Below are 144,179 nucleotides of genomic sequence, written 5' to 3'. Positions count from 1 at the left end.
CTTTGATCCTAATTGTCCTAAAGGTTCAGTCAAGACTGAATATTCAGCTCCTGTGTCTATTAGAAAATTAACGGGGGTCCCCTCCACAGAGTGAGTTACCCTAGGCTTGGGGAGGGGGACCGAGCCCCGACTTCCCTTGTCTTCTTCAAGGGCAGATACTTTGGGGCCCCTCTGCTTCTTTTTTGGGCAGTCTCTGGCCCAATATTCTTTTTTCTTGCAGTATGTGCAGTGGTCTTTCTCAAGTGGAGGTCTCTGTTCTCCTGGGGGTCTTCTTGCCCTGTTGCGCAGGTACCCTGACTGACCCTTCTCTGAACTTTCTCCACCTACCACTGCGGCCAAAATCTTAGTCAAGTTCCTATCCTCCTGGCGTTCATGCCGGTTTTCTCTTTCCTCTACCTCTTTCTCTTCTCTCTCTTGCTTTTCTTCCTCAGTCTCTCTCTTGTGGTACACTTTCTCAGCTTCTTTTACTAAATCTTGCAGAGTATAATCTTGGAGACCCTCTAACCTCTGTAACTTTCTCATAATATCAGAGTCAGTCTGACCAATGAAATCTATGGCTACAGCTGCATGCTGTCCCTCCTAAGAGGGATCAAATGGGGCTATCTCCTATAAGACTCCATTAGTCGTGCTAAGAAAACGGAGGGCAGCTCCATTGAACCCTGAAGGACTTCTCTTACCTTGGCCAAATTGGTGGGTCACCATGCAGCCCGCTCTATCCCTGCCACTAGAGTCCATCAGTAGACTGTGAGACGCTCCCTATCTTTCACAGTATTGAACTCTAAGGCAGAACGGGCCAAGGGGAAAGCTGCATTTATAAGGTTGGGGAGATTAGTGGGGGTCCCATCTGGTCCTGGGACGTTTTTTTCTGGCTTCTAGCAGGATCCTCTCTCTCTCTTCAGTTCTAAAGGGGACCTGCAAAAGTTGCTGGCAGTCATCCCAAGTGGGCTGGTAGGAGAACATTAGGAACTCAAGGAGTCCTGTTAAGCCTGAGGGATTCTATGAGAAAGAGGAGTGATTAGTTATACATATCTGTTATACATATCTGCCAACATATCTATCAATGAAAATGGCCAGTACTGCAATGGGACTAACTGCCCCGGGGCATGGGCAGGTCCTCCTACATAAGCTCTTAAAGGCAAAGCAACAGTGGAATCTGGTTTAGATTCACTTCCCTCTGAACTATGGACTTCGCAGCTAGGAGTCCCTCCCAACGGTCCTGTCACAGAGGCCACCCTGGGGTCTGCTGGGGTGGGCAGCTGTGAGGGATCAGGATTAGAAGTTCTTTGGGGGTAAGGGGGTGGGAAGGAGTCAATGAAAAAGGCATCATCAATTTCAGGATAGATCCTCAGGGGGGCCGATGGAACGTGCTCTGGCAGACCCGCATGCATCATTTTCGGTTTCATGGCTACTGCCACCATCGCTGCCTCAGCTCCGGAAGTCCAGGAACCCAGTCAGGGTGGCAGATTTTGTACCAAATCCTGCCACACAATTATATAAGGTACCGGATCAGGATGCCCTCCTGCAGTCTGAAAAATAACTTGACACCTAGAATAACAGGCAGGCTAAAATTTCCCTGCGAAGGCCAGCCCACACCAAAAGCTGGCCATTTAGAGGAGCAAAAAGTTTGCCAAGGTCCCTTCTTGACATCAAAGAAAAGATTGTTGGCCCTAGTCATAACGTCTGTTCAATGGTTCTGAGTAAGTGTTAGTGGGGTCGTCACAGTCTTTCCCATGTTAAGCTCTGTCACACACATGTTAAAAACGATTACAAAGGCTACAAGACTCAAAAGCAAAACCAGTCGCCTACTCTGTGTCAACCAGAGTTCCTGAAAAGAATCAGACGGCCTAGGAACAGGTCTCAGAAACAGATCGTCAAGGAGAAAATTTTCCCTGACTTTTCCCGAGGAGGTTCACTAGGCATCCCTGGCCCTCCCCCTGACTTCCCTGAAAGTCTCCCAGGGCGAACAAATGGTGGACACCTCGACACATCTGTCCTTATCCACTTTGCTCTCCCTTCGAAGCACTGTCTCATAAGAGAGTTTGCAAAACTGAAAATGTGATCTCACAAGATTTCAGACAGAATATAGAGACAAAACCAAGACAAGATAGAGGGCCTTACGTCCAAGTGGGTCTAGGACACCTGGGTGGTCACACATCTCCCAGCCGACCCACCACATGAAAGAACCCTTCAGTGAGTCCCTCTTCAGGGAGGTGCGCACCCAGTAGGACACTGAGGCGGAACTCGCTGTAACTATACAAGCTTAAATCTCACACAAACACACAAACAAAAAAGGAGCGCCCAAGCCAGCATGCTGGGGTCGAATCTCATGCACTGCGCAGGGGGCAGGGAAGTTCAACCCCGGCCCAAACTTTTTACAGGCATATAAAGGCAAAAACCACAAACCAAAAACAGGGGAGCCAAAAGAATTTGGGCCATTACACATGATAGGCTTATTTAAATGTTGGCGGGATGATTACAAATTAACAGGGTAATATGTGCATGCTAAGGTGTAGGGAGGCACAAGGGCTTGGGACTTCTCGAGGTCAGCAGGACACCTGGTCAATGTATGATTTATGGGGATCTATAGGGAGGTGCCATCCTGCCAGATGGCCATTTGGTCCGCCCTGATAGCAGTGGCTAGTTCCTGCATTCTCTTTTTTATCTTTTATGGCTGGACATTCTTAGCTACAGGGTGGGTTTGGCTGTGCCTGGACCCGCCTTGGTCTATTCTTCAGCCCTGAATTTCTTGAACTTACATACCACAATGCTATGAGGCGCAAAATTATAAGTTTTTGCTCTTCACTACAACATCCAAGATCTTACCTCTTAATCAGATCTCTAACTTTTTAGCTCCAAGTTACTTTGGGTTTTGCAATTTTCACAGGGTGTCTGACAATCTCAAACACTACAGCCTGCTGCTGTTCTTCAACAATTTTCTGACTGGCAACCAAGCTCCTGCTGTTTCTATCAAAGTATGTCCCACCCATTCCTCTTGTTCAAAAGTGCGGCTGGACAGGCACTCTCAGGCCAAGGAGACCTCAGTAAACTTTATCTGAACATTCAGGTGCTCTCAGGCACTCCTTTGTTGAAGCATGCCCAGGCTTTGAAAAAAAAAACAGCCCAGTGGATAAAATCATTTCATTTGTACCTGGCTGTCCACTTTGAACAAATGAGCAATAATTATGTTTTTGTGAAATATAACAGGTAATGAATATTTTAGTTTCAGTCAGTGGAAACTAACGGCTGTTCCCATTAACTCTTTCACACCAATTAACATTTTTCTTCACGGTTCCTTTAACATTTTCGATTTCCACAGTATTCACACCAGGATGAATACTGAGACATTAAGACCAGGGACATCATTAGAACAAAGGTAAACAAATCTCTCTCAACATATGTCCTTTCACAATGGAAACAGACCAGAGACCATGGGGATGCACAACTCTGAATAGTTTATAAAGGGCCCTGTAGATATCTGTTATTGTATATTGAGGGGTGTGTTTAAGTGGAAAAAACTTACAGCTGTCATTTGAGAATAACACATATAAACCTCAAGTGTTTTTTTTTTAATGAGAAATGTTGACAATTACGGTTCTTATACATAGGGAATATCTGGATTAAGAACTAGTCCTTACCCAGACTTCACACTTCCTCTGACCCTGACTCTGTACCTTCCAGGCTAAGAATAATCTTGATGGCCTGATTTCCCCAGTAACAGGCTATCCAGCAGAAAAGAACAACAAACTTCTCAATATTCAACCAGTATACTAAGACATGGTTCATGTCTAATTGTTTACACAGACAGGCAGAATACAGTACCACTACCAAGATTTGGGAATAAGAAGCCAGTGTCTATGATAATCAAAGAAACCTTCTGCAGCATCATGATCAGGAGCAGTGGAAACTGCAAGCTTTGTGGCTGCAGTGGTGAATAATTCCTCACCTGACAGCTCATCCCAGATTTATCACACTAACCTCACAGGCCACTGTGAAGAATACAAACACTTTGGATGTGGACAGCTTAAGGCAGAATGCTACCCAACAGGATGCCTTACATAGGCTCTATATGGTAAGGTTGCTACAGAAAGTTAGAAGTGTCTGAAGGCATTACTTGGGAACTGTGATGAGGACATCTTCTAAAGAAGTATTGTGAGACAGAAAATTTAAAAAAATGTTGATGTCTGCTTAGAAAGGGGTTTAATCTCAGGATTTGGTGATAAAATCCAGTAGATTTGAATTCAGGACTGAACTGCACAAGAAGGCCCAGAATTGCTAGGACTATACAGAAAAATCCATTTCCAGATAAGTTAAACAGAAAAAAAGGAGAGGAATGAAATGAAAAAGAAGAATGTCAGTGTCCTGATGTTAAATCCTGTATTCGTTAGCAATAATCAACAAACTTTGAAAGGAATAATGCAACAACGTGAAAAAAAATGGACACACCATTTGAAATATCTTACATAAATCAGTAAAAAAAACATTAAAAATATCTCACTAAAAATGGCAATATTTGCAGGGTGTTGGTGGTGCACAGCTTTAATCCCAGCACTTGGGAGGCAGACGTAGGCAGATTTCTGAGTACAAGGCCAGCATGGTCTACAGAGTGAGTTCCAGGACAGCCAGGGGCATATAGAGAATTCCTGTCTCGAAAAAATCCAAAAATCAGACCATACACACAAATAAGAAAACAAACAAACAAACAAACAAAAACAAAAAACAAAACACACACACAACACACACAAAACAGAAATACAACAACATAAGGCAATATTCCCTTTCCGTTTTGTCTTGTGGTTTTCTTTTTTAAATGTGTTATTGCATCTCAGAGATGCCTCCTCCTTTATAAATACTGACATCACAAACACATCATAGATATGAACTTGCATCATCGCCACAGGTGTTTTACAACTCCTACTTCAGTGACACAAGGGACTCCACACACATACTCCTTCCATAGAGTAAATGTATCCAATATCATACAGATTATTCAAAACAATGGAAATATCTTCAAATTATCTCAACACTTATGCCCAGTGATCGGGTGTCTCAGCTTGAGGCTCCCAATGATCAATTGTTTATAAGTACTAGCTTGTAAAACTGTAAATGAGTTGTCTATCTGGAACCCTTTATAAGATCCTGTCCTCAGCAAGGATCCTGTTCAAAGCCATTAGCCACTTTTTTTTTAATGTGCACATTTAATGGGATAAAGTAATGAGACTTTTCCTAATTGTAGAAACGACCTCGTCTCTTTATTTTCCCACACATTTTTTATTACATATGTTCTTCTTTTACCTTTCAAATGCTATCCCAAAAGTCCCCTATACCTCCTGCCCCCTGCTCACCTACCCACTCACTCCCACTTCTTGGCCTTGGCATTCCCCTGAACTGTGGAATATAAATTTTGCTAGACCAAGGGCCTCTCTTCCCAATGATAGCCGACTAGGCAATCTTCTGCTACATATGCAGCTAGAGGAACAAGTTCTGTGGGTACTGGTTAGTTCATATTGTTGTTCAGCCTATAGGGTTGCAGACCCCTTCAGTTTTTGGGTACTTTCTTTAGCTCCTATATTGGGGGCCCTGTATTCCATCCTATCGATGACTGTGAGCACTCACTTCAGTATTTGCAAGGCACACTATTTCATACACCAGCAAGATTTTACTTAAGGGACGCTGATATAGTTGTCTCCTGTGGTGTTTTGCCCTCAGTCACTTCTATGCTTCATAAGAAAGAAAGCTCTAGTTGTGTGCCATGCAGATCGTGTAGAGGGCTGTCAATATCCCCTCTCCTCCAGCAAAGCCTCACAAACAGTCACAACGATTGTCTTCCAGGACAACTTTGAGTGCCTAAGATAAGGATCAAAGCAACTCTGCTTGCTCCAATGTCTAAATGTCACTGTAGATTAAGAAATTCCCTAGCAAGACCCTAAGATTCACAGTCCAGGACCATTTCAGCAACCCATTACTTTTCTAGGGTCCAAACTTGTTGCAATTCTACAGACCTATACATTGTACCCTTAGAGCCCTTCTCAAGAGCAGGCAGCAACTGCTCCAACTGCTTTCTCCAAATGCAGCTAAACAGAAACAACCTGCAGAGGCAGGTGATTTGCTCCTGGTTCGACCAAGGTGACTTTGCCTTTGTGTGGGGTGGTGGTGGGAGTTTACCTGCTGTGAGACCCTTTTCCTATAGTTGTGCTCATCCACCAAAGCACTTGGAAAGACAAGGAAAGTGTTCCTCATTCAAAATCCCTCCTCCTGACTGTGGTGTTTGTGTTTCTAAGGAGTGGTAAATTGGATCTATTTGGGGGGTTCTTTGTGTCTTTGTGAGTCCACACACAGTGATTCCTCTCTCCTATACTACCTTTCCCAGAAAAATTATTATCATAGTCTACACATCATTTCTTTTATTTTATAAACTTTGATGCTGGGTATGGTTGTTTGTGTACATGCCATTTTGCTTGGACACTTCATGTGTAAAATACCTGCAGAGGCAAGAAGACTGCTGCTGGAAATGGAGGAAGTGAGAAAGAGAAAGGAAGAGGGGGACTATTAATACATTTTAAAGCTTTCTAGTTAAATCCGCTCTTCAAGATAAACAATTGAAAGTGTAATTAGTCGCTGGCCTTGTTATATTAATACTGACTATAACAGTAAAGCATTTGAAATGTTTTGTAAACAATTTATTATTTTTTATACAGGGTAATGTGGAACTTTAAAAAACTCTTCTTTTTAAAAAAACAAAGGACAAGATAAATTATATCCCCATGCACATTATTTAAATCACACTTTAAGAACTTTGAAATTTGGATGTCAAAGAACTTAAAAATGCCTGATAATATCTTAAATAGGAGACATAATCATGTCTAGGTCAAATGAAAAAAATCTACTTATTGGTATATGGCTTGATCCTAAGTAGCTACTTTATTGGGAAAGGGACAAGAATAGGTTCTCTTCACAGAATGCTGCAGATATATGAAGGCTAATTTTTGTGACACACTAACAGGTATGTTTGCTTAGTGCCCTGACTGTAGTGACAAGAAAGCTGAATTGGGTATATGTTTTTGACCTACCTTTGTTTATCATTTTCCCAGTTTGGACAAGCTAAGATGCTTTACTTCAAGGTTTTTAAGAATTATGGGATATAGAACAGTAGAGACTGTGTAATCTGATTTAGAAAGATTAGTCTCAAGATAGAGTTATAGTGATTCATCTTCTAACTTCACTGTGACCAGGTATCCTAATTCAATATTGGACTGGTCTATTAATAATTCCAGTATTAGAAGAATTAGGGAAGATAGCTAAAATCTTAATTAGCTAGCAAATTTAATTTGGAGCACAGCCTCCACTCCCAGAGAGGCTGCAGCCTTTCTGCAATTTTCAAAGCTACCTCCCCACACCAGAATCTCTAAGACTAAGCTTGATCATTGCTAATTTGCAACTGAATGGGGTACCTGGACTTCTCCAAAGAAACTTTCATACTCTTGCTTATCACTGTCCCAACTTTGTTTCTCAAGCAGGTCATCCAAGTCCTTCAGCCTGACTGTAGCAGATGTACAGCCTTGCCTCCAACAGTGAAGGTGGCAGTTATTGATCTTCATTCTAGTACATATTATGACTTTGGTCTGAATTGGGAATAAGGTGTGATAATGAGGACTGGACATTCAATGACAGACATCCAGATCTCAGAACCATACCAATCTAAGACAGAGGTACATGCCAAAATCCATGACTGTTGATAACACAACACAGAGCCATGTTTTGTGTGATATATAACACAAACTAGTTGCACGTAGCATCCATAATGGAATTTGATGCTTCAGGAAGATCTAAGATTTCCTAAGGGAGGTGTGGCCTGCAGTCACCATAACTCCCAGGCAAGACTATAGAGCATAAATACATTTTATGCCTCAGTTTAGCACTTTTTAAAATATTATTAACGGGGGGGAGTATAACCTCCTCCAACCTATGCAGGTTCAGACCTTATGCCATTGAGGCAGGGCCACCTGCAGTGCAGCTCCTCAGCTAGTTTCCTTTGATGTGAAACTACCTGCCATCTGCCATGAGGCCAAATTGGTTCTCCAAGATTTTCTGTAGTTAACTGCAATCTGTGAATTTGGTGACTTAGTGCTAAAAGGCTGTGCTGACAACTTGGTATCAGGAAAGCAAGAAACTTGGCATGGTAGAGAATGGGTTTCCCCCTTTATAAGTGAAAACTTTTATTAAATATTTGAGCCTAGATCAGAAAATTGTCTTGGCTCCATTTTTCTCTCACCTATATAGTTCCCCTCTCTTTTCAGCCTCTGTTTGCCTCCCAGGTGAAACACAGTTCAAGTTAGGTAAGGCCTGGTTTCTAACAGTTTTGGTCCTGATCTTTATCACATTGAACACAAGACAGAATTTTACACTAACACTAAAGATATCTGCCTGTGCTTAAAATTCTGATTACAAAACACTTCCTTTAGAAGAGTGGAGTGGTTGATGAACACCAGACACTTACTTAGCAATAGTTGGCCTATGAATTTTGAATAAATTTCTTATTATGTGGAAGATTCAAATTGAATTAAATAGCTTTACAACAAGCTAGGAAGGAAGTAGACATGAAGGAAAAAAAAATTCTAGAGTAGATCAGTACTAAAACTGAACTAATCTGAGGGTTATCTGTGTGCTAGTGGGGAGGCTAGAGGGAGAGGGAGCTGGAGAGGGAGAGGGACAGGGACAGGGAGAGGGAGAGGGACAGGGACAGGGACAGGGACAGGGACAGGGACAGGGACAGGGACAGGGAGAGAGACAGGGACATGGAGAGGGACTGGGACAGGGACAGGGACATGGACAAGGAAAGAGGGAAGAAGGAGGAGGCAGAGGTAGAGCAGAGGCGGAAATGGAGGTGGAGGTGGAGGCAGTGGCAGACTGAGGACCTAGAATTGCAAGCCACAGAAAGGAGTGTAATTGAGGCATTGTCTCCATAACAACTGAAAGCAACATAACCTAAGGGCATCTGTCAATTTCCTGGACAACTATTCACAAAGCTAATCTTTCAAATTCCAACCAAAATTTTCATAGAATGAGAGGATTGGGATTTCGAAATCAGGTGAACATATTTCTTATTATTCATTAGTATTTTTTACTTAAACTAGCAAAATATATGTATTCATTTTTTTAATTTCTAATGTATTTCATTATTATTATTATTATTATTATTATTATCATTATTTTTGTTATTTTTATTACTAAAAATCAGTTTTTCAGTACAGTTCTTATTTTCCTCCTGGTTCAATTTGGTTAGAATAGTCTCTAATTTTCTCTCATTGATTAAATAGGTTGTAACTTCTTTTGCTTTTATGTTGTGAATATAAGTTATGATTGTTAAAAGCCTGTTAAATATACATGATATTTTCGAAAGCAAAAATTCATATATGTTAAAACTGTATTTAAAATCTATTTGTAATATTAACCATGGTAGAAGCAAAAAATAATCTCAAACAAAGTCCTGTATGAAAGGAAGAAGTGACCAGTTCCTCATTAGGCAGTGACAATTCCATCTCCACAGGAGAATATGCAGTGTAACTGTGGCTTCATAGAATGAATTCGGTATTGTTCCTTCTGTTTCTAATTTGTGGAACACTTTCATGAGAATTGGTATTAGTTCTTCTTTGATGGTCTGATAGAATTCTGCACTACAGCCATCTAGTCCCAGGGTTGTTTTGGTGGGAGATTATCATGATTGGTTCTATTTCTTAAGGTGTTAAGGTGCTGTTTAGATGGTTTATCTTATGGATTTGGTATATGTCTAGATAATTGCATATTTCACTCATCTTTCGCAGCGTTTTTTTTTAATTATTCATTACTTAACTATGAAGTTTATTCATTTCAAGTTTTTTTTTTCCAGGCTGCATTCCATGGAATATCTTTGGCTGAACTGGAATTTGCTCTATAGACGAGACTGACAAGGAATTTAGAGATTTTCCTGCCTCAGCATAATAAGTCCTGGGATTAAATGTGTGTTTGCCCCCATTCCCTGGCACCTAGGAATTAATTTTGAAGACTACTTACATACCTTCATATAGTTCAAACCTTATAATATTACAAAATGGAAGCGTATCACAGTGATTCCTGCTTTTAACCAGATGACTATGGGTCTTATATCATATCTCTTTTGACTTCTAAGAAAGCCATACATACATAGCCAATTTGAGGCCAGCCAGTGCTAATCAATACAATTTGGCCAAAATGGAAAGAAAAAAAAACACAAAGTGAAAGTGCCTTTCTTATTTTAAGAATGGGCTACATTATAATAACACACACACTCAATCACATTCAGACTCACAGAAACAGACAGACACACACAGAAACACACACAGACACAATCAGACAGAAACAGAGAGTGAGACAGAGAGAGAGAGAGAGAGAGAGAGAGAGAGAGAGAGAGAGAGAGAGAGAGAGAGAGAGAGAGAGAGAGAGAGAGAGAGAGAGATCGATCCACAGTGTTGGTGTTGGGAATCATAGCCACCTCCTATATGGTAGCAGCAACTTTGTGTAACAGATAAGTCATCTTTTTAGATATTGGCTCTAATTTTGAATTGGCCAAGAAAAACCTGATACTATGCAGTCTGGAGCTGACATTTGGATTTCATAGGATCCCTGAAAATGGTTTCTGAGCAAGAGAACATAAAGTTTAATCATTCCTGGTGCATCTCACATATCTTCTGCCCAGTCTCCAAATGAGACACACAGAATTTACTGTTGGGGATTTGATAAAGGGGGTTTATATTTGACAAGAAGCCCCTGAAGGATTACACAAATACAGTTGAAACAACCTTAGCACTTGTCAGAGTGTGGTACCTCCCTTCTTTATGCTTCTCAGTGCAGCTTCATTTAGTGTGTTCATTTAGTCCTGGTCAGAACACACAACAGAGCAGAAACAAACATTCTTTTAAATTTTTACACACCTTCTAATTTTTTCTTGTTTTTGTTGTGTATCTTGACAGACCCTTGCAAGCATTAATTTATTCTTAGATGAATTTGGACATTTTGAGTAATGTTCTCTTCCTACACCTTCCTTCTCTCTCCAGAAATGTGGAGATCTTTACATGACTCAGAGTATAAGATCATTGGCTGCTCTTGCAGAGGGTCTGGGATTCAATTCCCAGTGATCATCCTGTGTGTCACAGCCACATGTAAGTCCTGTTTTAGGGGATCTGATACAAGCTAACTTAGGACCTCCATGTAGTCCAGGAATGTTCACATCCAACAAATACACTCCTTCAGGTAAAAATGTCCATCCAATAGAAATAATGAAAAGTATGCTGTTTACCAATTGCCATGTAGAACTTGATTTCCAAATGAATACAAATATTATCAAGAGCAGACTTTAAAGTATGCATGTAGGTCAACCATTGTGATATGTTTGGTACTTATTTTTTCTTTCTTTTCTGTTTTGCATCCCCTAGGACCTCGCATACCTATGACTTGGAGGAAAGTAATCCAGAGTTCTTCCATAATCTCTGCTTCAGTTTCTGCCTCTACTTACCAGCTCTGAATCAAGTTCTGTCCTGACTTTCCTAGATCATGCAATTTACAGGCTGAGACTTGTAAACAGAAAGAACCCATTACCTCCTTTTGTAGTTTTGGGCCCCGATCTTTATCACATTGAAATCAAGACAGGCTTGCATACTTACACTTATGCTATCTGCCTGTGCTTAAACTACTTGTTACAATCAGTTTGTTCAGAACAGTGGAGTGACTGTTCAATGCCAGACAGTTACCTAGACATTGTTGCCCTATGAATTTGGGTTACATCTCTCTGGGTAACATCATTCTGTCTAATTGGCCACCCAGACATTTATATACTTATAGGAGTACTTATAGAAGGAGAGATTCCAAGATAATGGCTTTCTTTCTACTGATAAGCCTGCCTCCCCGAGTCTCAGCATAAACGTTAATTATGATTCATTAGAAAAGAGCACACACAAGACTGCAGAATCTCAGCCAATACTATTGAGAACACTTTTTTTTTTAAATCACAAAGCCCTCACACAACATTTTAAAAATCCTTTACTGGATTCATCTTCTAAGTATACACTATATGTTATATTTAGTGTATCATAAAATACTAAAGAGGAGTATCTACTTATGCACACTGAAAGTGTACTTCAAACAGAAAGCATTAATACTGTTACTCCATAGATGAAACATGTTTATGAAGTAACACTAAGGGAGATTTACACACAATATTTGCATTTCATATGAGGTCCCCAGATGAAACTTAATTGCATCAAAACACATGGCACAGCATGGAATAGGTATGACTAATATTAAAATAGTGAACAGCTGAATGCAGGAAGTATGGAATACAGAGTTACTAAGTTTGGTGGAATACTATATTTACATACAACATACATTAGTGAAAAACTCCTGCTGCATTAACTTTGCACAAGATTGAGTGTCAAAGCTAGTACATTTTGTCTGGTGTTTGGTGGTTGGTTACGCAAGTTGGTTGTGGTTTTTTCATATCCATAGTTAAAGAAGAAGCACTACGAAAAAAATTAGATTCAGAGATTTTCTAATTCCTCTCTCTACCTTTATTTCTGTCCTATCTAGTGTTTTGGAGTATAAAAAGAAGAACCTAGAAAATATCAAACACAAGCTATAAAAATGAATCTTCCTTGCCCTCCACCAGAAATCATCAATTGTGAAGAAATACACTTCATCTTCTTTATCATAAATTTTAAAGGACTCTCTTCAATAGCTTCTTGACTGGACTGTTTCTTTTTACTTTTGTGTGTGTGTGTGTGTGTGTGTGTGTGTGTGTGTGTGTGTGTGTGTGTGTGTGTGTGTGCCTTGCTGTGCATAATTCCTTCCTGTGTTGCTATCCATTCAAGTTTGTGGATTTACTCACAACAAAGCAGATACAGTGCATTGGAGTATCTTTTGCTTTTTTTGCTTGTTTGTTTGTTTGTTTGTTTGTTTTTGTTTTGTTTTGTATTGTTTTGTTTTTTTAATTTTCTGGTGGTGGGGAGTGCATCTATGCTTTTTGTTGGGAGCTATTACTGCAACGCTATTGTCCTGATCTCTGAATTGGGTCTCTCCCCCCCCCCCGATAAGAAAAGAGGGTTAAAAGCAGGCCACAGACTCACTGCTCCGAGAACAACTACAGATTGTTCCAACCCTAAGTCAGTGCTGGATGTCCTGACCTAAAGATGTACCCTGATAACACCAAGTTCCTGCTTCCACCAATAGTCGCCAAAAGAAAAATTTCCGCTGCCCCTTCCTTTCTGCTGAGAAGTACTTCCTCTCCCCCCCCACCCTGCTGCCCCATCCCTCCTGCTGAGGTGCATTGCTTCTGCCCCATTTCTCCTGCTGAAAGGCACTTCCCCTTTTGCTTGTGCATTTAAACCTTGGTCATGGCTAATACATTGGGGTCCTGATGTAATTCAGAACATTTCCATATCTTTGTTCGCACAATATCCTCATCTCTCTCTACACCCCATTTATTTCTTAGGAGAAAGTCCTCTCGAGACCCTCGAATAACTGGACCTGCTGGACGGGTCAGCTTTTGAAGTTACAAATCAAATACTACCATTGAGTGACAAATCTACCTTAGACAGGGTTTTGAATACTTTAACAGAAAGTGTTTCTCTCTTTATTACTAAGAAATTATAATCTTGTTTTTCTTGTACTCATGAACTGTTACAGAACTTTTAGGTCCATTTATACCAATTTTATGCAGACACTAAGCAATGTCAACCCATTGCTGACATTTTTTTATTGATAATGCAATTTGATCAATACATGAGTTCTTGTTTCTGCCTTGTGTCTGATTGTGTTTTCTTGAAGACTTGTATCTTATGGGCTATAACAAAAACTTGTAATGCTTGTAATGTACAGTTGAGGAGGGTGGTCTGGAGACTCGGGGGGTAATTCTGTGTATAGAATGAATGCCAAGTGCCTGGTGTTAAATCAGGGAAATGTTGCTCCTTAGGCTACATGCTCACCGTTTTGTGTTCATACATTTGGGGACAATATTTTTCAGTACCACAGAGCAAACGTTACAGGTACTTATTTTTAAACTGTCAGTAATCACCAAATCTGAAATCTGGGCCTTGGACCACGCTGTTCTCTCAAAGCTAGTCAGAAAATGCTTAGCCATATGAGCCCAATCCTTGCTTTTTATCCTTAGAGTGGAGGAAAACTGGTCTTTCCTGTAAGGGTTTTGCAATTAGAGATTCTGGTGTCAGCAGAGCTTACATGACCCCTATTGAGGTTGATCATTTGTAATAGCAAGGGAAATGTGGGAGGATCATTACCCTGATGGCTCAAAATAAGTCTAGAACACACTGCATTCTTCCCCCTTGTGGGTGCCATCCCTGTCACATTTTGAAGAGAAACAGTGCTCCTCCAGGAAGCTGGAGGAAATTGGCCTGTATTCCTTTGGATGCTGTTAGACCCAGCCTCCAGGTCTGGACTGACTATCATTAAGGCCCCTGTCCCTGCTGTTCTCTCAGTTCTCCACAAAACAAGAGACTCTCTTTAGCTTTTGTGCTGAGTGATGTCAGCCCTGCTTCTCATATACTGATTAACTAGGCTATTTGGGCCTTAGAAGAATGTCTTTTTCTCAACTATCTATTTACCAGGTAAACTGTCAGTGAGAATGGTGAGACATCTATTCTTGGCAAGGTTACCATAATTAAGGGCAGGGAATATGAAGATAATGCAGACTTATTGATATATTCCCAAAGTCTAGATTTAATTGACACTCTAATGACTTGCACAAGAAACATGAGATTGTGGGTTGACTTCAAAGTGTAACATATGAGGTCCATATAGAAAATCAGGAGATGACTGTTGAGAACAGCCCTGGGCTTTAAAGAATTTGTTCTACCATGACTTTCCCAATATTTCACCATCTTAATAAGTATGTTGTGAAGGCAGGAGATGGTGTAAGAGTGTTCTCATCAGCATCTAGGTCCCATGGATGCTTGTACACTCTGTCACTTCAAGATATCTATGGCACAGTGGTACCTGATTAACAAAGAAGCCTTTGTAGTGCCACAGTGCAGCAAATAGTGGCCTAGAAGCAGGAAGTAGGAAGGTTGACCATGGCCCTCCTTTCAGGATTTACACTTTAAAGCTGAGACACACTGTAAAACACACATGTTTCTGACATTTAGCCCATGGAATGTACAGAGAATATCTCGGTTGATTGGTGTGATGGTTTTAGACATGACTGAAAATGTGTTTATGTTAATCTGAGTGTGCTAGTAATCTTATGCCAACTTGTGAAAATCTAGAGTCACCTACGAAGAGGAAACATCAAATAGGATCTCCCTACATTAGATGGGTCTATAGGCATGCTTTTTGGATTAAAAAAAGTATATATTAATTTAATTTTTTTCATGTAATATGGGTTGAACAAATTCTTTCCCTACTTTATATCCCTACCATTCAACTCAGAGACACTGTGAAACTTATAGAAGTCATGGACCAAATGGATTTAACAGATACATGTGGAACATCTCTCCCTAAGACAAGAACACACATGGTATGCACTCACTGCTACGTGGATATTAGACAAAGAACACTGAATACCCATGATATTATACAGTAAATATCTGCACCGAAGCTGTACCCATACTGTATTCATATCATCAGGAATCAGTATGCACAGTTCTCAGTACTGTGCATCTCCTAAAGGAGTATTGCCAACAGCAGATTTAGCAAGGCCTCAACAAGAATTATACCACTGGTAACATCACAATTTGTGGCTTTTAGGCTATATTAGGAGCTGGAGGTCATCCTCCTCATCTCTGTTATTCCCACAGCCTGAGGAAATTAGGGGAGCTTGCAATAACAGCAAGGATGGAGAACCAGAGACCAGCAAAGGGACTAAGACCATCTATCAGAATAAAAACCAATCTCTTCTAATATTTGAAATATCTGCCTTCCTAGCCCTTCTAATAAACCTATTTTTCAAATCAGACATAAAGCCAAAATGCATGGTAGAATGTCTTTAGAATGAAAATAGCAGTTGCCACCTTAAGCCTTTGTTTGCAGGGATGCACTCCCCCTGCAGTCTGATTGGAGGATGTTGATTGACCTGCTTAAGAAAAAGAGACCCAGACAATGAGAAAGTAGCAATGCAAAGCTTCTTTTGGGGAAGTCCAGATACTTTATTCAGTTGCAAATTGCAAAGCTCTGAGAGTAGCAAGAAAACAGCTTTTCTGGGAGGCTGAGTCCCCAACTAAATTCTATGCAAAAGAGGAATTTTAGTTCTCAGAGTGATAATTATAAGAAGATTCAGGATCTGTGTTCAGCTAACAAATTAATCTCTTGGGCAGCCTCTGTGCTCCATGTTCTTATGAAAAAATGCAAACCGAGCCCTTCCCCAGATTCGAATCGGATCTGGACCCTTACATTCCTTAGTTAGTGTGTCCTTTCATTTTATCAATGCATAAGAATTAGAAGTAACTGGATGCCAGTGGTGATCTGCTGCAGACTGACCTTTAATATCAGTTTGCAAAAAATTTAGATCAAATAAAGTAAAGGCAAGATGCGCCTTTGGTGACCTTGGGGGATATAACTGCCACTGTTTTGTCATAAAAGGCCAATTTTTTAAGGTCTGATGAGCACATTGAACTATTCCGTTTGCCATGGGCTTATAAGGAATTCAAGTTTTATGTTTGATTCCAAATTCCTTAAAGAATGAAATAAAATTTTTACTAGAATAGGATGGCCCATTATCTGTTTTGATATGTTTAGGCAATCCTATTGCATTAAATGCTTGTGGGCAATGATCAATTACGTTTTTAGAAACCTTTCCTTTATGCAGAGAAGCAGAAAAAAGCAAAAAGAAATCCTGAACAAGTATCGATACAAACATGTTCATATTTTAGTTTTCCAAATTCTGCATAATGGGTTATATCCATTTGCCAAATATGATTAGACATAAGGCCTCTAGAATTGACTTATAAATGTGGCACTGGAGATAATGAAATACATTTAGGACATTGCTTTACAATCATTTCGCTTGTTCTTTAGTGATCTTATGTCTTCTGTGTGTGTGTGTGTGTGTGTGTGTGGGTGTGTGTGCGTGTGTGTGTTTGTGGGTATGTTATTAAAATAAAAGTTAAAAAAAAGCTTTTAAATTTTGTAAGAAAAAAAGCTGAGAAAACTGTGCTGAGAAAGCAATCCAATAAGCAGCCTTTCTCCATGTACCCTGCCTATACTCCTACATGTGTCCTGTCTTGATTTCACTCAGTGATGGAGTGCAATATAGAAATATAATACAAACTAAGCCTTTTTTCAAAGGGAAGGGAGGAGATGGTGGATGGGTTGGGGATTTGTTGAATGGAAAATGGGAAAGGAGCTATCATTTAAAATGTAAATAAATCCCAAAATTAATGAAAGACAATATGTCCTATGCAGAAATCCAAAATGACAACATGAAACTGCTCACATACTATCTCCTAAGCTCAAATGTGTAAGGCTTGGACATGCATGACTTCCATCTGTGCCTGCAGGCCACTGAAATCCGCATCAACTATGTGGATATCTACCCTGACTTCCTGGCACAGATGCTCCCCAAAATGAAGTGGGCAGTGATTATGCAGGGAGCAGTCACCTCAATCTTTGCTGAGGTACTTAAAGATCCAACTGAAAGCTATTAACAGGACGACATGTTTTTTAGGAATATGTACCCACATGTGGCTTGAGATTGATGTATTGGATGGTACCCTGCAGTTCTCAGAATCTGGACATCTTTTCCCTATAAGCTGCAGGATCTCCAATATGGTGTTGAATGATAAGGATACAGAGATATAAACTTGTTAGCCACCACACTGTGAGGTGGGAGAGGGTGCACAGGTGAAGGAACACCCTCATTGAAGCAGGGGGACAGGGGATGTGATAGGGGGTTTCTGGAGGAGTGGGAAACTGGGAAAGAATACAACATTTGAAATGTAAGTTAAAATATATGTAATTAAAAAAAAAGACCAACCAAATAATGCAAAGTGAGGGGCCCATCGCTGCCACCGAATATGTAGCAAATGATGGCCTAGTTGGACACAGTGAGAGGAGGGGATCCTGGTCCTGAGAGACTCTATACCTCAGTGTAAGGGAATGGCATGACAGGGAAGCAGGAGTGCTTAGGTTGGTCAGTAGGGGGAGGAGGGACATGTTATTGGGTTTTTAGAGGGGAAAACTTGAAATGGGATAACATTTAAAATGTAAATATAGAAAATATCTAATAAAATAAAATAATAAAATAAAAAACCTTGGGAACAATAAGTTAATAGCAGAATAAAAAAAAAAAAATCAAAGAAGCTGGGTGTGGTGTTGCAAGCCTTTATTCCCTGGACTTGGTAGGCAGAGGCAGGCAAATTTATGAGTTCAAGGCCAACCAGGTTTTCAGAATGAGTTCTACAACAGCCAAGCCTACACAGAGAAAACCTGCCTCAAAAAAAATAAGAAAGAAAGATAGTAAGAAAGAAAGAAAGAAAGAAAGAAAGAAAGAAAGAAAGAAAGAAAGAAAGAAAGAAAGAAAGAAAGAAAGAAAGAAAGAAAGAAAGAAAGAAAGAGCAAAGCACCAAAGCACTCATGTGCATGCACTGGTTCCAAAGACAGCCCTGTCCAAATGATACAACAGCACATGTTTTCACAAAATGGATTCTGAACATGTCCTCAGATTGGTCCTTTGACTATACTATCTAGGTTATTCCCCTCATGGTCACAAGAAACAAAAGGAAGCAAGATATTAGTCTGAAGCAGATATCAGACTGATGCCAAGACCAGCCTATGACTCCATTATGCTTTCTGTTTTCAAGCATCCAGAGAGTGGTTCTCAACCTTTCTAATGCTACAGTTCCTTCATATATATTCTTCCTCATGCTTGGTGAGCCCTTACATAGAATTATTTTTTTCCTACTTCATAACTGTAATTTCCTACTGTTATAAATCCTAACATAAATACCTGACATAAAGATAGTCCTAGACAACTCCCATGAAAGTGTCACAAGGACTTAGAACTTATAGGTTGCCATTCACAGTGCCAGGAAATACTAGTAAGACTAGCCAGCTCCTTGATTTTTACACTTTCTGCCTTCCAGAACTGTACTAGGATAGATGTGATCTATTTTAGTTGTCTAATCATGTGATCATCTGGAGTTGTCTAAGACTATCTTTATGTCAGGTATGTATGTTAGGATTTATAACAGTAGGAAATTATAGTTATGAGGTAGGAAAAAATAATTTAATGTAGGGGTTCACCAAGCATAAGGAAGAATATATATGAAGGAACTTGGAAACACACATACCCAAGTGGATGATGGAGTCTATTTTTCCTGTCCTGGAATCTTGGCAGGGATGAGTCAGCTCTAATGAAATAGATGAGAAAGGTTACTGGATGAATTCCTACTCAAAGTCATTGGAGACAACAGCAAATCTGTTTTGTCCGAATGGAGAATGGATGAGGATTTGTGCTCCATTAAAAAGGTCAATAAATTGACTAATTTGATTCCTGCCTGTATATTTGTGTGTGCTTTGTACTTTTTTCTGCTTTGTGTTGTGCTCTGTGTTCTTGATTATTACCTCTAGGGTCCTTACCATACTTGCAAAATGAAACATTTCTCAGTTGGAAAAGCTCTCATTTTTTTCCTCTGTATACAATATGATTCTTTAAAAAATAAGTTTTTGATTCCTTTGTACTAATAGTAAGATCAAAATTTCTGGGAAGACACTTTTCATTGAAAATACAGTTTTTCATTCAATAGATTCAGATTACTGTCCCCCCAAATCCTTCTACAACCTCTCCACTTCTCGACCCACCCAAATTCACACTTTTTCTTTCTCCCTTTATTAAAATACAAACAGGCATCTAAATAATAATGATACTATTAATGATACTAATGACAATAATAATGAAGATTAAGATACAAAATAAACAAATGAACCAGAACAGAACAAAGCAAACATAATGAAAAAGAGGCAAAGAAAAAGCACAAGAAATATACATGTAGACACAGAGACATATATGTTCACAAACACTCAGAAATCCCATAAAAACAAAAAAAACTGCAAACCATAATATATAAACAAAGGACCCTTAAGGTATTCTTTAAAGAACCCTGCCAATACCTTATTATATAAAGGACCTCCAAGATTATTATCCAGTTTGATTTTCATTTGCCAGGCAATGCTGAACTAGAGACTTAGATTTAAGCATGGTTTGCATACCCAGTGATACCCTAGTGGAAATTTGAATGTTTTCCTTTCCAAGCTACAAACTAGAAATAACTTCTGAGATAAAGATAGTGGCATGCACGCCCTTCCCTCTCATTGCTTGGGCTCTTTCTATCTCAGACCTTGCAGGCGCTGTGCATACAGATACTGCTACAGACACTTTTAGTTCAATGCAACTGATAGTAGAAGGCCTTGGGTGAGAGTTTTAACCACTTCGACCTATGGGAGTGATAGAATGATAAGAAATATCAATGGCTCATTTAAACTTTGGTTGCTTCATTTTCTATACTCATGCTGGTTTGCAGCATGACCACCTTCATAGTCTCTGTGGGTTTTGACATGATGAATAAACAGGCAATCTTCAGAGGATGTAAAGAATTAAAGCTGAAGGAATGTATGAGGTGGCCCACTAGCCACTCAAGTAAGTTTACTAGCCACTCAAGACCGCGTACCTGAACTTCATCTCTGAAATAATATACATGGTAGAAGAAGAGGATTGTCTCTTCCACACTGTCCTGCAATCTCTACACATGTGCAGTGGTTTGTGCACAGTTACACACATATGTACTTAATCAAACACATGTACCCATAATGTAAGTACATTAAAATGTATAAAATCATATAAAAACAAGCAGACCTCCTACTGGAAGTTTCAGAGAGACTACATTTATAGGATTTGGAGCTTGTTTGTTTCCTACAAACCTCCCATGCAGAAGGGAGGTTTTACATCTACTTTCGCACGACTAAGACTTCGCTTGAAGCACTTGCCTGGGATTCCTGTAGATTTGGTTTTTCTCACCACATATGAAGAAATCTCTGTGTATTCTGAGTGCCCTAGATGCTGCTGAACTGAAAAATGCACATGCAACACAGACTTCCCACAATTGCTGAAGGCAGGCCCTCCTTTCTTTCTTTTACTGTAGAAGTAACTTTTCCATTTTTTAAACAACAGACAGTAGTAGTTTCCTTCCTAACACAAATGTCTCTGGTTTAGTTAAATAGATTTATTAGCTTCAAATCAGACAATACCATGCAAGTTCATTTTCAGAAGGGTTAAGTGGAATTGAATTTGTGTTGTGTATTACTAACTGAGAGGCCAATTTATAACCACAGAGCACTTTGAGTTGAGTGAAAATAATATTTTTACAATTATAAAATGCATAAAATTCCGTACCAAATTTTTATCAAACTTGCTTTATATGTAAGATAAACCAAAAATTAACAGACAACTACCAAACAGTTAAAGCATACAACATGGCAATAAATTAAACGAAAATGCTTATTTAGAAGTGGGAGAAGATAAGCTTTTATGGAATCTGTTTAATTGTATAAGAAAGAGAAACATCACTTTTCTTCACATGCTCAGAATATAAGAGGGGGAAAATATCCATGTGATAATCCAGTTCTATGGACACAAAATTAAGCAAGATCCTCATAATTAATGTGTGAGTACACAATGCCTGACTCAAATTCTATCATAGACACTCAAGTCCTGTCACTGAAGGCTCATCAGTCTCACTGTATTATTGTTTATTTTTATTATTATTATTATTATTAATTGCTGTTGTTTTTCTTTTTGTTATAATTACATAATTTAAATTTAAAATTTATTCAATTTCAGTAAATGATATTCAAGAAAAGTTTAAAACTTTTAATATTGACCAGGGGCAAATGACTCTGCACTAAAAAACTAGATCTCATTCCCCATATTATTATCTGTTAACAGTGTGCACAAGAAGACCTGAGACCTAACAAAGTTGTCCTTTAGTTCCTCATTTTGCTCACATCAGCATCTGTAAACCATTGCCAAGTTCAGAGGCTAAGAATCTGCATAGTATCTTTCACAGACCAAGTCCTCATCGATGACAGAAACTGTGGCTATGTACTGTGTTTATACTTTATTCCTCATGATGAAGGAACAGCTGAAAGCAAGAAACTGATGCTCTAAAGGGCTTACCAAGAAACTTCCCTGGACAATATTGGTATGAATTAATACAATTTGACTAAAAGAGCACTTTGTCCACCAGGCTTGGAAGATGTAGAAAATGTAAAAATATTAAAGAGAAAAATGTAAAGATGTACTTGTAATATAGTTAACAAAACACCCATGGAAGGAGTTACAGAGACAAAATTTGGAGCTGTGACGAAAAGATGGAGCATCTAGTGATTGCCATATCCAGGGATACATCCCATAATTAGCTTCCAAACGCTGACACCATTGCATACACTAGCAAGATTTTGCTGAAAGGATCCAGATATAGCTGTCTCTTGTGAGACTATGCCGAGGCCTAGCAAACACAGAAGTGGATGCTCACAGTTACCTATTGGAATGGGTCAAACGGCCCCCAATGCAGGAGCTAGAGAAAGTACCCAAGGTGCTAAAGGGAACTGCAACCCTATAGGTGGAACAACAATATGAACTAATCAGTACCCCAGAGCTCTTGTCTCTAGCTGCATATGTATCAAAAGATGGCCTAGTGAGCCATCACAGGAAAGAGAGGCCCTTTGGACTTGCAAACTTTATATGCTCCAGTACAGGGGGACGTCAGGGCCAAAAAGGGGGAGTGGGTGGGTAGGGGAGTGGGGGGATGGTATGGGCAACTTTTGGGATAGCATTGGAAATGTAAACGAGGAAAATACCTAATTAATAAAAAGAGAAATAAAAAAGACTTTATGGTTAATGAGAGTAAATTTTTGTTAAGATTTGTTCACATAGCCTGTCTTCCACTTAGCTCTATTTCCATAGCCAATGGAATGAAATTCTGCCAGGCCTTGTCTATCATCAATATGAGTGGATGTGCAACTACAATAGCCAAAACTAGAAGTTATCATGGAAGATCTCTTTTCTGAAGAAAAATTGAGGAAGAGTGGATTGGGGTAGCAGGAGTGGAGGAGAAGTCAGGGAGCAGAGAAGAGAAGGAATACTAGGTTTGGGATGTTGATTGATTAACTAATTTAAAAAATCAGCTCCAGGACAGATTATTTTCTGGTGTTAGAGAAAACTCATCTCAACAATTATTATTAAGGAGAATTTTATTATCTGAGATCCTACAGTGAATTCGTATTGGTGTTTGTGTCTGTGTCTGTGTGTCTTGGTGTGTGAACCTACTATGTTGCTTAAAGTAGCTAGCAAAATATAATTTGTCTTTCATGAACTCACAAGCCAGGATTCACTTCTCTGACTACACGGCCATCTTAAGAAGTATCCTCCTGACCAAGCAGTTGTTATTTCAACATAAACCTGGGATTCAATCTACCCTGCTTCTAATTGGGACCAAATGTATAAGCCACATGTGTTTCTCTGCCAGACTACTAGTGGATGAGACCCTCGAGTATCAGATGCATACCATGTTGGAGAGGGTACAGAAGCTCCCATGCACTGACCTTATCAATAAATTAATGCTCAAACTTTTCTATAGAGAAAACTGCTATACTCATTTAAAATTAAGAAATCACAAATTGTACATCCCTTTAGGCACAGGAGTGGTATGCAATCATTTAAAAATTCCAATTTGTGTAATAAAAGCCAAAATAATCAAAGTCACTTTACTGCTCTCTTTTACTTCCACAGAGATGGATAACTAGTATGGACAGTGAGATCTGTAAGTGGACTTCAAATGCTTACAACTTTCTTAGGTTTGTGCTGGCTTTCAGGTCTTCTTGTGTTCCCCAAGCTTCCTTGAAAATAGACAATGTCAAGGGAGAAACTGAGGTGACAACTACCATGCTTACACTGAAGGAAGACACAGTCTTATCATCTTGTTCATAAATTTACCTGAATCTTTGTTTTGGTATTCTATGACGGTCAACATTATAGCCACTGAAACTATGCCATGAATATTAATTCTTTCTGACTTCAAGGGCCATAATAGCATTTTACATCTCTTCTGAGAAAGGTGAAGAATTAAATCATAGTCCATGGTACCTGAAACCAGAGGATAGTGTCTAAGAAAACATTGCTATGGACACAGATGTCTAACAAAAACATAGGTATGGATACAAATGTCAAACAAATACTCATTTCTTTTATTACTAATACAAAAAAAATGTGTGGATAACACAGATAATGAAAGACAGTGGGAAACAATGTAGAATTCTATTGTATCTTTTTTTATGATATGAAACATAACTCTCCCAAATTTTCTAGATTTTAAACCTTCTTTACATTCTGTCCCTGCAATATGCTAATTTTCCTTAGCTTGGCCATTCTGTCTGAGTTTTCTGACTAAGTACATTCTGGTGTCTGAGAAGCCTTGATCATCTGTTAAACATTTTCTCACACAGGTTACATGTATAGGGATGGTCAGCAATGTGGGTCAGCTGGTGCTTAATGAGGTGACATTTTTGAAGGAATGGTCTCCCACATTCAATACAGTTAAACAGGATTCTCTCCTGTATAAAATCATTCATGTTCAACTAAATTTGTATTATGATTAAAGGTTTTCTGGCAACAGGAACACAGATGTAGTTTTATTTCTTAGTGAGTCAGATAATGTATTTTAAAATCTGAACGGTGTTTTTCTGTGTGTGAGGGTGCATGTGTGTGTGTGTGTGTGTGTGTGATATGTATTCAGAATCCAAAGAGACCAGAAGACTTAGAGACACAAGTAGGTTTTTATTCTTGTTTTTTTTTTTTGTTCTTTTGTTTTGTTTTGTTTTGTTTTGTTTTGTTTTCTAGACAAAGTTTGTTTGTTTACCCCTGGCTTTCCAAAAACTCACTCTGTAGACCAAGGTGGCCTCAAACTCAGAAATTCGCCTGCCTATGCCCCCACCCCCCAAATGCTGGGATTGAAGACCTGTTCCCACACTGCCTGACATTAGACAGTTTTTTTGTTAAACTATATTTGGTGCTATAAACAGAACGGGAAGTTTAACATGTACTGTTTAAGAATTGAGCCATCTCTTTCTTCACAATGCAAAGAATAACAAGAATGAATAAAATAGAAAAATATTGTATAATAGATATGAGGGCTTATCTATAATTGTTTAAGAGTTAAATAATAACAACAAAAAGTCAATCAGCTCAGTCTGGACATATGTATACAAATTGCCAAGTAACTTTTAACAAAACACACAAGCAATTCAATGAAGGAAGGCTATAAATGTCAATAAATGATGGGGAGCCAATTGGACAATGTGATGAGTGTTCTTGGGTTTGAACTTTACTGCATCAAAAATTAACTAAAATCCAAATGACTGGGCAAGACATTAATGGATTTTTTTCTTAGTAATTTGAGATGGCAAGATCCATTTTGAATCTGAATCTTTCAAGTGGGAAAAGTCACTTTAAACCTGGCACACACTTATATAAATGTTCTGCAACCTATATGAAAGACATGGAAGAAGAAACTTTGTTTTCTTTGCCTGTTTGCCCTCATTGGGAAGCCCATTTCTTCACTGTCAATACAGGCCATTTTCAGTATTCCATAATACACTGGAGACTACCTGAGACAATCCACCTCATTGACTGAATAACTATTATGTTCTTAGAATATCAGTTGGTAGACAGCTATTGTTGGATCACACCCTGTAATTCACTTTAAAGTATATTTAAACTACATTTACAGTATATTATATAACAAAATATTATAAATGATAAAATATATTACATATAAAATAAATTATATATAATATATACACCATAGTTTTATAAAATTATGCATATATATAATTTGTGCTGTATGTTTTGTTTCACCCGAGAGCAGTGACACATAATAGGTAAAAGAGTCAGCCTCACACTCAATCTCAACTTCATACTGTATGTAAAATAATTCACAAGGGCAGGTAAGAACAAAAAAAATTTAGGAAAATTGGAGTATATGTATGATTAAGAGAGTTAAGAGTGCTAGATTTCATGGAAGAAATATTCATTCTAAGAGAAATAATTGATCCTCACTAAAATTAAGAACTTTCACGCTGGGCTGGATGGTGGTGGTGTGTGTTTTAAACCCAGAACTTGGGACACAAAGGCAGGTGAGTTTGTGGTAAACCTGCTGTACAGATTGATCTTGAGGACAGCCAGGGTTATGCAGAGAAATTGTATGTTAAAAAAACAAAGAAAACAAACAACCCCAAAACAAAAAATAACATAGAAAATATTTTATTTTTCTGTAGCAGTTCCTGATTCAACAGTGAAGAAGCAATCTAAATCAATTATAATCCAAAAGGCAATATCGCCCAGAGTATATTTTTCACTGTTACAGTCCAGGTTACACAATGTATACACAAAGGAAAGGAGTTATAGTTAACCAGTTAAATTAGTCAGGTGGTTAGCTTGTAGATGGCCAGCATTACAACACTGTAGAGTGTCTTCTTCCATGGGTTAGCATAGCCCATTCTACCTCAGATAAATAAATTTGTATATCGTCAAATATTAACATTCCTGAAGAAGAGAAAGGACTTGAATTTAATACTGAGTCAGAAGCAGTTGTTGTACCTGTCTGTGAATCATGGCAGGCTGCATACTGAGGAAATTATCAGTAACGAATTTAGGTGGAGAAACTGGGATAACCAGAGGTAGGCAAGTGGACCAGATAATTGGTTGTAAAATATCCAGTTTCCACTCTGATCCTGACAAGTCTAGTCGCCTGGAGATCAGTAAGGTTGAATGTACCAGAGAACACTAGTGGTCTTAGCAGCAGGAAAAATCTAAAATGAGACTGCCTGAATTCAAAAGGGAAATGTTAAAATAAAATAAAACAATAACAAAAAGCAATCTGACTTTCTCCAGCCCCTCTATGGTCCAGTAGCCTCCATGGCTTTTTAACACCAACAAACCACTAGTAAACACTACTGTTGGGCAGATTTGTGTGTTGCTATAAAGCTGCCTTGATCATTTGCTTTCTTGGGTGTTATCCTTCATGAAGTTATTTCTCTCTTTTCCTTCTCTGTAAAATATATAAGACTAAACTTAAAAGCATTTTCTGAAGCGATACATGAGTCCCACCCTCTCTATATAAGATCTGGTTACCATGAGTCAGCCAAAATAAACTCTGCCTGACATTCTTAGGTTGGATTCTGAAAGAGGTGGTTTCTGTTGTCACTGGGGTGTCACTTATTTCCCCATTCACTAGCAGCACCTAGAACATGGCACTAGGGTACAAAGGCCAGTGGAAGTCCTCCTCTCTCAACTCATGGATGTATTTTCATAAAAAAGATATTAATCCCAGCATCTATTCCACCTCTAGAGAACATGAATGCCAGCCTAGGCTCCTATACCTAACAAAACTCTCAATCACCATAGACGGAGAAAACAATATATACAACGACAAAGCCAATTTTACACATAATCTTTCCTTAAATCCAGCCCTACAAAGAATAATAGGTGGAATACAACAACACAAGGAGTGAAACTACACCATAGAAGAAAAAAGAAAGTAATCTTACAACAAATCCACAAAAACATGCTTCCACCTCTAAGAATAAAACTAATAGAAAGTAACAATCACTTTACCTTAATATCTATTAATATGAAAATTAATATTACCATCATAACCTAATTGAATGAAATTCAAAAATATGAGGAATTAGAAATTGTCCGTTTTTCATTATGTTGTTCCTAATTTCGTAAATAGGATTAATAAGTCCAATATTGTATAATCCATATATTCTTTCTTCTTGTTTATACATAACACTGTATTGCTGTGTGCCACATAATGGTCTTGAAAACATGGTTCCCCTATCTCAGCCTCTGTATTAGTAGGATTGTTTATTTGATATTTTTACACTATACTATGGTTTTCAGAACAGCTTAAATTTTTCAAAACTCTTTATAAACCAAAATAAATGTAGACAATTAATTTGGGAGGTGGCTTATAAGAGAACAGCAAAGAGTGAGACTAAAGGCTTTGCTTGATATTTATTATTATTGTATAAATTCTGAAGAGGACTTTATAAGTTACTATTATTCTAAGGTGAATGCTTTTGAAAAAACATCACATCCAATAAAACTGAATTCTATCATCAACTAACTTCTGTGACACTCTCCAAGCAGAACAATTCTTCATTGAAACAGTTGATCAATGACTTCATGGATAGACCATCTTAATAAACACCCATTCCATAAGTGATTGTACCCTGTTACATGTGGCCTGAGAATGACAACAATCACTCAAATCAAATAGCTTTGAACATAGCAGGAAATTAGTATCCAAAAATCATGCCTACAGTTCATTCCTTGCCACAGCAGATATATCAACTCTACCCTTAGTAACCCTTAGTACTATGGAGGTAAAATACTTTGGTGATGTGAGGGACATTCAAGTACAGCCTTATTACAATGAAATCCAGTGTCCATAAATTGTTCTTCTTTTTTTCTTTTCTTTTTTTTTTTGTATCACAGTAAGCCAAGATTTTTTTTTAAATTTTACAATTATTATATACTTTCTTCGTTTACATTCCAAAAGTCCCCTCCCGCCTCCCCCCTTACCTCTCCTTGATCCCCAACATACCTACTCCCACCTACATTCCCTAGCAGTACCCTGAGCTGAGGCATATAACCTTCACAAAACCATAGGCCTCTCTCCCAACAGATGGCCTACCAGGCCATCTCCTGCTACACATTCAACTAGAGACATGAGCTCTGGAGGTACTGGTTAGTTAATATTGTTGTTCTTATTTAGGGTTTCAAACCATCTCAGTTCCTTGGGTACTTTCTCTAGCTCCTCCATTGGGAGTCCTGTGTTCCATCCAATAGATGATTGTGAGCATCCACTTCTGTATTTGCCAGTCACTGGACTATCCTCACACAAGACAACTTCAGGGTCCTGTTAGCATAATCTGTAAGTCAAGAATTTTAAGATCTCCTAAAAACACAACAAACAAACAAACAAACAAACAACAAACAAACCAAAAGACTATTTATGTTCACCAAAAAAACTAATAGTGATATATTATTTTAATATATCATACAGTTAATATATTTGCAGTTATTTAAAATTTATGAGAAAAAAGAATTTTCAGTATTGCTGCAGACAAATATATAAATTGATTGTTGTTTCTATCAAACAACATTTTTAATATTCATTTTTATTGTTACAATATTTTATAAATATTAAGGAACATGATAAAAAATGGAAGGTTGATAGGTTTTGAGTGGGCATCAGCTGGAAGAGTTGGGGTACAAAATAAAAAGAAGAATGTGATGTAAGTCTGTTTACTCAAAATATGTTTTTAGATGTTAACAAATTCAGATAAATTGAAATTATGTATATTTTCTTATCATAATGCAATAAAAATTAAATCAAAATATATTTCTAGAACTGGTGGGATTGCTCAGCAGTTATGAGAACCGGCTATTATTTTACAGTTCCTGAGTTCAATTCCCAGCAACAACATGGTGGCTTACTACCATATACAAAGTGATCTGATGACCCCTTCTTTCATGAAGGTGAACCCATAAAAAGAGGACTCATACATTTTAAAAATGATAGACTTAAACACATTAAAATGTTTCTATTATTATTATTATTATTATTATTATTATTATTATTATTATTAAAGTGTCTAACTACTTCCTTTCATTTCTTTCCACCAAACCAGCCTTGGAAATCTAATGCACAAGTAGGAAAACACTGCAAGTTAATGGGCGGAATGCTCTTGGGTACATGAAATACACACTAGACTAGTTGAAAAAATGGAAAAACTAGCTGTTAAGGGCAACTTTTGGTTAGGCAGTGGTGGTTCATGCCTTCAATCACAGCACTTGGGAGGCAGAGGACAAGGATTTTTGAGTTCAAAATCAGCCTGGTGTAAGTTCCAGGACAGACAGTGCTACACTGAAAAACCCTGTCTTGAAATTTAATAATAATAATAATAATAATAATAATAATAATAATAATAATAATAATAATAATAATAAAAGCACCTATTCTATGCAGAGGACCAGGCACAAAGCACCCACATTGTGGCTCATAACATATGCACAATCACAGTTTCAGAGAAACAGTGCTCTCTTGCAGCGTCTGTAGGCAACAGAGGCATAAGTGAGAGAGAGGGGCTGCTCAGCCTAGCACATAAGTGAGAGAGGGGACCTGGGCAGCCCAGCATATAAGTGAGAGAGAGGCCCTGCCCAGCCTAGCACATAAGTGAAAAAGAGGGCCTGCAAGGACTAACATCTAAGTGAGAGGGAGGTCCTGGGAAGCCTAGCACATAAGAGAGAGAAGGGCCCTGGGCAGTCTAGCACATAAGAGAGAGAGAGGACATGTGAAGCCTAGCACCTAAGAGAGAGAGAGAGAGAGAGAGAGAGAGAGAGAGAGAGAGAGAGAGAGAGAGAGAGAGAGAGAGAGAGAGAGGACCTGCCCAGCCTAACTCCTAAGTGAGAGAGTGGGCCTGAGTGGCCAAGCACATAAGTGAGAGAGAGAGGGCCTGCACTGCCTAGCACACTCTTCTATCAAGCTGAGGACTAGGAAAGTAGAGAAAGGAGAGTACCAGGGGTTGTAGGAAATCTGCATGTTCCCTTCTGAACTCTTAGGGCAGCATAGACTCTTCTGGTGTGCGTGTGTACATGCAGAAGTCCACATTATTAAATGTTTATGCACATAAATAAATAAAAAACCAAAAATGCTTACAAGAGCCTCTACAGCTGAAATTAAGTAGAGCCATTTGCTGTATTTCATATGTTACATATTTGTTCTGGATTTTCAAGTTTGTAAGCACTTGTCAACCAACAAACTGGAAATCATTTGTCTTAAAGCCAGTAGATTACTCCCACCTTCTAAAATCTCCCTTCAAAGTACTTGGTATTCCGTGAACGCATGCGCAGGGTGTATTCAGCCAATCAGCACAGTCCTTTGGTGAGACCTATTTGCTCCAGCTGGCATCACAAAGGATCCTCTGAGTCTTCTGTCTGGGTGTGGCCCCTGACAATGTTTTTTTTTTTTTTTTTTTTTTTTTTTTTGCCATTGAGGAGCTAAGCACAGAAGGGTGCGGTTTGGAAGGTGTTCTCCTCTTAGATGAGCTGTAAGTGATAGTCTGCCCTGATCAGGGTTGTTGGACAGTTAATCGAGGTGTGACAGGGTGGGGAATCTCAGGCCCAGGAGCCCACTATGTGAGGAAAAGCCTCCTGATCGCCATTTTCTGTGGAATCTGAGGGTGAATGGAAGGTGGAGGACCATATTCATGGAAGAGGATCGAACAGGTCAGGGCCATAGAGAATTGGGAACCCTTGGAAGAGAAAAGCTTGGGGCCTGGGGATAGGATCAGAGAACCAGCTGCAGGACTGTGGGTCAGGGAACAGGGAGCCATTGGTGAGATGCCTTGGCGATTGTCCTGTGTGATATTCAGGATCCCTTAGAAACACACTGAGGATTCCTCCCTCCTCATTGTCTTCTCTATGGTGTGTTCCTTTAGTATAGACTGTATGAACATTGCAGACAGTAGAATGGCATAGGAAGATGAATGAAAAGAAGAAGAGGAGATAATTGTAAGAGATTCATAAGTCATTGGGGATGGATTCTGACCACAGATCTTTCTGTCTCAGTCTCCCATGTATTGGGATTAAAGACTTGCACCACCAAGTTCAGCTTTTTCTCTCAGTTTAGTTTCTGTAGGATGGGATCTATCTTTGTAGTTTCAGCTGGCCCGGCTTGGCCTGGCCTTGAACTTACAATCTTCAGATGTTTGAAATCCTCGGCTTCCCCAAATCCCTAATTTCTCCAATATAAGGTCTTTCTGTGTGGGTGGTGGTGGTAGTTCATGTTTTTTTGTAGACTTAGTGGTGGATCTTTTTGATATGAATATACAGTTACCATGTTCTTTATCTTTCTGGATAGAACTGTGAGTTTACGTTAGACTGAGATAAACTGGTAAACAGAATTGCTGATGTTTTGTTTAAAAATATTCTGTGAGAGATAGGACCAAAATTCAGATACCTCAAAGGTTAAAGGATGTTGCTCATCGTTTTTTGGGAGGAGGGGAGGACTCATATGTTGAAGGTTGGCCAGTTTTTGTCTCTTTTTAAACTGAGAAATGGCAGACTAATAATTTAGGTTCTAAAGGAGGTTTTTAAAGAAGTGAGTTAAAGAAGTTTTTAAAACAAGTTGTGAGGGAGAGGGACATGATAAATGGGATACACGGAGGAAATGGTACGGGTAAGTGTATATATATATGCATCACCATATTGAATATGTACACAGAACTCTCTGATAAAGGCAATTGATTAAAAATATACATGTTAAGTAAAAAAAGAAATGATCTTTCATTGAGCTAAAATAATTATTTGATTTTTTGTTATTTTTAATTATTTAAATGATAATTTTTAATCAGGTAACTAAGTTCTTTTTTTTTCCTTTTTATTTTTATTGTTTTTTTTTTAAACTAAGAAGACTACTGAGTTCTTATGAGAAGAATGGCTCTTAAGAAATTGAGGGTGATACCAAAGGAAGGTTACTTATTACTTTTGGACTTTGATGATGAGGACGATGACATAAAAGTTTCAGAGGAGGCTCTTTCGGAAGGTATCGCATTTCCAGTATTAATTGTGTCCTGCAGTTCATTAGACTTTACCTAGTCACCTGAAATGGAAGAAGTCTTTGTTAAGAGTTTACATATACTTCATTTCTAATTTTACCTATATCTCTCTATTCCTATATACAAGGTTTTGCAGCACATAAACCTACTCTTGGAACTATATCAGCATATGTTGAGAGAGAAGAACTTTCTTGATTTCACCTCAAGAAAAGACATGAACATTGTTCGTATAATATGTTTGCCAAACATGAATTTATTTCATAAAACTTGCAAATAAATTATTTCCTTTCTTTTTCTATTATAACTTTTCCTTATTTACATTTCAAATATTATCCCCGTTTCTAGTTTCCACTCCAAAAAATCTCCTGTCCTCTCCCCTCTCCCCCATCTCCCCAACACATCATCTACCAATTCCTAACCCAGGTATTCCCCCATACTGGGGCATAGGATCTTTACAGGAACAAGTGTCTCTCCTCCCATTGATGCCTGACTAGTCCATCCTCTGCTACATAAGAAGCTGGAATCATATATCCCATTATTTGTTTTCATTGATTGGTGGTTTAATCCCATGGAATTGTGGGGTACTTGTTAGTTCATGTTGTTTTTTCTTCTAGGGGCCTGCAAACTCCTTAAGCTCCTTAGGTATTTTCTCCAGCTCCATAATTGGGGACCCTGTGCTAAGTCCAAAGGATGTCTGTGAACATCCACTTTTTTATTTGTCAGGCATTAGCAGATCCTCTCAGGAGACAACTATATCATTCTCCTGCACCCAATCCCTTGTTGGCATCTTCAGTAGATTTGGTGGTTGTATATGGGATGGATCCCCAAGTGAGGCAGTCTCTGTATTCTTTTATTCTCAGCTCCAATCTTTGTCTCTGTAACTCCCTCCATGATTATTTGGTTCCCCATTCTAAGAAGGAACGGCATATCCACACTTTGGTCTTCCTTCTTCAGTTTCATGGGTTTTGCACATTTTACCTTGGTTATTCTGAGCTTCAGGGATAATATCCACTCATCAATGTGTGAATATCATGTGTGTTTTTTGTGATTGGGTTAACTCTCTTAGGAAGATATCATCCAGATCCATCCATTTGTATAAAAATTTCATGAATTCATTGTTTTTAATAGCTGTGTAGTAATTCATTAAGTAAATGTGCCATATTTTCTATATACATTCCTCTAAAGAGAGTCATCTGGGTTCATTTCAGCTTCTTGTTATTATACAAAAGGCTGCTATGGACAAAGTGAAGCATGTTTCCTTATTACAAGTTTGAACTTCTGGGTATAACCTTATCAGTTTTATGAGGTCCCATTTGTCCATTTTTAATCTTATAGCACAAGACATTGGTAGTATTTTTTTTCAAGAATATCCCCCCTTTGCCCATGTATTCCAGGCTATTCCCCACTTTCTCCTCTATAAGTTTCAGTGTCTCTGGTTTTATGTGCAGTCCCTTGATCGACTTAGACTTGAGCATTGCACAGGGGATGAGAATAGATCAATTTACATTCTCCTACATGCTAACTGCCAATTGAACCAACACCATTTGTTGAAAATGCTGTCTCCTTTCCACTAGATGGTTTTAGCTCCTTTGTCAAAGATCAAGTGACTAAAGGTTTATTTCTCTGACTTCAGTTCTATTTCATTTATCTACCTGTCTACCACTATACCTGTACCATGTAGTGTTTATCACAATTGCTTTGTAGTGCACTTTGAGGTCAGGCATGGTGATTCCACAAGAGGTTCTTTTATTGTTGGGAATAGTTTTTCCTATACCAGGTTTTTGTTTTTTGTTGTTGTTGTTGTTGGTTTTTTGTTGTTGTTGTTGTTGTTGCTTGTTTGTTTTTTTCAAATTCCAGGAGAATTTGTAAATTGCCCTTTCTAACTCAGTAAAGAATTGAGTTGGAATTTTGATGGGGATTATATTGAATCTATAAACTACTTTTGGCAGAACAGCCATTTTTACTATATTAATCCTTCCAATCCATGAGCATGGGAGTTCTTTCCATGTTCTGAGATCTTGTTTCATTTCTTTCTTCAGAGACATGAAGTTTTTATCATATATATCTTTCACTTTCTAATTTAGAGTCACACCAAGCTATTTTATATTATTTGTGAGTATTGTGAAGGGTGAGTTTTCCCAAATTTCTTTCTCATCCTCTTTTTCCTTTGAGTAGAGAAAGGCCACTGATATGTTTGAGTTAATTTTATATTCACCTACTGCACTGAAGTCATATATATGGTTACAATTTCTCTGGTGCATTTTTGGGTCACTGATACATGCTATCATATATTCTGGAAATAGTGATATTTTGACTTCTTCCTTTCCAATTTCTATTCATTTGTTTTCCTTTTGTTGTCTAATTGCTCTGGTTAGGACTTCAACTACTATATTCAATAGGTATGAAGAAAGTGGGCAGCCTTGTCTAGTCCCTGATTTTAATGAGATTGTTTCATTTAGTTTAATGTTTCCTACTCGTTTGCTGTCTATTGTATTTTTTTTTTTATGTTTAGATATGGGCCTTGAATTCCTGACCTTTCCTGGACTTTTATTATGAATGGGTGTTGTGTTTTGTCAAATGCTTTCTCAGCATCTAATGAGGTGATCATGTTGTTTTCATCTTTGAGTTTGTTTCTATAGTGGATTAAGTTGACAAATTTCCATATATTAAACCATCCCTGCATTACAGGGATGAAGTCTACTTGACCATGATGGATGATCGTTTTGATGTATTCTTTTATTTGGTTTGCAGTGATTTTATTGAGTATTTTTGCTTCGAAATTCATAAGGGAAAATGGTCTGAAGTTTCCTTTCTTCATTGTGTTTTTGTATGGTTTGAATATAATTGTAATCTGGCTTCATAGAACAAATTCAATAGTGTTCCTTCTCTTTTGATTTTGCATATTAGTTTGAAGAATTTTGGTCTTAGGTCTCCATGTGTAAGACCCCGAAGATGGACCTCCTCTCAAGTCCAGTAAAGTCCCGGGATGAGCTGGCCAGCACCCCAATGACTTGAGAGAAATCGATACCTGATGCAAACTGCAAGAGTTTTTATTATCAGCTAGCTAAGGACAAATTCCTTCCACTGTCCAGGGCAGGGGCGTATGACTCTGAGATGTGACAGAAGAAGGTTTTTATTAGCTAGCTGAGGAATTGGGATGAGTTGGGAGGAGAGTTTGGAGGAGTTGGGAAGAGATGGGAGGAGTGTTCTTCTCTGCCCAGATGTCCTTGTCAAAACTCCAATTTTGAATCTCTAGCTGTAAGGCTCAGAAACCAAAAGGATTTTTGGTGGCTGTAGAGAACATAGAGTCTCTTTCTGGCTGTATTTTTATAAATCAGGGAAAACAATCTTGGAGAATGTCCAGGTGCTTTACCTTCCAGGGAGAAACGCTCTATGTTGTGGTCTCACATTTCCCACTCCTTCTAGTACATAGTTCTGATCTTATAAGTTAGAAAATTAAACCTCTGGCCCAGCTGCCAAACAAAGCCAACATGAGGTCACAGCTTTAGGATATGTAAGATTGAGAACCTCAGAAGCCCATTGAATGAGACAAAAGAGCCTCTTGCCATTGGGAGGAGGGAGGGAGGGAGGTTCCTGTGCAGTGCCCACTGTGTGTGAGCAGTGCCAGGCCAGTGGGCCATGGCAGGCTGGATGCCAGAACTGGGCACATACTGGAGGTGTGGCAGCAGGGCTTGTGAGAATCATCAGGGAAAGTCCTTTTGATCTGAGTTCAAGTTTGACAGAATGGTGGCACCAGACCAGGACAGGTACTCCTGTTTGAAATTTATGGGGCACCAAGATGGTTTCTGGTTCGTATGCTTTTTGTTTTTTTGTTTTTGTTTAAGTTTTTTATTGTGTTTCAACATTTCCAAGGCATCTTTTCTGACCAGTTGTAGGTCCTTCAAGTGAGCTAGTGGGAGTTCTGAAAAAGAAACATGAGGGTCAAACATTCCACCTGCTTCTGTTAAAGGGGGGGGGGGTCCCCAGTTGAGGAGTTCGAATGGTGTAAGTTTAAATTTCCCTGTGGTGTTCCATACTCAGAACAAGGTGAAGGGAAAAAGAGCTGCATAATCTTTTCTGCAGGTCTCTAAAACCAATTTAGTCAAGGTTTCTTTTAATGCTCTATTCATGTGTGTTTTTGAGCTTTACTAAAGTTTCTTTTATGAGTGTGGATGACATTGCATTTGGCGTATAAATGTTCAGAATTGGGAATTCATTTTGGCAAATTTTAACATTGATGAATATGAAGTGTCCCTCCTCTTTTATTTTTTTGATAACTTTGGGTTGAAAGTCGAATTTATTTGATATTAGAATGGCTACTCCAACTTGTTTCTTTGTAACATTTCCTTGGATAATTGTTTTCCAGCCTTTTACTCTAAGGTAATATCTGTATTTGTCCCTGAGATTTGTTTCTAGTATGCTTGGTCTTGCTTAAACATCCTGTCTGTTATTCTATGTTTTTTTATTGGTGAATTGTGTCCGCTGATATTATGAGATATTAAGGAAAAGTAGTTGTTGCTTCCTGTTATTTTTGTTGTTAGAGTTGGAATGTGATTCATGTAGCTTTCTTCTTTTAGGTTTGCTTCAAGATCAATTTCTTGGTTTTTCTAGAGTGTAATTTCCCTCCTTATATTGGAGTTTTCCCATTATTACCCACTTGATGGGCTGGATTTGTTCGAGCATATTGTGTAGATATCGTTTTTTTTTCACAGAATACCTTGTTTTCTCAATCTATTGTAAAATTTTTTGATGCATCTAGTAGCCTTGTCTGGCATTTCTTTTCCCTTAGGGTCTGTATGACATCTGCCCTGGATATTATGGCTTTCATAATCTCTGGGGATAAGTTAGGTATAGTTTTGATAGGATTTCCTTTATAAGTCACTTGACCATTTTCCCTTAGTGCTTTTAATATTCTTCTTTTTCTTTTCTTTTTTTTTTATTATGCATTTGGAGTTTTGATTTCTATATGATGGAAGAAATTTCTCTTGTGGTCCAAACTATTTGGAGTTTTGTAGGCTACTTGTATATTCATAGGCAACTCTTTCTTTAGGTTAGGGAAGTTTTCTTCTATAATTTTGTTGAATATATTCACTGTCCCTAAATTTGAAAAACTTACTTGTCATTGATACCTATTATCCTTAAGTTTTGTCATCTCCTTGTGTCCTGGATTTTCTCGGTGTAAATATTTCCTTTCTAAAATCTCTTCCAAAAATTTACATGGAGAGTTTTTCCAGATAAATTCAAATCGATAGTACTTTATTAACTATTACTTATATAGAATCCTTTCAAATGTTTCTGTTTTCTATTGTTAATACAGTATAGAGCCCAGCATTTGATAAAAATGAGAATATATCGCCTCAAGCAGAAGCAGATGAAGATATGGGGTAACATTTTCAATATTTTTTGCCAGCTCAATAGATTACTTCATAAGTAGTGTTTGTATTACCTTCACTGGAGAAGTAGATTCAGGAAGATAGCAATACAAATCAGACACTGCTATATGTTGAGTTCAAGCCCAGCTTGAGGTCCTTCAGACCTTGTGATAACAAACACATAGCAACTAGTATAATATGACCACCTGCCTGAGATCTTCCAAGATATACACACAAAGAAAAGGAGAAAAATCATGAAAATAAGAGGGGGACCATCTGGCAAGAACAAGGGTCTCAGCAAGAGTGGGAGAGTAATGAATAAACTACTGTGGGTGTAAATGTATGAATTGGTAAAAGTAAAGGATACAAGATCACTTTGATACTCCACCATGTAATATATACATATACATATATATATATATACATACATACATATATATATCTACACATACATATACATATGTATATATATGTATATATATATATATGACATTTGTTCTTAACCAAACATTATATATTTATTATAAATAATTAAAAGAAAGTTCTTTTTAAAGTTTTGTGTGGGTAAGAAAAATGCCTACCAGTCCACTATATTTCTTGCATTAATTTTTTTATTTTCCTTTCTTCACAGAGATGAAGTAGACAGTATGTTGGATAAATCTGAAGGTATGTGTTTTTGGAGGTATTTGCCTGTTTTTTAAAGAGGTCAGAAGAGGGCATCAGATTTCTAGACTGTATAGCAAAAGGGGATAATTTTGGGTTCACAGTAATTGTAGTTTCCTTTAAAACACATATGAGATAACTTCTCAGCAAACATTCAGAATGCAAGATTAGCTGAAGATGTAGCTCAGTGGTAAATCACCATTTAAAAGTGATGAGTTTCATCTTCAGTGGCAAAAATAAACAAACAAAAACAAACAAAGAAACAAAACAAAACAATAACAATAAAAACCCCAAAGAAACCAACAAATGCACCAAATTAACAAAAATCCTACCAAACAAGCAAAACACAGTTATAAGTCTTGCAAATGAAATGTTAGGTTGTCCAGTTTGCCAAATTAACTGCAAATTGTAAAATGAGCAAGAAACCCAGTTTGCTCTTGTAAGGAAACAAGCAAAACCAGCAATAAGCATTTTAGGAGCCTAAACTTAGGCATGATTAGAGAATAAAAAAAAATATACAGTGGCTACCACAAGAGAACAAACCTCTCAGAGGGGCTAGAGAGATGGCTGTTTTGGTAATGTGCTTTATTTGAAAGTATATAAATTAAGGAGGGGGTCTTAAATCGGCTTTAAAAATGCAGGCTGCAACCCAGTGAAAAGTAGTTGGAGACAGCTTGCTGGCTAGCCAGGCTAGTGGCATTGGTGAGCTGCAGATTCAGAGAGAACCTGTCTCATGTTTTAAATTTGGGCAGTCAGAGGTGGTTCATGCCATAATCCCAGCAGTTGGTAACCAGGGTGAGGTCCAGGACTACAACCCTGCCTTGAAAAAAAAAAAGGAAGTTGGAATGTGATTGAGAATGCAGCAAATGTCTATTTGTCGCCCTCTTATGCATACTTATACTGGAATGTATATACATCAGTTTTTTACAATACTCTTTATCTGATTTACACAATCCATTAAAATGATGGTTTTTGTCTTTTTGTTTTTTCTCTATGAGCAAATTGTCAATATTAAGAAAGTGTTATAATTTTGTAATCTCCGCTGTATAGTACAAAGAAACATCTTTCAAGAAAAATGATCAGCACACCTTAAAAGACACAAAGGACAGGGATGGAAAGATGGCTTAGAAATTAAGAGCACTTGTTGTTCTTGGACAGAACCAAGTTTTAGTTCCTAGGACCCACACAATGGCTCAAAACCATTTTTAATTCTATATCCATGGGTTTTGGAATTCTCTTCTAGTTTCTATGTGCACCACACATGCATGTTTATAAACACAAACATGCAAAAACAAATTACTTAAATAAATAAAACAATTGAAAATTACAAACAACAGCACCTTCATCTGAAACAAAGTAGGAGAGTCTTGTTTGGGGTCCGTTTTATTTTAGCTTTCAAGTTAGTATTGTAAACTTGGAAAATGGAAAGCCTCTGGGTAGTAGTGGCAGCTAAAATACTACCTCCTTTTTGCTCTTCAATGACAGACGACTGATTGAGCCTTTCTCACCCTTAGTACACATGTGCAAACACTGCCAATCAGCAAGGGCCTTGGCTGAGATTGTTTTCCCGCTATCCAAACCCTGTTACCCAGTATGCTTTGTGGTAGTCATCAAGCCGAGTTCTTGTGGAAGCATGGTAGGGAGAAGTCTCAGTAGAGGTAGTCAATTGTCTGTTGAAAGATGATTAATACTGTTTGAGCTGGGGGCCTGTGTGGGGAAGAAGGTGGAGGGGTGGAGGTGTTACTTTAGGAGTAAGGAGAGGAGGTGACCCTCACTGGACTCAGGAAGGTACTGCTTCCAGGCTCACAATCAACTTTTCCCACTTAGTTCTCTGCTGAGAAAAACAGAGAACTTCGCTAAGGGCAGGGGTTTGAACAGAATTATCTTCTAACAGAAAGCAGGAAGGCCAGGGAATTGGAGACCCTGGAAGTCTTCTTGGGGCTTGGGGAGGTGAGGAGTGAGTAAATTGGAAGTCAGTTAGTGGAGCCAACAGACTAAAACCTTCTTTTAGCTGCTGCTGCCTGCCAGGAATTCATTAAAAACGAACTGAAAACCAGTCTTCATTTACCTCTACCTGTTGTTAAAATGGCAGATTCCCGAAATTTCTATGTATAGGCTCCAATTGCCTCAAAATACAGAGGCTCCTCTCAGCCTCAGAAGTGCTGGGACTTCAGACATAATTCAGGCCAGGTTGTTGTTATTTATTTGTTGTTTTGGTTTAGGACAGTAAGCTCTAACTCTATATCTCAGGATTGTCTGAAACCTCACCTGCAGCTTTGACTGGCCTTGAAACTGAAGTCCCCAGCCTTACAAATGTACCTGGGCCTGAGGAAATATGTGTTCTTTATTTTTTATATTTAAATTTTTGTTTGTTTGTTTGTTTGTTTGTTTGTTTTTTATTCATTTTTTCCTTGTTGAAGATTGAAACCAGAGCTTCTTGCTGTAGCAGTAAAATATTTGTCCAGCCAGAAAAACTTTATATTTTAGATCTGCTTTAGATTTGTATTATGATGAAAAAAATTGAGGAGCTTGGTTATGATAAAAGCAACCATGATTTCATTTGGAGATTGAGATGCAAACACATTTACTCTAATTTATCAAAACGCTAGCAACAATGGGACCAAAATTTAGATCATCCTGTGATTGCATATAAACCCACTTGAAGTCACAGTTAAAGCCATCATATTAGGTGTGTGTGTGTGTGTGTGTGTGTGTGTGTGTGTGTGTGTTTATTTACATTTCAAATATTAGTCATTTCCTGGTTTCACCCCAGAAATTCCCTTTACCATTCCACCCTCCCTCTGCTTCTATGAGCATGTTCCCCCACCCACCAACACCCATGTCCCTGCTCTGGTATTTGCCTACACTGGGACACCAAACTTCACATGACCAAGGACCTCTCCTCTCACTGATGTTTGACAAGGACATCCTCTGCTATGTATTTAGCTGGAGCCATGGTCCCCCTCTTTGTTTGCTGGCTTCGTCCCTGAGTGCTCTGGGGGGAGGGGGGCGGTCTGCTTGGTTCATATTATTGTTCTTCCTGTAAGATTACAAACCCCTTCAGCTCCTTCAGTCCTTCCTCTAACTCCTCCACTGTGGACCCCATAATCAGTCTGATTGTTGGCTGTGAGCATGAGCCTCTGTTTTTGCCAACCTCTGGCAGAGCCCCTAAGGGCACAGCCTTATTAGGCTCCTTTCAGCAATCATTTGTTGGTATCCACAATAGTGACAGGGTCTGGTGTTTATATACGGGATGGATCCACAGGTGGGGCAGATTCTGAATGGTCGTTCCTTCAGTCTCTGGCCTGCACTTTGTCTCCATATTTCCTCCCAGTAGTATTTTGTTCCCCATTCTGAGAAGGACGGAAACATGCACACTTTTTTTCTTCCTTCTTAAGGTTTATGTGGTCTGTGAATTACATTTTGGGTATTCTGAACTTTTAGGATAATATCCACTTATCAGTGAGTGCATACCATATTTTTTCCTTTGGGATTGTGTTACCTCATACAGGATGATATACTTTAGACCTATCCGTTTGCGTGTGAACTTCCTGAAGTCATTTTTTCTTTATGGTCACTATACATTTTTATCACTATTTCTCTATAATACAGCTTGAGGTCAGGGATGATTCCCCCTGAAGTTCTTTTATTGTTGTGAATAGTTTTACAATATCCTGGATTTTCGTTATTCTAAATGATTTTGCATATTGCTCTTTCTATCTTTATAAAGAATTAAGTTTGAATATTGATGGAGAGGGCATGGAATCAGAGCTTACTTATGGCAAGATAGACATTTTTACTAAATTATTTGGGACACCAATCTATGGCCATGGGAGATCTTTCCATCTTCTGAGAATTTCAATTCTATCTTCAGAGACATGAAGTTCTTGTCCTACAGAACTTTGACTTGCTTTTTTCGTGTCACACCAAGTTATTAAAATATGAGACTATTGTGAAGAGTGTTGCTTCCATAACTTCCTTTTCAGCCTGTTTATCCTTTGAGTAGAGGAAGGCTACTGATCTATTTGAGTTAATTGTATATCCAATCACTTTGCTAAAGTTGTTTCTCAGGCTTAAGGGTTCTTTAGAGGATTTTTTTGGGGTCACTAAATATACTATCTTATTACCTATTAATAGTGATATTTTCATTTGTTCTTTTCCAATTTTTAACTTTTTGACCTCTTTTTGTTGTCTATTTAATCTGGCTAGAACTTATAGTACTATAGTGAATAGGTAGGGAGAGAGTGGGAAGCCTTGTCATATATTAGTGGGATTGCATCGAGTTTCTCTCCATTTATTTTGATGTTGGATCCTGGTTTGCTACTATGTTTAGTTATGGGCCTTGCTTTCTGAATCTATCCAAGACTTCATCATGAAGGTGTGTTGATTTTTTTTAAATGATTCCTCAGCGTCTAATGAGATAATACTGTGTTTTTTTCCTTGAGATTCTTTACATATTGGATTACATTGATGGATTCCCATATATTGAACCATTCCTGTATCCCTGGGATGAAGCCGCTTGATCATGAAGGATGATCATTTTGATGTGTTCTTGGATTGTGTTTAACAGGATGTTATTGAGTATTTTTGCATCAATATTTATAAGTTAAATTGGTCTGAAGTATCCTGTCTTCATTGGGTTTTTGTATGGTTTGGGTATAAGAGTAAATGTGGCTTCATAGAACAAATTAAGTAGTGTTCATTTTCTTTTGTTTTTGCATAATAGATTGAAGATTGTTGGTATTGGTGTTTCATTGAAAGCCTGATAGAAATCTGTACTAAACCCATCAGATACGGGGCTTTTTTTTTTTTTTTTTGAGGGGGGAGCTCTTAATGACTGCTTCTATTTCTTTGGGGATTATGGGAGAGTTTACAGGGTTTATCTCAACCTGATTGAAATTTAGTACCTGACATCTGTCTAGATAATTGTCCAATTCATCCAGATTTTCCACTTTTGCTAAGTTACAGGCTTATATAGTAGGATCTGATGATTTTTTTGGATTTACTAAGTATCTGTTGTTATGTCTCCCTTTTCATTACTGGTTTTGTTAATGTTGATATTTTCCCTGTGCCCTGTAATTAGTCTGGCTTATGTTTTATCTATCTTGTTGACTTTCTCAAAGGTCCAGCTCCTAGTTTGTTTGATTTTATGTTATAGTTCCTTTGTTTCCACTTGTTTGATTTCAGCCCTGAGTGTGATTAGTTCCTGCCTTCAACTCCTCTTGGGTGAATTTCCTTCCTGTTATTCAAGGGGTTTTAGGTGTGCTGTCAACCTACTACTGTATCTTCTCTCCAGTTTCTATTTAGAGGCATTCAGAGCTATGAGATTCCCTTTAACACTGCTTTAGTTGTGTTCCACAACTTTCGGTATGTAGTAACTTCATTTTTTTTTTAAACTCTAAAAAGTCTTACATTTATTTTTTTTTTTTTTATTTCTTCCCTACCTGATTTATCACTGACTGGATTTTTGTTCACCTTCTACGTGTACATGGGTTTTCAATTATTTATATTATTATTTCAGATCAGCCTTAGTCCTTGGTGATTAGATAGGATGTATGAGATTATTTGGATATTTTTATATCTGTTGAGGCATGTTTTGTGACTGATTATATTGTTAATTTTGGAGAAGGCGTCATGAGGTGCTGAGCAGAATGGACAATTTTTGTTCTAAAATAAAATGTTCTATAGATATCAACTAATGTATTTGTTTCATAACTTCTGTTAGTTTAACTGTGTCTTTTTTTAATTTTTCTTTCCAGGATCTTTCCATTGATGAGGAGGGTTGTTGAAGTCTTCTGCTATTATTGTGTGTGGTGCAATGTGCATTTTGAGCTGTACTAAAGTTTCTTATATGAATATGGATGCCATTGCATTTGGACTATAAATGTTTAGAATTGAAAATTCATCTTGGTAAATTTTAACTTTGATGAATATGAAGTGCCACTCCTTGTCTTTTTTGATAACATTGGGTTGAAAGTCAAATTTATTTGATATTAGAATGGCTACTCCAAATTTGTTTCTTTGGAACATTTGCTTAGAAAATTGTTTTCCAGCCTTTTACTGTGAGGAAATGTCTGTCTTTGTCCCTGAGGTTTGTTTCTGGTATGCTGGGTCTTGCTTACACATCCAGTCTGTTTGTCTATTTCTTTCTAATTGGTGAATAGAATATGGTGATATTAAGAGATACTAAGACAAAGTCTTTGTTTCTTCCTGTTATTTTTGTTGGAATTTTGTTCATGTAGCTATCTTCTTTTAGGTTTACTTCAAGATTAATATCTTGCTTTTGCTAGCATGTGATTTCCCTCCTTATATTGGAGTTTTCCCTTTATTATCCCTTGAAGGGTTTGGTTTGTTCAAAGATATTGTGTAAATATTGTTTTTTCACGGAATACCTTGTTTTCTCAATCTATGGTAAAATAGTTTTACTGCATATTATAGCTTTGGCTCTTATTTCTGCTCTCTTAGTGTCTGTATGATATCTACCGTGTATCTTATGGCTTTCATAGTCTCTGGGGAGAAGTTAGGTGTAATTCTGATAGGAATTCCTGTATATGTTACTTGACCATTTTACCTTACTGCTTGTAATATTCTTTCTTTCTTTTGTTCATTTGGTGCTTTGATTAATATATGATAGCAGGGATTTTTGTTTTTGTTGTTGTTTTTCTGGTCCAAACTATTTGGAGTTCTGCATGCTTCTTGTATGTTCATGGACATCTCTTTCATTAGGTTAGGAAAGGTTTCTTTTATAGTTTTGTTGAAGATATTCACTGGCCCTATAATTTGGAAATCTTACTTCTCATCTATACCTGTTATCCTTATGTTTTTTCTTCTCCTTGTGTCCTAGATTTCCTGGATGTACTTAATTTTAATTAATTTTTAAAATCTGTTTCAAAAACTCAAAATGGGCAGTTTTTCCAAAGAAATTCAAATTGATAGTACTTTATTAACTATTACTAATATTGCATACTTTCAAATGTTTACATTTTCTATTGTCAATACAGTAAATAATCCAGCAATTGGTAAAGATGAAAATATATCGCCTCAAGTAAAAGGAGATGAAGACATGGGGTAATATTTTCAATTCTTTTTCTTTTTTTCTCTTTTTTTTTTCTTTCTTTTTTTTTTTTGCCAGTTCAATAGAGTACTTCAAAAGTAGTGTTTGTGTTACCTTCACTGGAAAACTAGATTCAGGAAGATCAGCATTTCAATGTCAGATGCTGATATATGTTAAGTTCAAGCCCAGCTTGGGATCCTTTAGACTTTGTGATCACAAACACATAGGAACTCATACAATAGGACCACCTGCATGTGATCTTTGACACACTCAAAGAAAAGGAGAAACATCATAAAAATAAGTAGGGGACTATCTGGGGGAAAAAAGGGTCTTGGCAATTGTGGGAGAGTTATGAATAAACTCCTTGTGGGGTGTAAACGTATGAATTGTTAAAAGTAAATAATTCAAGTTCAAGTTGGTAGTCCACCATATATTTTATATGCATATGACATTTGTTCCAAACCAAACATTATATATTTATTATAAAAAATTAAAGAAGGTTCTGTGTAAAGTTTTGTGTGTGGTAAAAAAAAATGGCCTACCAGTCTACTATATTTCTTGCTTTAATTTTTTATTGTTCTGTCTTCACAGACATGAAGTAGGCAGTATGTTGGATAAATCTGGAGGTATGTGTTTTAGAAATATTTCCCTGTTTCTTGAAGAGGCCAAACGAGGGAAACAGATCTCTATAGAACCTATAGCATAGGGGGATAATTGTAGGCTTCACAGAAATTATAGTTTTCGTTAAAAAATACACACAGATAACTTCTCATCCAACATTCAAAACTAAAGATTAACTAAAGATGTAGCTCAGTGGTAAAGCACCATTAAAAGTTATAAATTTCATCTTCAGTGGTGAAAACAAAAACAAAAACAGAAAACCAGCAAAAAAAAAACAAACCCAGCAAATTAAAAAAAAAAAAAAAAAAAGCACCAAAGAAACAAAACACAGCAATAAGACTAGTAAATGAAATGTCAGTTCGTCCAGTGTGCCAAATTAGCTGCAAATTGTAAAGTGAGCAAGAAAACCAATTTGCTGTTGTAAGGAAACAAGCAAAACCACCACTAAGCATTTTAGGAGCCTAAACTTAGCCATGATTAGAGAAATAGAAAAAGAAACCAAACAAACAAAAAACAAACAAACAAAAAATTGCAGTGTCTATAGCAACAGAACAAACCTTGAAGAGTGGCTAGAGAGATGGCTGTTTTAGTAAAATGTTTTTCTTGAAAATAAAAGTGGGGGCCTAGAATCCACTTCTAAAATGCAGGCTGCCAACCAGTGCTGAGTAGGTGGAGACAGCTTGCTGGCTAGCCGAGGTAGTGGCATTGGTTAGCTGCATATTCAGAGAGAACCTATCTCAAGTTTTAAGTTGGGTCAGTCAGTGGTGGCACATGCCTTAATCCCAGACGTTGGAAGGCAGAGGCAGGGAGATTTTTGATTTTGATGCCACCCTGGTATACAGGGTGAGTTCCTGGTTAACCAGAGCTATACAGATAAACCCTGACTTGAAAAAAAAACTGAAAATGAAAAAGAAATTTGGAATATAATTGAGAATAAAACAGATGTCTATATCTGGCCTCCTTATGCACCCATATACTGAAATGTATACACTCCATTTTTATCCTGAAACTATTTATGATTTACACAATCCATTAAAATTATGGTTTTTTTGTTGCTGTTTTGTTTGTTTGTTTGTTTGTTTTTCTGTTTCTGGAAATAGACAACATTAACAAAGTCATTTTTTTATACTCTCCATTATATAGTAAAATTAAACATCTATCGTGAGAAATGGTCCAGCACACCTTAAAACACACACAGGATAGGAATGGAAAGATGGCTTAGAAATTAAGAACACTTGTTGCTTTTGTACAGAACCAAGGTTTAGTTCCTGGAACCCACATAATTCTCAAAATCATTTTTAATTCTAGATCCAGGGATTTTGGCATCCTATTCTAGTTTCTAGGGGAACTAGTCATACATGTTATATAAATACAAACATGCAAAAACACTTTAGTTTTAAAAAAAAAACCAAAAAAAAAAGAAACAAAAAAACAAAACAAACAAACAAAAAAAAAAAAAACAATTTAGAGTTACACAGAACAGTCCCTTCATCTGAAACAAAGTAGGAGAGTCGTCTTTGGAGTTCATTTTATTTTAACTTTCAAGTTAGTATTGCAAACTTAGAAAATGGAAAGCCTCTGGGTAGTAGTGGAAGTTAAAATACTACCCGCTTTTTGAAGCTTTAATCACAGATGACTGAAAGAGCCTCTCTTACCCTTAGTACTCATGTGCAAACACAGCCAATCAGCAATGGGCTTGGCTGAGATTATTTTCCTGCTGTTCAAACCCTGTTACCCAGTATGGTGGCTACAAAGAGTTCTTGAGGAAGCAAAATTCTTGAGGAATCATGGTAGGATGAAGTCTCAGTGGAGGTAGTCAATTGTCTGTTGGTTAATCCTGGTTCAGCTAGGGGTCTGGGTGGGGATGAAGGTGGAGTTTTGGAGGTGTTTCTTCAGGAGTAATGAGATTAGGTGACCCTCACTGGACTCAGGAAGTTGCTACTTCAAGGTTCACAATCGACCTTTCCCACTTAGGCCTCTGCTGAGAAAAACTGAGAACTTCACTGTAAGTGCAAGAGTTTGAACAGACTAGCTCCTAGCAGAAATCAGGAAGGCCAAGGAAATGGAGACCCTGAAAGTATTCTTGGGGACTGGGGATGTGAGGTGTGAGTAAACTGGACTTCACTTAGTGGATGAAACAGACAAAACCCTCTTCTGTGCAACTGCTTCCCACCAGGAATTTATTAAAAAGAAACTGAAGACCAGTCTACATTTTAACGTGTTGTGAAAATGCCACATTGCCGAAATTTCTATATATAGGTTCCAAACTGCCTCAAATACTAGAGGCTTCTCTCAGCCTCAGAAGTGCTGGGAATTCAGACATAATTCAGACCAGGCTGTCTTTATTTATTTGTTGTTTTGGTTTAGGAAAGTAACCTCTAGCTCTATATCTCAGGATTGTCTGAAACCTCAATTGCAGCCTGGACTGGCCTTGTACCTGAAGTCCTCAGCCTCAGAAATGTAATGGGGCCCGAGGAATCATGCCTTCTTTATTTTTTATATCTAAATTTTGGGGGTTTTTATTTTTCATTCCTGAAGATTGAAACCAGAGCTTCTTGCTGTAGCAGTAAAATATTTGTCCAGCCAGGAAGAATTTTATATTTAAGATTTGTCTTAGATTTGTATTGTGATGAAAAAGGTTGAGGAGCTTGGTTGTGATAAGAGCAACTATGATTTTATTTGGAGATTGAGATGCAGACACATTTACTCTAATTTATCAAAAAACTAGCAGGAATGGGAAAAATTTAGATCATCCTGTGATTAGATGTAAACCCACCTGAAGACACAGTTAAAGCCATCTGTGTGTGTGTGTGTGTGTGTGTGTGTGTGTGAGTGTGTATTTATTTACATTTCAAATATCAGCCATTTCCTGGTTTAATCCCAGGAAATCCCTATTCCATTTGACACTTGCTTTGTTTCTATGAGCCTGTTCACTCACCCACATACTCCACCTCCCTACCCTGGCATTTGCCTACACTGGGGCATGGAGCTTTCACAGGACCAAGGACCTCTCCTCCCACTGATGTCTGACAATACCATCCTCTGCTCTATATGCCGCTAGAGTCATGGGTGCCCCTCTTTGTTTGGTGGCTTAGTCCCTGAGTGCTCTGGTCTGTCTGCTCGGTTCATATTGTTGTTCTTCCTGTAAGGTTGCAAACCCCTTCAGCTCCTTCAGTTCTTCCTCTAACTGCTCCCCTGGGGACCCCATGATCAGTCTGATTGTTGGCTGTGAGCATCAGCCTCTGTTCTTGCCAAGCCCTGGCAGAGCCTCTCAGGAGACAGTCATATTATGCTCCTATCAGCAAGCACTTGTTGGTATCCACAATAGTGACTGTGCCTGGTTTCTGTATATGGGATGGATCCAAAGGTTGGACAGAATCTGGATGGTCATTCCTTAAGTCTCTGCCCTGATCTCCACATTTCCTATCAGGAATATTATGTTCCCCATTCTAAGAAGGACTGAAACACCTACACTTTTGTCTTCCTTCTTCTTCAGCTTCATGTGGTCTGTGAATTACATTTTGGGTATTCTGAGCTTTTAGGATAATATCCACTTATCAGTGAGTGCATACCATGTTTTTTTTTTCCTTTGAGATCACACAGGATGATATATTTTAGATCTCTCCATTTCATGAAGGCATTGTCTCTGTACCATTACCATACATTTTTTTAATCACTATTTCTGCATAATACAGCTTAAGGTCAGGGATGATTCCCCCTGAAGTTCTTTTATTGTTGAGAATAGTTTTGGGATATTCTGGAGTTTTGATATTCCGAATGGTTTTGCATATTGCTCTTTCTGTCTCTACGAAGAATTGAGTTTAAATTTTGATGGAGAGTGCATGGAATCTGCAGATTGCTTTTGGGAAGACAGCCATTTTTACTAACTTAATCTATGACCATGGGAGACCTTTCCATCTTCTGAGATTTTTCAGTTTCTTTCTTCAGAGACTTGAAGTTCTTGTCATAGAAATCTTTCACCTGCTTGGTTTGAGTCACATCAAGGAACTATAATTTGTGACTTTTGAAAGGTGTTGTTTCCATAATTGCCTTTCATCCTGTTTATCTTTTGAGTAGAAGAAAGGTACTGTTTTGTTTGAGTTAATTGTATATCTAGCCACTTTGCTGAAGTTGTTTTTCAGGTTTATGGGTTCTCTGATGGAATTTTTGTGGTCACTTAAGTATACTATTTTATTATCTGCTAATAGTGATATTTTGATTTATTCCTTTCCAATTTTTATTCCTTTGACCAATTTTTGTTTTCTAGTTGCTCTGTCTAGAACTTGTAGTACTATAGTGAATTGGTAGGGAAAGAGTAAGAAGCCTTGTCTAGTCCTGTCTTGTCTTATTTTAGTGGGATTGCATCAAGTTTCTTTCCATTTAATTTAATGTTGGCTTCTGGTTTGCTTCTATATTTAGGTATGTGCTTAAAATTCTTAATCTATCCAAGACTATTATCATGAAGGTTTGTTGATTTTTTTTCAAATAATTTCTCTTCATCTAGTGAGAACTGTGTGTGAATTTGCTTCAATATATGTGTGCATGTTTGGATGTGTGTGTCTGTGTGTGTGTGACAGATACATATATATGTATCTGATGAATCCGATAGTTTCATAACTTCTCATTAGTTTCACAGTGTCTCTTTTTCATTTCTTTTTTTTCCAGGACCTCTGCGTTGCTCAGAGTGGGGTGTTGAAGTTTCTCACTATTATTATATGGGGTACAATATGTACTTTGAGTTCTAGTAAAATTTCTTTATGAATTTGGTTGCCCTTGTATTTGGAGCATAGATATTCAGAATTGTGAGTTCATCTTTGATGAATTATCCTTTGATAAGCATGAAGTAACATTACTTACCTTAAAAAACAAAAAAAAAGTACTTTGTGAACCTCCTCTTTTCACAGTAGGCCCTCTTGACTACTGAGGCTTTTTTGTAACAGCTTTGAAGGAATTTTAAAAGGAAAAAAAATAGATGTAAACAATTTCACAGTTCCATGTACTCATAGCTAAGTGATATGTATACAAAATTCTGTACATGAAACATATTTTCATTGATCCAGTGCTAATTTTATATTAAGTCAGTTTCTTTTCTAGGAGTCTTCTGTGCTTCCTTCTTTATATGGCACAGTGCAAAACTGAATTCTTTAATGTAACCCTTATAACTTATTTTTAAATTTTATGTTATGGTTATTGTTTTTTTTTTCTTTCACGTGTGTATGTGCACAACTAGTGTGTCTTGTACCTGAGGAAGCCAGATGAAGGCCTTGAATCCCCTGAAACTGAAGTTATAGGTAGTGAGCCACCTTGTGGGTTTTGGTACTCCAATCTCAGAAAGCTGGAAGGGAACCAGTGCTCTTAACTGCTGAATCATCTCTCCAATCCCTTCATTGGTTTTTTTTTTCTTTTTATGAAATGAATTATGTAACTGTAAGTGGAAGACAACTTACTAAACAATGAGAGAATGATACTCAGATTCTAAAGTATCTGTTTTAAATTATATGTAACTGAATGCTAAGTGAGCTTTCTCAGAAGACAGTAACTTGTCTTTGAGATATGGTGTCATTATGTAGTTCAGGCTGGCCTGCATTTTCCTATTTAACCTATGCAGTCTTTACACTGGAAATCTCCTGCTTAAGCTTCCAATACTAGGATCATACACACAAAAAAAAAACATCTTTACATGGCTTACTAAACAATGCTCCTAATACCTATTTTTGGACTTATTTATGTGTATTAGTGTTTTGCTTACAGTTATATATGTGCACCACATGTGTACCTGTTGTTCAGATATCAGTTGATTATTTCAGATACCTGGAACTGGAGTCAGATAGTTGTGAGCCACCATATGAGTGCTAGACACCAAACCTATGTCCTTTGCAAAGAACAGGAAGTACTCTTAACTGCTGAGCCATATCTCTACCCCCATGAAACAATATTATATTTTAAAAAATAATATTTTGCTTCTTTCAAGTTACCCATTTTACCAAATTATTTTTTTTCAACTGAAGGATTTGCTCTATTTAGAGGAGGCAGAATAATCATTTAATAATCTGATTTTGTCTAGTACTATGTATGGTGAGAATATTAAACATGTACACCGAAATATAGCTTCATCCTAGTTACTGAAAGCTAACTGTGCATGCTAGAAAGGTACTAAACATTTTCTGAAGCATTACAATTTTCATGAACTGCAGCAGTTACTGATCAAAAGTTCCTACCATAATTTTCTTCAAGTGTTTTTTTAAAGGATATGTTCTGAAATATAATTACCAATTCACTTTAGAAATAATTTTATTTTGATTAAAAAAAAACTTGGAGATCATTGTTTTAAACATAGATTTTAACATTTTTATCTATTTTTATTTATATAGGTATTTTGCCTATAAGTATGTCTGTGAGTCATATACATATGTACCTGGTGCATGCAGAATTTAGAACAGGGCATCACATCCCCTGGAACTGGAGTTGGAGATATTTGTGCACATTATGTAGGTGCTAGGAATCAAACGCAGGTTTGATTCTGACAGGGTCTCATTTGTAGCTCTGTCTGTCCTGGAACTCAGTATGTTGACCAGGTTAACCTGGAACACACAAATATCTCTCTGCCTTTTCCTCCAGAATACTAGGATTAACATGGGAACCAATATGACCGGTTGCCCTCTTATTTTAATTGAATATTTTAAACAATGGGTCTAACAGTTCCACAGTCAAGTTTGTTCTTTCAGTTGCATCATCTTTTTTAGATTTGGAAAAGAATTAGCCTTTATTAAAAGTGTTTCCTTATGAAGAATTAAGTATACTTTTGATCCTTTGTTTTGTGCATTTGTTCTTTTGAAAACTGTTCTTGAAGCTCAAAATTATTTTCCTTACAGAAATTAAAATTCAGATAAGATTAGATATTTCTTATCCAAAATACATGGACTGTTTTTTTCTATGTTGTGGAACATTTCTGTAGACTTTACAGGTTGAACATCCTTCATCTGAACATACCAAACCCTAAGTATTCTAAAGTATGAAGCATGTTTGTGATATCTATCATTTAATTTTAAGTTTCCATAGCATTATTGAATGAAATTTATCTATATCTATTTTTACTTGAATACATGGAATCATCTAATTTTTCTTCAAAATGACTCTTTATTTTTAATATAGATGACATTTATAAGACGCTTCACATAAAGAGAAAATGGATGGAAACTTATGTCAAAGAATCTTTCAAAGGCAGCAACCAGAAATTAGAAAGATTTTGCAAAACGAACGAACGAGAGAGGTAGAGTTGTTATATTTGTAGGGTCAAATGTGTATCATTTTAAAAATTATATGTGGCTGAAGTTTAAAAAAAATATATCATGTCTGATTCTTTAGTAAAAATGTGTGGCTTTGATTTTGTCTAAACAGTTAACCCTATAACATCATGCCTTCAAGCAAACTAAATCTAATTCATAGAAATCTATGAAAATTTTATTTTCTGCTTTAAGTCAATGTTAATGAGATTTAAATTTTAATTTACATTCATTGTGGAAATACAGAAGTCTTGCACATAGTCTTAGGAATGTAATTTATGGATTATTATGTTTAACAATATTCAAAAGGAACAACTACAATTACATATGCAGACAATTTGTATATTTTAGTTGACATGTTTTGCACTGTCTTTACTAAGGCAATGTATGAAAAATAAATTAGAACTTATATTTGGTAGAAAATAATGAAAAAAAAAACACATTGAAATATAATTAAATTTTGTACATGTATATATATATATATATATATATACATATATATATATATATGTGTGTGTGTGTGTGTGTGTGTGTGTTACGTGTGTGTTGTGTGTGTTTATATTTCTTTAATTTTGAAAAGCTAAAACGTAAATGAAAACCTCTCTGATAATATGTTAGCGGAAAAATCTATAATGATTTCCCATTAGATATTTTATACTGCTATTTTTCTTTTTATAGTATGAAATGTTCAATTGAATTTGTTCTGAGTGTTCATTTTCATATTGGTATGAAATGTGCCTGCTTTTGTTACTGTGCTTTACAGGAAGAACATCAACAACAAATTTTGTGAGCAGTATATAACTACATTTCAGAAGTCTGATATGGATGTACAGAAATTCAATGAAGAAAAAGAAAAATCAGTGGTTGGTACCATAAAAAAAAACTTAATATTTAACCTAGTATTACTAAGTAGGAATGGAACAACTAGCCTTGAGTTGAGCATATGAAACTAAATTAAGTTCCATTATCTATCTATCCTTGCTTCTGTTCTAGTCTTACTGAGATATAAACTATTGATTGCATACTATATCAATGAAAACGACTAGGCATTTTATGGTATACCAGATCATAAATTTTCAAGAGGCAGACATTTGCAGAAAGATCAAGAGATGATTACCAGTGACTACAAAAAAAAAAAAACAAAAAACAAAAAAACAAAAAAACAAAAAAACCACAATATATCAGAGTTCAAAGAAGAGAGAAAGCTTATTTATTGGTTTCACCTGGACTCTGTTGTTTATATTAAAAAACCAACTCAATTTGGTAAATCAGTTCTTACAGTCCTAAATTTAGTAAAGATTTAGTAACAACAGAGGATGGAAACAAACAATCTCAACAGCCCTGGAAGAATTTTCCTGTGGAAGAATATCAGCAAACAATTTTAGATCACGTCTCCATTACTCTACCTGTAGAGTCATCACCTGGTTTCTAAGTAAGATCTGAGACAACGATAATCATATTAACTATTTTATTTTATTTACTGGTTAATAGTTTGGAAAGTATTCAATTTGAAAGGAACAGCAAATTCATTCTTGCCTCAGAAGGCATTGAGGAACCTGCCATTATGAGTCAGTTCTGGAAAGAGATAGGAACTAAAGATAAATAATAAATACTCCAATTGAAGACAGTTTTTAAACATTGGACTCTGGATGACATTTCAAGGGAAAGTGATCATCCCTGTAAATAAGGAGTCTAAAGACAGAACAGCAGGGTACTTCAAAATTTGTAATTCTGCATATGGCAGCTGGTGAGAGGGAGCCAGTAAAGGAAGAGAACCACTGGTAGAAAGAAAACTACCATGAGTGAAGGAAAGTTTTAAAGAAGAAAAGATCCCTAAATGTGTCATATGCTGCATGTGGGCCCAATAAGATTGATTTACAGGGCTGGAAGATGGTTTAATTGGTAATCTTTCTCCCGTGTAGGCATGGAGACCCCAGCTTATATTCCCTGCATTGGGATGAATGCCCACACCACCACCAACAACAACAAAATAAACAACAACAAACTAGCAACACTAAAAACAAACCACCACCACAACAACAAAAAAAAGTTGGTGTGGTTGTGAGCATTTTAAAACAACCAATCTCAGATTTAGTTCAGAGAAAAGAAGATCTCCAGATCTTTGTAGCCACCAGGTGTAGCATAAATGATGAGCTCTAGGTTTAGTGAGATTCTGTCTCTGAAACAGTACTGTGAAATCAAAGATGACACCCAATATTAACCCTTTGTCTCCAAATGTATGCAGGTGCACTTTTTTTAAAGATAAGCATTGCAAATTAGAGGTAATTTTACTTAATTATGATGATTTGAGTGCAAATGTGAGGTAAAAAATTGATCACAGTGAATAAAGGGCAAAACAGGATTGTAGTAGCCCAAGGTGAAAAGGTGTAAAGGGCTTGTCTTAATTTTTTTTAAATGCAAATTATCAAGGTTGTGCGCAACCCTAAAGAATACAATGAGAACTTTATGTTACTACTTCTATATGTTGCTTGAGATTGGAATCTAGAGAAAACCAATCTAAGCTTCCAAGACTAGGATTTTACCGAGTTCATGTATACATGGTGCATGCCTATAAACATAAGAACTTGGGAGGCTAAGGCCAGTCTGTGCATTATGAAAAACTCTTTCACATTAAAAAAAATTCCTACCCCACAATTGGTAGCATAATGTTATTTCATATTATTGTAAATATATATATATATTTAGTAAATAGTTGTTAAAATTTTAAATCAGTTGGAAAACTATTCCTTTTAACTTTCATATAGAATTATTTTTGCTTACATAAATGTTTTAGTATTAGATATACATTTAGTGTTTTATTGTTAGACTGCCATGCATGTTGCATGGCAGTAACAACAAAAATAAACAGAATTGTTATACTAATGTTTTCCTTTTACATTTGTAGAATAGTTGTCAAAAAGAACAACAAGCATTGAAACTGTCCAAATGTAGTCAGAACCAGACCCTGGAAGCAGTTAAAGAAATGCATGAGAAGTCCATGGAGGTATGTTGCACATGGTCCATAAAATGACCTTAGGAATCTAAATATGTTTTAATAATCATAAAGTTTTAACTACTTATTATTTTGAATTATTTCTTACTGAAATGACTGCTATTATCCATAAAATCCTAATGGCTTTGTATGAATTATTAAAGATATAAAATGATAAAATGGGAATTTGACCTCAGATGTACCTCATACTTTAATAACACTATAATTATCCTGCTTTATTAAACATAACCCTAACACTAACCCTAATCCTAATCCTGACCTTAACCTTTACCCTATACATCATCTGCACAGAATCTTTCATATTTGTATCCTTGGGAATTTATTTAATAAGAGGTACTTTTCTGTTTTAGGTTTTGATGAACTTGGGGACCAAGAACTAAGATATGCTTTTTGGTGTAGATGGTGAACTGAGAAAAAAAAATGTCTATGTTTGAAAGAGCCATCATGGAGAATAATCTGAAGTACTCTTCTACTTTCCCATCTTCAGAAAAATGAAGCATGAAAAATTTTCACTTGCTGGTATATATATAAAACAAATAAAAAAATCTCTAACTTTTTTGTTTCCTATGAAACAGAGTTTTAAAGTTTCTTTAATCCTTGTTATTCTGATGATTCTGAGAAGGAAGTTAATCCCAGTGATGTGATTACAAAGTTAACTAGCAGTTATACCTTTAGAGTTAAAATAGAACTTCTTTATTTTTAAATATCTTTAATCATTTTCTTGTTTAAGTGTAAGTGCATCTTTATATTAACTTCCAAAGGAAATCTAAATGAATATGTGAATGGTATATAGTCCCGTGGACTGAAATTCCACACACTAATATAGTTGAATTATTTAAAATTTATTCTTATACTTTTTTTAAAGTCGAGATTTTATTCTTCTCCTAGTTCCCCCTCTTACTGTTCCACACCCCATATCTCCTGCCTATATGCCCCCATGCTCCCAGGGCCCCAAGCCCACAATCCCCATCTCCAAGAGTATGTCCCCACCATCCTGTCCCCTCTCCACCAGACCTCCCTGCTCCCTGGGGCCTGAAGTCCCTTGAGGATTAGATGGACCTCATCTGACTGAGTCCAGACCTGGCAGTCCTTTTCTGTATATGTGTTGGTGGCTTTATATCATCTGGTGTATGAAGCCTGGTTGCTGGCTCAGTGTCTGAGACATCCTGGGAGGTCCAGGTTATTTGAGATTGTTGGTCCTCCTACCGGGTAGACCTCTTCCTCAGCTTCTTCCAGCTTTTCCCCAATTCATCCACAGGGGTTCCCAGCTTCTGTCTATTTGTTGCATATAAATTTGAGCATCTGACTCTTTCACCTGCTGGTTTGGTCTTTCAGAGAGCAGTCACGATAAGCCCATTTTTCGTGAGCACAGAATAGCATCAGTAATAGTGTCAGGCCTTGATGCCTCTCCTTGAGCTTTATCACAATTTGGTCTTGTCACTGGATCTCCTTTTCTTTAGGCTTTTCTCCATGATTTTTCCTTGCAGTTCTTTCAGACAGGAACAATTCTGGGTTAGAGCTTTTTACTGTGGGATGGTAACTCAATCTTTCCACTTGATGTCCTGTCCCTCCACTGGAGGAGGACTCTACAAGTTCCCTCTCCCCACTGTAGGGCATTTCTTCTAAGGTCCCTCCCTTTGAGTCCTTAGGGTCTCTCACCTCCCAGGTCTCTGATATAACCGAGGGTTTTCTCACCTCCTACCTCAAAAAGTTGCCTGTTTCCATTCTTTTTGCTTTTCCTCAGCACTTCAGTTATGTTCCCCACACACATAATACCTGATCATGTTCACCTTCTTGTCCCATTTCCCACCCAGGCTCTTTCCTCCCCATCACTGTAGTGATTTTTTTAACCTTCTTAACATTTAAAATTGTTTTCATTCATACAGATAATTGAAATTTATTTATTTTTTGATTCATTATCTTATTAGTTTCCAAAGGTAAGAGATACAAATAAAGAAGGTACATTGGGTTGATTTTATTTCACTTCATTTCATTTTTGAAATAGGCACATAGTATGTTGTGTATTGTCCAAGAAGTTCTAGAATGTTTAGGTTCCAGGTGATCTCAGCATTCCATGTAGGTATTATTACAGGTATGTGACAACATACCAGGCTTATATTGTTCTTAAGAAAGTAGTCCCACAAAAATTTCCTATAAACACTTTAAAATTAACATTGCTCTCAGAGATGAAAATATTTCCTGTTAACTTACAAAATTCATAGAAAATATATTTCTTTCTTGAAAGAAACTAAACTGCTAACTTCGAGGCAGGATAAAAGGACTGATTAGCCCCCTCTCTCTGTTCTAGGCCCAACCTCTCTGTTCCCATTGTTCTTGTTTCTATAGCTCTGTCTCTCTCTTTGTTTTCAGCTAGCCCTCTATCTGTTCTTTGCCCCACATTTTTCTGACCTAATGGTTTTGTTTCTGCCTCTATGCCTCTATACCTCCCCCATTTCCTCACTCCTCTACCCTCTCCCAATCATTCCCTTTATACCAGGTCTGTTCCGTGGTGTAATTTCTGAAGGTCACAACATGCATGGGTCCAGCAAATGTATTCCCTTGCCATGTAATATTTCATAACACTAACACATTAAAAGCAACTGACAAAATCTATAAATATTAGTTTGAGACATGGATTTTTGTATTCCCAAAAAGGAATCAAAACAACATTTCATTTGGCTTGGCCTTCAGATAAATTCAGATAACCTAACCTTACCTAATCACTAAGAATGCTAAATTATGCACTTGTTTTTCTCCTTGCAACAATGTATGTCCATCAGTGCCCTTTGACACAAATAAATCCACAAACTTGCTCCATTCACAAGAGCATTGCTCATTTAATCCTGTGATAACAAAAGCAGGTGCAGCAGGAGCAGCATCTGCCCTAGGTCCTCTCAGGAGCTCTTTCTTTTATTCACTCTCAAGAATCACTAGAATTTCAAACAAAAACTATCTGCAGCTGGGGACAGACATGAGATTAAAACAAAACAAAATAAAAAAAAAATACACATATAACATTGCTGGGTTTTTATAGGAAGCAAAATTCTCATACATTTTTTCCTATAAGGAGGATGGAGGATCCTACAACTCAGAAGCAAATAAAACTTCCAAGTTTTAGGAAGCTCAGAAAGGGCTAGGTTTGCTGAGGCCCTCCCAAAGGCAAGAAAAGAGGAACACAATTGCTGGGGTGATGTTTCGCCTACCTCTTCCTGGTAAAGAGAATTCAACACAGTTGAATTCTTTTCAACAGCTTAAGAGCAGGAATGCCTCAATGCTACAGGAACCCCAGGAACCCAGGGAGGACTGCTTAAATACACCCCAGCACTGGGGAGGGCTATGCTTCCTGCTAGGGTTGGTCAGTCTGCAGACATGTTAATTTGCATGCACCCACTCAGGAGGGGTTGGTGCCAGATTTGGTCTAGCACCTGCTCAGTGGTGTTGTTTACTGCGATGGTGTACCGGAGACCAGCACCATCTTTTAGGTGCTGGCTGCCTACAGCATGAACAGATTTTTTTTTTTTTAACTACTTGCTTGGACTGATCTTCCCCTGCTTTGTGGGCCCAGCCTGCTAATTCTGTTATCTACTGTATTTGTCTGACTCATTTGGGATAAGGATTTACTTGGACCCAGCTTCATTTGTCACATCCACTTTTCAAGTATAAAAAAAATCACAAACTCCATCTACCAACATGGGAGACATTATTTTTTGATATGCAGTTTTCCCCAACAGTGGAATGACAAGACGACCAGAGCCATCCCTTAGGACAGGGACAAATGATCCAAAAGTTACTATTCTCTAACCTAGGACAACCAGTGTCAATAATTTTATATGTCTCTGCAAACCTAGATTATGGCTGATCAACTTCATTGAGTCAGTGGTAGCACTCAGAGTGGGCATACAGGCTAAATGATAACTATATATGTGAACATCCTTCAACTCTGGCCAGATGTACCCCTAAAGCCCATTTTTACATTTCCTACTGGAAGCACATCTTATGAACAACCTGGCACTACAAGTGCAAAAATGGAGCTCCTTCAAAAGGAGCCTTCTGCATCAGACTGTCAACTAGGGACCTGGAAACATTCTAATTTCAATATCACTAACTTAAGAAACCCCTGACAGAATACTGGCTGGCAGATTGGAAAGGGCACGATCACAGTGTCTGTGTTAAATGTCAAGAGAGTTTCTATCATGCATTAAGTGACATCCAGATCTTCCATTCTTTTCATGAGGAAATAAAAATTAGCCCATTTCTCATTGCTCCCATAGCAAGAAATCTGTTTTTGGTCCTGTTGCCACAGACCCTCTGGGTCCCTCTTTCTGCATGGAAAGAGTCACTAGTCTGAGATGGGCAAAGAGTCTGCGAATGACAGAAAGATGAACACGTGAGATTGTGTACTATCTGAATGTCATTTGTCAAATTGAGCATCAAACTTTTTATACACAAGAAAATAGGGAAGTTAGGTGACACATTGGCAAAGTACAAATGAGGTTACTGGGTGCTTAATGGCTCTTACACAAAACAGAGGAATGTAAACACAAAGACAGGTAGGAACTGGTCAATAAAACAACTGAGACAAAGTCAGCCCTATCTAAGGTCACCTAAAGTCTTAGAAGCCAGGTGTGAGGTCTTACACTCCTAGGGCAATGGCTTTCACACCCAAGTCATATTTCTAATTAGGGAGTTTGGCTCTAGCTAACCATCTCATTACCCTAAAACCACAGCCAGATCTACTGCCTAAACCATTGTAAATTCCTGTATGTGGGAGTGATTTGGCTTTTATTCTAAGTGATAGTGTAATACCAAAGGCAATTCTGAATGTCACTGAATAGGCAACATTGAATTCCAAACCCATGGTCAGCTCAAGGACTTTCTAGGACATTGGAACACTGGCAAAGGCTTAGCTATGTCAGAAATCAATCTTAAAAGGCACTTATAATAAGATATTACTAAAAGAGAGCACATGGATCTGTACACCAGACTAACAAGGGGATAGGGTATGAATATGTGGGTTATGAGAATGCCAAAGCTCCAGGAGTTGAGTTCATTTTGAAACTCTTTGACTCATGAGTGCTTCCAGGGCTCTTGGACTGCCAAGCAGACTTCACTACAGTGTGCATGTGCGGCATCCTGGTAGACACTAGAGTCCAGTAGCTAAGGGTGTATTTTGGCCATGCATGTGAAAAAACTAACATGGAAGAACTATGGCCTGGATAGATAAAAAAAAAAAAAAAGAACTGGATTCCTGTAATCCTTTGTATGAGACAAGGTTCCCCGGTCCTGCTACAAATCTTGACTCACTAAAACTTCAATTATTGGGACTAGGAGTGGTAATAGCACATGTGTTTAAACCTAAGCACTCCAGAGTCAGAATCCTCTGTGATTTTGAGGCTAGCCTGGTTTACACAGTGTGTTCCAGATTACTCTGACCTACATAATGAGATCCTGGACAAAACCAAAACCAAAATTGAACTAATACTTAAGTTGTTGGGGAAAACTGACCTACCTAATGGAAGGGTGATTTAAACTTCAGCTGGAAGCCCCACAATGCCTGGGCCAAACATTCTTTAATGCAGTCACTTGGGAAATTCAATGGTGTGGATTCCCAAACCACTTTGAACAAAACATCTATTCCTTGTCTAGTTTCTCTAATCTCTGACAGGACCGAAAAAAAATGTCAATGCAGGTATCAGGTACCATGCCCTTTGTGGGCTATACTGGATATGTTGGGTACACAGCCTCGATTATACTTTTTCTCACCTAGTCAGGATTGTGTGTTTTGGGGACTAGCTGTACAATTTTCTTCCTGTTCCAACTTACCAGAGGGGACCATTTAGAAATCTAAAGTACTAGCCAGGTGGTGGTGGCACTGGACTTTAATCCCAGCACTTTGGAGGCAGAGGCAGGCAGATTTTTGAGTTCGAGGCCAGGCTGCTGTTCAAAGTGTGTTTCAGGACAGCTGGGGGTATACACAGAAACCCTGTCATGAAAATAAAAAAAAAAATCTAAAGTACTGGTAGTCGCAAAGTAAATGGTGTGCCCTTGAAATTGGCAACTAAAAATAAAATGAATGGCAATCTGAGTGTAAAATTCATTAACATGATCCAGCTACCTGGACAGAGTCCTGAGGCTACCAAACTCCCATGTATATGTGAAACCATATTAGCAGTATAAGACACAGTTTAAATAATTATTAGTATAATATTATTTTGTGACATAAAATTATTAACTGTACAATACAAGAAACATTGAATTTATTACTACTATAACTCCAAAAGCCCTTAATATACATTTGTATAATAGTATCCTCAGAGGATTGAAACCTTCCACCCTACAGGAAGCTCCTTAAGCAGAGAGATAAACAACTCAAAAGAAATCCAGGAAGCTCTTTAAGCAGGAAGGCAAACACCTTCAAAGAGCTTCAAGGAGTCCCTCAAACTGACAAAAGTCAGTAGGCTTCTCCCTGCCAGAGAAAGGAATAAAAGCTGAGAGTCCCTCTCATATGCAGAAAGATGAGGTACAAAAGAGAAATATGAGGCCAAGGCTTAGAGCATTTCTCCCTGGAAGGTAAAACCCTGGACAATCCCCAACCTTGTTTTCCCTAATCTCTAAAATACATTCAGAAAGAAGCTCTTAGTTCTCTATAGCCAGCAAAAAGCCTTTTTGTTTCTGTGCCTTACAGCCAGAGATGTGATAATTGTAGGAAGACCTATAGGGATATGGAGATAGAGAGGATATGCAGACTACTCCCCACCCATAGCCAAGTTTACTCCCAACTCCTCCCAACTCTCCCCATCTCCTCCGAACTCTCCTCCCAACTCCTCCCAATTCTTCATCTAGCTGTTAAAACCCCCTGTTCTTACTGCTCAGGGTCAAACTCCCCTGCCCTGCAAGGCAGAAGGAGTTTGTCCTCAGCTAGATTTAGTAAAAACTCTTGAATTTGGCATCAGGGGGGGTTTTCTCTTGAGTCTTTGGAGTGCTGGCCAGCTCATCCTAGGACTTGAGTGGAGGCCCAGCTTTTGGTGGTCTTACATGTGGGTGCTCATTTGCTGAGATTTGTGGCCTACCCCAGTTCTCAGAAATCCCTGCTGAGAGGTAAGATCCTGCCTTTGTCTATGTCTTTGTCTATGTCTTTGTCTGCAGGCTTTTTTTGAATTTTGTATTCTTAGTTTACAGTAGCCTGTGCACATGAGAGCAACAAATTCCCTGTCTGGGATGGAGGGGAGTGTTACTGACAGACGTGTCAGGAGTAACTGCCTGCCAACCTGGGAGACATCCCAGAAGGTCTGAGGGAGCTCCAGGGATGCCTGGGTATTTCCCATCGGGGAGCCAATTGAGACTGTGCTCACTCACCCGTCTGTTTCTGTTACTAGGTGCTAATTGAGTGGTGCTCACTCAACCATCGGTTTCTGTTACTGTGTGCCAATTGAAAGGTGCTCACTCAGCAATCCATTTCTGTTACTGGGTGCCAAGTGAGAGTGTGCTCACTCAGTCATCTGTTTCTGTTACTGGGTGCAAAGTTAAGAGTGTGCTTACTCGGCTGTCTGATTGGGTACTGGTTGCAGTTATCGTAATTTATTGTGTGTATATCTTGTTTGTCTCCCTGAATGTGACTCTGACAATGAGACAGACTCTTAGCACTCCCCTCGTATGAGTCTTGTGATTTGGACTGAAATTAAGACTAGGATTCACAACCCGTCTGTAGATGTCAGAAAGAGATTTTGAAGAACTTTCTGCTCTAGGGAATGGCACGCTTTTGGTGTTGGTTTAACACCAGAGGACACTCTTGATTTGATTGTGATTTCTGCCCTTAAAAATGTTGTTTAGGCAGAGGGGACCAGGGTCTCAACCAAATCAAGTGCCATAGAATCTCATCTAAAAAAATTTAGCCAAGGATCCCCCCCATCCTTGTTGAAACCTTGAGTTCAGTGGAAAAAGCCAGACTCCTGAGACCTAACTCTCTGCCACTCAGAGAAAAAAAAAAACTGAGATAAAAATAGTGGAGTCTGAACTGCAACCCTGGCTCCCACAAAGATATATCCAGAGTTAGAAGAACCTCCACAATGGCATAACACCCTACCACCATATCCCCAACTCGTCCCCTCCCAGACCTCTCAACATGTCTGAGGTGCCGCTGGAGATGTGGGGGTGGGACCAGCAGCTGGAACCTGAGGCTGTTGAGCTCGGAACCTAGAGGAAACAGACTGCACAGTGCTGCCTTTATATACTTACGGCCCTCCTCCATCAGAACCCAGACAACTGCAGTCCCTTTAGTACTGGCCATTTTCCTCTACTGATCCTATAATTTGAAGGCATATCATGCCCCCTTTTCTGGAAATCCCTCTAGCCATACTCATCTAATGTAATCTCTCATGTTCTCTCATCAGCCCACTAGGGATAACTGTCAACAGAATTTGAGCATTCTTTTCACCACAGAGGAGAAAAAAAAGATACTGCTGGAGGCCAGAAAGAACATGCTAGGGGTCAATGAATGGCTGTCACATCTTCTGAATGAAATAGATGCAGGCTTGCCTCTGACAAGTCCTGACTGGGACCCTGAAAATCCTCACAGTAGGGGGCAGTTGACAGTTTTCCTCTGGGCTCTAGTAACAGGGCTGAAAGGAGCTGGTAGGTGCCCCACTAATTTGGCCAAGGTAAGAGGGATCCTACAAGAGGAAAAGTAGCACCCAGCAGTGTTTTTTTTGAGCACCTCTTAGAACCATACAGGCCTTACACTCACTTTGACCCTACATCAGAGGGCCAGCAGGCAGCGATGGCCATGGCTTTCATTGGCCAGTCTGCTTCTGACATTAAAAGGTTACAGTGTCTATAGAGTCTGCAAATATTATCTTTGAAAGATCTGGTTAAGGAGACAGAGAAAGTGTACTATAAGAGAGAGACTGGAGAAGAAAAAAGAGAAAGAGTAAAGAGAGAGTCTGAAAAAAAATAAATTATACGAGATAGAAGGCTGTAAGAAATTTAACTAGGGTTTTAGACATAATTCCAGGTGATAAGGAATATTATAGAAAGGGAGGAGGATGTAGGCAGACAGTGTACCTGGGTAACACAGCACCAAGAAGATGTCAAAACTCCAGAGGACCTTCGCAACCACCTCTAGATAAGGACCAATAAAAAAAAAAATGGACACTGGGCAAAAGACTGCCCCCCCCAAAAAAATAGATATCAGTCCTCCCAAGGTCCTTAACCCAGATGACAATGCCTAGGGCAGATGGGCCTCAGGCCCCCCTCCCCGAGCCTAGGGTAATCCTAACTGTGGAGGCGACCACAACATATTTCCTTGTTGATACCAGAGCAGAATTTTTAGTCCTGAAAGAGCCACTGGGGAAATTGAAGAACAAGATAACTGTAGTAATAGTGGCTACTTGTCAGAATCCATACTCTTGGACCACTGATAATAAAGTTGATTTAAGAAGAAGCCAAGTAACTCATTACTTTCTCATCATTCCTGAATGCTCCACCCCATTGTTGGGGAGAGACTTACTATCAAAATAAAAGCCCACATAAGTTTCTTTTCAGAAGGAACTTCAGTCTCTTGGATTCCACCATCTCTATAATTTTAGCTTGAAAATCAGAAAACTAATATAGATAAAGTGAGCCTCAAACCTGTTAGAGAAAAGTTCTAGAAGGGAACTGGTTAGAGAGATATCCTCAAGCCTGGCCAGAGACTGCAGGTATAAAAATGACAAAAAGGGTGCCCCCATAGTTGTGATGCTCAAAGCTGGTGCGACTCCTATTGGGGTATGATAATACCCCATGAACAAAGAGGCCTTCAAGGGCATCAGACCTCACCTCAAAAGGCTCTTAGAACTGGGTGTTTTATTCCCCTGTCAGTCTTCCGGGAATACTCTGTTGCTAACAGTTAAAATTCAGGCTTCGCCCCGGGAAAGCAGCTAAGAGGTGACACACTAGGGGCATACTGGGCAATAAATTTTACTGACGTTAATCCAGCCAAGTACAGTAATAAATATTTATTAGTTTTTTTAGACACTTTTTCAGGGTGAATGGAAGCCTTCCACACTAAGAAGGAGACCACCAATGTCATGGTAAAGAAGATATTAGAGGAAATTTTCCCAATATTTGACATCCCTAAGGTAATTTCATCAGACAACATCCCCTCCTTCGTTGCTCAGATAAGACAATTGCTTATAGACCCCAGATTTCAGGACAGGTAGAGCAGATAAAGAGAACATTAAAGTAAACCTTAACTAGATTGGCTTTAGAGACCAGCAGAAAAGTTTGGACAACACTCCTTCGCCTTGTTCCCAGGGAAATTTATACTTACACCCTTTGAACTCCTCCATGGGAGACCTAATGAAGCAGGGAGAATGTTTGACCTGGTGTTCCTTTTTCCCAACCCCTGCCAGCTCACTTGAAGGCCCTATAACTGATCAAAAATGATTCCTGGGAATTGCTGAAAAAAAATCAAACAAAGACACACAGACACACAGACACACACACAGACACACACACACAAACAAACAAACAAACAATACATAGGTACCAGGAACCACAATGGGACCACATCAATTTCAAATAGAGCATCCTATCCTTGCCTGACACCACCTTTCTAACAACCATAAACCCAGACGAAAAGGACCCTAACTGGTGCTTGTGACAAGCTCTGCTGCTGCTCCTCCAGCCTGTGTCTGGCTCCTCCTATTGGCCCCACCGAGGCCCACTGACCCAGCCCTGCTTGCACTAACTGGCCTTGGCTCAGGAACTGAACCTCCTCCCTCCATCCCACCTCTGGTGAGAAACTCTTTAGTCTCATTAAAGCGCTTCTGGGGCTCTCAATGTAACAAATTCTGAAGATGTGACCTCATGTTGGCTTTATTTGACAGCTGGGCCAGAGGTTTAATTTTCCTAGTTCTAATATTAGAACTATTTACTAGAAGGAGTAGGGTATGTGAGACCCTGTCTTATAGCATTTATCCCTGGAAGGAAGAGCCCCTGGACATTTCCCAACCTTTTTTTTTTCCCTTGATCTCTAAATAAACATCAGAAAGAAGCTCTTTGTATTCTATTGCCAGCAAAAGGCGTTTTGTTTCTGTGCCTTACAGCCAGAGATGCGATAATTGTAGGAAGACCTACAAAGATATGGATATAGAGAGGAGGTGCAGACTACTCCCCCACTATACCCCCACCTATAGCCAACTCTCCTTCCAACTTCTTCCAATTCCTCAGCTAGCTGTTAAAGTCCTGTAATGTTACTGCTCAGGGTCAAACTCCCCTGCCCTGCATGGCAGAAGGAGTTCCTCCTCAGCTACCTGATAATAAAACCTCTTGCAGTTTGCATTAGGTGTGGTTTTCTCTTGAGTCTTTGGGGTGCTGGGCAGCTCATCCTGGGACTTGAGTGGAGGCCCAGCTTTGGGGGTCTTACAGAGTCTTGGTGAAGTTGAGACTAGTTGTCTGAAAGAAGCAGAAACAAGAGGGAGCTGGAGCTACCTTGCCTGGAAGAGGTTTAGATCCACTGAGCTACATTGAAAGGATTCTCTCCAACCTGTTGAGCTGTCTGCTCTATTCTCCAGGTTCCCGTTTTTGTGGACCACAGTGGGGTGGGTTTGGTGGTGCAGCTGTCCCTGAGTCATTTCTGCTCCTGTAAGTAACCCCTCACACTTATTCCTGTAAGGAATCCCAGTAAAACTCATTCATCAACCAATTTGGAATTCAGCAACATGTATAGCATAACCAGTTCTAATTCCACCACAGTTAATGCAATAGCCAACATTTGGCCTTAATTATTACAGATTGATTATTTTTGCTTGTTTATTGTGTATAAGAATAACTCAGTGAAATTCTACCTTTCTCCCATATGGATTCAGTCCTTGAAATCCAGATGCCAGGGAGCAAAAAAAGAAATTTGACTTGCTGAGCCTTCTTGCCAGCTCTGATTTTGCCAACTTTAATGCTTATAGCAGAAACATGGCCTAAAGTCAAAATATTTGTATTTATTTATTCAAATTCATTTGTTCATTTAATATATTCGTGTGTGCCTATTCTCATGCCACAGTACACAGGGTTTTTGGGCATTGCGGTTTTTAGTGTCTTTTTTGGGGTTCTATTTTTTTAAGGTTATTTTAGAGTTTTAGGTTTTTTTTTTTTCATTAGTTTGTTTTATATTTTGTTTCTTTGTTTCATTTGTTTTTTTAGTAAGACTTCTTGAGTTCTCTTTAGAATTTTAGATTTTTCTTTAGGGTTTGTAAAGTTTTAATTATGTCTTTTAGGATTTTTTTTTAAGTTCTTTCATATAAAAAATAATTTTAGGGTTTCCTCAGTGTTTCAGGCAACTTTTTAAAGACATGTTGTTGTTGTTGTTGTTGTTGTTGTTGTTGTTGTTATTGTTTGTTTTGTTCTTCTGTTTTGGTTTTTTTTTTTTTTTTTTTTTTTGCTTTTACAATTTTTAAGGTCTTTTTAGGGTTCTTGAGATTTTGGGGAATTTTAGGGCATTTTTAAAGTGTTTTTAGAATTTTTAATGGTCTTTTTAGAGTTCCTGTTTTTTTGTTTGTTTGTTTGTTTTGTTTTGTTTTGTTTTGTATTTTTGTTTTATTTTTTGTTTTGTTTGTTTGTTTAAGTATTTTCGGGTCTCCTTTCTGTGATGTCCAATGGCTTTAATCCCAGCATATGGCAGGCAGAGGCAGGCAGATTTCTGATTTCAAGGCCAGCCTTGTCTAAAAAGTGATTTCCAGGACAGGCAGAATTACACAGAGAAACACTGTCTTGAAAAACCGTAAAAAGTATATAGATAGATAGATAGGTAGGTAGGTAGATAGGTAGATAGATAGATAGATAGATAGATAGATAGATAGATAGATAGATAGATAGATAGACAGATAGATAGATAGATATAGATAGATAAGATACATAGATAAGATAGGTAGGTAGGTAGTTAAGTAGGTAGGTAGGTAGATGATAGGTAGAAAGGTAGATAGGTAGATAGATAAATATAAAGTATTTTAGGTTATTTTAAAAGCTTTTTAGGTCTCTTTTAGTGTTTGGTTAAAGATTCTAAAGTGTTTTAGGGTTTTCTTTTTTAAGATTTTAGGAGTCTTTTAGGGAGTTTTAAGTATTTTAGAGTTTTTAGGATGGGGGGCTTGAATGACAGGGATTTTATGTAGGGTTTTAGTTTTTTATGATTTAAAAATATTTCTGGATTTTTTGGGATTTTAGGGTTTTCTTGAGGTCTATATTTGGAGAGGGATGGATGTTTCTTGATTTCTTTTGAATTTTAAAGTATTTTAGGGTATTAGGGTCTTTTAGGGCTTTTAAAGGATTTTAGGATTTTTTTTAATTTCTATTTTTTTAAGGCTTTTGTTTTGTTTGTTTGTTTGTCATTGTTTATTTTATTTTATTTTTTAGAAATTTGGTATATTTTGTTAGGGCTTTAGGGTCATATATATATATATATATATACATATATATATATATATGTATATATATATATATATATATATATTTTTCTTTTTTTGGTTTTCCTGATTTTTTTAAACTTTCAGTGTTTTTTGGGTCTTTTGCAATTTTTATATTTGCCTCTCACCATTTGTTTATCTCACATTTTTACTGGCCTTATTGTTTCTGACTGGATCCTGTTCCTCCAACGAGCTGATTGTGAACTGGTTGTGGTGGAGCTTCCGGGAATCAAAGTTGTCGATGGTTGTGGGACTGGATCTGGAGCAGTGGCTCTGGCCCAGGCCGAGTTTTCGGCCAGAAGGAAAATGTATCTCTACCAGGGCAAGACAGATATGGTTTGCTTTCACTGGGCCCCTTGAGGTCCCAGGTAGGCACAGTATTGTGGCAAGCGGTATCTCATCTGTGAGCTTGGCTATGACAGACCTCCTAGTAGTCAAGATATCTCTGTATGTGGGAGGAGTTCTGGAGCACCAGCTCTGCTGCAGGGAAGAGTTGTGGCATCATGATAAAGTCTTATCCCTCTGGAATGATAAGACAAAAAAAGCTTTCCTTCTACTAGTTGCCTTGGTAATAGTGGTTGATCACAGCAATAATACAGCAATTGCTAACTCCCCTTTATGTTCATTATGATAAGTAATATATTAGGTTTTCTATCTTTCTGCAAGAGAATACTATCACTCAACCTCACACATGCACGAAATTATATAAAAATGGCCTCAAACCCGTATGAGAGCAAAACTATGTTAATTACCTTATTCCAAATCTGTGTTAACTCACCTAACAAAACACTCTCCTTCCATCCATTTTCCTCCAAATGCCTTGATTTCAGCTACTGCTACAAACACACCAGTAGTGACCCACCTGACAGGCCGAAAAGCCTAGACATGGTCCCGAGGCGAAAACTTCACGGAAACTTAGTCTCCTGTATTCATGGTAACCTGTATAATGAATGTTCCAATGTCCTTGTTTTAGTCGGTAAATGGATCTGTGTGCTTTCCCTTAATATTGGTTTTTGTAAGTGCCTCTAAGGATTGATTTTGACATATTGCTAAGTTAGATACCTCACCTAGGAATTCCTGTCCTAGGCATTCCTTGAGCAAACTATGGTCTTTGAATTCACCAAGGATGCTGCCTATTCAGTGACATTCAGATTTACCTCTAGTACTGTAAGAGAGATAATGAAAGAAATCAGGCATTACTATCTGTTCCACAGAGTTAGAATTCTCAGGGCAAACTACTACCATATGCAAGAATTTACTATTATCTAGGAATAAGAAAGGTTGTGTTATAAGAAGAAACCAGAATAGATAATTAGAACTATAGATATTTGAGCTTCAAACATACACAGGAATTTGCAATGACCTAGGGGCCCGAGGTATTATATGATAGACTAGAAGAGGAACTATTGCAAGGGCGCAAAACCATTGCCTATGACTTCTAAGATTAAGCAAACCTTAGGGAAGGCTACTTTTGATCCCAGTTTTTAACATTGAATTTTATCCCAATTGGTCCCTGCCAGTCCTTTGTAGGCATTCCTCTATTTTGTGTAAAAGTCACTTATAAGACTATTGCTCCCTTTGAGACAAATTACATTCAGATCCACACTCCTTTGTGTCTTGTCTGTTTCTCAGCCTCTCTTCTTGTTAAATCCTTGCCCACCTTTACTCAGAATCCAAGATATGCCCATGGAGCAAGGACCCAAGTGAGGTTTGTCTGTGGCAAGCTACCTTTCAGTTGACTAAAATTATATCATATATATATATATACACTCCAGCTCTATTCAGGTACCCCAGGAGAAGGCATTAGATCTCATTATGGATGGTTGTGAGCCACCTAGTAGTTACTGGGATTTGAAATCTGGACCTTCAGAAAAGCAGTCAGAGCGCTCAACCACTGAGCCATCTCACCGGCCCTATATACCACATTTCATCTATTAAGTTCATAATGGAAAAGAAACGGTTCCATTTCCTAGCTATTGTGAATATTGCAATAAACATGCATTGAACATATATCAGATGTAGGACGTGGGATCTTTAAGTATTTGTCTTGGTGTGTGACAGCTAGACTATCTCATAAGTCTAGTTTTGAAAACCAGTGTACTAATTTACACAGTGCTGCCCATGTTTACATACCACCATGGATACATATGGGAGAGGAAGTAGTCAATTGATCCCCATTTGTAGAAAATGCAATCCTGTCCTTAATAGTTTCAACAGAAAACTTATATACAAACAGTTTCAGCAAATTGGAGTGATACAAAGTCACATTAAAAAAATCAACATATTTATATATGCCATCAATGAACTTGCTGAGAAAGAAATAAAGGAAGTAAAAGCCAATTCCTAATAACATTTTTTTTTAAAAATAATAGGAGCTGGGAAATAGTTAAGGGGATATTGTGCTTGCCACACAAATGTGAGGAAAAGAGTTCAGATAACCCAGTACCCAGTGGTGAGTGAGTGTGTCTGCTCACCTATACTCTGAGCAGAGGAAGACTGGAAATCCTGGGTCAAGCTGCCTTGCTAGACAACCCAAACCCTGCTCAGTAAACAGAGTGAAAGTCATCAAATTACACAGCTTTAACATGTGGTCTGTACATGCACATGCACACACATGAACATATACACTTACATATATGTACAGCTTCATACATGAAAAAACATTATATATACATGCCATTAAGATCCACCTCCATTCTCCCTCATCCACTCTACACACACACAAACACTCACACACACACACACACACACACACACACACACACACACACACAGAGAGAGAGAGAGAGAGAGAGAGAGACAGAGACAGAGACAGAGACAGAGACAGAGAGACAGAGAAAGATAGACAGAGACACAGAAAAACAGAAAGACAGAGACTGAGAGAAAGAGAGAAGGGATGAGGAGGAGTCATAAGAAGATAAATTGTAAGAAAACATTAAGACAGGACAAACAAGAGTGTCTTACTGTTCCCACAAAACTCTGCTAGGAGAAATAGCATAAAAGCACAATGGTGTCATCAATACAGCTCCAGTCATGAAAAAGAAAGTACACCAAGGCCCTATTAAATATCCAAACCAACATTTTGTTTGACTGACTTCCAGTGTCAAGCTTTTAACATGCCAAATGTCAAAAGATATTAATTTAGTTTACAAAAAGACTTGGTCTTATGTCTTTCCTGGTCATTCAGTTGTTTGTTCATGTAAGAGAATAAACTTAAGAAAAGGAATAGATTTTAAAAGCTTTATTAAAGAATATTAATTACTGTGTTAAATGCTACAAACCTATTCAGTTATTTTCATTATTACATTTACAATGAATAAAAGTCATTTTATTTGAACAACATTATAATGCTGTTATTAATAATGATATGTTTAAAAACATATCCAATATTTAGAAAAATTCACAGAAAACTTTTCAAAACATAAGTCAAGTAATCACCTTCATAGATTTAATTTCAAAGTGAAAAATTGAACTTTCTTTTCAATATCACCATGCTTAAATCAAGCATTTCTCCATTTATAAACCACTACTCATTTTGCCTTTATAGATTATCTGAAAGAAACATAGTAACAGTAACTTAAATCCAGAAAGCTATTTTGTTCTGACATTAAGATTGCACAGCTAATTCTCAAAAGGTGTATATTATCTGAATCGGTACATATAATTTCCTACCCATTTTACCATGCAGCAAGTTCTTCATGCCTACCAGGATTGTTCTGTTACTTAAATTCAATGTTTTCAGAGATAGCAAAAGACCAACTAGAAATTCAGATAAGAATAGTTAATACAGAATTAGCCAGGAATACAAGTTACCCCAGATTGTAGGAGAAGAGTGGATATTCTGACAGCAAATAGCTTTTAAATATAAACTCCTGAGATAAGTTGGAGTTAAAAAAAAAAAGAGAGGGGGTGGTAAAGCATTCAAGAATTCCAAGAAGAAAGAACTTATGGCATAGCACTGAGGCAATGGCACAAGGAAATAACTGGTTGATAGAAAGTGTCCCTGAGTTTCTGAATGATGCAAGCCTTTATTGCTGCATAGCCAAAGGGAAACAGAAATCCTTCACAAAAATCAAAGAGAGGAGCCAATAAACACCTTTCATCCAGCAAGATCAAAAACTGCTCTTAGAAAACTGGCAAAGTGTACAAAACAGGCAAAACAAGTTTCTGTGTCAGTAAAGTAGGATCTTCACTTATAGCCTCAATTTTACACTTTCTCAGTGTACCAATTTCTATAAAACATGACCTTTCAAAGAATCAGCTTGACTAAGTGTTTAATAAACAATCCTGTGCAACTATATTCCAGCTGCATCATTGGACATAAACTGAATTTTCCATGTGTTGCCACTGATGTGAGCCATTATCCTGTTGTGCTTCAGGAGATTTATATGACCTTCAACAAGCAATCCAAATATGAAAATGAATAAGAACCCAACTTGCTAACTGTGCCAGACAAAACAATTCTTTAAGGCCACTAGTGCTACATTCAGGAGTCCAACTTTGTCTGTGTTCTGAATCTAGTCAAAAACAGTTAAAATATTGGAAATAAAACTTGCATCTGTACTATAAATAGATTACTGTTTTGCCCTTATTCTCTGAACAATAACATGTTAATTGCACAGTAATATTTCAGTAAGTATTAGTCATTCAGAGATGTCTTTCAGCATCCAGTTAGACTCACAGTTGTCACAAATTTATCTAGGAGAGTTCGTTTTTAAAATACAGAATAATATCTGTGATATCAATTCCATGCATTCTTTGCTCTATTCAAATACTATCACCAGTTCTTTCCCTAGCAAGTATGCCAGTGTTTGTCTATCCCCATAGCCTCTGAGGAGGAATTGTATGGATAAAACTTACCCATTCATTTATGAGATGGAAACTGACGTCACTGAAAATCTCACTGACTACCACAGGTTATAGGGATCTATCCTGGTTTAAAATGGACTTGAGATCACAGCCTCCTAAGAACATGTCCATTATTTCATATCATGCTCTGACTTCAACAATTCCTTGTCATGACCCCTTAGAGTGGGCACCAGACCAGGTAGCACTCTGAACCCTAAAGAAGAGAGTCCTCGGGGTCCTTCCTCATTCAGAAACTTTGGACGATTGCCGTGCTACCTGAAGCAGAACTGCAAAGTGAGGCAGCCTAGGATTGGCCAGTGCAAGAACAAGGACAACCAATCTACAGGTTCCAGATTGGCCTGTGCAGGCAAGAGGGTAGCCATTATCTAGGCTCGGGACAGGCCCGAGAAGGCATGAGGACAGCCGTTCTCAAAATTTGCTTGATTCCTGAGGCCACTGTTACTTATATTCTGTGCGATTTGCCTTACGATATGTCCAAAATTTTCAGGAGAGAGCATCACTCTTAAAGGATGCTGCTTCATTGTTTCTTTCTGCAAGTCACCATTGGCAAGTCCATTCCTTGCCCCTTTAAGGGTCAGTCGCCCATTTCATGTTTCTTGAACAATTTTCTTAATGATTAAATGGCAAGACATGTGGAGAGATGGCAGCGAGCCTCAGCACAGACTTGACCCTATGACCACAGACCACAGGTTTCCCTGCTTCTAGAGCCTGGTACTGCCTTCAGTGTCGCCCAAAGAAAGGTGATACCCTACCCCAATCGGGGAATAGCCTGGGGCCCACTTCACTGACCCCCAGCTGTATTTAACACCTTAAGCCAACAGGGGAAGCATTTGACCAGCAGAGACCCGAAGGACTTTGTGCCTCCAGGGCTCCTTATACAGAAACGGCACAAGTTCAGGTGCCTAAAGCCCTATGAAGACCACACATTCAAAAAAATCTGATGCTCATGTTGCAGACGAGCTACAGAAACCCAAAGCTCTTATAAAGCGTTTAGCCATTTACACGACCCTGGGCCCTCTGAAGGAGCTAAAAGAGAACAAAAAAAAATGATCAGTTACACTTTCTCTGATGTTTCCTGAGTTCATGAGTAACCCACTGAGTAGGGTACCAGACAATCTGTTTTACCACCTTCCACCAGAAAATGAGTGGCCTCATCTGCTGTGTCCATGCATAGATAGGTGAAAAGAAGCCAGCCTATGTCCACTGGGTTTGAAGAACCTAGGGATTTTGACCAGTCGGGTGCCAGAGTGCCTGCAGCATCTTCCAAACACAGGGCTGGAGATACCAGTCACAAATTCAAAGAAGATAACACAGTGCCTGGGCCATCGTCTGCTGGACAACATGGACAGGTAATTTACCCACACATTCAAGGTTCCCTACACCCTTCCCAATCTAACCAAGGAGATCTGGGATCTTCAAATTCTCAGGGCAGGTCCTTATGTACCAAAAAGTTTTGAGAACTAACGCAAAGTTTCCAAGACTCTATGGGACATTGCACATCTGCCCAGGCATCCCATAGACTTCCCACGTGTGCTTAAAAGAAATTCATAAATGCCTCCTCTTCCAGAAGGAGTTCAAAAGTTTGTTCCCTACCCTACATAACTGTATTCTTTCCAATTCTCCTCCAAAGCATTTTGGAGAAGAACTCTCTTGTCAAGCAACAGGCCCCATCAGACAAAGAGGGCTCCAAACCTTCTTCGCCTAACGGTAATGTCAGTGATGTCTTATTAGTCCCTAATGCATCAAGTCCCACCTCCTCTTCCCAGGAGAATTCAACATGTTTGACAGATGCCAAGGCGGGGAAGAGAGCTAAGTCCTCTCAAAATGACAGCCAAAGATGTTCCCTTTCTCCCCCAAAGTGCCATATGCAATCTGCTTTTAGTAAAATGAGTTTGAGAGCGGACCCTGCTGAACAAGGGGGTTTCAAAACTTCCCCATTAAACCAAGAGGGATTTCAAAGTCATTTATCATTATAAAATGGGCTCATGTCATCTCTTACAGTAAAAGGGAATTAAATGCACAACTTCCTAAGTGAGCCTCACACAGCTCATACCTGCCCAAGCAGAGAGAAAAAAATTCCACAAGGAGCTCAAGTACTTTGCCATTCATGGAATTGCACTTGAGTGTTCCACACATACTCAAGATGTGGTAGAATCACTTAAGTCCTCCAAAGGGACTCTACTTTACTTCTGCACAAAGTGAACTAGAACCATAGGCAACTTCCCCAGGGGTTATGATAAATTCTCATTCTGTCAGGGGACCAAGAAGATTATCCCCCTCTATGGAACAGATTCAAAGACAGTTCTTAAGTTTTCTCTACCACAGAAAGGAAGATTATATCATTCTCCTGCTATGAAATGTGACACAAACATTGTCATTCTAGTAGAAGACTGAAAGATGCTCTGTCCAAACAATGGGTCTTCAGAAAGTCCTGATCTGATCAAGAATTATTCAGATATCTCTTATCAGCCAAAAGAGCCCTCTTGATTTGTCAGCAGGCCCCAAACACCTGAGAGATTATTCCAAAACACTTCCAGTGAGCTAAACAATTTCAATATTTGTCGTAGAATACACAACTAAGAGGATATCACCCTCTCAGCTGCCACTGGGCACACTAGAGGCTGTGAAGAATTCCCCATATATGTCCAAGTTTCTAGGATTTCCAAAACCTGTACAGGAGTCTCTGCATACTACTCTATCACATAAAGGGACTGTAGGACAGGATAAATCTACAGAAGAGAGTTCTAGCCACAGTCCCATCTTTAGAAATGGCTCATGGATATGATACATCTTCAAAAGATGTTCTAGGACAGATTCCATCTGTTAAGAAGGGTCTGGATCCAATCCTATGTGAACATGGTGCTATCGGATGTGATTTGCACGCACAAGAGTCTGTAGCATCCTGTACAGCCTAAGAAGGGAATTCCATGTATTCTACCTGTGCACAAGAATTCATATTATCTCCCCAAACTTCACAGGAGACTATGAGAACTTCTCTATCTCTCAAGAGGATCAGCCCTCTTCTCCAAATACACATACTTATCCACCTGCACAAGGGCTGTTGGTCCTTCTCCATGCCTGCATAAGTCTCCATAATATATTCCAAATGCCTGAAAAAGCTCTGGATTTTACTTCATCTTCCAAAGGGCCCTTGGAACCTGTTTGCCCATCAAGTAGTCTATGACACCTGAAATATCTACACAGAAGTTGTTATCCAATTCTCTAGCTGAAGAAAATTTTCTTGGAACTTCCACTGTTACACAAGGAGGTCTAAAAATTTCACTAAATGCCCATGAGGCTCTTAGACCTTTTACACATGTCCATGAAGCTCTAAGAGAGGCCACATCTACGCAGGTATCTCTAGGGCCTTCTCCTAATTCTGAAGCTATTGTCAAGACTTGTACATATACACAAGGAAATTTAGACCTTCACCATCTGTGCAAAAGGTCATATGTCTATCATATCTGAACAGGGTGCTTTACAATTATTTCCATCTACCCTAGAGTGTTTATTTTCCTTGTCTTGTCTGGTTGAAAGAAGTAGACATTTGCCCTCTACCAAAGTGATCCACAGGCATCCAGTTTCTAGGAATTAAAAAAAAAAAAAAACAAAAAACAAAAAAACAAAAACAAAAAAAAAACAAACAATCAAACAAAAAAACCAGGTTAATTGTTGATCCTTCTGAAATAGGACACTTCAGAAATTCTGTTAAAAGGTAATACTTGCATCATGTCCTGCTGAAAAAACAAACAAACAAAAAAAAAACATCAAAAGCTACAACTATTCCTCAGGTGAGTCCCAAAACATCTCTATCTAAAATACCTTGAAATGTTCAACAAATGACCAAGGGAGTGTGGAAACTTTCTTGTCTACCCAAGAGCATGTTGCCCACTTACATACCTTATAAACAGACTCTGCATTCTTCAATATCTACACTAGGGTATTTCCATTTGCAAAGAAATGTTGAAATGTCATCACTGGCACAAGGAACACTAGAGTCTTTATATCATCCCACAAGGAAAGGTACAAAATACAAATCAGAATAAGACATTCTGTGACAGTCTATATCACCACGGGGGACTGTAGAACTATCACAAAGTAATACAAGGGCTTTAGGATCTACTCAACATGCTCATGGGAAGGCTCAAATATTTCCATCTACTCAAGGAACTGAGAAACATTCTTTGTCTCTTAGAGGGGCTATGGGACTACCCAAATCTGAAACTAGGCCCTAAAAAATTCACCATCTGAACCAGGACCTGAGAAAATTTTCAGTTTTTTTTTTTTTTTTTGGGAAGTCTTCTACACGTTCTCTATTTTTGTAAGATACCCTGTGACATCTACCATTTGATACAGAGGTTCTTACATCTTCTCCATCTAACCAGGGGACTAAGAAAACATTGTTATCTTCCAAAGGGAATGTGAAACCTTCATCAACTGCAACACATGCTCAGAAACCTCCATGCACAATGACGGGAACTTTAACAAATGTCAGATGTAACCAAGGGCTTCTAGAAGATTCTGTTCCTGTCCAGGTGAAGGAGGGATTTTTACTTCTATCTCAGGAATTCTAAGAGCATTCAGCACCTTTCCAAAAGAAGCTATGGTACTTGTCACACATGGTAGAATCTCTAGATACCTTGCCATCTTTCCATGGGACTACAAATCCTCTGCCTTCTACAGAGGTTATGTGACCTCCCAAATCTGAACCTAGGAAGTCAGAAACATCTCCATCTGAAAAAAATTCTTCATCCACCAGGAAAACTAAAAAAAAAAAAAAAAGAAAGAAAAACAAACAAAAAACAAAAACAAAACAAAACAAACAAACAACAAAAAAAAACATTGTTATCTTCCCAAGTGACTGTGAAACCTTTGTCTTCTGTACCATGTGCTCAGAAATTTCCACTAATTACATCAGGTACTCCAACAACTGTGAGATGTAAACAAGCAGTTCCAGAATATTCTATACCTGTCCAGGAAACTTTGGATTTTTTGCTGACGATTCCCAGGGTTTCTAGAACATTCAGCATCTTTCCAACAGAAGCGAGGGAACTAGTCAACATGGTAGAATCTCAGGATACCTCACCAATATTCCAAAGTACTACAGTCCCTTTGCCACATCCCTCAAGTCATACAGGATATTCACAACCTGACCAATGATCTCAGGAGAATTCTTTAGAAGTCCCAAGGGATCTAGCACCTTTGAAGTCTACCAAATTTTCATATCTGTTGAGGCATGTCTAGGCCTTTCACTATATGCTCAACAGTCTATCCAGCAGTCATCATCTTCCCAAAAGATTCTGGGAACATCAGAGTGTGCCAAGTGTATTCATTAACATTTTTCTTTCGTCTCAGGTTCTTTGGGAATGTATTCATGTGTCCTATGGATGACAGGAACATTGCTACAAGTCCCAAAGCCTATTGGACATTCCTCACCAATACAAGCATGTCAATCCCCTCCACCATCTATGAAAAGAAACTGTGACAACTTGTATTCACAAGCAACTCTTGTAGCATAAATCTCTCCATTGTTCTCACCATCTACTCAGGTGAATGGACAAGCTTACCTCAATCAAGAATCTACTTTGGGACAGCCCATAGCTGCCCAGGGAGTTCAACAACTTTTGTTGTCCAGCCCAGGTTATAAAGAAAGTGACAAGCAGGAAATAGGAATTTTTCCATCTTACCAAGTACTTCTGGGAATTTCCTTACCTGCAGAGGGAATGGTAGGATCATGACCATCTGTACAAAGGGTTCTGGGAACTTCCCTATCTGTCCAAGAGTCTCTGTTCACACCCAAACAAGAACCTGTAGGTACTCTGCATCTCTAACAAAGTCTTTCAAATATCAATCTACACACTAGAGGGCTCTCAAATTTTTTCCATGTACTCAACATACAATGTTCATCATGTTCCCCACACTAATGAACCTCTCCTTTCTAGCCAGAAAAATCAGAAGAAATTTTTATATTTGCCAGGTTATCCAGAACACTACCTATCTGCACCAGATGGTCAGGGTCATATAATACCTACTCGAGTAGCTGTAATACTTTTGCTTACTTCTCAAGGGCACAAGAAAAACTTAACAATTGCAATGGAAACTTTGCATTTTCAAAGTTCTTTGTCATCCATTCAAAGGAATCCATTACCTTTGTCAGATTCCATAGGTATATTGGAATTAAGACAATGTAAACACACAGAGACTTTTTTGGACCCTTTGCCTCAAGTGAAGAAGGATGCCAGATCTTCTAAATCTGCTTTCCCTACTGTAGGAAATTAGTCACCATCACCTCGAGAACCTGTGAGACATTCATCTTTTCCTAAAGGAGGTATAGAAATGCTCTCAACTGGTCTAGGGAATCTAGTACCTTTGCAATCAATCCAGGGGCCTTTGACACTTTATATCTCAGCCCAGACAATGACACATAACTCAGGATCTGCCAATGGGGTTGTACTGCATTCAGCTTCTTCCCCAGCAGTTTCAGAAAGAAATGAATATTCTCCATTTACCCAAGGGACTTCAGAAAGTTCCAAAAGATCTGGATTGCATCTGGATCTTACTACATCACTACCGGTAACACAATCATCTTCAAGATTTGAACAAGGAATTGTGGAAACTTGCTTATCTGAACAAGGGACTAAAATTAAAGAAACATCTATAGGGTTGTATGCTTATGCTCAGGATACTATGGGGCATTCTTTATCTGCACAAGCCACAGTATGAAAGTCCATGTCTGCAAAGCAGACTTGGAAACTTTGGCTACCACTACAGGACCTTTGGGGTCTACACAAGTGACTCTTGTAGTCTCAGAGTCATTGTCATCTGATCAGAGGCCTCTGGGAATTTATTTAACTTCAACGGGAACTCTAGGCTCTTCGTCTTCCATAGAGGCTTTTGGAATATCCCTTTCTGAGCAAGGGTCTCTAAAACAGTCCACATCAAAATTAGGGTCTGTAGAAACTGTGACATCTTCTCCAAAGACTGTGCATCATCCAACATATTGCCAGGAAGCTATGAGATTTTCTCCTCTTTCTAACATTTTGGACAAAAATCCCCAGCTTTTTCAAGGTTCATTGGTCTGTTCCTACCTCGCCAGAAATCTCAAAAATCCATTTCATCATTCATCACGAGATGTAACATACTCATCATCTGTACTAGGTACTCAGGATCACCCTCTTTCTAGTCCAGAGTTTCAAGGATATTTTCTGACCTCTCTAAAGTCTAAGGAATGTCCCACAGCTGCAAAGAGAACTTTGACTATGCAAATTTCTTTGTCATCCATCCAAAGGTATGTAGAACCTTTGGCAGAATCCACAAGGATATTGGGAATGGGACAATGTAAAGACACAGAGACTACTGTGGGCCCATTGCCTCAAGTAATGAAGGATATAGAAACTTCTCCATCTGCTTTGCCAATTCTATGAACTTTGCCACCATCACCTCAAGAACCTGGTAGACATTCATCTTTTCCTAAAGGTGGTGCAGAAATATTTCCATCTGGTCCAGAAATTCTAGGACATTTGCAATCAGCCCTGGGGCCTCTGGCACTTTCCATCTCAGCCCAGGCAATGACACATCACTCAAGGCCTACTGACAGGGCTCTACTGCATTCAGCTCCTTGCCCAGCTAGATCAGAAACAAATGAATATGCTCCATCTTTCCGAGAGACTTCAGACACTTACAGATGTGCTGGACTGCATCTGAATCTTACTACATAGCTACAGATGACACCATCATCTTTGAGATCTGAGTAAGGAACTGTGGGATTCTTGTCTATCAGAAGAAAGGTGTCTGAAAGTGACTAAATCTAAAGAAAGTACTATAGGGTATTCCACATCTGCTCAGGCCACAGAGGGGCATTCTTTATCTGCACAAGCCATAATAGGGAAGTACATATCTGAACAGTTGCAATTGGAAATTTGCCTGTGCAAAGTTCTTTGTCTGGGCACACTGTGCAGACTGTGAGAACTTTGCCTCCCACTCCAGGACCTTTGGGGTCTACCAAATATACTCAGGTGCTACCAGAATCTGTGTCATCTGATCAGAGGCCTCTGTGAGTTTCTTTAGCTTCACAGGGAACTCTAAGTTCTTCATCTTCCCAAGAGGCCTTTGGACATTTCTGTTCTACCCAAATGTCTCTAAAACTGTCCACATCTAAACAAGGGACTGCACAAAATGTTTTATCTGCTCAAAATAGTTTGAATGCTCCAACTTCTTTGCAAACAGATATGGGATTTTTTCCAACTTACTAACATTTTGCATAAAGATTCCCAGCTTTCCCAAAAAACACTGGAATTTCCCCACCTAGTCAGAAATGTCAAGTATCCATTTGTCCTTCACCATCATAAGGAGGAGATTTCACACCTCTACTAGGTGTTCAGGAGCATATTGTACCTATGTGGTTTTAGAAGCTTTTCCATCTTTTCAAAAGCCCAAGAAAATTTTCAGGACAGAAGAGGGAACTTTGCACATACAAAGTTATTTTTTCTTCAACCATATAAATCTGGAAAATTCAACAGGTTTCACATGGATATTGACACACACACACACAAAAAAAAAAGACTCACAGAGTAGTTTAGGGCATTTGCCTGGAGTGATAGAGGATATAGAACCTTCTCATTCAACTTCAGTGACTCTATGAACTTTGCCACCATCACCTCCAAAAACTTTTAGACATTCATATTCTACCCAAGGATGTGCAGAGACTTTCCCATTTGGCTAAGGGTATCTAGCACCTCTGAAATTTACCCAGGGGCCTCTGAAACTTTCTATCTCATCATAGGCAGTGATGAATACATACCAATGATATGAATGTTCTTCTAATTCTCTAGGTCTTTCCTCCTCAGAACAAGGGACTCCAGCATCTTCAGATTCTCCTCTTGGAGGTGTGAGTCCCTGCCTCTCTGCACAGGAGACCTTATGTCTCTCCACATGTCCACAAAGGTCTACCCAAGATTCTACATGTTCCAAAGGCTTTTAAATTCTTCTTTACATAAACAAGGTATAGGAACTCAGTCCACATCTACATACTATACAGTAGAAGACTCACCAACTTCCCAGCTGTGTCAGGGATATACTGACCCTGCTCCAAATAAAGCAAGGACTTTTAGATCTATCCACGGACCTCTGAGTATTTCAGGAACTGCATAAGGCTCTATAGAACCTTTGCCATCTCCCCAGGGGACTCTAGGATATTCATCATTTGCATCAGGTGGACAATCATTTTCAACAGCTACCCCAGGACATGTTATATGCAGTGACTCACCAGTGTAACTTGCAATTTCTGTCCATCTTAGTTCCTCACTTTTTTCCTTAAGCATTTTGAATCCATTCATTTACACATAATCACTCTAAACCTACAGAGGTGTCTTAAACTTCATGCTACAGACCAAATTATTATTTGATTACTCCACAAATGGTCCAACAAACAGATCCATATGCTTCAGATGCTTCAGGATCTACTCATTTTTCCAAAGGAGTCATGGTAATTTCTTTATCTGGACAGGGAACACTATGACCTGTATCATCTGCCCTAGAATCTTTGACAATGCCCTCATCTGCTCAAGTGAATCAGAACCTTCTTTATCTATTCTAGAAGTTGTAGGCCCATGCCTGTCTTCTACAGGAAAATCTGGAAGCTTGTCATGTACAAAAAGCAAGCCAGGAATAGCGAATGTTTCACCAGGAGCTTTGGAAATTTCACTATCTACCATAGTGAGTCTAGGGTTTCCTTTATCTGTCCAATTGGATTTGAGTGATACAACCTGGATTTTTTTCCTCAGAGACTTTCTCTGTATGCCCATGGTATAGTAGGACTATCAACACCTGCACAATGACCTTCAGACACTTCCTTTTTATCACAAGAGACCCAAAAACCCTGTTTGGAAAAAGAGGCTTTAGGTTATTCACCATCTGATCCTAAAGATCTTGGACTTTTTGCCGAGGACAAATTATAAACATGGCCATGTATGCAAAACCATTCAGATATAACACCTGTCACCAAAGAGATCATAGCATCTTTGTCATCCATGCAAGATACTCTCAGATAGATGGGTGGATGGATGGATGGATGGATGGATAGATGGATGGATGGGTGGATGGATGGATGGATGGATGGATGGATGGATAGATGATAGATAGATAGATAGATAGATAGATAGATAGATAGATAGATAGATAGATAGATAGATAGATGGATAGATAGATGAGATAGAAGAGATAGATGAGATAGATAAGATAGGCTGAGAGGTAGAGAGGTAGATAGGTAGATAGATAAAATATACTAAATATAAAGCACTTTAGGTTATTTTAGAAAGCTTTTTAGGGCTTTTTTAGGGTTTGTTTAAAGATGCTAAGGTTTTTGAGGGTTTCCTATTTTTAAGGTTTTAGGTATCTTTATGGTGTTATAAGTATTTTAGAGTTTTTACAATTTTAGGGGGGATTGAATGACTTAGGGACTTTATGTAGGGTTTTAGTTTTTTATGATTTTTAAAATAATTTTGGATTTTGGGGGGTTTTAGGGTTTTTTGGGGTTTATTTTTTGGGGGGTTGGATGTTTCTTGAATTCATATGGATTTTAAGGTATTTTGGGTTATTAGGATTTTTTAGGGCTTTTAAAGAATTTTAGGATTTTTTTTAAACCTTCTATCTGTTTTGTTTTGTTGCTGTTGTTTGTTTCTTTTTGGCTTATGGGTTTGTTAAAGGTTTTAGTTTTTTTTGGGAGGGGCTCTTTTTAGAGTTCTAGAAATGTGTTTGTTTGTCTTTTGTTTTTTAATTTTGGGATATTTTGTTAGTGTTTTATGTTCTTAGTTTTAGAATTTAAATGTATATAGTTTTCTTTTTTTAGGGTTTTGTTGATTTTTTAAAGCTTTCAGTGTTTTTTTTTGGGTCTTTTCCAATTTTTCACTTGCCTCTTGATATCTGTTTATCTCAGATTTTAACTTGGCTTATTGTTTCTGACTGGATCCTGTTCCTTGTATGAGCTTGTGTACTGGTTGGGATTCAGCTACCAGGAATCAGGCTGTCTAGGGTTGTGGGATGGTATCTGGAAAAGTGGCTCTGGCACAGGCCAAGAAGTGGGCCAAAAAGAAGATGTGTCTGTAGCAGGGCAAGACAAATAGGTTTTGCCTGCACAGGGACCCTGGAGGTCCCAGGTAGTCCAGGTATTGCTGCAAGGGGTATCTCATCTGTGAGCTTGGCTATGACAGATCTGGTAGTCAAGGTATCTTTGTATGTGGGAGGAGTTCTGGAGCCCCAGCTCTGCCTCAGGGCTGAGTTGTGGCATCATGACGAAATCTTATCTCTCTGGAATGATAAGACAAAAAAAGCTTTCCTTCTACTAGTTGTCTTGGTAATAATGGTTTATCACGGCAATAATACAGCAATTGCTATACACCATTTTATATTTTTTATGATATGTATTCTACTTTGTTTTCTATCTTTCTCCTAGATAATAATATCACTCAACCACACACATGCATGAAAATATATAAAAATGATCTCAAACCCGTATGAGAGCAAACCTATGTTAATACCCTCATTCCAAATCTATGTTAACTCACCTAACAAAACACTCTCCTTCCATCCATTTTCCTCCATGCCTTGATTTCAGCAACTGCTACAAACACACGAGTAGTGACCCACCTGACAGGCCAAAAAGCCTAGACATGGTCCTGAGGCGAAAAATTCATGGAAATTTAGTCTCCTGTATTCATGGCAACATGTATAATGAATGCTCCAGTGCCCTTGCTTTAGTCGGTAAATGGATCTGTGTGCTTTCTCTTAATATTGATTTATTGTAAGTGCCTCTAAGGATTGGTTTTGACATATTGCTAAGTTAGATTCCACACATATAAATTCCTCTCCTAGGCAGTCCTTGAGCAAACCATGGTCTTTGAATTCAGTAAGGATGCTGCCTATTTGGGTACATTCAGATTAACCTCTAGTATTGTAAGAGAGACAGTGAAAGAAATCAGGCATTACTAACTGCTACATAGAGTTAGAAATCTCAGGACAAACTACCATATGCAAGAATTTACCATTACCTCGAAATAAGGAATGCTATGTTATAAGGATCAAGCAGAATAGATACTTAGTACTATAGATAGTTGAGTTTCAACCATGCACAGGAATTTACAATGGCCTAGGGTGGAGGGGTACTATATGATAGACTAGAAGAGGAACCATTGTAAGGGCATGAGACTCTTGCCTATTGCTTCTAAGATTAAGCAAACCTTGGAGGGGGGCTGCTTGTAATCACAGTTGTTAACATTGAATTCTATCCCAATTGGTCCCTCCCAGTCCTTTGTAGGCATTCCTCTATTTTGTGTAAAAGTCACTTATAAGACTAGTGCTCGCTTTGAGACAAATTACATTCAGATCAACCCTCTGTTTGGTCGTGTCAGTTTCTCAGCCCCTCTTCTTGGCTAATCCTTGCCTACTGGTACCCAGAACCCAAGTTATGCCAATGGATCGAGGACCTAAGTGAGGTTTGTCTGTGGCAAGCTACTTTTCCTTTTACTAAAATTACATCATATATATATATGATGTGTGTGTGTGTGTGTGTGTGTGTGTGTGTGTGTGTTTATGTGTATGTGTATGTGTTTGTGTATATGTATATACATACACATATACATCAATACATATACATATATATACATTATACACATATACACACATACATATACACACATATATATGTGTGTGTGTTTGTGTGTGTGTACATATGATATATATGTACAGCTTCATACATGAAAAAACATTATACATACATGCCATTGAGATCCACCCCCATTCTGTCTCAGCCATTCTACACACACACAAACACTCACACACACACATACACACACAGAGGGAGAGAGAGAGAGAGAGAGAGAGAGAGAGAGAGAGAGAGAGAGAGAGAGAGAGAGAGGGACATGGAGACGGAGACAGAGATGGAGACAGAGACAGACAGAATAAATTTGGAAATCACCAAGACAACAGTGGATTTTTCTATTACACATTGCAATAAGTTAAACCAATAAAAGCATATTTGTGAAAATGCTCTAAGGAATCTTATTGCTTTGTACTCTGACAAAGAAAATGAACAGAATTTAAAAGCTTTATTAAAGAATATTAATTACTGTGTCAAATGCTACAAACCTACTATTCAGTTATTTTCGTTATTAAATTTACAATGAATAAAAGTCATTTTGTTTGAACAACTTTATACTGCTGATATTAATAATGATATTTTTAAAAATTCACAGAAATCTTTTCCAAACACAAGTTAAGTTATCATCTTCAGAGATTTAATTTCAAAGTGAAAAATTGTAATTTCTTTTCAATATTATCATGCTTAATGCAGACATTTCTTCATTTATAAACCACTACTCATTTTGCCTTTATAGATTATCTGAGTGAAACATAGCAACTGTAACTTAAATTAAGAAAGCTATTTTGTTCGGACATTAGAAATGTGAAGCTAATTCTCAAAAGGTATATATTATCTGAATTGATACTTATAATTTCCTACCCATTTTACCATGCAGCAAGTTCTTCATGCCTAGCAGGATTATTCTGGTACTTAAATTTAATGTTTTCAAAGATGTAAAAAGACCAACTGGAAATTCAGAAAAGCACAGTGAATACAGAATTATCCAGAATACAAGTTACCCCCTATTGTAGGAAATGAGTGGATATTCTGACAGTAAATGGCTTTTAAATATAAACTACTGAGATAAATTAGAGTTAAACAAAGAAAAGGGGTGCTAAAGCATTCAGGAATTCCAAGAAGAAAGAACTTATGGCATAGCATTGAGGCAATGACACAAGGAAATAATTAGATATTAGAAAGTGCCCCTGTGTTTCTGAATGATGCAAGACTTTATTGCTGTGTAGCCAAAGGGAAACCGAAATCCTTCAGAAAAATCAAAGAGAGGAGCCAAATAAACACCTTTCATCCAGCAAGATCAAAAACTGCTCTTAGAAAACTGGCAAGGTATGCAACAGGCAAACAAAGTTTCTGTGTCAGTAAAGAAGGATCTTCACTTATAGCCTCAATTTTACACTTTTTTAGTGTATCAATTTCTATAAAACATGACCTCTCAAAGAATCAGTTTAACTAAGGGTTTAATAAATCATTCTGTGCAACTATATACCGGCTGCATCATTGGACTCAAACTGAATGGTCCATGTGTTGCCACTGATGTGAGCCATTTGCCTGTTGTCCTTCAGGAGAATTATATGACCTTCAACAAGCAATCCAAATATGAAAAAGTAATAGGAACCTAACTCACTAACTGTGACAGACAAAGCAATTGTTTAAGGCCACAAGTGCTATTTTCAGGATTCCATCTTTGTCTGTGTTCTGAATCTAGTCAAACACAGATATAAGTATTTGAAATAAAACTTTCATTTGTACTATAAAGAGATTACTAAAGTTCTGCCCTTATTCTCTGAACAATAGCATATTAATTGCACAATAATGATATTGCAGTAAGTATTATTTAGTAATTTAGAGATGTCTTTCAGCATCCAGTTATCACAGATTTATCTAGGAGAGGTAGATTTAAAATTCGAAATAATATCTGTGATATCTATTCCATGCATTCTATGTTCTATTCAAATATTAACACCTGTTCTTTCCCTAGCAAATATGCCAGTGTTTGTTTAGCCCCATAGCCTGTGAGGAGCAAGGGTATGGATAAGCCTTTCCCATTCAGTTATGAGACAGAAACAAACATCACTGCAACACTCACTGATGACCTTAGGTTAGAGGGATCTATCCTGGATTAAGATGGACTTCAGAGCATAGTTTCCTAAGAACACCATGTCCTTAATTTCCAACCATGCTTTGCCTTCAACAATTCCTTGTCATGAACCCTTAGAGTGGGCACCAAACCAGGTAGCACTCTGAACCCTAAAGATGAGGGTCCTCTGGGTCCCTCCTTATTCAGAAATTTTGGATGATTGCCCTGCTAATATGAGGTAGCTCAGGACTGGCCAGTGCAAACAGGAGGACAGCCAAACTGCACGCTCCAGATTGGCCTGTGCAGGCAAGAGAACAGCAATCATCTAGGCTCGGGAATGGCCTGAGAAGGCTTGAGGACAGCCTTTCTCAAACTTTACTTGATTTCTGAGGCCACTGTAACTTATATTCTTTGTGATGTGCCTTCTTATATGTCCACAATTCTCAGGAGGGATGCTGCATAAGCGTTTCTTGTTACAAGTCACTTTTGCCAAGTACATTCACCGTCCCTTTAAGGGGCAGTCATCTATTTAATGTTTCTTGAACAATTTCCTTAATGATCAAATAGCAAGACATGTGGAGAAATAGCAGTGAGCCTCAGCCCAGACTTGACACTATGACCACATACCACAGGTTTCACATCCTCCAGTGCCTGGAACACCCTTAAGTGTAGTCCAAAGAATAGTGATACCCTACCGCAACTTATTTCACAGCCTCCATAGCCTTGGACTCCCTTCACTGTCCCCCAACTGGATTTTACACCTTAAACTAACAGGGGAAGCAGTTGGCCAGCAGAGACTCGAGGGATTTTGTGACTCCAGGGCTCCATATACAGAATCGGCACAAGTTCAGGTGCCCAAAACCCTATGAAGACGAGAGATTCAAAAAAAAAAAAAAAACCTGATCTCATGTTACAGAAAAGTTACAGAAACCCAAAGCTCTTATAAAGCATTCATCCAATAACAGGACCCTGGACCCTCTGAAGGATCTAAAAGAGAACATAAAATGGACAGTTACACTTCCTCTGAGGTTTCCTGAGTTCACGAGTAATCCTCTAACCAGGGATACCAGACAATCTGTTTTACAGCCTTCCACTAGAAAATGAGTGGCCTCATCTGCTGTGCCCATGCATAGACAGGTGAAAAGAAGCCAGCCTATGTCCACTGGGTGAAGAACCTATGGATTTTCACCAGTTGGATGCCTGAATGCCTGTAATATCTTCCAAACACGGTACTGGAGATGCCATTAAAAAGTTCAAAGAAGATCACACAGTGCCTGGGGCATCTTCTGCCTACTCTTCTACTGGCCAACATGGACAGGAAATTTCTCCAAACATTCAAGGTTCCTTACACCCTTCCCGATCTAGCCAAGGATATCTGGGATCTCCTAATTCTCCCCAAAATGCTCAGGGTCTTTCCTTATCCAGCCAAGAGGTAATGGAACTATCCAAATTTTTCCAATACTCTATGGGACATTGAACATCTGCACAGGCATCTCAAAGACTACTCACTTGTGCTGACAGTAAAATCATAATGCCTGCTCTTCCAGAAGGCTTTCCAAAAGGTTATCCATTACACTACATGACTCTCTTCTTTCCAATTTTCTTCCAAAGCATTTTGGAGAAGAACCCTCTGGTCAAGAGGACCTACAACAGGAGTGTAAGTCACATAAAGGGGGCTCTAAACCTTTTCCCCCTAGGGTAATGTCAGTGATTTGTCCCAAAAGTATCATGTCCCACATCCTTTCCCTAGCAGAGTTGAAAATGTTTGCCAGCTGCCAAAACAGGGCAGAGAGCAAAGTCTTCTCAAAAAGACATCCAAAGATGTTTCTCTTTCCCCCCAAAGTGTCCTATGCAATCTGTTCCTACTAGAGTTATTTTGAGACCTGACCCTCCTGACCAAGGGAATTTCAGTCATTCTCCATGAAACCAAGAGGCCTTTCAAAGTCCTCTACCAATAAGAAATGTGCTCACATCATCTATTTCAGTCCAAAGGGAAATACATGCAATCACAATGTCCCAAGTGAGCCTCACACCTCTAATAAATGCTCAAGGAAAGAGAAAAATGTCCACACCTACACCAGGAGCTCAAGGATATTTGCCATTCCAAGAATAGGATCTTGTGAGTTCCATACATACTCAAGACGTGGTAGAAATTCCTGAGTCTTACAAAAGGCCTTTCGCTTCTGCACATACAGGAAGTGAACTAGAACCATCAGCATCTTCCACAGGCAGTCTGAGACCTTCTCAATCTTTCAAAGGGCGACTTAGAGTGGACACCATACCAGTTAACACTCTGAACTCTAAAGAAGAGGGTCCTCAGCATCCCTCCAAATTCAGAAAATTTGAGCTGCCCCAAACTTTATAGGAGACTATTAGATCTTCCCTATCACCTCAGGAGGATCAGCCTTCTTCCCCAACTAAACAAGATACTATAGATTCTTACCCCCCTACACAAAAGCCTGTTGGTCCTTCTTCATGCCAGCATAAGTCTCTAGAAATTTTCAAATGCCAAAAATCCTCTGGGTTCTAATTCATATTCAAAAGGCCCCATGGAAGCTGTTTTGCCCACCAAGCTGTCTATGACAACTGAAAATTCTATACAGAAGTTGTTATCCACTTTTCCATCTGGAAAAAAAGTTTCTTGGAACTTCCACTAGTACACAAGGAGGACAAGAAATTCGACTACCTGCCCATGGGGATTTTATACCTTATACACCTATCCATGATGCTCTAAGGAGATGCCACTTTCATTAGTAGACAGGGAGGTAGTGAAATTTCACTACCTGCCTATGAGGCTCTTAGATCTTTTACACTTGTCCATGATGCTCTAGAAGAAACCATATCTACACAGGTATCTCTAGGGCCTTCCCCTCATTTTAAAGCCAAGGTTAAGACTTGCACACTTACAAAAGACATATTAAGACCTTCCCCATCTGTGCAGAAGGTCATAGGATTTGTGATATTTGAACAAGGTGCTTTACAATTATCTCCATCTACCCAAGAGTGTTTCTTTTCCATGCCTTCTCTGGTAGGAAGTAGTAGACATTTTCCCTCTACCAAAATAATACAGTCATCCAGTTTATAGAAGAAGAAAAAAAAACAGGTTAAGATTTGATCTTTCTAACAAAGGAGACTACAGAACATTTTCTAAAAAAAAAAAAAAAGGGGGGGGGGAGACTTGAAACATCCCCTGATGCCAAAGAAACATCAAAAGCTACAATTTCTCCTCAGATGAGTCTCACATCTTCAGTCTACCAAAGGGCATGTTGGACAATCCATATTTCCCCAAAAAGGCTCAAGATTATCTAACCAAAAGGCTCTTATGTGTTTACTATCTGGCCCAGGAAATTTCTTCATCTTTCTCAAATGATGCAGAACATTTTGACCATGCTTAAGGTAATTTGTCCTTTTGCAAATCAGACTTCAGGACTACACAATCTCCTTTGTGAAATCAAGGGCCTGAGGGAAAGTCCACATCTAAAAAAATCATCTAGAACTTGTCTTTAGCCCAAACACACCAGAAAATTTTCATATCTTCTAAAGTATCTAAAAACGCTTCTGACTAAAACATTATTGTTGTAGGATATTTACCATCTGCTCTAGGATATGTGAGACCATCATTATTTAACCATGGGCATCTAGAAACTTTGTCACCTATGCAAAGGTGTTTTGGTTTTTCAGGATTTTTCCCAGTATATCTGGGTGCCCATGGAACTACAGAACTTTGTCATCTGGCCAAGGTGTTTAGAAAAATATTCCATCTTCAAAAAGTTATTCAAGACATTCACTCCACCTTCCAGGAGATCTGGATCTTTCCTCATCAGCACAATGAGTTTCAGGACATGGAATCTCAACTCATGAGTTTTCAGGAATTTTGATGTCCTTGCAAAGGCCTGTGGATTGTTCCACAACTACCCAGAGTACAGCTGCTACTTCACCAAGTACTCAAGAGAATTTATTACCATTGTTATCTCTCCAAAGTAAACTCAGAACCTGCCAACCTGCCCAAGAGATGGTAAGAACTTTGCCACTTAGACCAGGATCCCTGCCAATTTCCCCTTCAGCCATTGTAGCTCCTGGACCCAAACAGGTGGCTTCAGAGCCTGTGAGCCTTTCACCATTATATCATGATATGCCATCAAATTTTCCCCACATTCATGGAGTTCTAGATTTATCTCAGTATGACTCAGATTCTCCCCTAAATGTAATGTCACTCACCCAATGGCAACAGGGAACACCCTCATCCTCAGAATGAAGTGTAGCACTTTTGTCTTCTGTTCAAGGGAGTGTGGGAATATCCTTAACTGCACAACAGACTCCAGAACTCACCACATCTAAACAGGGAACTCTCATTCTCTTTCTTGACCAGGTGATATGGCAACTTCCTCATCTTCTAAGGTTTATAAAGGACATTTGCCATCTGTGGATGTGGATATGTGGACATATTTATATCCTCAGAAATCTCCAGGACATTTGAAAAATGTCTCTGTTTTTCCAAAAAACATGCTCTCTGGCTAGGATCCTGTAGCAATTTCCTTACCTGCTATTGCTACTGAGGCTTTGGTATCATCATCATCATCATCATCATCATCATGCCAAGGGCATCAAGGTTCTTTGCTATCTACCTAGGATGGTGGAAAAGACTCACTTACTGCACCAAATGCTCAGAAAATTTACTCATTTTCTTCCCAGGCCTTAGAAACTTTGGTAAATATCCAAGGACCACTGCCCACTTACACACCTTCTAAACAGACTCTGCATTCTTCACCATCTACACTAGGTATTTCCATTTGCAAAGAACTCTTCAAATGTCATCACTGGCACAAGGGACCCTAGAGTCTTTTATATCATCCCAAAAGGAAGGGACAAAATACAAATAAGAAAAAGACATTCTGAGACAGTCTATATACCACAGGGGACTGTAGAACCATCAAGACGTAAAACAGGGCCTTTAGGATCTACTCAAGGTGCTCATAGGATGGCTCAAATATTTCCATCTAATAAAGGGGCTGAGAAACATTCTTTATCTCTTAGAAGGACTATGGGACTACCCAAATCTGAAACTAGGACTCTAAAATTTCACCATCTGAACCAGGACCTGTGAAAAATTTCAGTTCTTTTCAGAAGCCTTATACATTTTCTCTATCTATGCAAGATACCCGATGACATCCACCATCTGAAACAGAGGCTATGATATCTTCTCCCTCTACCCAGGGAACTAAGGAAACATTGTTATCTTCCAAAGGGAATGTGAAACCTTCATCATCTGCACCACCATCATCTCCTCACACTACAACAGGAAATCTAACAATTGTCAGTTGTAAACAAAGACCTCTAGAACAATCTGTACTGTCCAGGGGACTTAGGGTTTTTTAGTTATACCACAGGGAAATTAGAGCGTTCAGCATCTTTCCAGAAGAAGCTAGGGCACTCATCATACATAGTAGAATATCTGTATACCTTGCCATGTTTCCAAAGAACTACAGATCCTTTGCCTCCTACAGGGGTTATGCTAACTCCCAAATTTGAAAATAGGAAGTCAGAAAAATTTCCATCTGAAAAAAGATCTTCTTCATCCACCAGGACATAAAAACAAACAAACAAACACACACACACACACACACACACACACACACACCCCAAAAACCAAAAAATCTCAACAACATTGTCATATTCCCAAGTGAAAGTGAAATCCTCAACTTCTCTATGATGTTCTCAGAAACTTCCACAAACTAGCAAACTATATCAGGCAATTCAATAACTGTGAGATGTAAGAAAACAACTCTAGAACACTTGATACCTGTCCAAGAAACTATGGGTGCTTTGCCATCTTTCCCAGGGTTTTTTAGAACATTCGGCATCTTTCCAAAAGAAGCTAGGGAACTCAACACACATGGTAGAATCTCAGGAAAACTCACCATCTGTTCAAGGGACTACAGGCCTTTTGCCACATCCTTCAAGTCATACAGGACATTCACAATATGACCAATGATCTCAGGAGTCTTATTTTGTAGTCCCAAGGATCTAGCACATTTGCTATCTACCAAACTTAGCATATATGTTGAGGCTTCTATAGGCCTTTCACCATATACTCAACAGTCTTTTGATCAGTCATCATCGTCCCAAGAGATTCTGGGAATATCAGATTCTGCCCAGTGTACTCATAAACATTTGTCTTCATTCTCAGGTTCTTGGGGAATGTCTTCATGTATGCTAAGGGCAACAGAAACATTGCAACATGTCCCAAAGCCCCATGGCCATTTCTCACCAACACAAGCTAGTCGAGCCCCTCCATATCTTTGCGGACACTTGTCACAACTTCCCTATATCCATAAGCAACTCTTGAGCTGAATGTATCTGCACAAATTTCTTCATTACACTCATCATCTACTCAGGTGTCTGGACAATCTTACCTGAATTCAGAATCCATGTAGGGACATCCCATAGCTGCCCAGGGATTGAAGAAATTTTCCCATGTAGCCCGGAGACTCTAGGTTACAAAGAAAGTGATAAGCAGGAACAAGGACATTTCCAGTCTGTTCAAGTACTTCTGGGAATTTTTGACCTGCAGAAGGAAGGTTAGGATCTTTTTCATCTGCACAAAGGGTTCTGGGAACTTCTCTATCTGCCTAAGGGTCTCTGTACACACCCAAACAAGAACCTTTAGGTACTCTGTCTTCTCTACCAAATTCGTTCAAACATCCATCTAATTACTAGAGGGCTCTCACATTTTCTCCATCTGTTCAACTTACAATGCTCATCATGTTAGCCACAGACTAATGAATATGTTCTCTCTAGCCAGGAAAATCAGGAGAAGTTTTTGAATTTCCCAAGTTATCCAGAACACTACCTATCTGCACCAGGTGGTCAGGGATATCCACTATCTATCACTGTAAATGTAGAACATTTGCTAACTTCTTAAGGGTAAAAGAAAAATTGCACAGTTGCAATTGGAAATTTGCATGTGCAAAGTTCTGTGTCATCCATCCAAAGGTATCCAGAACCTTCGACTGATTCAACAGGTATATTGGGATTGGGACAATGTAAACACAAAGAGACTACCATGGGCCCTTTGCCTAGAGTGAAAGAGGATGTCAGATCTTCTAAATCTGTTTTGCTTACTCTAGGAAGTTTGCCATCATCACCTCAAGAACCTGGCAGACATTCATTTTTTTACTCAAGGAGGTGTAGAAATATTCCCATCTGTTCCAGGGAATCAAGTATATTCGCAATCAATCCAGGGGGCCTGACACATTCCATCTTAGCCCAGGCAATGACACATCACTCAGGACCTGCTGAAGGGGCTCTACTGCATTCAGCTTTTTCTCCAGCAGAATCAGAAGCAAATGAATATTCTCCATCTTTCTGAGGGACTTCAGACAGCTCCAGATGTGCTGGACTGCATCTGAATCTTACTATATCACTACATGTGCCACCATCATCTTTGAGATCTGAGCAAGGAACTGTGGGATTCTTGTCTATCGCAAGAAAGAAGTCTGAAAGTGACTAAAACTAAAGACATGATTCTAGGGTCTTCCTTGTATTCTCAGGGCACTGAGGTGGCATTGTTTATCTGCACAAGCCACAGTAGGAAAGTACATATCTGTAAAGCAGACTGTGGGAACTTTGCCTCCCACCCCAAGACGATTGGGGTCTATGCAAAATACTCAAGTGCTACCAGAATCTATGTCAATTGATCAAAGGCCTCTGGAAATTTCTTCATCTTCACAAGGAACTGTAGGTTCTTCATCTTCCCCAGAGGTTTTTGGACATTTCTGTTCTGCCTAAGGGTCTCCTAAACTGCCCACATCTAAACAGTGGACTGCACAAAATGTTTCATAAGCTCAAGATAGTTTGAATGCTCCAACTTCTTTGCAGACAGTTATGAATTTTCGCCAACTGTCCAAAATTTTGCACAAAAATCCCCAGCTTTCCCAAGGGAAACTGGACATTTCCTACCTTTCAAGAAATCTCAAGAATACTTTTGTCCTTAACCATCAGATGTAGGACATTGCCCACCTCTACTGGGTTCTCAGGAGCATCTTGTACCTCCTACAGTGGTTCTAGAAGCTTTTCCATCTTTTCAAAAGCCCCCAAAAATTTCCAGGGCAAAAGAGGGAACTTTATGCATATAAAGTTATTTTTTCTTCAACCAAAGAAATCTAGAAAATTCAACAGGTTTCACAGGGATATTGTCACAATATAAAGAATCACAGAGTATTTTAGGACATTTTCAAAGAGTGAGAGAAGATGTAACATCTTCTCAGACTACTTCATCAGCTCTAGGAACTTTGCCACCATGACCTCCAAAACTTGGTAGACAATAACATTGTACCAAGGAGATGCAGAGACCTTCCCATTTGGCCAAGGGAATCCAGTACCTTTGTAATCTGCCCAGGGACCTCTGAAACTTTCTATCTCAGCATAGGCAATGATGAATACATCACAATGTTCTGAATGTTCTCATAATCCTCTGGGTCTTTTTTCCACTTAACAAGTGACTCCAGCATCTTCTGATTATTCTCATGAAAGTTTGAGTCCCTTTCTCTCTGCAAAGAGGACCTTATATCTGTCCACATGTCCACAAAGGTATATACAACAATCTACAACTTCCCAAAAGCTCTCAAATCCTTCTTTACATAAACAATGTATAGGAATTCAGTCCACATCTACACACTACACAGTAGCAGACTCACCAAATTCCTCAGTGTGTCAGTGATATACCCACCCTACTCAAAATATTGCAAGGATTTTGAGATCTGACCAAGAATCTCTGAGTATTTTGGCAACTGCACAAGGCACTGTAGAACCTTTGCCATCTTCCTAGGGGACTCTAGAATATTCCTCATTTGCATCAGGTGCACAAAAAAAATTCAACAGCTATCTCAGGATATGTGATATACAATGACTCACTTCTGGCACTTGCAATTTTTGCCCAACTTATTTCATTACTTTCTTCCCTAATCCTTTTGATTCCTTTCCTTACACAGAAGAACCTTTAGATCTCTCTAAACCTACAGAGGGGCCTTTGACTTCATACCAGGGACCAAATGAGTATTTGAATACTCCACAAAGGGTACAAAAAACAGATCCAACTGCTTCAGATATGTCAGGTTCTTCCAAAGGATCCATGGCAATTTCTTTATCTGGACAGGGAACCCTAGGATCTCTATGATCTACCCTAGAGCTTTTGACAATGTCCCTATCTGTTCACGTGAATCCAGGACCTTTGTTATCTGTTCAAAAAGCTGGAGGCCCTTGCCTGTCCTTTAGAGGAGAATATGAAAGGTTGCACCTGTACAAAACACAAGCCAGGAATAGCAAATATTACACCAGGAGCTTTGGAATTTTCAGCATCTACCATAGTGCATCTAGGATCACCTTTATCTGTCCAATTATATTTGAGAGTGTCACAACCTTTCGTATTGAGTCAGAGACCTTCCCTGTCTTGTCATGGTGTAGTAGGAACATCAACATCTGCCCAACGGCCTTCAGAAACTTCCTTGTTATCCCAAGAGTCTCCAGGACCTTGTTAGAAAAATGCGGCTTTAGGATATTCACCATCTGATCCTAAGATCTTGGACTTTCTAATTCTGCGAAGGAAAAACTAGAAACAATGCCAAGTATGCAAAACCGTGAGGAAATACCTTCTGTCACCCAAGAGATCATAGAATCTTTGTCAGCCACATAAAATTCTCCCAGATTACCAGTTTCTTCAACACTTAGTCCAGAGTTGGAAGAATCTCTGCCATGTAACCAATCTGTTTCTAAGAGTTCAGAATCTGTGGCAGGGTCTCTAGAATCTTTGCTATCTGTTCCAGGGTCTCTGTGTCTTATGAAACACAATGTAGATGGGCTGAGCCCTTTAGTATCTGATCAAGGGATCCTTGGAACACCAACATTAGCCCAGGAATATCTAGAACTTTCTCAACTAGCTAAGGGGATTCTAGAACCTATGCCATCTAGAAAAGACACTGTGGGTACTTCCTTTTCAACAGAATTTCCCAGACTGTCACTTTGTACAGACAGGGACTTAATTCCAACCCCTTCTCATGAAGATGGCCAGATAGTTACTCTTATCAGAGGAAGAGCCCGAGTACTTCCAATTCTAACCAAAGGACATTGAAACATGTCTCATTTTCAGAAGGAGATATCAGATACTGCCTCTCAGAACTTGATGTTTTAAAATGCATCTCTTCTGCCAAAGGTAGCCTCACATCTTCCAAGTATGCTGAAAGGAATCCAGTCCTACCTCTACTCCTCCAAGAAGCATCTCCCCCTTTTAATCTTCACAATTGAGTTTCACATCTAGCATTCCTTACAAGAAAGATCTCAGTTATTCTCCTCATCCAAGGGGTTGTCCCAAAAATTCTATACTGCAAAAAATAAGACTAATGTTTTCCTCTGTAGATCAAGCAGGCCTGAAACCTGTCCTCTAAAAAGATGCTAGGTGGAAACACTGCCACTATTCCAAAATGCTGGTAAGATCTTGCACTTCTAAGAAAAAAAGTTGCAAATCTTAAAACTGTGACTACCATAACCCTCACTACTTCTGATACTGCTAAAGGAGCCTTTGGATGCTCACCATCTCATGAGGAGGGCCTCAGAAGTCCTCCACCATACCAAGGTGAATACAGACCATCCAAATCTATTTTATCTTATCAGAAAAGGACCGTTCTGAACAATGGGACAGTCAAGCTTCCCATTCAGAACATGAGAGTGGCAAACCATGATCCATGCCTAGAGAAAAGTGCACATAAACCACCCTATTCCTCATGAAGAGAGCCTCAGACATTTCATGTCTCCTCATGAGATTCTCTGAAATGCTACTTTTAATAGGAGGAGAGAGAGTAGTGCCTCTAATACCCAAATAGCCCTGTAAACTTCTCCTGCAGAACAAGAAGGCATTGAGTTATCTCCAGATGGAGAAAGTCCCCATAGAGGTGTCAAATTCTTGTCATCACCCCAAGAGGATATCAACCACCCTGTTTTTACTAAGTAGTGCTCAAAACATGTATCTACTGCCAAAGAGAGAGAAACACATAACTTCCATTAATACAAAAATGGGAGCCCACAGCATTGGCTATTTTCCTAGTGGGATTCATACATCCATGAATTCCAAATGGAGGTGCCACTTCATTCCCTGTTATGCAAAGTAATTACACGTAACATCTCAAACACAGGACATGATACTTGCTCTCTCTTGCCCAGGGAGAAAACAATCATTACAATGTTAATTTGGGTGTCCCTTTGTGACCCTTCTGTCCTAGGAGGCCACAAATATATACATCATATCAAAATCAATTTCAAAAGGATCACGGAGCAAAAGGGGAGCTGTAGTTCTTTCTTCTCCCCTAAAAGGGAAAGTCAGACCATATCAGTCTGAGCATTGTGAACTCAGACTTTTCAGTTCTCACCAAAGGGACATTGGCTATGTGTCCTCTTTCAGTAAGGCTCAGAATGCTTTAGCCTGAAAGAGGCAGGCTCTCAAATGCCCAATCTAAAAAAAATGTGCTTCACAGATGCTTTCTATGAAAAAAGAGATATCATAAATGCTCTAGGAAGCTTATGACTTAATCCTCACTCCCGAATTACTCCTTTGACCCAAGGACACACCAGAACTTACAGCTTGCCAAATGGATCCTGTAAGGCAGTCCTTCTCAAGAGGGTGGCCAGTGCCCTTCTCTCTTTTACCCTGGCATTTTCAGTTCTTTTTTTGACCCACAGGGTGCCCTGTTTTTCCCTTTCTTTGCCCCTTATGAGCAACATGAGTTTAGAACTTTAACTTCTCATCAACCATCTCTACATCTTACAATTTCTACTCCTAGCTGCTTCAGATGCACATTGAAACATCACATATGTCCCTTGGACTAAAAGTACAAACAAACCTCCCTTCTGATTAAGAGTATCTAACAATTTGTAGCCATAAGCTATATAATTTCCAGCTCATGTAGAATAGTATGTAGAATAGTATGTGCTTCTTCTGATCATTGAGGACCTAGACTAACTAGATCTGATGTAATCCATGACAAATCGATTTCCTTGATATACGGTGCATTGAGTGCTCCTTTTTCTGATCCTCTGACCTCATTACCTCAGTCCAAGGATCTGGACCCATTTGCTTCAATGGCTGGAGTCTAAGAGTAGCCAGCAATTTCATAAACCCAGGACATATACTTCTATGTTGTCCAGTAGAAACAAGTAAGCCTTGCCATGTTCAGAAGTAGGCAGCTGATTTACCAGGAGAAATAGCTGGGAAGTTCCTCCTAGCATACTGACGATTGATTATGCTGTTGCATGGCCTGCATGATATTCATATTCTGGGTTCCCAGGAAGCCTCGATAATGAAATATTCCAAATATTCCTCCCAAAATTGACCTTTTATCTTGAAAAGATACAAGAGTGTTTGATATTTCTGCTTTCCCAAATGTGGTATGAGACTTTCTACCTCTAATGGATGCTATTTTTAATAGGTTATTTGTGGATAAATCAACATTTTCCTCCTTTCAAAGGGTCCTCCAAATTGTGTTTCTTTGAGAGAACCCTAAGATGTATTCCCCTATGCTTGAAGTGGGGTGTAATGCACTCTCCATGACTCAAGGATATGTGAGGTGCAATTGCTCTAAACCAGTAATCCAAATACAGATATTTTTCTCTATTAATTTTTAGACTTACAGCTTAAGAACCACAGATCATCCAAAATACTGTATACCAAAGGGTCTTCTGATCTGCCCATGCTGAAATAGGTATTCTCAGATTTTACCCAATTCCCTAAGTGACCTTAAACTAAGCTGTCTAGAACCAATGTGCTGGAGCTGCAAAAATGGCTCAGCAGTTAAGAGCACAGAATGCTTTTCCATAGGTCCTGAGTTGAAAACCCAGAAAACACATGGTGGCTCACAACAATCTAAAATGGGACCTGATGCCACCTTATGGTGTGTTTGAAGGCAGTGACAGTACAAACATATACATGAAATTGAATATATGTGCCTCACAACTTCCTTCAATAACCTAACAGTGGTTCAGACATACCCATTCTACATCAAATATGTTAGAAACTCACCAGTGTTGAAGGCTGCATTGACTCATGAGAACCAAAATTTTCAGACATTCTTTAATTGCCCTCAGAATTATCACTTCAGAACAAAGGTGTCATATAGGTCCTCAATGAATGAAGATATCCGGAGACATATGACATGAGAAGCAAGACTTCAGACTTCAACAACATCTTAATTTGGCCACAAATATGGCTCTTTAATATCACCATGCAATAGCATTGATGAATTCACAATGGGGCTTCAGATGTACCCCACCAGAACCGGGATACTTTATATTTCAAGCATAAATAGCAACTCCGTCAAGTCACACAACCTTAGAAGTAAAGTATCCCATGATTTCAAGGGGGCTGACCCCCAGTTGGATTATCTTTTGAAGAAGGCCTTAGCCTTACTTCCTCTAAACATAGTAGTCCCTCACATTAAGGATATGACAAAGGGGTCTGCTGACCTTGAATAAAAACACTTTGTTCTTTCTCTGTCTGCACTGGAGGGGTCTGAGGCATGCCCCTCTGATGAAGAAAGTATAGAACTGACATTTGAGAGTAAGGAGTGTGTCTCATACATTCAAGTACAGATCTGGTGTGCTTAAAACTAAACCGTTGGTACCAAGAATTCACAGGAGTTTCACTCTTTGTTCATGGCTTACTCAGGTCTACCATTCAACTAATATAGACCAGAGATTCTCTCTCAGAAATTATTGTTTAGGGGATACACCTTTCAATACCAATAAACTCAGAGAAGTCTGGTTTCAAGTCCCATGGCCAATGAATAAAAACTTCAGCCTAGATCCAAGGTCATCTCTCTTTAAGTTGCTCATCATAAAGGTAATTGTCGTCAACACCCATACTTCTGTGGCCTATTGTAAGTATAAATAGGGAACAGATCCAGGAACTTTGAGCAGTCTTGTCAGAACAAACCTCAGAGTGCTGTCAACTGTGCAGTAGAGTCCTCAGGGATAAGAATTTTCTAGAGTTCTCTGAAAATGTGGATTTAAGGAGTGCCTGGTCCAACCTCCTCTACAGAAGGTAAACAGTTATACTCCCCTACTGTCCAACAGGATCAAGGGGCTTACTTGATTCCACAGTTATGGTGTTTCCCTTCCTGTGATGATTGAGGTCTTAAAAATCACCCCTTTGAGTCAATGGGCTCTCATAAAAAATAATTTCTGTTCGGGAACCCATGGGATATTTTACCTCTGACAAGGAGCATTTTTCTCCCTCTGGTCACATTTCAGATAAATCAAGTCGAGGAGGCCAATCCTGGGACCTTATGCCACTTCCTTGACTTCAGTCACATGACATGGTGTGAAATCATCATTCTAACACAGTTCTGGTGGTTGAACATAATTCTTAGGATGCAATCATGCTGAAGACAGTAGCTCAAGCTTTTCATGAATCATGGTATCAATATTTGGTGTCTTGCTAATTCTGCTAAAGATATGGATACTCCAGAATGTGAAGAACCATTAGGTGTGGCAAAGGAGGACCTTATGAGTTAAGGTAAGCAATTTTTTGTACAAACTATTATGGAGATTTTCATACTCTGATCATCTCTCTTGTTACAAGGACAACACCACCTCCTTTCTCCCCAAGTAATACTTACTCCATCTGTCTTAGATTAAGGAGTCATCAGATCTTACCCTGAAGCAAAGCGAGTCTCTGATTATACCAGTTTGTCCAAAGGAGTTTTGGACATACTTTTAGGTCGAGGAATCCCACACAACTTACTGATATTATGAACTGAACCTTAAATATATACACTAATGTTTCCCAGATTTTCCCTTCAGTTCAAGGTAAACTCTAGGTTCAAAAACTTTTCAATGAAGAATCTTTGACGTAAATACTCTGACAAGGAACAAATTTACATTTTATCTTTGAATTGGGGAAATATAGACACACCCTTCAGTTTGAAAAGGTCTTAATACAAATTTTGTTGCTTAGGGAGCCTACTGAAAAGCCACTAACATGAAAACTAAAGTTGATGTTTATTTTCGCTTGTGGAAAATTTAAATCAACATCTCTTGACCATGCATATCTCAGAAAATTTACTTGTCTTAATAGAATCCTCAGGACTATTAGTCTAGGAGTTCCTAAAATTTCCAATGTTTCCTGGGTGGCCAGGCATGCTCAAATAAAGAAGGGATGTCAAGCAACTCTGAAATGATGTCCTGAGACATGACAGTAAATATATAAGCCCTAACCTAACTTCTATTTTTAAGCCTGTCACTTGAAATAGAGCAGTGCCCTCTTTGTTGGCTATGCCTGGCATGCTGCTTTACAGAGAACATAGAGCAAGAGGTTACCAAACAATTCGTAAGAAAAATGCTCTGATTGTTGGCAAACACACCTTAATTTCTCAGAACACATGTGTATTCTGAATTGTGAGTTCATTTGCACTTGATAAGCTGTTTTCGACATCTTCTTCAAATTCCAAAGATAAACATTTGCCTGAGGGATTCTGTGATCTTTCTTATCTTATTTATCCTCCCAACATATTCTCTTTCTCAAAAATGTTATTCCTATATATGGTCAAAGTAGTCTTATCCCTAACTTATCAGGAAAATTTCCAAAAGTGACTCCTTCTGTAAACAGGTACCCTAGTTCACTCTGGTGTGAAGTCCCATAGTGATATTTCAAACTGGATCAAAGTACCTGTGCCATCTGTTTCCACACAAGTCAATAGAAATGAAATAACTTCATTAATTCTGCTTAGACCTGGATAATGAATAAAGTCAAAGAAGTATCCTAGCCAGCAACAGTCCTCAAAAGCCTTTGGAAGAAGGAATATGTTGCTTCCGTGTATCTCCTCAATGAACACAAACTATGAAAATAAAAAAAAATAAAAAAACTCTGAATAAGAATTGAAAATTGATAATCATTGCTGGAAACATACTCCACTGTATAAGGTACCAGAGACCTTTACCTTGGACAGAAGTTTATATGGCAACGTCACAGTCTGCCTCAAGAAGTTTCTGTCCTCCTCTTGCAGTAGGGATTCAGAGATTTCCTTTCCTACATGGGGCTCATATTTTCCAATGTTAACTTACTTTTTCTCACTAAACTGAATATAATGTCACAACTCTCCTAGGACTAACAAGGCCCTAGAACCTATTAGCAAAGTGTGGCCCAAAACATGTATTATTATACCTTACATTGAATATTCCTATTCCAACCATGTAGTTTTGAGCCTTTATTTCCTTAAAAGGCTTTTAGACCATGGGAGACTTATACCACTTATTCTACATAAAAGGGCATCTAACAATCCCTGTCTTCCCAGTAGGAGTATGGGTCTATTGTCTACTTCCATTTACCAAGTGGATTTTAAACATTCAGTTTCAGCAAAAGGGGCCTTTGGAAATCAAAATCTATTGAAAGGACTCTCAGAAGTAGCTTCTGTGTAGAAGGGGAGTTTCAGACCTCCACCCTCTGTACTAGGACACTTCAGATCCACCTCTGCAATTAAAGAACCAGCATAGATTCTCTACTGGATTTGCCTCACAAATACCCCGATCAACTAAGTTTTCTTTAAACATATCCCATTTGTCCAAGATATCCACACAACACATATGTGAACAATGTCACCTCACATTTCTCCCCTTTTAGATGATAGGGCAGAAAATAGAAAACTGAAATTGTCTCCCATATCCTGTGCCTCAAAATTGGTCATCACAATGCCCCATTCGTATCTTTTATTCACAGATGTGTGCAGCTGAAAACAGCCTTGCGGAAACATCAATTCATGCATAACTATTTATCATGTTGGGAGATTGTTGTGACCATTGCCTGGACACTCAAAGTTGTTACACAGGGTATGTATATGGGGAAAATTCTTGGAAGCTAGTGAGGAAGAGTCTGAATCGTCTTACAGTTCTCAGTGGAGCCTAGGAAATTCCCATGATGACCATAGCTGAACTGGACATTTCTAACCTGGAAAATAAGACTTGGGACCTCTACTTTAGGATCCAAGATTTTCACGATTTCCCCTCTGTTGACTGTGGTCTTAGAATGTCTCATTCTGAGAAGAGGTTCTCAGAAGTCTTCTATTCCAAAGATGCCTCTCGCACTCCTTGCTTTTTGAAGTGGCCAAGAAAATTATCCTGTGTGAGGCTCAGTGAGCTTCAGTCTTTTCCTTTCCCCAAATATGGCCTTAGATCTTGGTGATATCTACAAGGGAGAACATTAACTACTGTATTTGACCAAAGGAAGGTGACAATTTTCTTTATACTAAAAGTGAAATTAGATATGCTCTGTTGAATCCTCAAGCATTCTCTTATGACTTTGAAGTATATCAAATGTATAATCTCTAAATAAGAAAGATTCAAGCTTTTCACCTTTTATAAGGATGGGTATGTGTGTTGGAGGCCTCATATCAGCAGGTGCATTCTGTCTCTTTGTTGGGCCAGAGTTTCAGACATCTTGGGGGAACAGTTTAATTGAGACAGGGATCCTACTACAGGAATGCCTTTTTCTTTAATATCTTTCAACCTCATTAATTCAACAACAGGGGTCAGATGCTTCAGTCTATTGATTGGGTGAAAATATCTGCATCTGAATCATTAAGCTGCTATTTGGGTCATTTATTTAGGAACATTTCTTAAACTTGTTGTATGTGTGTGTGTATGATAGCTAATGAAAAGAAAATCTCTAAAAATATATACTGTATATTGTAACAGAAATATAATGTTGGTTCTAGGGCCCCGATTTGCATTCAGTTCAAGATACAGGCATTAATCAGTGTTTCTCTGTGTTTCTTATAATGATTGTGGGTAACTGAAATAAGCAAAGCTAAACCAAACCAAACCAAAAGAAACAACCGCGTCTATACATTGTCTTGTCTTCTACTGATTCACAATTTGTTAAAGTCCATGCTCTTGGATGTAACTACAGTTTGGAATTGTCCTGCCCCTACTCTGACTCAGAATAACAGATTGCATTAGCTCAGATACCTTATTTTGTAATCTGAGTGCATGTGTGATTTAGATATTAGTTGATTGCTAAGAAAAAGCACAAACTGTGTAGGAAAGTGAATGAATGTTGCAGATGACATGCCAATATCATCCCCTTTGTAGGAGAGAATTTAAGAGAATCTTTATTCATACTAAGTGTTAGAGAAGTATATATATTGAGAGAGAGAGAGAGAGAGGGATTTCATCACAAAGAATAGAATATTGTTGAGCACTGATAGAAATTTTAGTACTTATATTGTATATTGCTTTTGCAGAAGACCTGCTTGCAATAAATAGCCTCTGTAGGTTTCTGAATTCAGATACTTGTAGTATGAATGCTAGAATGACTGTACTTATGAAGAAATAATGAGCAGGTGAAACAATCAGATGCAAATGTATGGAAACAAAAAATGGACAGAATCTGCTGAACCATTGGTTTAATTTGAGAAAGACTGAAGGAGGCTGAGGAGGACCAGCTGTCTCAACTACTATGGACCCAGAGTTCTCCCAAATGCTAGACAACCAAACAGGCAGCATATGCGAACTATCAGAAGGTCTCTAAAACATACACAGAAAAAAATCTGCTTGATCTCTATTCAATCAGAAATGATGCACCAAATTCTCAACAAACTAGAGACACCAAGGTGTTTAGAGATCCGGTAGGGTGGAGACTTGCCCTTGGAGACAGGGAATGGGCAGTAGATATGGGATGTGGAACAGTAGGAAGGTGGACAATGAATGAATTAATTAATAAAAAATAATAATGCCACGTAACCAGGTCCCCTATACTCTAATTCTGCAATCGGAATCCAAGAAAACTCACATGAACCCATAATAACATACACAAATATATATATATATATATATATTTGAAATTTCATGATTTTGAAATTTATTTTAAAATAAAATTCACTGGAACACAGATTTTCTTTCATTCGAATCATTTACACACATTTGCTCTCCTAGTGTACCCAAAATATTGGTTATTCTTCATATAAAAGGCCAAAAATCTACTAACGTAGCTTTCATCTGGATCCACTCCAATTTTATCATTCATTAGATTGTAATCTGGATTTATTTGGACACGAATTAAATTTATATTTAACATTCACTTATTGGTGTTAGGTGGAGGTAAGGTAGAATATCAGGGTCATGTTGGTTTTCATTTCTCTACTGATATGATCATTGATTTCAATAAACAATACCCTGCTGGGGGCTAGAAAGATGGCTCAGTGGAGTTCATGTATTCTCGGCAACTCCGTAAAATTCCAGGCATGTCTATTCATATCTGCAACATTGTGGGGTGGAGACAGGTAGATATCCCAATAGTGTATTGGCCAGTCAAACTAGTCAAAATGGTGACAGGGTTTCACTCTAAGAGAGCAAGTGTTGAAGACATTCTACACATTACTTAACATATGTGTATGTGTGACATCAGACTTGGGAACAGAAACTGCACTCATATACAGACACTAATCACCCTACCATACCACCCATGAAACCTTGAGTTCCACAGATCTATAACCTATGTGTCTCTATGAAATAGGAAGATTTATACTCTCATTGTCTTGATAATCCTGTTTTCTGTCAAATGCTAGAAGCTAAACCAGTGTATTCTCAGACTCAGGATGATACGTCATAACTTTTGGACTTTCTGGAATAGCAACCAACTATCAGCAGAGACACTTTTCAATTTACCCTGGCGTACAGGTTCAGAAATTCAGTCCATTTTCATCAAGGTGGGAATATGGCAGGATCCTGGTAGGCATGTGCATTTGCAGCTGAGAGTTCTACATCTTCATCTGAAGGGTGCTAGGAAATGTGTAGCTTTCAGGCAGCTGGGCAGAGGGCATTAAAGTCCATGTTCACAATGATAAATTTCTTTCAACAAGGCCAAACTTACTGCAACAAGGTTATTAGCTCCAAGTAGTGCCACTCCCTGGGCCAAGAATAGTCAAAATATCAAATGTGTTTTTGAATGTTTGTGTTTGTGTTACTTTGGGTTTTATTGCCATCATGACCACACCAGACAACAAACACAAACAAAGAGAGACAGAGAATAAGTGAGAGAGAGAGAGAGATACAGAGACAGAGACATAAACAGAGACAGAGACAGAGACAGTGACAGAGACAGAAACAGAGACTGAGACAGAGACAGAGACAGAGACAGAGACAGAGACAGAGACAGAGAAAGAGTGAAGAGTCTCCAGGATCACAGTAACTCTTGAACACTTTGTAACTTATTTTCAGAGGTTTAATCCATTATTATCATGACTGGAAATATGGAAGCATTCAGACAGACACAATGCTAGAGAAGGAGCTGAGAGTTTTACATCTTGATACACAGGTAGATGATGGAGACTGTGTGTCACACTGGGGACAGCTTAAGCATAGCCGATCTCAAAGTCCACAAGCACAGTATTACATTTCCTCCAACAAGGCCACATCTACTCCAACAGGGTCACACATACTTCAACAAGGCCACACCTCCTAACAGTGCCACTCCTACTGGCACTATTTGTTCAGGACCTTTAAAAGTATTCTTAAAACTGTTCAATGGACAAAAGGTAACTTTAATGAAATAAGTACAGAACGATTGAAAAAATAAACTGGAATATGGATGTCTTGATTACTGTTCTATTGATGTGAGATGAAATATTTAATTGTGGTCTTACAGTTTCAGAGGGCGACTCCAGGACATCATGGTAAACACCATGGCGACAGGCATGCACACATGTATAGAGCAGTAGCTGAGAGCTCACAAACAATACTCCAGACAACAAACACAAATAGAGAGAGACAGAGAATGAGAGAGAGAGAGAGAGAGAGAGACAGAGACAGAGACAGAGACAGAGACAGAGTGACAGAGACAGACAGAGGCAGAGACAGAGAGAGAGAGAGAATGAGGAGAGAGAAAGATTGAGAGAGAGAGAGCCTGTTGTTTTTTTTGTTTGTTTGTTTTTTGTTTTTTTTTTGGTTTTTTTTTTGATAGTTCAAAAAATAGTGACAAATATCCTTTAATAAAAATACAAATCCTAAATCTTTCTTAACATCTCACCACCTGGAAAACTAACACCTTTGAATGTTTGAGCTTCAGTGGGCCACAATTTTTCAAAGAACGAAAGCATGTAAAAGAAAATGAAATCTAGTAATAAGTGTCCATGTCACTTCGTAGTATATTTTATATCATTACTTTTCTTTTCTCAGAGGTTAGGGTTATTTGCACAAAAAGAGACTAATCAGTCATCACTATCACATAACCCAAAGGCATCCTAACCCTGCCAGATTTCTGCTTGAATAATCACATTGGCATTATTTATTTGTACGGAAACATAGCCCTTCTCCCTGACTTAGTTAAAAGTGTGGGACCAGTTGATGTGCAATTAATTTTGTTGATAATGGGACAAAACAGAAGCCTATAGGATTGACTGTATTGTTCCTGAGAGCTGAAGATTTCACTTCCATTTAATAAAATGTTATAAATATGATTTTAACACAAGCCTAAAATTGTGAAAAAGCTTTGTTTTCATATTTTCATTATTTACAGATCATTCTATGCTATATAAATGAACATAGAGGAGGAAACCTTTTGGTGTCACTGACACACACACTTAACTGAGGTCTCCTTTGCAGAGTAAGAAGATTTATCTATTCTCTATATTTGGGGTGTTTGCTTCTGGAACCCTAATGATATAAAGTCTCAGGTTTCAAGACTAAAACAACATTGCATTTGCATATAAGCTATGCAAAGTAACCTCTTGTATATTCTAATCATATTTATGTGTGTCTGCATAGAGAACTGTACAGGTAAGTTCAAAGGCTAGGGAAGGGTGTAGTGTGTTCTGCTACTTTACTCCCTAATTTATCCCCTTGTACAGGGTTTGTTGCTGAGCTGGTAGTGAGGCTGGCTTTCAGGAAGCCACAGTCATCTTCCTGTCTCTGCCCCTCCCAAAATCCTAAGCACTGGTGTTGTAGGTGAATGTTTGAAAACACACATGGCATTGCCTCTGGGCCATATCCCCTGATCCTTCTTTATTTCAAATAATCTCTGGATTACTTTTGCCCTTAATGTAATGTAAGTGCTATAAAAGGAGATGTTATTTAGGAAATTGAAATATAAGTGGTCTGTATATGTTCAGTACAGTATTAAGAACTACATTAATTAATTCCTTGAGAACTTCATGCAATATATTTTGATGGAATTCACTTTCTAATTCTCTTGATACCTCCAGACCAAAACCAGACCCATTCCCACCTTAATCCTCCTCCCAAGTTCAAGTCTCCTTTTCTCCCCTTTGATACAACCCATTCAAATCAATTGTGTTGCCCATAAACTCTTGGACATGGGGCTACCAGTAGAGCATGGCAAACCTATATCACCTTCAAAGGCCTTACCTTTGATGAATACTGTCTCTCCATCCTTCATCAACAGTCCATACATTTTTAGATGGGGATGATGGATAGTGATACCGTACCACTCAGGGATGGAAGGCAGACTGGTCTGATTTTATGCAGTAGAGACATACAGTGTCTCAATGACCTCTCTGCCTTATGAGATTTCCACTTTCTCTTCCTTGAGGGTTCCTAAGACAAAGCACCTCTACTGCTTGCCTCTTTCTGTTAGTATGCATATATGTATTAGTGTGTCTATATTATAGATGTTTCATTTTACATCCAAGTCAACACATAGTGGGGTTTGCAATCAACTGCTGGCACTATTTCACACTAGGCAATATTCCTTGATGCAGACTTGTTGGGACTACGTAACAGACAGAAACTGGGGATAGCTAGAAATCATCACATTTGGTTGTAGTATAGGTGAAATTTACACTTTTGACCTACATTTCTGGGTCCACCCTATGGTTTTAAGATGCAGGGATGGGGGATCAAGACCCTTAACTTGCATTGCAATTTCCTTCTTCTTGAACTCACATTTATAAAAGCTCCTGGAGGTGCTGATGCTGTTAACCTGGACATTTTCCTTTTGGAACTGCTAGACAGAGATACCATTAAAGAGACAGATAGTTCCTATCACTTTGTGTAACACAAAAAATGCTGTGGTGAAATGGGTTTGAAATGTCTGTCCTGGGACTTTGATGAAGGTTTTGGTTTGAAGTACAATGCTCAAAGGTAGAACAATATACACAATCTGAAATGTGATTGGACCCTGAGGGCTTTAATCTATGAGTTAATTGATTGATGGGTGTGCATGGAAGGGGTGAGAAACTTGTAAAGGAACTTGGTCATTTGGGACATGTCTTGGAAGTTATTTATTATCTTTGGTCGCTTCCTGTGTTGATGCTTACTGGCTGCTAATAAGTTGGACAACTGTGTTCCTTCATGCCCCTTTCATATTCTTGTGACCATGGACCTGTTTTCCTTGTTGCTAGGCATCTTGTAACAGTGATGAAAATGATTTACATGAATGTTTCTCACTAGAGATACTGACTTGTCTGGTCCAGGTTAACCATGGTTTAATTCTTTAAGCGTTTTTCTAGAAATTTCATGCTAACATTAAACCCAAAGTTACCAAGCTGTTGTACCTGGAAGATTCTGGCAGTGTATCCGTTGTCTGAGAAATAAAGAACTTTGCTGCTTCCCACACTGGTCCTTCCTCTGCATTCACTACTGTATTTTAATAGATTGCAATATCATATGAAGTATCAGAAAATGAGGGAAAAATGGAAGGGAGGTGAAAATGTGTTAGAATCATTAAATTACACACTTAATGAAATCAATTGATTTTTTGTATACAAAGGAAACTTCAAAATTGCAGAAAAGGCTTAGCCTACTGTGATGCTGTTCATGGGAGTTGGTATTCATCATACCTCATGTGATGTAGCTGATAATAGTAGTGGGTTTATTACAGATGAATCAGACACGAATATGAGCATGAAGAGATAACACCGAGTTGCCTCAGGAGAAACAAATCAGGTAAAATTCATTGGATTTCGTTATGAGGAATTTTTTTTTCTTTTTTTTGTCTAAATGAGTTGGCAGGAAATTGGACAGGTTGGCAAGTCTGACAGTAAGTGTAAGACATATTAGAATGTGGGGGTTGTGTGGCTATAGGAAATATTTGTTCATGTCACCTCTTATTGAGTATCATTGCTGATAAACGTAGTTATCCTTCACTTATGCAATGCATGGAATTGGGTCTATGCAGGGGCAAAGGGGAGGAAATGCTGTTGAGTAATGTTTGGGTAGGTTGTTGAGTCTGTGAAACATTCCTGTGATGGGACTTTATTTTTTCTCAATCTTGACAATCTACAGTTACCTAAGAAGAGAGAACAATTGAAGATCTGTCTCTATTCACTTGGTTATTTGGTAAGTCTATAGTATATTTTCTTGGCTAATGAGTGATGTGGGAGGGCCCATCCCTGTGGCTAAGCTCATCAATAGTCATTTATAGATGGGAGCATTCTAGATTGTATTTAAAAAAATGGCTGATCAAGCCATAGAAAATTGGTGGTAGAATAAGAACGTTCTCTATTGACTCATATATATGAATATTTAGTCACTGGGAAGTGACAGTGAGTTTAAAGATTAGATGGAATAAGATAAGGTGTGGCTTCATTGGAGGAAGTGGGTGTGTCAAAAAGGATGGGTTTGAGTTTTAAAGAAGGCATTGCAATGGCAGAATCTCTCTCTTTGCCTAAGGATCAATAGTTCTCTATTGCTCCAATGATGGGGTCCCTCACTTGATGATTGTCCAAACTTCTAAAAATGTAAGCAAGCCTCCAGTTAAATGCTTTGTTTTCTAATAGTAGCCTTAACCATGGTGTCTCTTCACAGCAATAGAACAGTGACTAAGTCAGTGGCAAGCCAATAAGCAGTGTTTGCTGTTACTGATTCAACTTCCTGTTTTGTCTTCCTTGGTGATAGTCTGTAACCCTTCTATTTCCAAGTTATTTTTGATTGTAATATTCTACATTGTGAGAAAGAAGCAAACTAGAAAAATTACATCTCAGGTAGGTACATGAGTATATCTTATGTTTAAATAAAAATAAAATATCTGCACATTATTATTTGTGGTTTTAAGATAAGTGACATTGGCATTATTAGACATTTTTCCTTAAGAATGTCTTACTATTTTTATTGTTGAAAGGTTCCACCATGTCCAAAGAGCAAATTCCATAGCAAAGGTTTTTTTCAGCTTATACTTCCACATTGTTGTTAATCATCAAAAAAGTTGGGACAGAAACTGAAACAACACAGGATCTTGGAATTAGAGGCTCATTCATAGGCTATGTTGTAGTGATGCTTATTGTCTTGCTCCTCTAGTCTTGCTTAGCTTGCATTCTAAAAAAACCCAGGAGTACCACCACAAGAATTTCAACACCCACAATGGAGTTGGTGCTCTCTCACCAATTAAAAAAATTCTGAACAGCTGGATCTTATGGAGGCATCTTCTCAACTGAAGCTCCTCCTCTTTGAAGACTCTAGATCTTGTTGAGTTGCTATTAAACCAGTGTGGCATTCTAAATATAGTTGGCCTATGAGGAGGTGTGGCCTTGTAGGAATAGGTCTGGCCTTGCTGGAGGAAACATATCACTCTGGGTCTTTAAAGCTCTGCCCAATGTGAATCAGAACATACCTGCATGCAAAATACATATTTTTTCTTGGAAGCATTTGGATGGAGTTGCATAATTCTAAACTTCCTCTCCACCATTATGTCTGCCTAGACTCTGCCATATTTTCTGCCTTGATGATCGTGAAGTGAACCTCTGAACGTGTAATTAAATGTAGAAAAGCCCTAATGAAATGTTGTCTCTTATGAGTGGCCTTGGTCATGGTGTCTTTTCACAGAAACAAATCCCTAACTAAGAGAATCAGTTACTGCAGAAACTCTCCCAGATATTAAAATTAATCAACAATAGAAAGTATTTTCAAGTGCTGCAGCATACAAACTTATTCTAGAGAGAAAAATTGTAATGAATGAATCCATGGCATTTCAGCCTCAAAAAAAAAAAAAGTCTCTGCGTATAGATGGAACCCAGGCAGACCTCCATGAAGTACACGGGCTCCTCAGGAAGTGACCAACACTGTGGGCAACCTCATAACATTTGAAACCCATGACAACTGGCATAGAAAAAAGGTCAGCATATATGCATTGGTTACACCTTCAGTGTTTTCTAAGAATGAGGTCACACATAAGGAAAAGATTAGAATATCCAGGCTATAGACAGGCTGAAGGTATGTAGGGAGTCATATGTTTAGAGGAGAGTTAGGTGGAACAGGCCAGTGTGGGAGCTTTTTATGGTCATCTGGGCCTCTCATTAGAGACCTCCAAAAGATCGCAGGATTCATCAGAAGCAAAGAGTGCTCACAGAAGGAACTCAGGATCCATTCCAACCCGACATTATCTCACAGCATATTCATTTTCTCTTTCACTTTACTTTTGAAACTGATTACACAAAATCAAGGTTTCTGTGATGATTTAGGGAGTCTCATATATTTAAACATTCACTTCTGGATTGTCTGGATAAAAATGGACTCTAAGTACCACACACACACATACAAACACACACACACACAAACACGCACACACACACACACACACACACACACACACACACACACACACAGAGAGACAAACACAAACACACGAATCTGTAATGATTGACTGGATATTTGTTAAGAAAACAAAGAGGCCAATGTGGATAGGGCCCAAGTTTGAATATTCCCAGAAACTTTCTCTTCTTCCTGTGACTCCTGCCTAACTTTTCGAGAACTCCAACTTAGAATTCATTTGTCTCTCAGTGCACTCTACTCTTTGTGTTCCTTATTGCTTTTAATGGTCACCATCAATTAGAACTTTCTTATCTTCATCCTGGTCTGTTTTCTGCATGTGAATTTTGGATTTCTTTAAAAAGATATCTTTATGGGATTAGAGAGATGAATCAATGGTAACAAGCACTTTTGCACCACAAGAATAGATCTGGTTTCTTGATTTCATATCCACTGGCCAGTAATCACCTTTAATGGCAGCTCCAGGGGACCTGACAACTCATGTCTCTGTGCTCACCTGTACTCAAAAGGACATGCCATATCCCCACCCACATAAGTAAAGATAATAAATCTTAAAATGTGAGACAGATTTCACTAAGTTTCATTATTCAAATGAAACCTGATTTTCTCTGATTTCTGAGTCTATTTCAATCAGTTTTCTGCGTTTCACCTTGTGTAACAAGGCCACATTTCTTTTAAATGTCCCTCTTTCCCCAACTTTTTGTTTCTCCTTCAGTGTTCACATCAGAGTTTCTACCTATGCTCTCTCCTTCTCCCCTACTTCCTAAACATCCATCTTTTGCTGCTATCTCTGCTCCTCCAAGTTCCATCTCCAATTCCTTATTCTACATGCAGACCAGAGAAGCTGTTCCTTTTAGCATGTATGATTTTAGGTGTATGTACTGTTCACCACCTGAAATGAAACTTTCATCTTCATTTGATATTCCTTCCACTGTAGGCCATCACTTCCAGCAAATTGTTAACTCACAGAATATCATGTCACACTTTTAAATTTTTAGAGCAAAACACATTTTATTGGCAAAGATACTGGGATTGTCAAAGACCCTTATGTAGCCAACACAGGAAAAACAAAAAAAACAAAAAACTTTTTTTTTCTTCCAGTCCTATACGTTTACGTTTCTGTACTTTATGATTTTACAACTTCAAGAATCTTTGGCACCAGAGTATAGACATAGATATGGATGTCACCATGAAACTTGATAAAGTACACAGAAGGATTGGCTAGAATTTGGTAAACAACCTTTCTGAACTATTTGGAACCACCTTTTTTGGTGTACTGCACCCAGTTACCTATCAACACATCACTGTCATCTCCTGATCTCTCCTCAGCCAGAGGAGTGTCTGGAATGATGTGGAGGTTCCCTTTCTTGTAGTCATCCAGGAGCTGATAGAAGTAGAGAGCTGGATCCTTCTTGTATGTAATGTAAAACAAATCCTTCATGATTGGAACCTGGGCTAGCACAACCCCCCTTCAGTTGTCCTCAGAGCCATCTTTACCCTTAAATTTTTGTTGTACCGCTCTGCCAACCAGGGCTCTGGCGAGGTGGGCATCCCTTACCTGAGGAAATCTTACTTTGGGAGGCAAAACCTTAAGGTTTAAAATCCTGTCATTATTGTAGAGCTCCTGTCCATAGACGCTGTCATTTCCATCATACTTCACCAAATAAAGAGAAGGGTTTGTTGGGAGTTGACCTAGCACTATGGTCTTCCATTGAGTGACAGGCTCATTACCTTCCTTCCAACCTTGAGAAATTCTGCAGCCAACAATATTCCTCAAGACGTTGGAAGAAGACATCCTCCTCCTCTTCTTCATGAGGGATGTCATGCTAAGACTCTTCAGAGGTATTGTCTTCTACATGGCTGTAGCCCTGGTGTGGTAGACCACACCAACCCTGGGCAGATGTCTTGTGGGTAACATTCTGTGTTCAAATATCATACTTGCCCATTGCCTTGGATTGAAGATATTGCCTGTTTACACCAGACACAATGCTGTTGCTACTGTCATATATATGAGTTACTGAAAGGCAATGAGTGTAGGATGGGACAGAATGCGGGAGAAATGCTCTTCTCTAATGGAATTTTTGAGTAGGTCAAGAAGGCTATGCTAAACATGTTTGGGCTTCTAAACTTTATTTGATCAAAATAAGAAGTTCATAATCCAGCTATGGTGGCGCAAGCATTTAAACTCAGCATTCAGAAGGCAGGATAAGGCAGATTTCTGACTTAGAGACCAGCCTGGTCTACAAAGTGAGTTCCAGGGCAGCCAGTGGTAGACAAAGGAACCATGTCTCCAAATCAGCAACAATATTAACAACTAAAACAAAAAAAAAAACAACAAAAACAAAACAAAACAAACAAACAAACAAAACAAAAAAACAAAAATGAAAAACAAACAAAAAACAAAACAAACAATCAAATCAGAAGTTAATAGGAGGTGTTAGTGACCCAAGTCTTAAATCCTAGTACTCAAGAGGCAGAGGGAGGCAAACCTTAGTGAGATAAAGGCTAGTCTATTCTACAGAGTGATTCTCCTAACAGCCAACGCTACACACAAACACACTCAAAGTAAAATTAAACACCCATCCAAAGAAAAAACGAACAAACAAAACAACAACAACAACAACACAAAAACAAATAAATAAGGGAAACAAGGAAATTATCGAAGGGAAATTAACAAGTAATTCTCCACACCTCAGAATAACATACTCAGATGAATATGTCTTCAGCCCTGAGCTAATTTGCCTCTTCTGAGGAACATCTCCTTGCATGTCTATGTCAATGTGGAAGTTGGTATGCCTTTTACCCAAAATGATCAAGGAGAGAACAGAATAAAGAAAATGAGCCAGAGTTGTTACCTACCCTCTCTTGTACCTGCAAGCTCTGAATTAGGTGGCAATATTCACAAATATCCCAGGGACACAGCACACCACTGGCCTTCTGTAATATGTCACCTGACCCAGCCTCAGGATTATTTGGTGATTATTTGCCACTGCAACTCTGGCCTCAACAAATCCAGGCAATATCAGCCATTTAGAACTAACATTTTCTAAAATACATACGGACAAAGAAGTGCTTTGACATTTTAATGGAATTGTGAAGGAGATATTGTTAGCAAGGATAATAAATTCAGGAGATCAACTAAACTGTATCAACCATGCCCCTGGCCCCAAACATGGGAGAATTTAGAATGTACAGTTACTCAGTGTGGGAGGGAAAACTTTCAGCTTTCTATAGCTATGAGGGTCCCATTCACTTCATAAATGTACTTACCCAAAGAAAATGTCTTAGTCATCAAGATTCTGTCTTTTGATACAGACCAGGCAAAAAAAAAACTTGAGGAACAACGTTGGGCTTCAGGAGCTGGCCTGCCTTTCATACACCACTGGGAAAATAGTGGACACACCTTCTAGGGATTCTAGTGCCTCCAAGTTGAATAGATGTGCAATCTATGGCCAGTGCTCTGTGACATCACCTAGTTCAGCTTGCATCATAGAACCCCACTCATGCTGGTTCCTTCCCTAATTACACCAGAGACATTAACCATCTAGGCTTTACGTTTTCATATGGCATTCTCGAAATACAAAATATAATCCCTACTGAAATGTCCTGATGACTTGAGTCACATTCTGCCCAAGTAATTCACACCTGTATTGTTTTTATCATTTTGGTGGTTGGGTTTCTGTTTATTCATTTGTTGATTGTTTGTTTTGTTTTTGTTTTTATTTTCCTCCTGTGAAAGCCTTCAGTTTCTGACTCACCAACATCCTTGGTGGTTATTTTCCCTGTTCCAACCTTTCCCTGGTTATCTTTAAACTGTTCTTAGTGTCAGAAATTGTGCCAGACTCTTTGAGGCAGCACATTGGATAGCACATCAAAATTCTGTTTATGAAAACCCAAAGTTAGAGCAATAAATATTTTATTCAAACAAAGCAGGAATTTTACAGGGTTAAGTACCTTGTATTGAAGTTATTTGCAACCGTGAATCATTGATTCTTTGCAAAATGAGAAGGCAATCTAGCTCTTGTTCCTGCTTACAAAGTTGTGATGAAGTTAAACCCAATATCAACCAGTCATGTTTTAAAGGCCTTTAAAATTTATTAGTATTTCTGGTTACAAGTAATTTAGTAGATTAAATGCAGTAAAACAGGGTGAAATAGATTTGATAATTTTACTTTTGAAATATGGGTAAACAAAATATTGAATGCTGGTAAGTATGGAATTTACTTACAAATTATCAGGCACTTTAATTTTTCATGCCATATAGATCGTAAGTTCTTCCAGAAAAATTAATTTCAGGCCCTTACACGGTAACCATCACACTTTGTATATTTTTTTCATAGATGTTGACACTACCCATAGTGGGCTAGACCCTTCAACATCAGCCATCCAAAAAAGATCATTCCTTACAGGTGTGGCAACTGACCAATGTGATGGAGGCAGTTCTTTATCTGCGGTTCTATATTCCCAGGTTGAGATAACTAAAAAAAAAAAAATGCAAGAAGGACCATTTCACATCCATATCATAAACGTTGATTGCCTTACTGTGTGCAATAAACATGCGATAGATTAATACTAGATGTCAACCACTGGATGGATGGCTTAAAACATGAGAGAGAGAGAGAGAGAGTGACAGAGAGAGAGAAAGAGGAGAGAGAGAGAGAGAGAGAGAGAGAGAGAGAGAGAGAGAGAGAGAAAGAAAGAAAGAAAGAAAGAATGAGAGAGAGTTTTTGATATGTCATAGGGTGTTTGATATTTCAAGCCCAGTGCCAAATCACTTTTAATGAAAACACAAATCCTAATTCTTTCTAAACATCCCACCACCTGGAAAAATAACTCCTTTGAATATTTGATCTTCTGTGAGCCACAATTATTCAAACTAATAAAGTATGTAAAAGAAATTGAAATCAAGTAATAATTGTCCATGCCACTTCTTGGAATATTTTATATCATTACTTTTCTTTTCTTAGAGGTTAGGGTTATTTGCATAACAAGAGACTAATCAGTCATCATTGTCACATCAGCCAAAGGCATCCTAACCCTGCCACATTTCTACTTGATTAATCACATTGGCATTACTTATTTGTATGGAAACATATCCCTTCATCCTGATTTAGTTAAAAGCGTGGGAACTGTTGATGTGCAATTAATTTTGTTCATAATGGGACAAAACAGAAGCCTACAGGATTGTTCCTGGGAGCTGAAGATTTCCCTTCCATTTAGTAAAATGTTATAAATATTATTTTAACACAAGCCTAAATTCGTGAAAAAGCTTTGTTTTCATATTTTAATTATTTACAGGTCGTTCTGTGCCATATAAAGGAAGGTAGAGAAGGAAAGCTGTTTTGGAATCACTGACACACACACTTAACTGAGGTCTCTTTGCATAGTAACAAGATATACCCATCCGCTATATCTGGGGAGTTTGCTTCAGGAACTCTAATGATATAAAGTCCTCAGGACTCTAGGCTAAGATAACAGAACACTGCTTATAAGCTATGAAAGATAAGCTCTTGTATATTTTATTTATATTCATGTGTGTCTGCACACAGATCTGTACAGGTAAGTTCAAAGGTAGCGAAGGGTATAGTGTGATTTGCTCCTTCACTCCCTAATTTATCCCCTTTCTACAGGGTTTCTTGCTGAGCTAATATTGAGGCTGGCTTTCAGGAAGCCACAGTCATCTTCCTGTCTCTTCCCCTCCCAAAATCCTAAGCACTGGTGTTGTAAGTAAATAAACACAGGCATGAATTTGCCCCTTTGCCATCACCTCTGATCCTTCTTTATTTTAAATAATCTCTGGATTATTTTTGCCCTTAATGTAATAAAACTGCTACACAAGGGTTTGTTATTTAGGAAATGGAAATATAAGTCGTCTGTATATGTTCAGTACAGACATTATATATTAAGAACTACATTCATTAATTCCTTGAGAAATTCATACAATGTATTTTGATGGAATTTATTTTTCAGTTCTCTTAATAACTACTCCCGGACCAAAACCAGATCCATTCCCACCTTAATCCTCCTTCCAACTTCATGTCTCCTTTTCTCCCCTTTGATACAACCCATTCAAATCAATTGTGTTGCCCATAAACTCTTGGACATGGAGCTACCAGTAGTGCCTGGCCAACCTATAACCTTCAAAGGGCATACCTTTGATGTAAACTGACTCTCCATCTTTCATTAACTGTCCATACCTTCTCAGATGGGGATGATGGATAGTGAGAACATACCACTCATTGATGGAAGGCAGACTGGCCTGATTTTGTGCAGATAGAGACATACAGTTTCTCAATGACCTCTCTGCCTTACAAGATTTCCACTATCTCTTCATTGAGGGATCCTAAGACTCAGCTCCTCTACTTCTTGCCTCTTTCTGTGAGTATGTGTGTGTGTACAAGTGTGTCTATATCATAGATGTCTCATTTTACATCCAAGTCAACGCATAGTGGGGTTTGCAATCAACTGCTGGCACTATTTCACACTAGGCAATATGCTGTGATGCAGATGGTGGGACTAAATACCACACTGAAACTGGAGATGGCTAGAAATCATCACAGTTGGTTGTAGTATAGGTGAAATTTACACTTTTGACCTAAACTTCTGGGTCCACCCTATGGCTTTAAGATGGAGGGATGTGGGATCAAGAACATTAACTTGCATTGCATTTTCCTTCTTCTTGAACTCATATTTTAAAATACCTCATGAGGGTGATGATTCTGTTGGCCTGGACGTTTTGCTTTTGTAACTGCTATACAGAGATATCCTTAAAGAGACAGATAGATCCTATCACTTTTTGTAACATAAAGAATTGTGTGGTGAAATGGGTTTGCAATGTCAGTCGTGGGTTTTGATGAAGGTTTTGGCCCCAAGTACAATGTTCAAAGATAGAACACTATACACAATCTGAAAAGTGATTGGACCCTGAGGGCTTTAATCAATGAGTTAATTGATTGATGGGTGTGCATTGAAGGGGTGAGAAACTTGTAAAGGAACTTGGTCATTTGGGACATGTCTTGGAAGTTATTTATTGTCTTTGGTCGCTTCCTGTGTTGATGCTTACTGGGTAATAATAAGTTGGACAACTGTTCTCCTTCATGCCCCTTTCATACTCTTGTGACTATGGACCTGTTTTCCTTGTTGCTAGGCATATCGGAACAGTGATGAAAATTATTTACATGAATGTGTCTCACTAGTGATACTGACTTTTCTGGTCCATTGTAACCATGCCTTAATTCTTTAAGCTTTTTTCTAGAAGAATCATGCTAACATTACACCGAAAGTTACTAAGTAGTTGTACCTGGAAGATTCTGCCAGTGTATCTGTTGTTTTAGTAATAAAGAACTTTGATTCTTCCCACACTGTTTTTTCCGCTGTATTCACTACTGTATTTTAATAGATTGCAATATCATATGAAGTAGCAGAAAATGAGGGGAAAATGGAAGGGAGATAAAAATGTGTTAGAATCATTAAATTACACACTTAAAAATAAAGAAATCAATGTATTTTTTATTATAGAAAGGATACTACAAAAAAAGCTGCTGAAAAGGTTTGACCAACTCATGGGAGATGGTATTTGTCATACCTCCTGTGATATAGCTGTAAATAGTAGTGGGTTTATTACAGATGAATCAGACACCAATATAAGCATGAAGGGATAATACTCAGTTGCCTCAGGAGAAAGAAATCAAGTAAAATTCATTAGATTTCTTTATGAGGAGTTTTTTTTGTCATAGCTTTGGTGGCATAAAATTGGACAGAAAGCAAGTCTCCCAGTAAGTGTAACACACAGTAGAATTTCGGGGTTGTGAGGCTATAGGAAATATTCAGCTCATGTCACCTATTATTGAGTATCCTTGCTGATGGAGGTAATCACCCTTCACTTATTCCATACATGGAAGTGTGTCTATGCAGGGGCAGAATGCAATAGATGGTGTTGAGTAAAGTTTTTGTAGGTTATGGTGTAAGTTAAACATTACTGTGATGGGATATTATTTTTTGTCCAATTTTGACAATCCACAGTTACCTGAGAAGAGAGAACAATTGAAGATCAGTCTCTATTCACTTGTTCATTAGGTAAGTCTATGGGATATTCTCTTGGCTAATGATTGATGTGGGAAGGCCCATCACTGTGGCTAAGCTCATCAGTAGTCCTTAATAAATGGGAGCCTTTTAGGCTGTATTTTAAAAAAATAGCTGAACGAGCCATGGGAAAAGTGGTGGTTTGAATAATAAAGTCACCTATAGACACATATATATGAATATTTAGTCACCAGAAAGTGGCAGTGAGTTAAAATTTAGAAGGAATAAGAGAAGGTGTGGCTTCATTGGAGAAAGTGGGCGTATCAACAAGGATGGGTATGAGTTTTCAAGAAGCCAATGCAATGGCAGAATCTATCTCTTTGCCTAAGGATCAATAGTTTTCTATTGCTCCAGTGATGGGGTCCCTCTCGTGATGATTGTCCAATCATCTGAAAATCTAAGCAAGCCTCCAGTTAAATGCCCTGTTTTCTTCTTTTTCTTTTTTTCCCCATTTTTTTATTAGGTATTTAGCTCATTTACATTTCCAATGCTATACCAAAAGTCTCCCATTCCCACCCACCCCCACTCCCCTACCCGCCCACTCCCCCTTTTTGGCCCTGGCATTCCCCTGTACTGGGGCATATAAAGTTTGCTTGTCCAATGGGCCTCTCTTTCCAGTGATGGCCGACTAGGCCATCTTTTGATACATATGCAGCTAGAATCAAGAGCTCTGGTGTACTGGTTAGTTCATAATGTTGTTTCACCTATAGGGTTTCAGATCCCTTTAGCTCCCTGGGTACTTTATCTAGCTCCTCCATTGGGAGCTCTGTGATCCATCCATTAGCTGACTGTGAGCATCCACTTCTGTGTTTGCTAGGCTCCACATAGTCTCACAAGAGACAGCTACATCTGGGTCCTTTCGATAAAATCTTGCTAGTGTATGCAATGGTGTCAGCTTTTGGATGCTGATTATGGGGTGGATCCCTGAATATGGCAGTCTCTACATGGTCCATCCTTTCATCTCAGCTCCAAACTTTGTCTCTGCAACTCCTTCCATGGGTGTTTTTTTCCCACTTCTAAGGAGAGGCATAGTGTCCACACTTCAGTCTTCATTTTTCTTGAGTTTCATGTGTTTAGGAAATTGTATCTTATATCTTGGGTATCCTAGGTTTTGGGTTAATATCCACTTATCAGTGAGTACATATTGTGTGAGTTCCTTTGTGAATGTGTTACCTCACTCAGGATGATGCCCTCCAGGTCCATCCATTTGGCTAGGAATTTCATAAATTCGTTCTTTTTAATAGCTGAGTAATACTCCATTGTGTAGATGTACCACATTTTCTGTATCCATTCCTCTGTTGAGGGGTATCTGAATTCTTTCCAGCTTCTGACTATTATAAATAAGGCGGCGATGAACATAGTGGAGCATGAGTCCTTCTTAGCAGTTGGGACATCTTCTGGATATATGCCCAGGAGAGGTATTGCTGGATCCTCCGGTAGTACTATGACCAATTTTCTGAGGAACCACCAGACTGATTTCCAGAGTGGTTGTACAAGCCTGCAATCCCACCAACAATGGAGGAGTGTTCCTCTTTCTCCACATCCATGCCAGCATCTGCTGTCACCTGAATTTTTGATCTTAGACATTCTGACTGGTGTGAGGTGGAATCTCAGGGTTGTTTTGATTTGCATTTCCCTGATGATTAAGGATGTTGAACATTTTTTCAGGTGCTTCTTTGCCATTCGGTATTCCTCAGGTGAGAATTCTTTGTTCAGTTCTGAGCCCCATTTTTAATGGGGTTATTTGATTTTCTGAAGTCCACCTTCTTGAGTTCTTTATATATGTTGGATATTAGTACCTATCTGATTTAGGATAGGTAAAGATCCTTTCCCAATCTGTTGGTGGTCTTTTTGTCTTATTGACGGTGCCTTTTGCCTTGCAGAAACTTTGGAGTTTCACTAGGTCCCGTTTGTCAATTTTCGATCTTACAGCACAAGCCATTGCTCTTACGTTCAGGAATTTATCCCCTGTGCCCATATCTTCAAGGCTTTTCCCCACTTTCTCCTCTATAAGTTTCAGTGTCTCTGGTTTTATGTGAAGTTCCTTGATCCACTTAGATTTGACCTTACTACAAGGAGATATGTATGGATCGATTCGCATTCTTCTACATGATAACAACCAGTTGTGCCAGCACCAATTGTTGAAAATGCTGTCTTTCTTCCACTGGATGGTTTTAGCTCTCTTGTCGAAGATCAAGTGACCATAGGTGTGTGGGTTCATTTCTGGGTCTTCAATTCTGTTCCATTGGTCTACTTGTCTGTCTCTATACCAGTATCATGCAGTTTTTATCACAAATGCTCTGTAGCTTTAGATCAGGCATGGTGATTCCACCAGAGGTTCTTTTATCCTTGAGAAGAGTTTTTGTTATCCTAGGTTTTTTGTTATTCCAGATGAATTTCCAAATTGCTCCTTCTAATTCGTTGAAGAATTGAGTTGGAATTTTGATGGGGATTACATTGAATCTGTAGATTGATTTTGGCAAGATAGCCATTTTTACAATGTTGATCATGCCAATCCATGAGCATGGGAGATCTTTCCATCTTCTGAGATCTTCTTTAATTTCTTTCCACAGAGACTTGAAGTTTTTATCACACAGATCTTTCACTTCTTTAGTTAGAGTCACGCCGAGATATTTATTAATATTTGTGACTATTGAGAAGGGTGTTGTTTCCCTAATTTCTTTCTCATCCTGTTTATTACATAGTACTTGAAGAATGAGCCAGAGCAATTCGACAACAAAAGGAGATCAAGTGGATATAAATTGGAAAAGAGGAAGTAAAAATATCACTTTTTGCAGATGATATGATAGTATATATAAGTGACCCTAAAAATTCCTCCAGAGAACACCAAAACCTGATAAACAGCTTTGGTGAAGTAGCTGGATATAAAATTAACTCAAACAAGTCAATGGCCTTTCTCTACACAAAGAATGCCTTGTTTTCTAATAGTTGCCGTCACCATATGTGTCTCTTCATAGCGATAGAACAGTGGCTAAGACAGTGGCAAGCCAATAAGCAGTGTTTGCTGTTACTGACTCAACTTCCTGTTTTGTCTTCCTCAGTGACAATCTGTATTCTTTTTATTTCCAAGTTATTTTTTATTGTAGTATTCTACATGGTGAGAAAGAAGAAAACTAGAACAATTACATCTCAGGTACGTACATGAGTATAGCTTATCTCTAAGTAAAAATAAAATGTCTACACATTGACATTGGCATTGTTAGACATTTTTTTCCCTAAGAATACCTTACTGTTTTTTATTGTTGTAAGGATTCACCATGTCAAAGAGCAAATTCCATAGCAAAGGTTTTTTTCAGCTTATACTTCCACATTGCTGTTTATCACCAAAGAAGTTGGGACAGAAACTGAAACAACACAGGATCCTGGAATCAGAGGCTCATTCATAGGCTATGGAGTGGTGATGCTTATTGTCTTGCTCCTCTAATCTTGCTTAGCTTGCTTTCTTAAAGAACCCAGGACTACCACCACAAGGATGTCAACACCCACAATGGAGTGGGTGCTCTCCCATCAATTAAGAAAATTCCTAACAGCTGGATCTTATGGAGGCATCTTCTCAACTGAGGCTCCTTCTCTTTGAAGACTCTAGATCTTGTCAAGTTGCTATGAAACCAGTGTGGCATTCTAAATATAGTTGGCCTATGAGGAGGTGTGTCCTTGTAGGAATAGGTCTGGCCTTGCTGGAGGAAGCATATCACTCTGGGGCTTTAAAGCTCTACCAGTGTGGAAGAGACCCTACCTGTATGCAAAATACATAGTTTTTCCTCGAAGCATTTGGATGAAGGTGCATAATTCTAAACTTCCTCTCCACCACCATGTCTGCCTAGACAGTGCCATATTTTCTGCCTTGATGATCATGGAGTGAACCTCTGAACGTGTAATGAAATGTAGAAAAGCCCTAATGAAATGAGTCTCTTATGAGTGGCCTTGGTCATGGTGTCTTTTCACAGCAACTAATCTCTAACTAATAGAATCAGTTACTGCAGAAACTCACAGATATTAAAATAAATCAACAATCGAGATTATTATCAAGTGCTAAAGCATGCAAACTTATTCTAGAGAGAAAAACTGTTATGAATGAGTCTATGGCATGACTCTCTCAAAAAAGAAAAAGAAAAAAAAGTAAGAAGGACCATTTCACAGTCATATCATCAATATTGATTGCCTCACTGTGTGAAATAGACAAGAAATGGATTAACATTAGATGTCAACCACTGGATGAATGGCTTAAAACGAGAGCGAGACAGAGAGGGAGAGAGAGAGAGGGTGAGAGAGAGAGAGAGAGTGAGAGAGAGAGAGAGGGTGATAGAGAGAGAAAGAGAGAGAAAGAGAGAGAGAGAAAGAGAGAGAATGAGGAGAGAGAAAAATGAGATGAAAGAATGAGAAAGAGAGAGAAAGAATGAGAGAGAGATAGCCTGATGGGTTTTTGATACTTCAAGCCTCAGTGGCCAATATCCTCAGAAAATTACAAGCTGATAAGGAATTAGTTGAAGAACAATACCTTTTGGGTCATTTTCAAACTTCTGTATCTCCATGGAATACCCCATTTTTTTTTTATCAGAAAGATGCATTTTCAATTAAAAGTACCTTCCTTGAAATTTTGATCTTATTTTTGGTACAAAGGACTCATAATCTAATTTTTTAAAAGAATCATATTTCCAAGTGGTGGTGGCAAACACCTTTAATCCCAGCACTCAAAAAGCAGAGACAGGTGAATTTCTAAGTTCGAGGCCAACCTGGTCTACAGGGTGATTTCCAGAACAACCATGGCTACACAGAGAAACACTGTCTTGAAAACTCAAAGAGAGAGAGAGAGAGAGAGAGAGAGAGAGAGAGAGAGAGAGAGAGAGAGAGAGAGAGAGAGAGAGAGAGAGAGAGAGAGAGAGGGAGAGAGAGAGAGAGAGAGAGAGAGAGAGAGAGAGAGGGAGAGAGTTTCTATACAGAGAACAAATATGAAAGGTTTTCAAACTGACTTTCATTTTCCAAGTATGGGAAGAACCCTAGAGTTAGTAACAAAGAACACAGAACACAACACATAGCAGACAAAAGTACAAAGCACACTCAAATAGAAAGAAAGGCATCAAAATAGTGAATGTGAGTACCTTTTTAATGGAGCACAAACACTCTCCCATTCTCCATGAGAACCCAATAAAATCCCTGTTGTCTCCAAAGACTTTGAGTAGGAATTCATCCAGTATCCTTTCTCTTCTATTTGGTTAGAGCTGACTCAAACCTGCAAGGTCCAGGACAGAAAAAATAGACTCCCTCATCCAATTTGGTATGTGTGTTTCCAGGTAGTGTTACAGATCCTAACATGCTTAGACCACTAAAATAGAGCACATCTATTCTACCACAGTTACGGAAGGCAACATTGTAAAAATCAAGGGGCTGGCTAGTTTTCCTAGTTGCTGGCACTGTGGTTGGCAACCTGTAGGTTGCTAGTCCTTGTGACAAATTTCACAGGAGTTGTCCTAGACTATCTGTATGTCAGAAATGTATGTTATAATTCATATCAGTAGGACATTTCAGTTATGAAGCAGCAAAAAATATTTTTACGGTTGGGGCACCACACAGCATAAGGAAGTATATATATGAAGGAACCACAGTATTAAAAAGGTGGAGAACCACTCTCTGGAACTTTGAAAACTGAAGCATGGTGTGCCTCCCAGACTGTCTTTGACATGAGTCTGAGATATACTTCTGACTCTGATCTTCTTGTTACCTTTTGTTTCTTGTGATCATATGGGGTTAACCTAGAAAGTATATTCAAATGCCCTATGTGAGAGCATGTTCAGAATTCATTTTGTGAAGCAATGTGCTCTAGTATATTTAGGACAGAGCTGTCTTTGGGACCAGTCCTCTTCTGTATGCCTGTGTGTCATTCATTTTCTCTTTATTTGTTTATTGTTTTTTGTTTTTTCGAGGCAGGGATTCTCTGTTTAGCCCTGGTTGTCATGGAATTCAATCTGGAGTTCAGGCTGGCCTTGAACTCATAAATTTGCCTGCCCCTGCCTCTGCCTACCAAGAGCAGGGATAAAAGGTATGCACCACTACACTGTCTTCTTTTATTTATCATTCTGCTATTAACTTATTGTGTCTAGGTGGTTGTTTTCAATCTATTTTGTTTTATTTTATTTTATTTTATGAGGCATTTTCTTTTTTTCATTTCAAATCTTATCCCCTTCCCTGGTTTCCCCTCTGAAAACCCACTATGCCATCCCTCCTCTCAGTAATCAACAAAATACCCACTCCTACTTCCTAGTCCTGACATTCCCTTACACTGGGGTATAGAGCCTTCTCCTGAACAGGAGCTTCACCTCTCACTGGTGTCCAAATAGGCCATTCTCTGCTACATATGAAGCCGCAGCCATGGGCCCCGCCCTATGTGCTCTTTGGTTGGTCTTTTTTTAATTGTATATTTTCTTTATATACATTTCAAATGATGTCCGTTTTCAGTTTCCCACCCTTCCAGAAACCCTCTATCCCATCCCCTCCCCACTGCTTTAATGAGGGTCTTCCTCCATCTGGATACCCATTCCCACATCGCATTGTGGTGGCTAGCAAGGTTACCTCTCTGTCTCCTCATCATTCTACAGCATATTGGTGATCCTGTGGATGATGGGGAAAAGAACACTGGATTCTGACCATTGCAGAGTACCATCCAGTACATCAATCTCAAGCCACACGTGGGTACATCTTCCTCAAAAGTATCTTGTCCTGTTCATAGCAGCTAGTTGGCTATTTTGTGTACCTGGGCCAAGATTGAGGTGTCTGCTACCTGCACAAGCACTTCCCAATACACTTTGGGGATCATCTGTGCCAGGAAGTCAGGGTTGAACTCCACAGGGTTTTTGAGGATTTAAGTGGCCTGTAGGCTCAGACAGAACACTTGCATGCCCACACCCCACACATGTGAGTTTAGCAGGTTGTAGATTAGCAGTTTCACACTGTCACATTGGAGTTCTTGACAGGACTTATTTTTTTCATCATTAATTTAGTTATCTATTTACAATTTAAATGATAACTTCCTTCACAGTTTCCCATCAACAAGTCCCCATTCCAATCCCCCTCTCCTCCCTTCTTTTTTGAAAAAGATTAGTTTGTGTTATTCTTCCACATCACACTCCATCACTCAGTGAAATCAGGGCAGGAACCCATGTAGGATTATAGGTAGGGTACATGGAGCAAGGTTGCTTATTGTCTTGTTTCTCAACACAGTTTTCTCAGCTTTTCTACTTACAAAATTTAAAAATGCCTTTTAAATTTTATTTTAATAACATATATGTATATATAAAAATGTTTTGTTTGCGTGAATGTCTGTGGGCCTTTTTTGTCCAGGGTTCACAGAGTCCATAAGAGCGAGCTTGGTCCCTTGATATTGGAGCTTAATGTGGCTGTGAGCTGCCACCTGAGTTCTGTGATTCAAATCCTGACCTTCTAAGAGAGCAGCCAGTTCTCTTAAACACTGAGCCATTTTTCAAACACTACCCTCAGGTTGCTTTCTTATATATTTTATCACCATCTTTGCAGAGATAGCACCTCTCAATGAGTACTGGATCCTCTCCCATCAACTGTTAATCAGCTGTCTCATGTGAGACTATGCCAGGGCCTAGCAAACACAGACATGGATACTCACAGTCAGCTATTATATGGATCACAGGGTTCCCAATGGAGGGGATAGAGAAAGTACACAAGAAGCTAAAGGAATCTGCAACCCTACAGATGGAACCACATTATTAACTTATCAGTACCCCGGAGCTCTGGACTCTAGCTACATTTGTATCAAAAGATGACCTAGTCAGCCATCACTGGAAAGAGAGGCCCATTGGACAACCAAACTTTATATGCCCCAGTACAGGGCAATGCTAGAGCCAAAAAATATATGGGAATTGGTGGGTAGGGAAGTGGGGAGGAGGGTATGGGGAACCTTTGGTGTAGCATTGGAAATGTAATTGAGGAAAACACGTAATAAAAATATTTTTTAAAAAAGAAGGACTGAAGTATCTAAAAAAAAAAGGGGGGGGGAAATATCCAACAGTAAAATCAGACCCAGAACGACACAAATTGCATGTTTTCACCTATGTATGGAGTTAGCTTGTAAGGTTTATATATGTTTGTTTTTCATTTAGGGTAACAGAGATGAGCTATCTAGTAAGGAACCATAAAGAAGGAGGAGTTCTTCCAAGGAAGGGGAAGTAGAATATAGTGGTATAAAGGAATGAAGAAGACACTAAAATAGGAGGGTTAAATGTGGAGGGAAATATCAGGCCAAGCATCTGAGACTAGAAAGGTCATAAAACACTAAGTGAAAATCTGCCATCATAAATTTTGTTAAATAACCACAGCAGTAAAATGACTTCTCATGAATCCTAATGGCTCCACCCATATGTTAGTATATATGCCTCAGCCTTCATCAGAGGTGAGTTTCCTACAAAACTGGTAATAATCACAGAAGGACACAACTGGACAATGCACAGAGAGTGAGAGACTCAGAGAATTAAAGATTAAAGAGGATGCCTTTATCGAGCTCTCTCCTTCAAGAATCAGGAATCTATGCAAAGAAAAGTCAGAAAAATAATCCTGACCATAGGTAGAGATAATGGATAGTATCAATGAATTGTATCATGGGTATTCCATGTTTTTTTTTTTTTTTTTGCCTAATATACACTTAAGAATGAGTGCATATTATGTGTGTTCTTGTTTTTGGGTGATGTTCTATAAGTATCTGTTAAATTCATTTGGCCCATAACTTCTGTTAGTTTCACTGTGTCTCTGAGTTCGATGGTAGGAGGATAAACAGGGAGATGGATACTTTCAGGTCACATAAGATGGAAAATTTAAAGAAAATTTTCTAAGAAAACAAATAAACATGGCTATAGCCTCATCTAATGTAGACAGATCCAATTTGAGGTTCCCTCTTCCCAGGTGACTTTAGCTTCATGTCAAGAAGGCAAACACTAGCACACACAGGTTAACATAAAAGCATTTACAGCCATGTATAAAAACATCACACCAATGAACTAAGATATTATGTGGACGTTCCATGGCATAAACTTCAGAAAGACATAATTTTTTTACAGTTTATCTCAGCTTTAAAGTGTAAATCCTCAAAGGAGGGCCATGGTCCAGTGCTGTTCTCAATAGACAGCTCCTGATTTTCTAGACTCACCTCTTATATTAATCTGTGAAGTCACCTCACAATCTCACATTTCTTCTGCACAGCATTAGAGATGCCAATTAAAACTAGACTTTGGAAGTATATTAATAAGTTGGCCTTATCTTCATATTCCCTGCCCTTAATCATGGGAAACTCGCCCAGACTAGATGTCTCAGCCATTCTCACCGACAGTTTTCCTGGTAAATAGGTGGTTGAGAGAAAGAAATTATTTTAAGACCCAACCAGTTTAGTTTATCAGGATATTTGAAATGAAGCTGACATCATTTGGCACAAAAAATAAAGAGAGTCTCCTGTTTTGTGGAGAACTGAGAGAGAATTAGGGACTGGGGCCATGAGGGTAAGTGACTATCCTTAAGGAGAGTCAGTCCAGACCTAGAGGCTGGGTCTGACATCATGCAGAGGAGTGCAGTTCAATTCCCTGCAGCTTCCTGGAAGGAGCACTGTTTCTCTTCAAATTGTGACAGGGATGGCACCCACAAGGGGGCAGAATGCAGTGGTGTTCTAGACTTCTTTTGAGCCATCATGGTACTGATTACCACTCTTTCACTTGCTATTACAGATGAGCAAACTCAATAGGGTGACAAGTATGATTTGCTGACTTCAGAATCTCTAATTGCAAAACCCTTACAGGGCATGCCATTTTCCCTCCATGCTTGGAATAAAAAGAAAGGATTGGGCTCACAGGACTAAGCATCCTCTGACTAGCTTTTAGAGAAGAGGCTGCACTGAAGTCCAAAATTGAGACTTTGGTGTTTACTGAGAGTTTAAAAGCTAAGAACCTGTAACATTTGCTCTGTGGTACTGAAAAATATTGTTCTGAAAAGTGTATGAGAACATAAAGATGAACATGTAGCTTAAGGAGCACCATTACTCTGATAGAACATCAGGCACCTGACATTCATTTAATACATTGAAATAACCACCAAATCCCAAAAAAACCCTCCTCAAGTGTACATTACAAGTTTCTGCTCCGGCTTAAGATACAAGTCTTCAAGAAAACACAATATGGCACTAGTCAGAAAAAGAAGTCATTTATTGATCAAGTTGCCTTATTAACAAAAAATATCAGCAATGGGTTGACGTTGCTTAGCACCTACATAAATTTGGAATAAATGGAAATAAAATTTCAGTAACAGATCAGGAGTACAATAAAAACATTATAAAGTTACAGTAATATGGAGAGAAATAACTAGTGTTAAAGAATTCAAATCCCTGTCTAAGCTAGAGATGTGACTCGATGGTAGTGTTTGATTTGCATACATGTTAAACCCACCACCAGAAAAGAAAAACAAAACAGACACCAAAAAAAGAAGATACTCACAATTCAGTTCATCTGTTTGTTGTGAGTAAATCCACAGCAAATATGAATGGTTAACAACACAGGAAGGTATTATGCAAAGGAAGTCACACACACTCACCCTCATGCACACACACACACACACACACAAGGAAAAAGAACACAGAAGAAAAAAGAACAGTCCAGTCAGGAAGCTATTGAAGAGAGTCCTTTAAAACTTATGATAAAGAAGATAAAGTGTATTTCTTCACAATTGGTGGTTTCTGGTGGACAGTAATTAAGGATTCATTTTTATAGTTGGTGTTTGATATTTTCTAGGATCTTCTTTTTATAACCCCTAACGCTAGATAGGACAAAAATAAGGGTATATTAGAGAGAGGAATTAGAAAATCTCTGAATTTAATTTCTTTCCTTGTTCTTCTCCTTTAATTATGGCTACTAACAAACCACAACCAACTTGTGTAACCAACCACCAACCACCAGACTAAAAGTACAAGTTTTGACAATAAATCTTGTGCAAAGTTAATGCAGCAGGAGTTCTTCACTAATGGATGTTGTGAGTATGTAAATATAGTATTCCACCAAAGACTTACTATCTCTGATTTCTATACTTCTTGCAGTCAGCTGTTTACTATTTTAATATTAGTCATACCTGTTCTATGCAGTGCCATGTGTGTTGATGAAAATAATTTTCATCTCGGGAACACAAATGAAATGCAAATATTGTGTGTAAATCTCTGTTAGTGTTGCTTCATGAACATGATTTATCCATGGAGTTACAGTACTAATGGTCTGTGCATGCAGTATACTGTGTCTGTGATGATAAAGAGTCTCACCGGCGAGAACACACACACACAGGACACACTCAGATCCTTCTGCAGCATAGCTTTAATCCATCTCAAGAGAAAGATGATTAGCTTTTGGGCGAGAAGGCTTAGAACACAGGAAACTAGGTCCTTAAATAGACCACAAGAAGTGTTAGAGACATATTTCACCCTAAGGGCTGCTCACTATCAGCCCATATGACGCCACAGAACAGGAAGGGCACAAAGAATGGAAAAATACCCCAGCACATACACAGACTATTTCTTTACCAGTTAGAACAACGGATGTCAGCGCCATCTTGTAATGGAGATTGAAAGGGCAGCTCCTCACAGTATACATTCAGTGTACATAGCTAGATATTCCTATTTAGTATTTTATGATATACTATATATAACATACAGTGTATACTTAGAAGATGAATCCAGTACAGGATTAGGATTTTTAAAAAGTTGTGTGAGAGCTTTGTGATAATATATATATATATATATATATATATATATATATATATATATATATATATATATATATATATTAATAGACTTGGCTGAGTTTCTGGAGCCATTTATGTGTTATTTTCCAATGAATCATAATTTCCTTTTATTCTGTGACTGGGAGAGACAGACTTATTATAAGAAAGAAAACCATTAGCCTGGGATCTCTCCTATTATAAGTATTCCTTGGGTCTGGGTGGTCAATTAGACAGAAACCATGTCTTGGTATACTGGTTGTAATCTGAGAAATTTGTTGCAACCAATCACCCCATCTCTGAGGACACTTGAGTAAATGTAACTTCCTAAAAGGTCTAAAAATTAGAAAGACACACACTAGGTACATGCACACCACACATTCTGACTCTGTCTCTGATTCTGAATCTCCCTTTGACTGTCCCTGTGACTCTGCCTGTCCTTCCTTTTCTCCTTCTTCATTCTCTATCTCAGCCTGTTTCTCAACCTCTGCATCTGTGTCTGCCTGTGTTTCTTCCTTTTCCTCTTCTTTTGCTTGTGCAGCTGCCTATTCATTAGTGCTGAGATATCATGCAGAATAATGTAGTTTTAGAACTGATCTACTGTGGAATTTGTTTTACATCAACACTAGGTGCCTGTCTACCTACTACTAAAACCATTTAATTGATTTTCAATCTTCAATATAATCAGAGATGTATCCAAATTCATAGGGCAACAATTGCTATGTAAATGTCTGATGCTCATCGGTCACTCCACTGTTTTGAACAAAGAGTTTTTTAGTCAGAAGTTTAAGCACAGGCAGATAACATTATTGCAAGCATACAGTCCTGTCTTGATTTCAATGAGATAAAAATTGGGACCCAAAACTACCAAATGATGTAATGGATTCTATCTGTTTTCAACTTTCAGGTTTTAAACTGTGTTATTTATAGAAGTCTGGACAACACCTTAATCAGAGCTGGTAAGTGGAGACAGGAACTGAAGCAAAGACTATGGAAGAACTCTGGCTTATTCTCCTCCAGGTCATTGGGATGTGGGGTCCTAGGTGGTGTAAAACAGAAAAGAATGAAAAAATAAGTATCAAATATATCAAAATTTTTGACCTACATCCACATTTTGAGGTCCTCTCCTAATAGTATGTGTGATCATTTGGAAATCAAGTTTTATATGGCAATTGGTAAACTGTAGAATTTTCATTATTTCTATTTTATGAATGTTTTACCTGAAGGGGTGTGTCTGCTGCCTGTGCACTAAACTGGACCGTGTAGAGATCAGAAGTTAGATAGTATCAGATCCACTGAAACAGCACTTACCTGTGGCTGTGACAAACAAGATGGGCCCTGGTAATTGAATCCTGTAACCTGTGCACAGGGGCCAATGATCTTATACTCTAAGCCATGTACCACCTCCCCATTTTCTCATGAGCGAAAAATGGTGTAGGAACACAATCTTTCTCAAAAGGTCCAAATTCATCTAAGAGTAAATTAATTCTTATAAGTCTTTCTTAAAAAATCACCACCACTACAACAAGAAAAAAATAGATAAAGAGAGAGAAATCTGAATAGGATGTTTGTGATCTGTGGTGAATTCTAACCAAGAGTAAGCTAATACACAATATAAAGCTGTACTGAGAAGCCTTAAGAAGGCAGGTATCTCACTCTGACCAGGGCTAAGGTTGTTTCGACTGTATTGGCTTTATTCTTCTGGAGATTCTTGTCAGGAATGGCGTCCTTTTACCAGACCACAACAGGAAACCTTCCATATGTCTCCTTTGGTGTCTGGGCATAGGATATGTGAGATGCATCAAGACTGATTAAAGGTCATGTTCCCTAGATGTGAAACTGTTTCCAGGAATACGATGGTATACACAAGGTCAACTCCAGAATACATAGCATCAGGTCTTTCTTGGCCAATTCAAAATTGGAGCCAAAATCTCAAGAGACAATGTATGTGTTGACAGACTTGCTGCTATCACACAGGTCGTGGCTTCAATTTCCAGCAATTACATTGTGACTGTTTCTCTGTCTCTCTATCTGTCTCTCTATCTGTCTCTCTGTCTCTCTGTCTCTCTGTCTCTCTGCCTCTCTCTCTTTCCTTCTAACTTCCCCACTCTCTGTATTGCTATCTCTCTGTATCTCAGTCTCAGTCTGTGTTTCTCTCTTTCCCTCTCACTCCCTGCCCCCCCTTTCTTTCTCATCCTCCCTGTAATTCCAGCAGCATATGCTGCTGTATCCTCTTCTGTCCTCTGATGTATTACATATAAGAAGTGTCCATGCAAACTGTAATGTTCACAAACAACCATATCTGCCTTCGCAGATTGAAAAAATAAATAAAAAAATAATGTCTAGATTAGGAGTCTCAATCATCTGTGAAAGGTAGGAGAGAGTGATCACTGTGTGTCACCTCATTTAGAAACAGAGTACCCAAGGAATAGAGCCTACTCCCCACACCCATGGAATGAACACCACATGCAAGAGGAGGGATTTTGGAAGAGGAACTCATTCCTGGTCTTTCCAAGAGGAGTGTTTTGGTGGGTGAGCACATCAACAGAACAGAGTTCTCACAGCATGTAATTGCCCCCTCCCACCAGAAACCAAAGTCACCTTGGTGGGACCAGGAGCAGTTCACCTGCCTCTTCAGGTTGCTTTTGTTTAACTGCCTTTGGAGACAGCAGTTGGAGCTGCTGCTACCTGCTGGAAAGTTGGCTTCTAATGGGACAATTCATTGGTCTGTAGAATTCAAACAATTTTGGACCCTATGAAAGTAATGGATTGTCCAAATGCTCCGGGACTGAGAATCTTGGGGAAGCTCTAGGTTTTTTCTTAATCTGCAATGTCATTTAGACATTAGAGCAAGCAGAGATGATTTGCTCCTTCTCTTAGGCAATCAGATTTTATCCTGGAAGACAACCGTTGTGAGCCTTGAGAGGGTTTGCTGGAGGAGAAGGGATATTGACAGTGCTCTACCCAACCTGCAAGGCACACAGCTAGACCTTGTTCCCTCTGATGCATAGAAGTGTCTGATGGTATTAGATGGGATTCTTGATGAGGACAGAATCTGAGGAAAGGTTCCTGGTAGAGAAATGAAGTGCAGTTATACAACCTAGAAAGTATATACCATTGATCATTGTGAGCCTGAAACAGAAAGCACCCAAGCATTGGACCTAATGTATGATTGGTGAGACAGATTGAAGAGATTTTGTTTGTTTTGAATTCTCTGTATAGGTATGGATACATTGTCTCATGGGAAGGGGGAGTGTGGATTCCCTGTGGTTACTAAAATAGAAGAAGTTGTAAACAGCCTATGGAAATGTGGCAAGTCCAAGTGTATGCTGTGCATGAGCTGCCAGTGTTCAGAAATGCTGAGCCATCACTTCAGATTCAATAAGATATTTAAAGAAGAAAACCAGAAGAAAAAACTTAAGGGGACTGTTGTGAATTTTAATGAGACATTTTTAATTATTTTTACTGATTTATATAACATATGCCAAATGGTGTGTCCAGTCTTTTAAACATGGCTTGATTGTTCCTTTCAAAGTATCTTGATTATTATTCCCAGAGACAGGATTTACAATCTGTACATTCAAATTCTTATTTGTACTTCCCAATTTCCCCTGTTTCTTTTGTTTTTCTTCTCTGGAACTGGATATTTCTGTATAGTCCTAGATTTCTGTGCTTTCCTGTGCAGATCAGCAGAGAATTCATCTCTACCTGGTTTTGATTCCCATATCCTGAGATTAAAGTCCTTTCTAAGCAGATCTCAACACCTTTTTTTAAAATTTTCTGTCTCACAGTTCTTGAAGAATAGATGGGGGAGCAGAGAAAATTTCACCCCAAAAAATTGGCAATTAGTGGCTGCAGGTGTGAGGGCCAGTTTTCTTCATAGATTTGGCTCCTCAGAGGCTGCCCATGTTCCAGTGGATGTGTTTCCCTAACCCCACATATGTAGTCAGCACTAAATTCACTCAGTGGTCTTTATTAAAATGTGCATGGAATTAAGGCTAAAAGTGATACAGGAGAAATGGAGAGCAATTCAAGGAGGAGATGGTGATGGATTTACTCAAACTCATTATGTTTATGTACAAAGTTCTTCAGCAAAACATTTAAAACTAAGTAAGTAAGTAAATAAGTAAATAAGTAAGCAATAAGCAAGCAAGCAAGTAAGTAAAAAATAAATATGTGTGTAAATAGACAAATATATTTTTATGCAATCTCACGTGCAATAGGCATGAAAGTGTGTGTGTGTGTGTGTGTGTGTGTGTGTGTGTGTGTGTGTGTGTGTGTGTGTCTTTGTGTGTGTGTGCATACATGCATACAGGAGTGTTTGCAGGTATGTAGCAGTTTGATGATTAGAATATCCTTGGCCCATGGGAAGTGGCACTATTAGCAGATGTGGCCTTGATCATTGTGTAGGCTGGCTTTTATCTAGTGCTCAAACTCTGCCCAGTGATGAAGAGAGATGCTTTTCCTTGCTGCTTTGGCCACAAGCTTCCTCCTGTTTCCTTTCAGATTAAGATATAGAAAACTTCTTTCCTTCTACATCGCCCCTTCTACCTGGATGTTGCCATGCTTCCCACCATGATAATAATGTACTGACCTGACCCTCTAAAACTGTAAGACAACCTCTATTAAATTTTCCTTTATAAGAGTTGCCTGAGTCATGGTGTCTCTTCACAGCAATGAAACCCTATCAAACATAGGCAGAATCTTAGCCTGATTTTTAATGTTTTCAAGATGATTACAGCCAACATGCAAGCACAAAGTAAAGATGATGAAGGAGTCTTATTTTCAATTGTTTCTGATGATTGTTTCTTGAATGAAAGCTGGGGATTGGAAGAATTGGAGAGTGATGGAAAGGAGAAAGTAAGAATGCAAAGACCTGTTGGGCTCCTGCCACTTGCTTTTGCATTCAATATTTCAAATTTTAAAACAACAACCAACAACAATAACAAACAATGACAGGACGCCCATATAACAGACTCAGAGAGAAGAAACCAAAGGACATTACCTACTTGTACCTCACTTTCCAGCTAATGTCTGGTGTATTGAGCCGATGGATTTTGCTGTCAAACCCTGATGATTAATTCCTAGATTGGATCCACTAACACAATGATGAATGAAACTGTGGCCAATAGGGACAGACTATTGTTTTTTATCCTGTACAATCAAACCATTAGGGAAATAACAAGCACAACTCACATATATGTATATTTGTTTTTTCACACTTATAATTGGAATTGTTACTATATATCCCGGTTCTTTGCATTTTATCTCCATTAGTGTGTTGTTTTCACTCCTTACTTGCTACATAGAAAACTGCTTCTTTTACACTATGTTTCATTTAGGGTGCACAATGGAAGCTATAGACTAACTCCATCCATTACAAAGCAGGGCTCTCTGTCCTTTTTCCTGAATTGAAATGAAACTATTTTCAAAAAGTATTTTACACATGCCTGGTTCAGTTTCATTAAGATTGGGTGTGAAATTTTCCCACAGTCTCAGGTGTCTCAAACTAGTGGAACAGTCTAGCAAGTTTGTGGAACATTTGGGACTGTTCCCTAGCAGAAATAGGTTACTTTGGCATAATTGAGGGAGCTGGCTATTTCTGACCTAACTCTTGGCTGCTTATTCCACAAAAGTGTAAGAAGGCCCCATGCTGGCCCTCAATGAAACAGATCAACATTTTGTTTCCTGCCATGCTGTCCCAGTCATGACAGTTTGTCCCCGGTGAGTGTGTGCTCTAAATATCTCTTCTTGGACATTGATTGTATCAGGAGTTTTGACCCCTTGATATAAAAATAATTATTGTAATTGTAATCTCTGCTTGTGTGTTTTGTGACACATAGAAGGCTGTCAATTTTGCCTACATGAATTTTTACTGTGTGTTTTTTTTCTTTCATATTTAAAATTGTTCTCAATTTTCATAAGAGTTTCAGCACAACCTTCACATTTAGGGACACAATCTTCCAAATGGCTACTCCTCTGGATCTCAGTAAATGGGAATGTTCCATAGCTTCATGGCCTAAGTGAGAATTGTCAATTGTTTCTATTTCCATTTTTAGATCATGGATGGTTTTGTTCTGCTCCTTCACCTGTTTGATTGTGTTTTCCTGAATCTATTTAACAGATTTTTGTGTTTCCTCTTTAAGGACTTCTACATGTTTATCTGTGTTCTCCTGCATTTTGTTAAGAGAGTTACTAATGTCCTTCATAAAGTCCTTCATCATCACTATGAGAAGTGACTTTAGATCCATGTCTTACTTTTAGGGTGTGTTGGGTTATCCACTTGATATGGTGCAAGTGTTGGGTTCTGATTATTCCAAATATCTTTGGTTTCTCCTGCTTATTAACTTATCGTTGCCTCTCACCATCTGTATATCTCAAGTGCTACATGCCCTGGCTACATCAGACTGTCCTTCCTGTGATATTGGTTGTGTCATAACTCTTCAAAGTCTAGCTGTCTCTATGATCCTGTTATTACAGTATACTGTGATTATGAGATGCTGGGTGGGTCTGACATCCTGGGAGTCAAGCTGCCCTTGGAACCTTGAGATCCTGGTGTGACTAAGCTCCTAGGTTCCTGGGATCCTCTGACCCTGGCCATGTTAGATCTTCAGGTAGTGGAGCTTCCTCTGGGTGTTATGGGGCTGGCTGCTGAGTTTGCATCCAAGGACTGCTCAGGGCCCTGTCCCAGACAGAATGGATGCAATCCATACCACTGGTCTGGTGGAGTTCCTGCATGCCTGTGTCTTTCTGTTACCCTCTACTCAAGGTGTTGGGGAAAGATGTTGTGTCTTCCTCTTGTCTGATCATCGGATCCTATGAATGTTAGATGCCTGGCAGTGGAGTTGCCTCCGGGTGTTATAAGGCTAGCTACAGAGTTTGCATGCAAGGTCTACTCAAGGTTTTGGCTCCAGAAATAAAATATTTTTTAAATGATGTTTCTTGTAAACTTACCTGTCTCCAAAAGTACCTGAAATATTTTTACAGGGATTGATTTAATCTCATAAATTGATTAAGGAAATATGACATCTTGATGATTTTGATATATCCTAACAGGAAAAACATAATGGACATCTCCCACTAAGTAAAAAATATTTCGGAAGCCAGGTGGTGGTGGCACACACCTTTTATCTCAGTTTTTGGAAGGCAGAGGTAGGCAAATCTCAGTTTGAGGACATTCTAGTCTACAAAGGAAGTTTCAGAATTGCCATATATATTAATAATAATAAAATAAATGAAAAACAGAGTATTGAAAAGGAATGATAATTTTAAATTATGTACATATGTGCCACATGTCCCTGTGTACATATGTGAATACACTTAAGTTTTTTTTTCAATTAGATGTTTTCTTCATTTAGATTTCAAATGCTATCCCAAAATTCCCCTGTATGTTCCCCCAACCCTTCCCCTTACCCACTCACTCTCCTGTCGTAGGCCTGGCATTCCCCTGTTCGAGAGCATCAATAATAATGGGAACAGAGAGAAGCGGCAGAGCCTGGAAACCAGAGAGGGGGCTAATCATGGCACTCAGTTTGCAGTTTAGTTTGTTTCAAGAAACAAATATACTTTCTATCAATGAGGTTTGTAAATGAAGAGGAAATATTTTCATCTCTCAGACTGGAAGGTGTTTATTTTATAGTGTTTATAGATATTTTTGGACTATTTTATTATAAGCAATTAAAGCCAGGTAAGTTTTTACATACCTGTAATGGTACTAGCATGGAATGCTGAACCTCAACACTCTAGACCTTCCTGGAGAATACAAAACATACTAACTGCCTATCTCAAAAATCAAATGAAATGAAATAAAATTAAACCAATGTACCTTTGGTATTTGTATATCATCCCTTTGGAAACTAATAAGATAATGAATCAAAAAAATAAACTTCAATTATTTTATTAGTCATAAACATAATTAGAAATGATAAGAAGGTTAAAAAATCAATACAGATAGGGGAAGGGAGAGACCTGGGTGGGAAATGGGACAAGAAGGAGAATAGAGGAATTTTATCAGGTACTGTGGTTGTGGGAAACAGGACTGAATTGA

Source organism: Mus musculus, chromosome Y, assembly GCF_000001635.26.
Source record: "Mus musculus strain C57BL/6J chromosome Y, GRCm38.p6 C57BL/6J".
Taxonomy (NCBI): Eukaryota; Metazoa; Chordata; class Mammalia; order Rodentia; family Muridae; genus Mus; species Mus musculus.
The sequence above is the reverse complement of the archived record's forward strand: the minus strand, read 5'-3'. Positions refer to the sequence as shown.